At 39.7% G+C, this 138,255-nt stretch overlaps 5 protein-coding genes and 1 pseudogene across 22 annotated transcripts; 2 read left to right on the top strand and 4 right to left on the bottom strand.

The window, feature by feature from the left end:
* Positions 1 to 26,318: 26,318 nt before the first annotated feature.
* Positions 26,319 to 30,195, bottom strand: LOC113890365 (platelet-activating factor receptor-like). Its single transcript, XM_027538261.1, has 2 exons — positions 27,878 to 30,195; positions 26,319 to 27,336 (listed from the first exon to the last, which is right to left on the bottom strand). The coding sequence occupies exon 2, from the start codon at positions 27,321 to 27,323 to the stop codon at positions 26,319 to 26,321; it is 1,005 nt and encodes a 334-aa protein (XP_027394062.1). The 5' UTR covers positions 27,324 to 27,336; positions 27,878 to 30,195.
* Positions 30,196 to 31,176: 981 nt separating this feature from the next.
* On the bottom strand, positions 31,177 to 34,692 carry TMEM35B (transmembrane protein 35B). The gene is made up of 3 exons (XM_027537904.1): positions 34,537 to 34,692; positions 32,906 to 33,086; positions 31,177 to 31,952 (listed from the first exon to the last, which is right to left on the bottom strand). The coding sequence occupies exons 1-3, from the start codon at positions 34,642 to 34,644 to the stop codon at positions 31,855 to 31,857; spliced, it is 387 nt and encodes a 128-aa protein (XP_027393705.1). The 5' UTR covers positions 34,645 to 34,692; the 3' UTR covers positions 31,177 to 31,854.
* A 1,482-nt stretch (positions 34,693 to 36,174) lies between these two features.
* ZMYM6 (zinc finger MYM-type containing 6) lies at positions 36,175 to 81,283 on the bottom strand. 5 transcript variants are annotated; one of them, XM_027537900.1, is made up of 16 exons: positions 81,104 to 81,283; positions 79,847 to 80,008; positions 70,456 to 70,540; positions 69,391 to 69,640; positions 65,581 to 65,755; positions 65,291 to 65,482; positions 60,286 to 60,436; positions 59,548 to 59,663; positions 58,443 to 58,715; positions 58,121 to 58,271; positions 57,103 to 57,275; positions 55,228 to 55,378; positions 52,564 to 52,698; positions 52,082 to 52,122; positions 40,014 to 40,158; positions 36,175 to 38,130 (listed from the first exon to the last, which is right to left on the bottom strand). In XM_027537900.1, exons 2-16 carry the CDS (start codon positions 79,937 to 79,939, stop codon positions 36,299 to 36,301), a joined length of 3,963 nt encoding a protein of 1,320 aa, XP_027393701.1. In that variant the 5' UTR covers positions 79,940 to 80,008; positions 81,104 to 81,283; the 3' UTR covers positions 36,175 to 36,298. The 5 variants fall into 5 exon arrangements, with proteins under 5 accessions (XP_027393701.1, XP_027393700.1, XP_027393703.1 ...); XM_027537899.1 differs by lacking the exon at positions 81,104 to 81,283 and adding an exon at positions 80,915 to 81,042; XM_027537902.1 differs by lacking the exon at positions 81,104 to 81,283 and adding an exon at positions 80,563 to 81,031.
* On the bottom strand, positions 70,549 to 73,095 carry LOC113890161 (ribonuclease P protein subunit p20-like). Its single transcript, XM_027537905.1, has one exon. The coding sequence runs from the start codon at positions 72,655 to 72,657 to the stop codon at positions 72,226 to 72,228; it is 432 nt and encodes a 143-aa protein (XP_027393706.1). The 5' UTR covers positions 72,658 to 73,095; the 3' UTR covers positions 70,549 to 72,225.
* On the top strand, positions 75,352 to 79,827 carry LOC113890160 (annotated as a pseudogene).
* Positions 81,284 to 106,468: 25,185 nt separating the features above from the next.
* Positions 106,469 to 134,337, top strand: ZMYM1 (zinc finger MYM-type containing 1). Of its 14 annotated transcripts, XM_027537889.1 has the most exons (11): positions 106,476 to 106,725; positions 118,842 to 119,005; positions 120,114 to 120,186; positions 120,393 to 120,642; positions 121,985 to 122,166; positions 125,523 to 125,697; positions 125,787 to 125,999; positions 127,903 to 128,056; positions 128,995 to 129,120; positions 129,287 to 129,324; positions 129,935 to 134,337. In XM_027537889.1, the coding sequence occupies exons 5-11, from the start codon at positions 122,078 to 122,080 to the stop codon at positions 132,206 to 132,208; spliced, it is 3,069 nt and encodes a 1,022-aa protein (XP_027393690.1). In that variant the 5' UTR covers positions 106,476 to 106,725; positions 118,842 to 119,005; positions 120,114 to 120,186; positions 120,393 to 120,642; positions 121,985 to 122,077; the 3' UTR covers positions 132,209 to 134,337. The 14 variants fall into 14 exon arrangements, with proteins under 14 accessions (XP_027393686.1, XP_027393690.1, XP_027393685.1 ...); XM_027537884.1 differs by lacking the exon at positions 121,985 to 122,166 and having other exon boundaries at positions 128,998 to 129,120; XM_027537883.1 differs by lacking the exon at positions 121,985 to 122,166.
* Positions 134,338 to 138,255: the final 3,918 nt, after the last annotated feature.

Genomic DNA, 138,255 nt, shown 5'->3' with positions numbered 1-138,255 from the left:
TGAAGAATTTATTTACAAGGCCGCAATGGAGAAACAGATATAGAAAATAGACTTACGGACATGGGGAGAGGGGAGGAGAGGGTGAGATGTATGGAAAGAGTAACATGGAAACTTACATCACTATATGTAAAATAGATAGCCAACAGTAATTTGCTATATGACTCAGGAAACTCAAACAGGGGTTCTGTATCAACCTAAAGGGGTGGGATGGGGCGAGAGATGAGAGGGAGGTTCCAAAAAGAGCAGATATATGTATATCTGTGGCTGATTCATGTTGAGGTTTGACAGAAAGCAACAAAATTCTGTAAACCAATTATCCTTCAAAAAAAAAAAAAGACTGAGAAAAAAATAAAATAAAGAACCAAAACACCCCAGACCTTTTGAAAGCAAGCAAAAAGTGGGAGCTTTAGGCCATGACTAGCCAAGCCAGAAACCTGCTCACTCAGGATCCAACCTTTTGTGGAAGCTCCACTCCACACCGGCACTGGCGCCTCACTCATTACTATGTCTCATCGTTAATGGAATTGAAATACTGCTGCTTTGGCTTGATCTTTGAGGTTAACGTTATCTCTTTTCCATGTTGTGCTCAGTTGGAGAGGTCCTGCAGTGAAATTGCTTGAGCTGTTAGTTAGGTCATTCTTCTCCTCACTGCCATGGATATCCAGGCAGGGACTCCATAACCTCGGGCCCTAATAATTCCATGAGAGTCACACTCCTGCTGAAACTCCATTCCTATTGATGTTATCACCACCACCAGCTCTGGGAACCAATGAAGCAGGAACTCAGCCATGCGACATGCTGGTAGAGCTGGAATTCAGCTGTAGCCCGAAGGCCATGAAACTTGGACCCTATATGGTACTCAAGGCCAAAAAATCCATGTCTTCACTCCTTGAAAGTCAGAAAGAAAACTCTCTTAATGAATTATCAGTGGAAGAGAGGAGGGAAGCTATAGCAAGGTTGACTAAGCCCCACATTGTTATAGAGATCAATGATTTGGTTCTTCTAATTTAATTCTATTTCCCATGTCTCCCAGGATGCACACCCACCACCATAGGGGCTAGACTAGAATCACCTCCAGAATCAGCCACTGTCTTGTACCTGGAACCAGAACTCTCTTCATTACTTAGGATCTACTGCTAGAGCTGGTTCTTGTACTCAACTCCTTTTTCTATGCTTCAGGAGTTCCCCCTTAGTAGCTTTTGGTCTCCTTTCTTATCACCAGACTTCTGTTTGGGTCATGGTTACATATATTCATAAAGAGTTCATGACTTATTTTCAGGGGTTCATCAAGACCTTGTGTAAATCAGTAGATGCAAATGGATACAAAGGGAAGAGGATTCTTTTCAGAAACACCTGAGCCCCAGTTTATATTTGTGGATTTTCAACCCGGATGCGTGAGTCCTGACTATCCCACATCTCCACCTCCTGTCTGTCTTGTGGCAGTTGCTTTTTTTACATCTTTAGTTGTGGGACTTTTTTCCTGCTAATCCTTAGGTCATTCTCATAGATAGTCGCTCTGTAAGGAGTTGTAATTGGTGTCTCTGTGGGAGGAGGTGAATTCAGGGTCTTCCTATTCTACCATCTTGACCACTTCCCTCTAAGAATTTTCTGATTTTCCTTGTGATTTCATCTTTGATATTTGTTGTTTAAAAAGAGAATTGTTTAATCTCCACAACTTTGTGAATTTTCCAGTTTTATTTTTGTTACTGATTTCTAACCTCATCTGCTGTGATCAGAGAGACACTTTTTTGATAACTTTTAAAATCTGTTGAAATTTGGGATTCCTTGGCAGTCCAACAGGAATGGGACCTTCCAGAGCAGGGAGTGTGGGTTCAGTCCCTGCTAGGAGAGCTAGGATCCCACATGCCTCATGGACAAAAAGCTAAAACATAAGACAAAAATAATATTGTAATAAATTCAATAAATACTTGAAAAATGGTCCACATTAAAAAAAAATCTTTAAAATAAAATCTACTGAAGCTTAATTTGTGGCCTAACATACAGTCTATCCTGAAAAATGGCCAATAAGTACTTGAGAAGAGTATGTATGCTACTGTTGTTGATAGAGCGTGTTTTGTACATGTCTATTAGATTATTTTGGTTTATTGTAGTGTTTAAGTCTTCTGTTTCTGTACTTCTATCTGGTTGATCCATCTACTACCGAGAGTGGAGTATTGAAGTCTTCAGCTATTATTGTGGAACTATCTATTTCTCCCTTCAATTCTTTCAGCTTCTTCTTCATATATTTTGACAGTAATTTGGTGGCAAATTTTATAATTGTTCTATCATTTTGCTGTATTAAACCATTTATTAATATATAATGTCCTTTTTAATCTCTTGTAAATTTTTTTATTTAAAGTCTGTTTTGTCTGATATTAGTACAGCTCGTTTGGTTACTGATGCATGAGATAATCTTTTTTCATATTTTCACTTTCAACCTGTTTGTATCTTTGGATGTCAAGTGAATCTCTCATAGACAGCATATTCAATTCAGTTCAGTTCAGTCGCTCAGTCGTGTCCGACTCTTTGCGACCCCATGAATCGCAGCACGCCAGGCCTCCCTGTCCATCACCATCTCCCAGAGTTCACCCAGACTCACGTCCATCGGGTCGGTGATGCCATCCAGCCATCTCATCCTCTGTCGTCCCCTTAGTCTCATCATATATTTTATCTGTTCTACTAAGTTCCGTCTTTTGACTGGAGAGGTTAATCTGTTTATATTTTAATTACTGCAACTCTCTTCTGTCATTGTGCGATTTGTTTTCCATATGCCTTCTAGCTTTTTCTGTCCCTCGTTTACTGCATTACTGTCTTCTTTTGTGTTTAGCTGAATTTTTTTTAGTGAAACATTTAGATTTGTTTTTCATTTCCTTTTATGTATATTCTAGAGCTATTTCCTTTGTGGTTTCCATGGGAATTAGATTTAACATCCTAAAATTATAACACTATAATTTGTATTTACATCAGCTTAACTCCAATAACATACAAAATTGCTCCTTTATAGCACTGTCCAAACCTCTTTCAGCTGTTGATGTCTGAAAATTATATCTTCATACAATTCATGCTTAAAAACATAAACTAATAGTTCTTTTAAATTCATTAGTATTCTAAATTATGTAGAAAAGAAGATTTGGAGTAAAAAACCAAAGTTACAGTAATAACAGCTTTTGCACTCATAACTTTTAAAAAGTGTTAGTATCTTAAATTACAGAGAAAGCAAACAAAATACAGTTATAAGTGATTGTTACAATAATTGCTAAGTCGTTTCCGTCATGTCCGACTCTGTGTGACCCCATAGATGGCAGCCCACCAGGCTCTCCATCCCTGGGATTCTCCAGGGAAGAACACTAGAGTGGGTTGCCATTTCCTTCTCCAATGCATGAAAGTAAAAAGTGAAAGTGAAGTCGCTCAGTCGTGTCTGACTCTTCGTGACCCCATGGACTGCAGCCTACCAGGCTCCTCTGTCCATGGGATTTTCCAGGCAAGAGTACTGGAGTGGGGTGCCATCGCCTTTTCCGTGTTACAATAATACTTGCTGTTATAATTGACCATTTATTTACCTTTACTGACATCTTTGTTTCTCCATACAGCCTCAAGTTACTATCTAGTGTCCTCTTGTTTCACTTTGCAAGATGCCCTCGAGCAGATTATAGTGTAACAAACTCCTTCAGCTCTTGTTTTCCTGTAAGTCTTATTTTAATTTACTCCTCTCTTTTGAAGGACAGTTTTGTCAATATAGTATTCTTTGTTGATGGTTATTTTTTTCTTTTAGCACTTTAAATTTATTTGCCACTCATGGTAACCCACTCCAGTATTCTTGCCTGGAAAAGCCCATGGACCGGGAAGCCTGGTAGGCTACAGGCCATGGGGTCGCAAAGAGTTGAACACAACTGAGTGACTTCACTTTCACTTTCTAGTGTCCAAAGTTTTTTGATAAGAAAGTTGCTGATAATCTTATTGATGATCCCTTGGATGTGACAAGCCACTTATCTCTTGCTGGTTTCAGGACTCTCTCTCTCTCTGTCTTTTGAAAATTTGATTATAGTATCTCTCAGCATGAGTCTTTTTGAGTTCATCTGCCGTGGAGATTGTTAAATTTCTTGGATCTTTATATTCATACCTTTCATCACATTTGAGTAGTTTTCAGCCAGTATTTTCTCACGTATTCTCTCTGCTTCTCTGTCTCTCTCCATCTCTTCTGGGACTCCTATGATGCTTATGTTGATACACATGGTGGTGTCCCACATGTCCCTTAGACTCTGTTCACTTTTCTACAATCTTTTCTTTTTCAGTTTGTCAGCCTCAATAATTTCCATTGTCCTATCTTCAAGTTCACTGATATTTTCTTCTGCCTGCTCAGATTTGCCTTTGAATTCTTCTAGTGAATTTTTTTTTGAAGTTCTTGTACTTTCATCTCCAGAATGTCTTTTTTTGTTTGTTTGTTTGCTTGTTTTAGATTTTCTGTTTAATGATATTTCCATTTTGTTTATACTGCTTTCTTGATTTTCTCCACACTTTCTTTTTCTTCTTTGAGCATCTTTGAGGCAGTTGTTTTAAAATCTTTGTCTAATATATTTTCCATGAGATCTTTTTCAGGGGTAATTTCTATTGTTTTATTTTTCTTCCATTGAATGGGCTACAATTTCCTGTTTCTTTGTGATATTTTGTTGAGCACTGTACATTTTAATCAGTTCTTTTAATTTTAGCCATCCAAAATCAGATGAGTATGAGGTGGTATCCCACTGCAGTCTTAATTTGCCTTTATCTAAAACATAATAATGTTGAACAATTTTACAAATGTTTACTAGCCATTTGGATATCCTCTTTTGTAAACAACTCATTAATACTTTTACCATTTTAAGACTTCAGTTGTATTTTTTTTAATATTACTAATGGAAGAGTTCCTGATATATTCCTGTTATTAATTATTTTTCTAAATATATGCTGCAAACATTCTCTATAAGTTTGTGATTTGCCTTTACAATCCCTAATTTTGTCATTTTGTTGAAGAAAAATGTGTAATTTGAACAAAATCAACATTACCAATATTCGTTTTATAGTTAATTTTTAACTACAAGCCTTAAATTAAGTCCTGTTTAAGAAATCTTTGCCAACCTGAAGGTAATGAAGATATCTCCTCTGATTTCTTTTAGAAGCTTTACCATTTCATCTTTCACACATAGGTCTATGCTTCATCTCCAATTAGTTTTTAGGTACAGCATGAGGTGGGGATCAAGGTTATTTTTTTTTTTTTATTGTTAATTCAAAAGACCCACTTTCACCCTCACTGAATCACAGTAGCATTTTAGTTAAAAATCAGAGGACTATATAGGTGTGGATCTATTTCTTCTCTTCTACTGTGCTCCATTGAGCTAATTGTCAATTTTGGTGCCAATTACACAATATCTTAAAGCAATGTCCACCTTGACTTCAGCTTCTGGCAATGGTGGAATAGCTGGCCCCATGATTACTCTTCCACCAAAAAGAAGTAGAAAACATGGCAAAGTATATGAAACAACTGTTTCATACATTGGACACACAGTGCAGAACTGTGACCCTGAGAGAAGGAAAACAAGTATGGTGAACCCTATGAATTCCCCAGAAATCTGCTTGGAGATATATTCTGGACCATGGTACAGAGTAGATGATCTGATCCTAAGCAGAATACAGAAGTCTTATTTAATTGGGTATAGAAACTGGGATTCATGGAGCCTGACTTAGCTTCAACTCACAGGCAAAGTTATAAATAAAAGGAACCCTGAAGAAAAAGAGCTCTAGAAATCTGGTTAAAGGTCCCCTTGGGTTTATCCTAACCTCCAAACCATACACAAAAAGGGGAATACCACGGGGCAAAGAACATGTAAATAATTGTAAAATTAAAAGTTATCAGAGCTCACACAAGTTTTGGAGACATCCAAACTCTGAACAGTTAGAGTGGAGAGTCCCCGTTTAACAACTGTGGCATTCAGTAAAGCTCTCAGGAGGATCATGTATTTGTAGTAAGGCTAAATTTTGCCTACAGCAAAAGCTACTCCAAACTAGCCCTGATAAAACTTTAAAACAGTGCTCAAGAAGATCAATATGATTTGAAATAATTTAGTTGCCTCATAGTACAAAGTACAAAGCTCTTTAAAAGAAGACACTGAAACTCAATAACATAACGTCCACACACATATACATAACTTTCATATATGACTTTCTTTTGAAAGCGTAACTTTTTCTTTTGAAGGTATAACTTATGAAAACATAACTTTCACAATGCCCAACATCTAACCCAAAAGTAATATACATGCTAGAAAAATGTGACCCATAATGAAAAGAAAAAAATAGTAAATAGATACAAATATCAGAAATGAGAAAAATAATGGAATTATCAAACAAGGACATTAAATATCCATCATATATGTGTTCAATATAATGAAGAATGTGAAGGAAAATGGAACATAATAATAAGAGAAATAGAAGACTTGAAGATAACTAAGTGGAATTTCCAGACATAAAAACTATAGTATGAAAAAGCCACTGGATGGGGCTAATCACAAATCAGACACTGGAGAAAAAAAGATCAGTGAAGCTGACAACACACAATAAAACTCCAAAATGAAGACAGAGAGAGGGGATAAAAAAGACTAGGAAAAATGAACAGACTGATGGAACAATTTCAAGTGGGTAGAAAGAACCCCACCAAGCTGTGGGGATGGTGTTGCCACCACAGTGTGTCTGAATGGCAGCACATCTAACCAAGAGGAAATTTCTCCAGACTTAAAATCTTGTAACGCTTGCCTTGCTAGATTTTTTACTGTTTTGAACCCATTGCTCCTTCCTTGCTTCCTATGTCCCCCTTTTGGAATGGTAACATCTCTCCTATGCCTATTCAACCTTGTATTTTGGAAACACATAACTCGTTTGGTTTCACAGGTTCACAGCTGGAGAGTAATTTTGTCTCAGAACGGATTATACCTTGAGTATCATTCATATATGATTTAGATGAGACGACTTTATAGAATTGACACTAAAATGAGTTAAAGTGAAAGTGAAAGTGAAGTCGTTCAGTCGTGTCCAACTGTTTGCAATCCCATGAACTGCAGCCCACCAGGCTCCTCTGTCCATGGGATTCTCCAGGCAAGAATACTGGGGTGGGTTGCCATTTCCTTCTCCTGGGGATCTTCCCAACCCAGGGATCGAACCCAGGTGTCCCCTCTTGCAGGCAGACTCTTTACCCTCTGAGCCACCAGGGAAGCAAAAATGAGTTAAGACCGTTGCAGATGTTGGGCTGGATTAAATATATTTGGCTTATGAGAAGGTCATGAATTTGGCAGGGGCTTAGGCAGCAAGGATGAAATACAATGGACTTAAATGCTTGTGTCCCCCCAAAATTCATTTGTCAAAATCTGACCGCCTCCTCAATGTGATGGTTATTACAAAGTGGAGCATTTTGAGCTAACTAGGTCATGGGAGCAGAGCCTTCATGAATAAAATTAGATAATCATCATAAACAAAACTCTTTCAGAAAATAGGTGAGAAAACATCCCAACTTGTTTATAAGAACAGAATTATTGCAATATAAAGGCCAAAGATATTTCAAAAACATAAAACTACTGATCAATATCTCTCATAAATATAGGCACAAAAAACCCTAGGCAAAATATTAGCAAACTGAATAAAACATTATATTAAAAAATATGTCTTGATATCTGAAAGTGTAAGTCCTCCAAAGTCCTGTTAAGATTGCTATTATTGCTTGGCTATTCTAAGCCATCGATATTTCTATATAAATTTCAGAATCAGCTGTCAACTTTCATAAAAACAATCATGCTTAGACTGTCACTGAGATTGAATTGAATCTATAGATTAATTTGAGCAGCACTGACATCTTAATAACATTGAGACTTCCAGTCTATGAATGTGGTATGTCCCTTCACTTACTTGGTTCTTCCCTAAGACTATCTTAAGATATTTCAGTTTAGAAAGTCTTGCACATCTTTCATTGAATTTATTAATAGAATCTGTGTGTGTGCATACATACACATTGGTAAATGATATTATTTTGTTTCCTAATTGCTTGCTGTTGTTATACAGATATACCATTATTTTTGCATGCTGATCTTGTACCCAGTAACCTTGGTTGTTATTCATTTTTCAGTCGCTAAGTCATGTCCAACTCTTCTAGACTCCATGGACTGACGGGCTTCTTTGTCCTTCACTATCGCCCGGAGTTTGCTCAAACTCACATCCATCAAGTTGGTGATGCCATCCAACCACCTCATCTTCTGTCACCACATTCTCTTCCTGGCTTCAATCTTGCACAGCAACAGAGTCTTTTCCAAGGAGTCAGCTCTTCGCATTAGGTGGCCAAAGTATTGGAGTTTCAGCTTCAGCATCAGTCCTCCTTCCAGTGAATATTCAGACTGATTTCCTTTAGGATTGACTGGTTTGATCTCCTTGCTGTCCAAAGGACTCTCAAGAGTCTTCTCCAGCACCACAGTTCAAAAGCATCAATTCTTCAGCACTTAGCCCTCTTTATGATCCAACTCTCACATCCATACATGACTACTGGAAAAACCATAACTTTGACTATATCTTTGTCGGCAAAGTGATATCTGCTTTTTAATATACTGTCTAGGTTTGTCATAGCTTTTCTTCCAAGGAGCAAGCGTCTTTTAATTTCATGGCTGCAGTCGCCATCTGCAGTGATTTAGGAGCCCCGCCAAATTAAAGCTGTCACTGCTTCCACTTTTTCCCCTTCTATTTGCCGTGAAGTGATGGAACCAGATGCCATGATATCAGTTTTTTGAATGTTGAGTTTCAGGTCAGCTTTTTCACTCTCCTCTTTCATCCTCATCAAGAGGCTCTTAGCTCCTCTTCACTTTCTGCTATTAGAGTGGTATCGTCTGCATATCTGAGGTTGTTGGTATTTCTCCAGCAAGAAAATTCGCTTTTCTTGAATTCTAATATTTTCCTAATATTAATTAGGAATTAATATTCTAATTCTAATATTCTAATATTTTGTTACTTTAGAATTATACACAATCATCTACAAATATTAATAGGTTTAGTTCTTCCTTTCCAATCGTTTTAACACATTTCTTTTTCCTTCTTTATTTCCTTTTTTCCTCACTAGAATCTCCAATAACATGTTGAACGACATGGTGACAGCTGACATCCTTATCTATTTCTGACCTCAGGAATAAAGGGTTCAAAATTTCATAATGAAGAATAAGATTAGGTTTAGAGCTTTTGGCAAGTAGCTTTTATCAGTATAAGGAATTCTTCCATTCCTCATTTTCTGAGACTTCTTGTCATAAATGGGTATTGAATTTTATTAAATGTTTTTTCTGAATCTATAAAGTTTTTATTTATTCTGCTAATATGGTAAACTACATCGATTGCTTTTTAATGTTAAATCACATCTTGCATTTTTAGAATAAACTCTCCTCACTTGTAATGTATTATCCTTTTTGTATATCATAAAGTTTGTCAGAATCTTGCTTGTGATTTTTGCACCTCTGTTCATGAAGGATATTGGTCTGTAACTTTCCTTTCTTATAATGCCTTTATCAAATATCATTGCTATGGTGTTCTCACAAAATTGAGAAGCTTTTGCTCTTTTTTCTATTCACTGGAAGTTTTTGACTAATGGTATTAGTTCTTCCTTAAATTCTAAAAGTATTCACTAGTCATGTGGACTTGGAACCTTCTTTGTGGGAAGGCTATACTTGTAGATTCATATTATTTACTGTATAAAGAGAGAAGTTCTAATTTTTTTATTCTAGTGCAGAATTATGTCTTTCAGAGGATTTTCTCATTTCAGGTTTATTATTTTTTAAATATTTCCTACAATTACTTCCCTTATTGCTACTTATATTGATAATTTGGCTTTTCAATCTTATATTTGTATCAGTTTTGCAGGTTATTTACCAATTTTATCAATCCTTTCAAAGAACCAACTTTTGGCTTTGTTGACCTTATCTTTTGAATGTCTACTTTGTTTTGCATTGATTTCTGTTCCTTATTCTTTTCTTCTACTTCCTTAGGTTAAATTTGTGTACTTTTTTGTGGTTTCTCGGGATGAAGGCTTAGACTATTGGTTTTAAATCTTTCCTCTTTTCTAATATATTTACTTAAAGCTGTAATTTCCTTTCTAAGCATTGCTTTAGCTGACTATCACAAGTATAACAAAATATTTGGAGCTCAATGATAATGATAATGAAAATGCAGTATCATTCAACTCAAATATTTTATGATTTACCTTGTGATTTCTTCTTTGACTCATGGATTAATTAAGAGTGAATTGTGGGACTTCCCTGGCAGTCCAGTGCTTAGGACTCCATGCTTTCACTCCTGAGGTCCTTGGTTGGAGAACTAAGATCCCACCAGTCTTAGTGAATTGATTAAAATACAAATATTTGAAGGGTTTTTGTGATTGCCAATATAATTTCACTGTGGTCAGAGCATGAGGTCAGGGCAACTTTTGAAAGTTGCTGAAAATTGTTTCCTGCTATATCATGTTACACCTAAAAAAAATGTTGTTGAGTATTGCCTTATTTTCTTGGGCTCCAAAGACTTTATTTTCTTGAGCTCCAAAACCACTGCAGATGGTAACTGCAGCCATGAAATTAAAAGACACTTGCTCCTTGGAAGAAAAGCTATGACAAACCTAGACAGCATATTAAAAAGCAGAGATATTACTTTGACAACAAAGATCCATCTAGTCAAGGCTATGGTTTTTCCAGTAGTCATGTGAGAGTTGGACTGTAAAGAAAGCTGCGCGATGAAGAATTGATGCTTTTGAACTGTGGTGTTGGAGAAGACTCTTGAGAGTCCCTTGGACTGCAAGAAGATCAAACCAGTCAGTCCTAAAGGACATCAGTCCTGAATATTCATTGGAAGGACTGATGCTGAAGCTGAAACTCTGATACTTTGGCCACCTGATGCGAATAGCAGACTCATTGGAAAAGACCTTGATGCTGAGAAAGATTGAAGGCAAAAGGAGAAGAGGGTGGCAGAGGATGAGATGGTTAGATAGCATCACCAACTCAATGGACATGAACTTGAACAAACTCTGGGAGATCGTGGAGGACAGGAAAGCCTGGAGTGCTGCAGTCCATGGGGGTCAAAAAGAGTCGGACACAACTGAGCAAATGAACTGAACTGGTTGTGTCTTATAAATGTCAATTGGGTGCAGTTGATACTGTGTCATTTAAACATTTTAAATTCTTACTGAAGTTTTGTCTATGTATTGTATAAGTTTTTGAGAGAAAAATGCTACATCTCCAGTCTAATTGTAGATATCTTTATCCCCCCTTTTAGTCCCGTCAGTTCTTCCTTTACATATTTCCTACATAGTTTTAAGATGTATTATTCAGTTCAGTTCAGTTCAGTTCAATCCCTCAGTCGTGTCCGACTCTTTGTGACCCCATGAATTGCAGCACGCCTCCCTGTCCATCACCAGCTCCCGGAGTTCACTCAGACTCACATCCATAGAGTCAGTGATGCCATCCAGCCATCTCATCCTCTGTCGTCCCCTTCTCCTCCTGCCCCCAATCCCTCCCAGCATCAGAGTCTTTTCCAATGAGTCAACTCTTCGCATGAGGTGGCCAAAGTACTAGAGTTTCAGCTTTAGCATCATTCCTTCCAAAGAAATCCCAGGGCTGATCTCCTTCAGAATGGACTGGTTGGATCTCCTTGCAGTCCAAGGGACTCTCAAGAGTCTTCTCCAACACCACAGTTCAAAAGCATCAATTCTTTGGTGCTCAGCCTTCTTCACAGTCCAACTCTCACATCCATACATGACCACAGGAAAAACCATAGCCTTGACTAGACGGACCTTTTTTGGCAAAGTAATGTCTCTGCTTTTGAATATGCTATCTAGGTTGGTCATAACTTTCCTTCCAAGGAGTAAGTGTCTTTTAATTTCATGGCTGCAGTCACCATCTGCAGTGATTTTGGAGCCCCCAAAACTAAAGTCTGACACTGTTTCCACTGTTTCTCCATCTATTTCCCATGAAGTGATGGGACCGGATGCCATGATCTTCATTTTCTGAATGTTGAGCTTTAAGCCAACTTTTTCACTCTCCTCTTTCACTTTCATCAAGAGGCTTTTGAGTTCCTCTTCACTTTCTGCCATAAGGGTGGTGTCATCTGCATATCTAAGGTTATTGATATTCCTCCCTTAGATCATATAAATTTAGATTTGCTGTGTACGTGTTTTGGATGGACTCTTTTTATCATTGAGTTGTTGTCATGCTGTGTTAGCCACTCAGTGGTGTTCAACTCTTTGTGACCCCATGGATTATAGCCAGGCTCCTCTGTCCATGGGATTCTCCAAGCAAGAATACTGGAGTGGATTGCCATGCCCTTCCCCAGGGGATCTTCCTGACCCAGGGACTGAACCTGGGTCTCCCGCATTGCACACAGGTTCTTTACCATCTGAGTCATCAGGGAAGCCCCTTAAGAAGTATCCTTTTTCCTCTCTATTAATACTGCTTGACTCAAAGTCTACTTTAATATTAATATAGCTGCACCAGCATTCTTTTAATCAATATTCATATATCTTTTCCATATTTTCACTTTCAGCTTGTCTGCATCCTTTAATATAAAGTGTATCTCATAAAAAGCAAATCATTGGGTTTTGTTTCTTATCTGATCAGACCAGTGTTGACTCCTAATTTGATCATTTTGTGATTTACATTTAATGTAATTACTGATATAGTTTGGCTTAACTCTACTATCTTGCTGTTAGTTTTCTCTCAGTCCCTTTATTTCTTTGCTCTTTTATGTTACTTGCCTTTTTAAAATTAATTGGTGTTTCTCATTTTCTATTTTTCACTTCTATCACCTTCTATTGCTATATATTCTTCTATAATTCTTTCAGTGTTTAGCCTAGAGGTTGCAATATGCATTCTTGACTTATGACAGTCTATCCTACGTTAGTTGTTCTTATATTGTAGGGATACTAGTGATGCCTTCCTCAGTTTTTGCTTGTCTCTATTTCACCTTTTTTCTGGCTGCACTGGGGCTTCATTGCTGCAGGTGGACTTTCTCCGGTTGTAGCGAGTGGGGGCTCCTCCTCATTAGGCACACAGGCTTCTCACTGGGGTGGCTTCTCTAGGAGCAGAGCACAGGCTTTAGGCATGTGGTCCTCAGTAGTTGCAGCACACAGGCCTACTTGCTCCTTGGCATGTGGGATCTTCCTGGCCCAGGGATCAAACTCGTGTCCCCTGCACTGGCAGGTGGATTCTTAACCACTGGACCACCAGGGAAGTCCCAATTTCACCTTTATTTTTGAATGACTTTTTTTCTAGGTTGTCAGTTTTTTCCCCAACACTTTGAAGATGTCATTCCATTGTCTTCTACCTCTCACATTTTCTTTGGAAAAGTACATTTTAATCTTACTATTGCTTCTTTGAATGTAATGAGTCTTCTGTATGATTTTAAGACTTTCTACTCTCTGAATTTAAACTCTTTGACTAAAATATGTCTGTGAGGTTTTTTTTGGTTGTTTGTTTTTATTTATCATACTTGGAGTTTACTGAAGTTCTTGAAACTGTGAGTCAAAGTATGTCATCAATTTTGAAAAGTTCTTAGCTCTATTTTCTTCAGATTTATCCCTTACCCTATCTTCTTTATCCTCTCCTGGATATCCTCTCTCTGGCTCTCCATTACAAGCATATTGGAGTTTTCATTAATCTCATATTTTTTGCTCTGTTCTTACACTTTTTTTTCTTCTTTATTCTCTGTGCTCTTCTATTTGAATATTTTCTATTGGCTTTTCTTGAATTTTGCTAATTTTATAATCTATGTCCAATCTGCTGTTGAGTCCATCCAATGAGGTCTTAATTTCAGGTCCTAGAATGTTTATTTGATTCCTTTTCTTTCTTTTTAATGTCGTAGATTTTTAAAGTAAAGAAATTCAGATTAGTTTTCATTTTTCTTGGCAAATAGTGATAGCTGGGGGGTTTAGACAAAGGTGGGCTATAGTCTCAACTTGGAAGTCCCGGCTATGACCAGTCATAGACAATCACAGTCCTCATCAGCAGGTACTGTCAGAAGGGACTCTCCCTTCTAACAACATTCTCTGTTTCATTTGCAATGGAAATATGTGAGCACTTCTTTTAGCAGAGGATATAAGCTACTATCCCTGTTTGTTTAACCCTGTCCCGTTTCTTAATAACAACAGCCTTTTCAGAATGGTCACTCACCTGAGTCAGCCAGAGAGAGGAACCTGTTTTTTTCAGTACATCCTCTGGTTTTAGTTAAAATTCATAATGTAGAAGATCAGTTATAATACAAAATCTCAAACATCTCCACTTCTGACATTGTGCTAACAATAAGTTTCTTCTTACTGTTACATTCCAGCTTCTCTGTTTCATGTTGAAAAATACTGGGATATAATTCATTTTTACATATCCAAATTTCCTAGTCAATATTCAGCTTCAGTGTCTGTCCTGAGTGTGACCAGTGTTTAGATGCTACGTTTTATATTCCATTATATTATACTTGGGCTTCCTTGGTGGCTCAGCTGGTAAAGAATCCGCCTGCAATGTGGGAGACCTGGGTTGGATCCCTGGGTTGGGAAGATCCCCTGGAGAAGGGAATGGCTACGCACTCCAATATTCTGGCCTGGAGAATTCCATGGACTGTATAGTCCATGGGGTCTCAAAGAGTCAGACATGACTGAGTGACTTTCACTTTCATATTACACTTTATTCCTACAGCACTATAGAAGCAAATCTATGCAAAGAAGTCCAAATTAAAAACAAAATTTTCAAACTGAGCGTTTAATGTTCAACCACTAGATTCATCACAATTGCAAGAATTAGCACCACCGTCTATTGACACCTTTCCATTTTCAAGTATTTTTAAATTTTTTATTTACTCATTTATTTGGCTGCCTGAGGTCTTAGTTTGCATACAAAGGAAGGTCTGTCTAGTCAAGGCTATGGTCTTTCCAGTGGTCATGTATGGATGTGAGAGTTGGACTATAAAGAAAACTGAGCACCAAAGAATTGATGCTTTTGAACTGTGGTGTTGGAGAAGGCTCTTGAGAGTCCCTTGGACTGCAAGGAGATCCAACCAGTCCATCCTAATGGAAATCAGTCCTGGAAGGACTGATGCTGAAGCTGAAACTCCAATACTTTGGCCACCTGATGCAAACAGCTGACTCAATAGTAAAGATCCTGATGCTGGGTAAGATTGAGGGCAGGAGGAGAAGGGGACAACAGAATATGAGATGGTTGGATGGTACCACTGACTCAATGGACATGAGTTTGGGTGGGCTCCGGGAGTTGGTGATGGACAGGGAGGCCTGGCATGCTGCAGCTCATGGGGTTGCAAAGAGCCGGACACAACTGAGCGACTGAACTGAACTGAGGTCTTAGTTGTGTCATGTAGGATCTTTTATTGCAGCACGTAGAATCCCCAGAACACGGGCTTAGCTGTTCTGCAGCATATTGGGTCTTACTTTCCCAATTAGGGATCAAACACTTGTCCCCTGCATTGCAAAGCAGATTTTTAACCACTGGACTACCAGGAAAGTCCAATATCCAAGTATTAGAAGAGACACCTTATGGGTGCTGTCTCATCCTTTACATCTGAGTAAAATTGATCATATGAAGGGGCAGTACTTTGCCAAGGTCCTGTATCTGGAACATGGTAAAAGTGGGATTCTATCCTGCTGCTGCTGCTGCTAAGTTGCTTCAGTCGTGTCCAACTCTGAGTGACCCCATAGACGACAGCTGACCAGGCTCCCCCATCCCTGGGATTCTCCAGGCAAGAACACTGCAGTGGGTTGCCGTTTCCCTCTCCAATGCATGAAAGTGAAAAGTGAAAGTGAAGTCGCTTAGTCATGTCCGACTCTTAGCGACCCAATGGACTGCAGTACACCAGGCTCCTCCATCCATGGGATTTTCCAGGCAAGAGTACTGGAGTGGGCTGCCATTTCCTTCTCCAGTGTATGAAAGTGAAAAGTGAAAGTGAATTTGCTCAGTCGTGTCCGACTCCTAGCAACCCCATGGACTGCAGCCCACCAGGCTCCTCCGTCCATGGGATTTTCCAGGCAAGAGTATTGGAGTGGGGTGCCATTGCCTTCTCCCGGGATTCTATCCTAGGTCTCTCTAACTCCAGATCCCATGCTTTTCCCCGTCTGTATCCCATGCTTCTGTCATGCCTTAATTTCCAAGAAAAATTTAACAATCCAAGCAAAATAATTTGAATGTATTGGAATATTAGATTTTGTATTTTCTTCCAAATCATAGTAATATATCATTTTTTTTCCTCAGTTGGCGCTTTTACAAAGACAGTTTGCTTATATGGCTTATGCCTTCCCTATGTAAACTGCTGCCAGTTTTGAATTTTCAACCCCAGCTCTGATTATCTCTGATGCTCCAAGACAGAAGCCTTGACAGGCTACAACTAAGAAGGTTATTTGACTCATCATTTTGCGTGCCAGAGGCCAATAAATTATTTGATGATAGACTTTTCCTATGTTGTTTCCATCAGTGTTGAAATGCTAATGACTCTTTCTTCCCCCCAAAATTACTATGGTAAAACTTTATTCTGTAACACTAATTGCTCATGTTTACTGATAGATTTGCTTCTAGCAAGAGATTAATTGTTTTACTTTTATATATAGGTTTTTGACTGGGTGAAATTAGATATGTGAATTCTGCTTGTTAACTGTTATTCTGTTAAAAAAAATCCCAAGGGTTGCCTATATTACCTTCTCTCTATTGTTCTCAAATCAATCATTGGATTCCTGTTTGAGAATTCTAATTCTCCACTGAAAATGTCTATTTTTAATACATTTTGTCCTTATTTTCCTCTATTTTCTTTAATCCTTTTAATTAATTTTAAATATTTAAAGTCTTTGTCTTATACTCCAACACCTAGATCATTTATGGATCCATTTCTATTTTCTGTTTATTCTCTTGATCAGTTTCATTTTCCTACCTCTTTGCATTCCTAGTAACTTTATTGTATGCCAGACATTGTCTGTAAAAGACATGTAGAAGCTCTGTATGGTATCTCCCATCATAGAAAATTCCATCTTTTATCTCTTAGGCAGACAGGATAAGGGACTGATCACCTCAATCCAGCCAGAAGTTAACTAAGACAGAACTGGGTGACAGTTTTAGTATGATTCGGCCCACTTACAATTCATTTCTGCTTTCAGGGTGGTGTTTCTCTGGATTTTGACCAAGAGTCCAGAGGCTCTCTGTCTCCTCAACCCTGAAAGACCTGCCGGAGATTCAGCTCTGCCCTTTAAGACTCTGCACCTAGCCCTTTAGCCTCTTTTTCTACTTCCTATTTACCCTAACATCTTCTAAGTCTGGAAACTTTCTTGAGAGGAATATCAGCAATGTTTTTACAACAGGCCTCATTCTTCTAGTTGGACTTTGTGTCCCAAGCATCTCAAGATTATGAGAGACTTTGCTTGGGCTTTTGGAAGCACTCATCCTACCTTTCCAGCCTTTCATACTCAAACTCTGAACTCAGAAAATATCCTATAGTTATAACCAGCATGTTTTAGAGATCCCAACTTTTCACAACAGCCCCACTTAACTGCCAAAAGACTGGTGGTTCCTTTTTCTACCAGCAGAAGCTCTCTGCATGAGTCAAGCTCAATTCATGCATAGAATGAGCAAATGCCCAGGGAAGAAAATACCCAGTGACTATCTATTTCTGCTTTATTGACTATGCCAAAGCCTTTGACTGTGTGGATCACAATAAACTGTGGAAAATTCTGAAAGAGATGGGAATACCAGACCACCTGATCTGCCTCTTAGGAAACCTATATGCAGGTCAGGAAGCAACAGTTAGAACTGGACATGGAACAACAGACTGGTTCCAAATAGGGAAAGGAGTACGTCATGGCTGTATATTGTCACCCTGCTTATTTAACTTCTATGCAGTGTACATCATGAGAAATGCTAGGCTGGAAGAAGCACAAGCTGGAATCAAGATTGCTGGGAGAAATATCAATAACCTCAGATATGCAGATGACACCACCTTATGGAAGAAAGTGAAGAGGAACTGAAAAGCCTCTTGATGAAAGTGAAAGAGGAGAGTGAAAAAGTTGGCTTAAAGCGCAACATTCAGAAAACGAAGATCATGGCATCTGGTCCCATCACTTCATGGGAAATAGATGGGGAAACAAAGGAAACAGTGACAGACTTTATTTTCTTGGGCTCCAAAATCACTGCAGATGGTGGCTGCAGCCGTGAAATTAAAAGACATTTGCTCCTTGGAAGAAAAGCTATGAAAAACCAAACAGCATATTAAAAAGCAGAGACATTACTCTGCGAACAAAGTTCTGTATAGTCAAAGCTATGGTTTTTCCAGTAGCCGTGTATGGATGTGAGAGTTAGATCATAAAGAGAGCTGAGTATTGGAGAATTAATGCTTTTGAACTGTGGTGTTGGAGAAGATTCTTGAGGGTCCCTTGGATACCTAGGAGATCAAACCAGTCAATCCTAAAGGAAATCAGTCCTGAATATTCATTGGAAAGACTGATGCTGAAGTTCCAATACTTTAGCCACCTGAGGCAAAGAACTGACTCACTGGAAAAGACCCTGATGCTGGGAAAGATTAAGGGCAGGAGGAGAAGGGGATGACAGACGATAAGGTGGTTGGATGGCATCACCGACTTGATGGACGTGAGTTTGAGCCAGCTCCGGGAGTTGGTGACAGACAGGAAAGCCTGGCGTGCTACAGTCCACAGGGTCGCAAAGAGTCGAACACAACTGAATGACTGAACTCAACTGAACTGATAGTTTCAAGTTGTTCTGATAGCAGTGACATTTTTTGGAGTAATTCAGATTATACACAATATTTTCTGGAAATTCCCAAAGATGGAATACATTGATGAAATACAACAGATATGACCTCAGTGTCACTTTCAGACACATGGTAGAAACCTCAACTAAATGCCATTAATTATATTTAATTTAAGATATATACCAGAAAAATTAAATGAAACAATTAAAATTCTCCAATGAAAAACAAACCATACTCATTGATGGAAAAATATATTAATTTTAAATAGGTATTACCAAGTTACTTGATTTATACTATTGCTTGTTAATTAAAAATGTTAGAAGGCAATGGCACCCCACTCCAGTACTCTTGCCTGGAAAATCCCATGGATGGAGGAGCCTAGTAGGCTGCAGTCCATGGGGTCGCTAAGAGTCGGACACGACTGAGCAACTTCACTTTCACTTTTCACTTTCATGCATTGGAGAAGGAAATGGCAACCCACTCCAGTGTTCTTGCCTGGAGAATCCCAGGGACAGGGAGCCTGGTGGGCTGCCATCTATGGGGTCGCACAGAGTCGGACATGACTAAAGTGACTTAGCAGCAGTAAAAGTTTATAGAAACAGCTGACTAGTTCAGTATTAAAACTAAAACATATTTCTATCAGTTCAGTTGAGTTCAGTCACTCAGTCATGTCTGACTATTTGCAACCCCATGGACTGCAGCATGCCAGGCCTCCTTATCCGTCACCAACTCCTGGAGTTGACCCAAACTCATGTCCATTGAGTCGGTGATGCCATCCAACCACCTCATCCTCTGTTGTCTTTCCCAGCAATGGGGTCTTTTCAAAATAGTCAGTTCTTCACATCAGGTGGCCAAAGTATTAGAGTTTCAGCTTCAACATCAGTCCTTCCAATGAATATTCAGGACTGATTTCCTTTAAGATGGATTGGTTAGATCTCCTTGCAGTCCAAGGGACTCTCAAGAGTCTTCTCCAACACCACAGTTCAAAAGCATCAATTCTTTGTGCACTCAGCTTTCTTTATAGTCCAACTCTCACATCCATACATGACTACTGGAAAAACCATAGCCTAGACTAGGCAGACCTTTGTTGGGAAAGTAATGTCTCTGCTTTTGAATATGCTGTCTAGCTTGGTCATAACTTTCCTTCCAAGGAGTAAGCATCTTTTAATTTCATGGCTGCAGTCACCATCTGCAGTGATTTTGGAGCCCCAAAAAATTAAAGTCAGCCACTGTTTCCCCATCTATTTCCCATGAAGTGATGGGACCAGATGCCATGATCTTAGTTTTCTGAATGTTGAGTTTTAAGCCAACTTTTTCACTCTCCTCTTTCACTTTCATCAAGAGGCTCTTTAGTTCTTCTTCGCTTTCTTCCATAAGGGTGGTGTCATCTGCATATCTGAGGTTATTAATATTTCTCCTGGAAATCTTGATTCCAGCTTGTGCTTCATCCAGTCCAGCATTTCTCATGATGTATTCTGCATAGACGTTAAATAAGCAGGGTGACAATATACAGCCATGACGTACTCCTTTTCCTATTTGGAACCAGTCTGTTGTTCCATGTCCAGTTCTCACTGTTTCTTCCTGACCTGCATACAAATTTCTCAAGAGGCAGATCAGGTGGTCTGGTATTCCCATCTCTTTCAGAATTTTCCACAGTTTATTGTGATCCACACAGTCAAAGGCTTTGGCATAGTCAATAAAGCAGAAATAGATGTGTTTCTGGGATTCTCTTGCTTTTTCGATGATCCAACGGATGTTGGCAATTTGATCCCTTCCCTAGTTCCTCTGCTTTTTCTAAAACCAGCTTGGACATCCAGAAGTTCATGGTTCATGTACTGTTGAAGCCTAGCTTGGAGAATTTTGAGCATTACTTCACTAGTGTGTGAAATGAGTGCAATTGTGCGGTAGTTTGAGCATTCTTTGGCATTGCCTTTCTTCGGGATTGGAATGAAAACTGACCTTTTCCAGTCCTGTGGCCACTGCTGAGTTTTCCAAATTTGCTGGCATATTGAGTGCAACACTTTCACAGCATCATCTTTTAGGATTTGAAATAGCTCAACTAGAATTCTATCACCTCCACTAGCTTTGTTTGTAGTGATGCTTCCTAAGGCCCACTTGACTTTGCATCCCAGGATGTCTGGCTCTAGGTGAGTGGTCACACCATCATGGTTATCTGAGTCATGAAGATCTTTTTTGTACAGTTCTTCTGTGTATTCTTGTCACCTTGTCTTAATATCTTTGCTTCTGTTAGGTCCATACCATCTCTGTCCTTTATTGTGCCCATCTTTGCATGAAATGTTCCCTTGGTATCTCTAATTTTCTTGAATAGATCTCTAGTCTTTCTCATTCTATTGTCTTCCTCTATTTCTTTGCACTGATCGCTGAGGAAGGCTTTCTTAGCTCTCCTTGCTATTCTTTGGAACTCTTCATTCAAATGGGTGTATCTTTCCTTTCTCCTTTGCTTTTTGCTTCTGTTCTTTTCACAGCTATTTGTATGGCCTCCTCATACAGCCATTTTGCTTTTTTTTGCAAAAATGCATTTCTATTTCTATACATATCAGAAAACGTTTTTTTGAAATTAAAAAACACAGCATGTGAAATATACAACCATAATGAGATCTCACTAAAATATAAGGCAGTTAGAACAATGAAAGGAAAATATTTGTCTGACAATGAATAAGATTCAGACCAATAATCTCAAAACAAATTTCTATAGAGGCTACTTTGTGGCCACTGTAGATTGAGTTATAACCCTGATTGAAGAAAGAGCTGAAGAAATTTAGCAACAAGGTGTCCTTTTCTGTTATTTTAAAATTAAATTTTATTATTGAAAATTTTTAAAAAAACTCAAGAATTTCTGTGTGAGAATAGAAATGGCTTGAAGAAATGGTAAAAAAAAAAATTATAAATTATAGTAACACATATAATGAAATTAAAGTAACATATTTTCTGTAATAATAATTTATTAAATACCACCCAAATATAATATTTAAACATAATATGTAGAATTAAATTCAATCGTCTTTGATAATTTGCTGACTTTCAGTCTTGAAAAACCACAGCTTGTCAAGATAGATGGATGAAACACATTTTATTTAACAATGTGTTTGCTTAATTAATTTGCTTAATTTTGCCTTAGCAGTAATAGAATCCGCTAGCAACGCAGGAGATGCAGGAGACATGGGTTCAATCCCAGCATCAGGAAGATGCCCTGGAAGAGGAAATGGCAAGCCACTCCAGTATGCTTGCCCAGAAAATCCCATGGACAGAAGAGTCTGGCAGGCTACAGTCTGGGTCACAGAAAGTCAGACAGGAATGAGCACACACACTTTCATTGCTTGCTTAATTTATAACTTGCAAATATTTAGACATATAATATGTGGGCCTCCATCTATACTTTTGCCCAGGATCCCACAAAGGCTAGGGACGAGCATGAACCCAGCAGCCCAACCAGTACATTTCAGAACTAGACTGGTGCTCAGTAAGAATTAGAGGTGAGGAAGTATGCTTTAATGATCACATTAGTGGACTTCCCTGGTGGTCCAGTGGTTAAAGAATCCACCTGCAAACGCAGGGGACAGGGGACCCATCCTGGGTCCAGGAAGATTCCACATACCGCAGGCAGCTAAGCCCAGGCACAACAAATACCAAAGCCTGCACACTCTAGGGCCTGTAAGCCATAACTAGTGAGCTCCTGTGCCAACAACTACTCAAGCCTGCGCATGCCCTAGAGTAGGTGCTCCGCAACAAGAGAAGCCCCCGCAAGAAGAAGCCTGTGCACCGCAACTAGAGAAGATCCCCTGCTCGCCGCAACTAGAGAAAGCCTGCACACAGCAGCCAGGGCAGGCAAAAAAATATTTTAAATGTTAAAAAAAAAAAAGATAGCATTAAGGCCAGATGGTGGTCATGTGCTACACCAGTGGCAGAATAGTACTGGGAGAGTCCTAGAATGACAGTTCTGGGAAGAAGGTCCCAGTCCCTGAAGCTGGAATGTAGTCCATGGAGCTGGTTTCAGGGCCAGTGAAGGACAGCTGCAGCCACAGGGGCACCTAGGGGACCCAAGGGGAAACGCTATATTCCCACTAAGTCTAGAAGAAAGGCTAATAGATGGCAAGGCAAAGAATCAGCTGCAGAGAGCACACCTGGGGCCAGGGCCTGAGGACAAGAGAGAAACCAGCTGAAGTCTGACAGGCTTCCCTACAGAGGTGGAAGGAGCAGGTGGGGCCTGGTCTCCAGGGTAGGACTCAGGAAGAGCAAGCAGGGTCACAGAGGATGCGGGGCTGGCTGAGGGACTCTAAGCAGGTGTTTGCAGAGCCCAAGGGGTTGGATCCAGAGACCTGGACAGTAACTGAATTGAGGGAAAGAGCAGGGGTCAGTAGAGAAGGGAAACTTTCTTCTGAGTCAGGAGCAGCTTCTCTGCACCACATGTGCACCCCACAGCCACAGGGTGTGGCCTGGGTGGGTCGGGGTGAGAGTTGGGCATTTCTGGCTTCACTAGAGGGACAGGGGCCTAGGGCATACTGAAAACATGCGCTAGACGCCACCAGCTTCTGGAAACAGTCGGCAGAGTTTTTCCTGGATCCTAGAGAAAGTGGGTGTCAAGCATCTAATCAAGGACCAACCTGGGCTCCTTCTTTTTCATCCTGGTTTGAGAGTGGGTCTTAGGTCAAATTCTTGAAAGTTTAGAATAAATAAGGCAACCAAGAATCCAAAAGGATTGACAGTGCAAAGCAGTCTAGTCTCTCTTATCCCTCAGGCTCTTTGCCTCTGGGTTATCTCCCCAAGTTCCCACTCCTCTGAGTCAGCAGGGAGAGAATTCCAACACACAGTAACTCCAGACAGATGCCTTCTTTCCATTGTGCCTGACCTCCCAGAGGCAATCGACTCTCAAGTTCTTTTTCCCTAGGCCGGACAAATAAGACTAAGTTAGACATCTCCCAAAGGAAACTACTTCACTAAGGGAAAAGTCACATCAAAAGCAAGATAGTACAAGACCACAGGGATGGATGATGCCACAGGGAATCATTTTTTATTTGGACAAAATAAAATTCAGCCTCAGGAGATTCAGCTGGCTCTAGTGTGGACACAGGATCATTTCTCAGACTCAGCTTTGCACAGTCCCTGGGGATGAGCAATTCATTCCACCAAAGCAAGTGAATTCATGATGTGGGCTCAAGCTGTTTCTGCTGGCCTTGGCCTGAGATGATGGTTAGTGTTGCATGGAATGAGCCAACGAAACTCCCAGGGAAGAAGGATGACAATTACTGCAGACCTACCAGTGGGCATTTGGGCTCTTGCTTAATTCCTCCAGTGAGAAAGACAGGGTAAAGTTTGGCTACTGCGAGGTCTCAGGTGATACCCTTTCTCTTCCTACTCCTGCCCCAGACAGGTTTCAAACAAATATGGAAGAGACTGAGAAGCCTTCTAGGAAAAAGAACAAATTAACTATGCTCACAGTTGAAATACAGACAGAAGTCCAGAGAGGCAAGTGAATATATCCATTTCTAGTGAGGGTGTGGTAAAACAGGGAGTGTTACAAAGTTGTTGATTGGTATGTAATTGGTACCCCATTTTTGGAGGCAATTTGGTGATGTGATTAAACAACTTGAGTGCACATACATACTCCTTGACACAGCAATTTCATTGCCAGGGATTTATTCTATAGATTTACAAGTATGCAAAGATTTGTGGACAGCGACACTCATTGCATCATTATTTATCACAGTAAAACAGTAGAAACAAATGCACATTAACAGGGGGACCAATTGAGTAAAATAAATACTTTGCTTTTATTCAAAAAATGAGGTTGATTGATATGTGCTGATATTAACAGATGTACAAGATATATTAAATGAGGAAAGCACAGAAAAGCCTTGTACTACTATCCCATTTGTGGATTTTTGGAGGAAATTGACTATACATGTATTTGTACTGAAATAGAAAACCTCTGGAAAGATATACACCACAAGAAACTGTGAACAGTGGTTACCACTGGGGGACCTTTATTTTCTATTTTGCATTTTTCTCTAGTACTTTGAATTTATTTTTATGAATGTGTATTACTTTTAAAATGCAAAAGAAAACATTTAAATAAGGAATAAAGGACCAATGAAAGGTAATTTATCAAAAATAAAAGAAGAAATTTCTCAAATTTACTATTAGAAGGCAAATTCAGTAATAGGACTGGAAGTCAGTATGACATGGTGGCTGATCGGTGAACTTGTCCTGACCCAGCTGACTTGGCAACGTGAATATGCTGCCCTCACTCATTAAACTCGAGACCCAAGCAGTCTTGCTATGGAGCCCCCAGTAACATGGCTGAAGAGAGGGAGAGGTTCCCTTTCCCACTTGAAGCCAACTGCTAAGTCATCAAGGCACAAGGAGAGAAAGAACCAGAGGCCAGAACCATTGGCAGGGATTTGCACCGACAGTCTCTCTGCTCAGCTGAAGCTGAAGGCAGCAAGTCTGGCCAATCCCTCTCCCAGGCAATAGCAGGATGGATATCCAGCTTGGTTATCACCAAGTCTTGGCCCTGGAATCTTGGCACATTGGAGGTGATGGACGAGTTGCAGATAACCAGCAACAGCAAAAGGAAGCAATCATCAGTACTCAGTCAGGAATGCATCTGGGTAATATAAGCTTAGAGAATCCCAGAAACACTTGAAGAAAATCTGAGACTGGAGTGTCTGAATGAGTCCTTGGGCATTTTAAGCTAATGATATTCACGTTTCATGCATTCATCTGACATACTGAAGTGTTACTACGTGCAAAGAACAGTAGCAAGCAGTAAATAAGGCAAACATGGAATTCATTAAGTTGAACTGGATAAAAATAAAACTGCCACTATTCAACCTTTCTGGGTCTAAAAAAATGGCACTTTCTTATGGATCAACATAAACACATTCTGAAAAGAGAAAGAACTACAGGCAGAAAAACCAAGAAAAAAAAAAAAAGAAAGAACTATCCAGTTAATTGATTGCAATTATGGAAAGACAAGGGAGCAATCATATCTAATCCAGTCTAGGGTAAGGCGTATGTGGTGCTGATCAAGAAAACTTCCACCTTTGAGGAGGTGATAATGAAAAGGAATTAATGAAGGAGACCGAGGGACATCATTCCTGGCAATCAATTCCAAAGGCCTTGAAGGGCAGGAAACTGGTCTGTTCCAGGGACTGATAATGTGACTCAACCCACGGGGACGCAGACGTGGTAGAGAAGAGGGAAGATGCAGATGAGAGGATGCGGAGAGTGAAGCTGGAGCCAGTCAGGCCTTGGAGGACCTTTTAAGGACTTTGGGGTTTATCCCAAGAGATTTTAAAAACAATGGCATACTATGCGTATCCAAACAATGGTAAAGTCTAGGGAACTTTCCGCTTACAAAGTTTTCCCCCTTTTGGCAGAGCCTGGAGGTCTACAGTTACAGGCGGCTAGTCTGTGGCTGTGTCAGAATTGGAATCCACGTCCTTGCAAAGAGCTTCCACCACCCAGGACTCGGCTGGGAGGGTGGCAAGGGTGAAGCAGGCAGTGGGCCAGGGACCCTTCTAGGAAGAAGCCAAGGAGGCCGAGTGCGCCCCAGGTGCCCCCACCCCCAGACGGCAGCTCAGCGCCCAGCAGTCCCGGCGGAAGCGGCGCACCGAGAAGCAGTAGATGAGAGGGTCCAGGCAGCTGTTGAGACTCAGCAACGCCAGGCTGAGGGTGTGCAGGACGTCGAGCGTGGAGGTGGCCCGGCATCCGCCGCCTTCGCGGCTCGCGGCGACCTCCTGCCCCGTTACCCAGGGCGCCAGCAGCAGGTGGTAGGGCGCCAGGCAGAGGGCGAAGACCAGCAGGAGCCCCAACACCATCGTCCTGGCCGCGCGCCGGTGCGCACCAGCGCGGGCTGGGCCCGGGCCCGAGGGCGCAGCGAGCGCCCGCGCCAGGCTCACGTAGGCCGCGAGCACCAGCAGGAAGGCGGCGGTGAAGAAGGCCACGGTGGTGTAGGCCAGGCCGGCGCGCGCCCAGCCGCGCTCCAGGCAGCGAGAGGCGCTGCCCGGCCCGGGGCTCAGCGCGTGCGGGGCGGCCAGCGAGGGTGCGGCGCAGGCCAGGCCTGCCAGCCAGGCGGCGGCGCACGCGGCGCGGGCCGGGCCACGGCGGCGCAGGGCCGGGCGGGCGGCCGCCTTGGGCCCGGGCCGGTGCACGGAGCTGCAGCGGCACACGCTGATGAGCGCCGCGAAGGCCACGGCCGCGTAGGTGGACACATAGTAGGCGGCCCCGGCTGCGCGGCAGGCGGCCTCCGGGAAGGGCCAGTGGGCCGGGCCCAGGTAGTAGGTGAGCCACAGCGGCAGCGTGAGCGTGAAGAGCACGTCGGCCAGGGCCAGGTTGAGCAGGTAGAGACGAAGGGCCTGGCCCAGGCGCCTGCCGCTGCGGACGAACACCGCCAGGGCCGCCACATTGGCTGGCAGCCCCAGGCCCAGCGCCAAGGCATAGGCCGCAGGCACCACAATGAAGCGAGCAGGGTCGTCCCAGGGTCTGCAGCCGCCAACACCCAGGTCCCCCACGCTCCTGTTCATCTCGGACCTTGTACTAGCAAGAGGAAGAGAGGTCATTGTGGAGGCCAGCCGCACAAGAAGCCCTCCACCCCGCCTTTCCTCGCCAGACCCCAGTCCTCTCTTCCAAAATCCGTGGTGGGAGGAGACTAGAAGCCGGGAAGCCCCTGTGAGGGGCTGAGGAATTAGTTCCGCCGGTGCCCGCTGGAGGTGGAGCAGAGGGGACTACAGAGTTAGTAGAATGAGCTTGGTGAAAGATGTGGGAAATGAGGGCGGGTCAGGAATCCCAGACAGCTTGGAAATTTTTCACCTTGGCGACTGGGAAGGTGGAAGTGCCCCCTTATAGGTGGAGTAGGGCTCCACTTCGTGGGGCAGGGGCATGTGCATCAAGCCCCAGCAAGGCTGAGCCAACAGGAAGTCAGAGAAACCAGGGTGGAATACAGACTCCTTCCCCGAAAAAGCCCAAGCCTCCAGCTCCAGTGCCATCCAGGTCAGTAGGGGAGAGGCATGGATGGAGTTACGGCCGTAGGATGCAGTGACCCAGGAGACAGGCCCCTGCACAGTGACCTTGGACTTACCTTGGTGAATGTCCTCTCTGGGGCTTGCCTGGAGCACCTTGGGCAGGGCTGAAAAGCTTTCACATCTCAGGCTTTCCAGCCTGTTTCCTTCCCCCTCGTCTTTTGACCACAAAGAAGTCCAGGGTCTGATTTGGAACTTTGGACAGCAAAGCAAAAGAGCACAGGCCCAGAAATCAGGCAGATTCTAGATACACATATTTATCTGCCATGTGACCTTGGGCAAATTACTCAGCTTCACGGAGCCTGTCTTCTCTGCTGTAAAATGGAGATTAAAATACCTACCTCACAGGGTTGTTCGGAGGATTATGAGAAAACATAAGTAAAACTCTGAGCACTGGCTGACACTGGGGAGATACTTCATAACCATTAGCTCCCTTCCCCTCTAGGCAGCACACAGATAAATGTGTGCACTCACACAGGCACACACACAGTGTTAGAGACAGACACCTCAGTCAAACAGCACAAAGACATCTGGGCGTACTGCCCCTCTCTCCAAGGGGGGATACGGGCACAAGCCCATGTCCTGTTCCTATTTTTGGCACACAGTCACACTCCTAGGATATCCCAAAACTTGGTTCCTCCAATACCAAAATTTGTACTTCTGCCTTTGAGCTTCGCAGGCTCATCCTTTCTGGGATCCTGAATGAGTCTATTCCTTTCTCCCCCTCTCTCTAGGCTCTGTCCACCAAGTCTCTGTCCCTCCATTTCCCCACTCTGAACGTCTCCCTGCCATCCCACCAGATCACTCCTACCTCTTGCTGCTCTGGCTGCTACAGCTCTCTCTGGGGCCCGGGGTCTAAGGAGCTGAGACAGAGCAGAATCCACTCCCACCCACACATCCTAGACCCTCCCATCAACCAACTAATCCTGGACAGGACATGAAGAATGGGAGCAACAGCTGGAGGGGCGGGGTCCACCTGTGGCAGCTATGAGTGGGGTGTGTGGGATGCGGCCAGAGCCCCAAAGGAAAGGAGTATGCAAGGCCTGGGGGCACAGGGAGGGAGATAAAACCGTATAAGGAAGGCCTTGCTGCTGAATGTCATTCTGCTGACCTAACCAATGCTTAGGCTGTGGTTTGGGGAGGAGGGTGCCATTTCCTAAGGCCTGGCTTCTCCTGCAACTGAGGCAGCATTGCTAAAGCTGAAGATACTCCTGCTGCTGTCAATCCCAACTACTCCTCCATACCAGCTGGCCAGCCTACTTCTCCAGCACCCAGCCTTTCCTGCAGCTGCTGGTTGGGCCCTAGAGTCAAGCTTGCAGGGCCTTGTTGCTTCTAATCTGCTTACAGGCCAGGCCTTGGTAAACAGGAGCCTTCAATCTAATGCCAGCTGTGAGAGATTTTACTCAAAGTCCCGGCTGGAGACAGGCTGGCTGTGGAATCCTGGAAGGGGTGGAGATGGGAAGAGGCCGGGCTCCTAGGGTGTCCAGGCTCTACTTTCAAGAGCTTCAAAATATCCATGCAGAGGGGCAATTCTGGGAAGCAATGCAGATTTAATTACGTTGGACTGATCATCCCATTTACCTTAAAGTTGAAGAGCAGGGGTACCACGCTTGCCCACTTCTGACTTTGGCAGCTGGTGCGGTGGGAAGTGTTGGGTTCTGGAGTCAATCAAGCCTTAATTCTAGTCTCAGCACTGACACGTGGGCACTTAAGCTTTCTGAATCCACTTTCCCATCTGTAGAACTGCTATTTAATAACAGCATTTACTGAGCACTTATTATGTGCAGGCACTATTGTAAGCACTTTAACTCACTAAGTCTTCACAGCAACTCTATAAAAATCTTTGCCATTATTATCCATATTAAGTGGTAAGAGGCACTACCTACTCTCTCCCTTCTCTTGCTGACCACTTGACCAGTGTGGGTAAATCTTAACTAGTCTAAGTCCATCATGGGAATTCCATTCCCCATGCCAGTGATTGGTTTAAGAATGGAAATATGACATAATTCTGCAGAGTGGGATATGAGGGAAACCTAGGGGTCTTCTAAAAGAGCTTTCCTCTCTCTTTTCATCATGGTATATTATATGCAAATGTGTTGTCTGGAGCTGCTGCAGCTATTTTATAACCCTGATGTCAGTAGTCAATAAATTGAAAGAAGCAGAGGACAAAGTTGAAAGAATATCAGTCTGGTGTCATCGTAAAGCAGCCAAAATATGCAACATTGAAACTGAAGCTATGTTATCTCTGGACCTCCCATAACAGAAAAAGGTTCCTTATTGTTTTGACACTCTGTATATGTAGAGGGTTTCCCAGATGGCTCAGCAGGTGAAGAAACTGCCTGCAATGTAGGAGACACAAGTTTGATCCCCAAGTTGGGAAGATCCGCCAGAGAAGGAAATGGCAACCCACTCCAGTATTCTTGCCTGGAGAATTCCATGGACAGAGGAGCCTTGCAGGCTACAGTCCTTGGGGTCACAAAGAGTCAAACAGGACTGAGCAGCACCAGCATACGTAGTATGCATATATATACACATACACACACACCTACTATAGATAGATTGCATCACTGTGTTTTCAGACACCAGACCTAAGAGTGCCAGTTTGCCTGAGGTTCCCAGCTTGTCAGTGTCAGAGCAGAAATTACCGTTCTATAGTGAAGATGAAATGGAGTAATATACACTTCTTTTCTTTTACTTTTACTTCTTTTACTTCTGTGGGCTAGCAAAAGCCACTGTCCCTACCCCCAAAAGCAAGCTGTAGGCTGTGGCTAGAGTATTTGTATAAATAAATGAACTTTTTTCTTCATTATTTTCCTTGATAGGAAGCACATCATTTCCCTACCTAGGTGAAGGCGGTTGGGGATATGACAGTAGGCACCTTAACATGGTCACTGGCCCTTGAGAACTGTCTTACACGCCCGCTTCTGACTCCCTAGGGCTTCTGCGATTCATCCCCGGTTTCCGGCACTGCTTTAACACACTGCTTTAACAACACCTTTTGGAGTTGGCTGTCCCCTGCCTCTACATAGATGTCCAAGGAGCACTGCACTGAGTGCCCTGGCGGTTTCAGATCCTGTAAAATGATGACTCAATGCCCATTTTTGTTAGCTTTGTGACTCTAAAGTGCATGAGATAAAAAGGAATGGGAGGGATTATCTCATGTGGCTCAGCAGGCAAAAGCAGGTATTCTTAATATTCTGCCATACTCAGTGTGTAAATTCTAAGCTTATAATAAAATCTTAAAAACATGCATGCCTTTTGAATCAGCACTCTCGCTTCAAAGGAAAGAAAATAAGTATGTAGAGGTGATTCACTGTGAGGTTTACAATAGCTAAAAAAATCGGGAACAATCCAAATGTTCCTAGTGGGGGCCTTTATAAATACATCACACTGCAGCCTTACAATGGAATACTACACAGCCATTAACGTCAATGAGATAAAACAGACGTGGAATGGTGATCACACTGCACCCTTACAATGGAATACTACGCAACCATTAACATCAATGAGATAAAATAGACGTGGAATGGTGTTAGTTAGTGTGTTAGGTTTAGAAAGCAAGGAAAATAAAGTAGTACATATAGTCTCATTTTCATTAAAAATATATCCGAATAAAGACACATGAAAAAGTTGGGAGGTACAGTTATACAAAGGAATTGAAAGTATCAATAGTTATTTGGGGGCATTAAAAGTTTGGGTCATTTAAATTTACTTTCACATGACATGAGGAACGCTAAGAGTATGTAACATGGACTCTTCAAAAAAAAGAGCAGTAAAGTGTCCAAGAGAAAGCAGGGCCAGGTAGACCACATGTCTACTTGAGAAAGCAGAGCCAGGTAGACCAGATGTCTACTTCAACACTGGCCACCCTTGACTGTATGGGTAACAAGGTGACATTCTGTGTTCCACCATGTTTCTGCTTTGACAGTGATATGGCCTGAAGGGACAAGAGATACTCTACTCCCAGGATTCCTTGAATGGACTTGGAGACTTCTTCCTAGTGGGTCTGGACATCTTTTCTGGTTTGGACTTAGAGCTAGCAGATATCCAGCAGCAGCAGGAGCCCCAGGCAGACGATGGCTGGGACGCAGGTGTTCAGTGACTCTTTCAGAGACACCAAAGTGAAGATAGCCCCTAGAATGGAAAATGAGGTTCCTGAGGCTCCCAGGGAATGCCTGGGAGATCCAGGAGATCAGAGCCCTCCAGCCAAGGTTGACTCATTCGAGCTTAAGCCCTCTCTTGAACACCGTCCCCCTCCCCACATACACACACCCTAAACTAGCTGCTCTCAACCCTCTGATCCCCCAGAAAAAGCAGAACCAGAAATCAGAAGTTTCTTAAACTAACACAGCCCCTCTCAGGTGGCAAAAAAGAAAACAGGAACAATCCAACCAAACAGGGCATGGAGTGAGTAGGTGGGCATTTTCTGAAGGATCAGATTGCCCCTGATCCTTCTCCTTTCTCAACCCCAGTGAAGGGAAGGGAAGGCCCAGGGACTGGTGGTGGATATGGTGGGGAAGAGCTGAAAATGGGGCAAGCTGCGGAGATGGAAAGAAAGCCTAGAAGAAGGGCAGGAGCGCCAGCAGCAAGGGTGACACAAAGCCAGGGGATACAGAAGAGCCTGAAGATGTCTGGCCTTTGAAGCAGCAGCTGTCTTTGTACACTGGCAGTTCCTGTGGGGAGAGCTACTGAAAGGGGGCCCTCCAGGAATCATCCGCCTTTCTGTTCAGGGGGCCCGGCTTTCTTGCCGTTCCACCTGCCAGACACATGAGTCTGGTGGCAGCTGCTACTTCCTTCCCTCATCTCAGGGTAGGGGTGAAGAGAAAGGGGTAGGGGCTTTTAGGTTCCAATATATCCTTATGACAGAAATATCATGCAGCCAATAAAACTGCTGACAATTGTTATAGTGTAAGTTTTAAAAGCACCTATCCTAGTCTGAAGACCATGGAAACTGCAAGTGAGCAGAAAGTGCTTCTGGTTCCAGAGAAAAAAGCGTGGCAACAGTAAAGTGAGCAGTCAGATTTTTTCCTCCCGCAGAAGTCCCCATTTCACCAGCCCGGTTGCACACCCCTCCCCCACCCCCTTACCCATCATGAGCAGCGTCAAAATCAAGTTACTCATCTCTTGCAGCATCGGTGGGCCCAGGACCAGCAACAGCCCAGCCAGCAGTTCCAGCCAGCCCACAGCCACTTGGTAGCTCATGGGATCTGGCTGGTAGCCGAACACCTTCAGCGGAAACACCTCAGCGAACTGCACGAACAGGGCTTTCTAGAGGTGGCAGGGAATGCCTGTCAGCCACAGTCACCAAGGATCCATCTCCCAGATGCTCCGCAGGGGCATTCTGTGCCAGCACCCTTAACTCCCCCAGCAAAGGAGCTACTATTCTAGGCCAGGGCCAGGGCTGACCTCAGCCAGCCTGGAAAGGAGAGGGCCTCCCTGAGGGGCCGAGCTTTGGCATCAGAAAACACTTTATGCTCCAAAAAGGGCTGGATGGTGGTACACAGATGGACGAACTTTCTCACCAGATTACAACCCAGCCCCAGATTCCAGGAAGAGGAAGCTAGGCTTGGCCCCTCTCATCTAGTGCCAAGGCTTGGGAACTTCATGACTTCTCTTTCCTTCTGCATGGCCTGGTTTCTCTTCAGGCTACTACGCAAGGGAGTATTTGGAGATGAGGAAGGGGATGGAAAGAGAGATTGTATTGTTCATTAAACAGGTTCTACTGAATATCATATGCTGGGACCTGGATCTCACTGCAGCAGACAGGAGGTTGAGGGGTTCAGAGTGACTCAACTCTCTGACTCAAACTCTGTCCTGAGCGACATGACTTCACCTGGACCCTTAGGGTGGCTTTTTCCTGCTCCCCAACCTCAGTTCTACCTTCCCTACTCGGGGCTCTAAGGAAGAAACTCTAAGCCGTCAGGCTCTGAGGATGTTTCCCCAAACAACCCACCCTAAGCCAGGCCAAACGGGGGCAGGGGCGGGGAGGTGGGAAGTACTTTGTCTAGAAAATCTGGCTGGTTTAAGGGGATGGGTGGATTGGTGGGCAGAAAGACATGTCAGCATTCCCGAGAGTGGAACTAGACAGGAAGCCGAAGGGCGACTTCTAGGCCTCCCTCCCGGCCCCAGGAAGGATTCCGGATTCTAAGTTCAGTTCAGTTCAGCTGCTCAGTCGCCTCCGACCCTCTGCGACCCCACGGACGGCAGCACGCCAGGCTTCCCTAAGGTAGTTGAAGGTCTAAAGTTTGGGTCCTGCTTCCTGACTAGCTGTGTAACCTTTAGCAGAAACACTCCACCTTCAGGGCAAGTTTCCTATTTTGTCAAGGAGGGATTAGTTAAACCTCTGCCTCGAGAACTTTCCGAGAACTCAAGCAAACGAAGGAGGGCAGCAAGGGAGCTCGGTCCTACTCCCTCCCGCAAAGGGTCCCCGAGCATTCCTCTTCCGGCTCTAGATTTGCCTGGAAGGGGATACCCGATGGGAAGGGGATGGCAGAGAACTCGCAGGAACTCCCCAGGCCAGTGCCCACGTGTACCGGAGAGCTGGCCGCTCTCCCCCAGCGCTAGCGCCGTCTAGCCCGAAGGCAGGCGGGTCCGCGGGGCGCGGGTAGGCGGGGCGGGGGCCGGCCGGGCACCTGGGTAACGGCCGGGGTTGCAGCCCCCGCTGCCGCGCGGTCGATCCCCCCGCCCGAACGCCCTCCGCCCACGCCGCGCCGCTCACCATCTGCTCCGACACCGGAGCCGAGATCTGCTCCGAAAGCTTGGCCGCCCCCGTGAGCGCGAAGAAGCTGCCCAGCAGCACGCGCAGAGCGGTGAGCGGCAGCGCCATGGCCGCGCAGGCATGCGGGCCGCGCCCGCCCCGGGGTGGGCGCCGCCGAAAACCCGCCCCCTGCCGCCCGGGCGTTGCCTCTCTCCCCGGGCGGCCGGAAGACCTCGCCTCCCAGCGGGGCTGCCTCCCTCCCTCGGCCCGGCACCGGCTGCCTGAAGAGGCACCGCAGGGGCAGGGCATCCCCATCTCACAGCTGGGGACACTGACGCCCGCTTGCTCTTAACTGACACTAAACAGTCCCTTCTGAATTCAGGGAAAGTTTCCCAGCCAATATGGACAGAGCAGAAGAATCAAACACGGGTATCTGGACGTGGCTTGCAAAAAAGCTCCATTTGGGTCAAAAGACGGTGGGGCAGGGGGTCGCTCCTGCCCCTGCCACGCTAGCTTGGCGATCGGAGCTGTCACCTAACCTCAGCGGGCCCCAGTGGTGTCCTCATCTGAAATGCGGATAGCGCAGTATCAGTCCTGAGATACAGCACAACGCCTGACACAAAGAATTATTTGTAAATTATTTGTGAAATTATTAGGAATAAATCAATTGCTAGTGATTATAAAATAAGCTGTTTCTTATCTTTGCCTGAAATACATTTTCGCTCTAATATCTCTCAGTTGAAATTCCAATGTGAAAGGTGTTTGAAAATTCAGCTATGTGCAGCGGTGGGTAGAGGCGTTTGCACTGAACAAAACCTTGCAGTCCACTCCTGGCCCATTTTCTTTTACCGAAATCTATCTAAACCTGGATGAGAAAACTATGACGAATTTAGAAAGTGCTTTTTTTTTTTTTTTTTTTCTAACTAACCCCCACCCCCAGCTAACAATGCTTGTTTACATTTTTTAATGATTTTTTAAAAAATTTAAGGTAGCTTTCATGACACTTGAAAATATATGAAATTCATATTACAGTGTTCATAAATAAGTAGTTTAATTGAACCACAGTTTGTGTATTGTCTACCACTCCATTTGTGATGCAACAAGAGAACTGAGTAGTTCCCACCATATTGCCTGCAAAACCTAAAATATTCACGACCTGGCCTCTTATGAGAAAGGTTCGCTAAGCCAGGTCTAGAGAGCTGAGAGGCCCCTAACAGGGGTCTCAAATTCTCCTGCTGCTTCCATTTCCTGTTAGCCAAGCTGCTTGGATCTGGTTTTCTATCTACCCACAACCGGCTGGCTGAAGACTGAAATGTCCCATGTGTTTCTAAAGGCCAAGCAGTTTCAACATCCAAGTGTGTTAGCTATTACATTATAAACTGGGCCTTTTGCTGAGTCCCTTTGCTGTCCACCTGAAACTATCACAACACTGACAACACTGTTAACTGGCTATACCCCAACAAAAAATAAAAAGTTAAAAAAAAAACACCAACCAAAAAAAACAAAAACAAACCGGGCCTTTCATTACCTACATCTTTGTCACTAATCCAAATGACTGATCCATCAATAAAATAGCTAAGTTCTCTACCTTGGACTATTAAAATTATATATAGTTATGTATAAATGTGTAATTATTAAATTCCTCAACAAAAAGAGAAGAATTATTAAAACACGTATTTAATCACCGAGAACATATATCCACACTAGGAAATTATATTTTCAGATACTCATACAAAATTTAACACAAAATTATAGACTTTGATAATAAGGAATATGCAGATTACTATTCTTTCTCCTTTACCAATTTTTCTATCCTCGGAATTAAAGATGTGACAGCAAGTCGTAGTGCAGGGCCAGAAACCAACAGATTTCTTTGTTTTGACTCAGTCAAAGCTGAAAAGGTAGCATCACATAAATAAATAGTTGAAAAAGGTAATAAGAATCTCATCGCCTTTTCATGGAGTTCTGGGTAACTTGCCTTTGCGTTTATCCAAAACTGAGTTACAGACATTGATTTAAATACTGATTGTAACCTTAAATCTGATGATAATTGTGCTAATTTTTCTTCTTCCAAGTCCGTGAGATTACTCTTTTGGTGATTCGTAAAAGGATTAATTATCCACAGATTTCCTGAACGCACGTCGTCTTCTGGTGGATAACAATCATTGAGCATTTGAGAAAGTCCTTCCAGGTGCTCTAATATAACGCCTGCCATACTGCTCATATTTAAGCCTGATGAGCTGGAGAAGTCAGAAAATGAAGGGAACATGTCATAATCATTCTCTTGTGTGCGCTTCAACCACGTTTTTAACTTTTTCTTAAGCACATCGATTTTATTATACAAATTGAAGAGTGTAGTCATAGTTCCTTGGAGACTTAAATTTAATCCATTTATAAGTGAAAAAATATCTGATAAATAGGCCACCTTTGCAACCCATTCCTCATCAAAAAAATACTTGGCCAAATCTGAATGCTTCTGATTTAAAAATATTTCAATTTCATGTCGTAATTCAAATAATCTTGTTAAAATTCTTCCTCTTGATATCCAACGCACTTCAGCATGAAGTGGTAAATTCACATGCTCAGACCCCATCTCTTCACACAAAATTGTCAACATTCGTGAATTCAACGCATTGCTCTTTATAAAGCTTAAAATTTGTGCTGACTGCAAAAGAATTTCATGTAAGCATGGAGACAACTTTGCTGCTGCTAAATGTTCACGGTGAATAAAACAATGTGTAAATGCCACCGTATTCGTGGCAACTTCTTGAATTTTTGCCCTTAAACCAGAACACCTACCAGTCATACTTGCCGCCCCATCTGTACAGAGACCAACACAATGCTTCCAATTCAGAGATTTACTGTCAATATATTTATTTATTAGTTCAAATATTTCAAAACCCGTCATTTGGGAAGGTATTTCAATGCAACATAATAATTCTTCTTTTATATCACTACAACCATAATCAATGAAACGAATATAGCACAAAAGAAGGGTAGTATTTGAGATTTCTGATGATTCATCTATCTGAAGGGCAAACCACTTTGACTCTCTGACTTTTTGTATCAGCTGATCTTCAATGTCTGCAGATAGTTCATCAATCCTGTGTCCAATTGTATTATTAGAAAGAGGAATGGTTTTCATCTTGTCTCCAGCACTGGAACCCAAAACTTCTGAACACATTTCTACTAAATATGGTTTAATTAATTCTTCAGCAATGGAAAATGGCTTTTTGCTGGCAGCAATTTGGAAAGCAATTAAATAAGAAGCTTTAACAAGTGACTTTTCAACTAGTAAACACTTTTTTAAAGCACTGTTTTGACATTCCATTTCAAGAGATTTTTCTTCAAAAAAATCTACTGGTTTGTTTTCTAATTCTGAATGCTTTGTCTTCAAATGATGAGAAAGATTTGCTGGCTTCATGTTTTCACTGGATAAAATTTCTCCACAGATGACACACTGTGGCCTCGGTGAACTTTCTTTTGATCCCGGACAGATAATAAAACCAACTTTTAAATATTCCGCATCGTAAGTCTGGAAAAAACCTATTCTTTTTTTCTTTGCAGGTGGAGAATCAAGTTCCACATCATTTTTCTCATTAGGCATAGATAAATCTGAATGAAATATTTGAATCAGTTATTTTCAAGAATAAGCAATTTATGTTTATCCCCCAAGCATTTAAAATTTACATTGTTACTATTTATATTTGTCAAGAGCATATATTAATTAAGGTTTAAACACAAACCATAATACTTCCATGATGCCATTTTTAATTCAGTTTTTAGCTGAATTTCTGTTTGTTCAAAGCTTGGTCCCTGACAATAGTATTAATAAAGCCGAGGGCAGTCGTTCATGTCCTAGCAATGCCATGCATTCAATACATGAGTGGAATTAGGGCTGATGTCTGTAGAACACACCAAGTTAAAAATAAACTATTTTACTTTTTAAAAGATGTGGGGACGGGAGTAAGAGGAGAAAAAAAATGTTGAAAAAAGTTAATATTGAGTGAATCTAGATGAAGGGTATATTCATTGTGTATATTCATATATTCTTCCAAGGGTGTTCATTGTGCTGTATTTTCAATCTCAAAATTTTGAATTTTTCAAAATTAAAGTTGAGGGGAAAGGGGTTTCATACCCAGTGTCAAAGTGCAGAGAAATGGATGCTATCAAACATTGCTGGCTGGAGCATAAATTGATATAACTTTTCAGGAGGGTAATTCTGCAATAACACATCAAAATCTATGCCTTAACAATCTATGACAGCTTTTGAATCAGTAATCCCACTACTTAGGATTTATCCTAAGGATATAATTATACAAGTGGAGAAAGATCTGTTTATACACCCTTAACTCAATACTGTTTATAACACTAAAAAACCAGTAGCAATCTAAATGTTCAACCTAAGGAGGATGGATACACGTTATATACATATCCGTATGTTATATACATTGGGATCTGTGCATCCATTAAGAATCGCAATATATATTTAAATTTATGCTGATATGAAATGTTTTCATGCAATATCAAGTAAAAAAGTAGTTTACAACAGTATATGGAAAACATCCTAATAGAATCTAGACATTCAAAAAATGTAATAAGCACACACATACCCACATATGTAGCTGTCCACAGATCCCTTACTACCTTCCATATGTGGATGTGTATTTAATATAAAATACAGGTAAACAAAGAGTGTATCATTTTAACAGGAATATAAAACAAATTAGATTTACTGAGGAAGGAAAACAATTCTCCTTGACTCCTACCAAAAGAAAGACATCCTACATAAAAACTCATGGTTAGTTGTTGACAGAATAAGCTTTTAAATATAGTATATTCTGTGAAGTAAAATTATCATTAAAAAGAAATAGCAAAAAAAGTTTTCAGCAGTATATTTATGACTGAGTACTTTTGCTGTCCACCTGAAATTATCACAATATTGTTAATTGGTTATAAACTCCAATATAAAATAAAAAGTTAAAATAAATGTTTTAGGCAGAATAGGCTATAAAAATACCTGAAAATAAAAGGGTAGTGGGATTAAAAGCAGTTAACATGGATTGGGGCAAGAGTATACAACATTTTCAAATAATTTTCCTGATCACCAATACCTCACACACATAGTTATACTTTTAGTAAATTAATTCAGTGTTTAAAAAAGAACCAAGGTTAATCCACTAAAGCTTGTAACTAAATTTGTATTTAGTAATTATAACAGCCTGTCAGTACATCTCAAGAGCAATGCACATGTACAGGAGATGCTTGTTCAGAAGATATTGTCCACATAACGCTTTGGTATGTATGGATTCAATTTAGTAGTTATTAGTGTTTATTGTCATTAACAAAAGGAATAAATTAGACGTTCAAAGTAAGTGATCCAAGAACTAATGTTTTCACATTTAAGAAACTCCCCATGACTTTTCTTTGTTAAAAAATCAAAACAAGCACACAAAACAGAGAACACACTTACTAAGTGTGGAAAGCACAACACGTACCTGTCTGACACTCCTTGTGTTGTGTATGTGGTTTGCAAGAGGTAGCCTTGGTCTGTGTGACAGGTTTGCACAATAACGCTTTGTTCTTTAAAAGTTTTGAAGACTGGGAAGACAGAAGTTTCATGGCATCTGTCTGCACACTTCCCTAGTTAAAAACAAATTCAGAAACCAAAGACAGATTTTTTTTTTTTTTAGTATCTTCTCACTGACTATAATTGCTATTGATCGAAAGGTGATATATATAAAAAGAAATCTAATTCTCTGAAAGAGTGGTACAATAAAATTGCTTTGGAAAATATATACTAATTACTAATTCTTCAATCAGGATCAGTACCATTTATTGATTTTTAAAAGTACTCTGCCTACAGTAAGTACAACGAAAACAATCTGCAGATTAGGACAACTGGATATTCAGAAAAACTGGATCAAACTTCAGACCATATGCAAAAAAATACTTCATATGGATTAAAGACCTCAACACACAAAAAATAAAACTTTAAAATTAATGGGAGAATTTTCAAATAACCAGAACTCAGAGAAAATACTGTTCATCTAAGAAGGCCTTCTCATCTCTCCTTGCTATTCTCGAGAACTCTGCATTCAGTATATCTTTCCCTTTCTCCCTTGCCTTCTTTCTCCTTTCCCTTTCTTCTGTGCCTGGTTCAAAATTGGGAAAGGAGTATGACAAGGCTGATTTAACTTAAAAGAACATAGGGCTTCCCAGGTGGCATAAGCAGTAAAGAACCCGCCTGCCAATGCAGGAGAAATAAGAGATCCAGGCTCAATCCCTGGGTCAGGAAGATCCCTGGAGGAGGGCATGGTAACCCACTCCATTATCCTTGCCTGGAGGGCCCCATGGACAGAGGAGCCTGGTGGGCTACAGTCCATAGGGTCCAAAAGAGTTGCACATGACTGAAGTGACGTAGCGTGCATGCATACAGAGTACATCATGCCGAATGCCAGGCTGGATCAATCACAAGCTGGAATCAAGACTGCCTGGAGAAATATCAACAACCTCAGAGATGCAGATGATACTAGATGGTAGAAAGTGAAGAGGAACCAAAGAGCCTCTTGATAAGGGTGAAAGAGCAAAGTGAAAAAGCTGGCATAAAATTCAACATTCAAAAAACTAAAGATCATTGCATCTGGTTCCATGACTTCATGGGAAACAGAAGGGGAAAGAGTGGAAACAGTGGCAGATTTTATTTTCATGGGCTCCAAAGTCACTGCAGATGGTGACTGCAGCCACGAAATTAAAAGACACTTGCTCCTTGGAAGAAAAGCTAGGGCAAACCTAGACAGTGTATTAAAAAGCAGAGATACCACTTTGCCAACAAAGGTCCGTATAGTCAAAGCTATGGTTTTTCCAGTAGTCATGTACAGACATTAGAGTTGGACCATAAAGAATGCTGAGCGCCAAAGAATTGATGCTTTTGAATTATGATGCTGGAGAAGACTCTTGCGAGTCCCTTGGACAGCAAGGAGTTCAAACCAGTCAATCCTAAAGCACAGTCCTGAACATTCATTGGAAGGACTGATGCTAAAGCTGAAGTTCCAATACTTCGTCCATCTGATAAGAGCGGACTCACTGGAAAAGACCCTAATGCTGGGAAAGACTGAAGGCAAAAGGAGAAGAGAGCAGCAGAGGATGAGACGGTCAGCTAGCATCACCGACTCAATGAACGTGGATCTGAGCAAACTCCAGGAGATAGTGAAGGACAGGCGAGCCTGATATGCTGCAGTCCAGGGGATCGCAGAGTCAGACAGGACTTAGCGACTGAACAACAACAGAGAAAGTATTCTTAAATAAAACATGAAAGACTACAAGCAGAAAAGGCTGATACAATTGACTACCTTGAAATTTTAAACGTTTGCAAACAAAGGCCTTTAAAGTTAAAGGACAAACAACAGAATGGGCGAATGTATTTAAAACATCTTCTTTCATTCAGTAAACATTTACTGAATGTTTACTACAAGCCAGGCACTGTTCTTAGCCCTGGAAGGTCTTAAATTTAAAAACAAAAGCCAGAAAATTAGGATTGTATTTTAAGAGTGATGGGAAACCACCAATGGTACACAGCAGTCCCTCCACGTCTGCAGTTCTGCTTCCTTGGTTTCAGTTACCCATGGTCAACTGCAGTCTGAAAATACAGTATTAAATGGAAAACTCCAGAAATACACAATTCACAAGTTTATGTTACGGAACTGTGCACCATTCTGGGGAGCACGATAAAATCTCCTGCTGTCCCGTTCTGTCCTGAAGAGGAAGTGAACCATTCCTTTGTCCGGCATATCCTGCCCATTAGTCATTTCGTAGCCCTGGTGGTTCAGACAGTAAAGAATCTGCCTGCAATGCAGAAGACCTGGGTTTGAACCCTGGGCTGGGAAGAGTCCCTGGAGAAGGGAGTGGCTACCCACTCGAGTATTCTTGCCTGGAGAATCCATGAACAGAGGAACCTGGCAGGCTACAGTCCATGGGATCTCATAGTCAGACATGACTGAAGCAATTAACACTTCCACTATTTTTTCCACTTTCAGCCATCAAGGATGTCAAACAATTGCCGTGGTATCACAGTGCTTGTGGTCAAGTAACTATTACTGTATTTAGGTTCCCAGATAGCTCAGTGGGTAAAGAATCTGCCTACAATGCAGGAGACACAAGAGACGCAGGTTCAATCCCTGGGTCAGGAAGATCCTCTGGAGAAGGCCATGGCAACCCACTTCCAGTCTTGCCTGGAGAATCCTGTGGACAGAGGAGTCTGGTGGGCTATAGTCCATTGGGTCACAGTCAGACATGACTGAAGTGACTGAGCACAGCACAGCATAACTCTTATTGTATTTGATAATGGCATCCCAAAACACAAGAGCAGCAATTCAGATACGCCAAAGAGAAGTCCTAAAGTACATCCTTCAAGTGCAAAGGGAAAAGCGTAACACTTCATCACAATGCCTACGTACTTCACCTCAATCATCTCATATCATCCAACAATGGTGATACAGTACAATAAGGTATTTTGAGACAGAGATCACATTCATGTAACTTTCATGATAGTATACTGTTATAACTGTTCTGTTATTGCTATGGTTGTTAATCTCTTACTCTGCCTAAGTTATAAATTAAACTTTATCATAGATGTGTATATATAGGAAAAAAATTAGTGTATATATTGGGTTTGGTACTGTCCATAGTTTCAGGCATCCACTGAGGGTTTTGCAACATATTCCCCACAGATAAGGGGAAGACTGTTATTTAAACTTACTTTTTAAATAGATGTTGAAAGAAAATAAAGTGAAGTTGCTCAGTCGTGTCCAACTCTTTGTGACCCCATGGACTGTAACCTACCAGGCTCCACTGTCCATGGGATTTTCCAGGCAAGAGTACTAGAGTGGGTTGCCATTTCCTTCTCCAGGGGATCTTCCCAACCCAGGGATTGAACATGGGTCTCCAGCACTGCAGGCAGGCGCTTTACTGTCTGAGCCACCAGGGAAAGCCACAATAGATGTTAGATGCAATAATTTTGAATGATGTAGTCATTCATAAAGTATATGCATGAAAAGTAAGTTTTCTACAACTGTGTGCCATGTATCCAAACTCAGTCTTGAACACAGTGTTCTCAGTCTCTTATACATCCTTCTAGAGATGGGCTATATAATTAAGTTGCTTCTGATTACACGATGTTGTTGTTCAGTTGCTCAGTCGTGTCCAACTCTTTGTGACGCCATGAACTGCAGCAAGCCAGGCTCGCCTGTCCTTCACTATCTCCTGGAGTTTGCTCAAACTCATGACCATTGAATTAATGATGCTATCCAACATCTCATCCTCTGCTGCCACCTTCTCCTGCCCTCAATTTTTCCCAGCATCAGGGTCTTTTCCAATGAGTAGGCTCTTCATATCAGGCTCTATCATATCAGGTAGGCATATCATATCACATCAAAGTATTGAAGTTTCAGCTTCAACATCAGTCCTTCCAATGAATATTCAGGGTTGATTTCCTTTAGGACTGACTTGCTGTCCAAGGGACTCTCAAGAGTCTTCTCCAGCACCACAGTTCAAAAGCATCAATTCTTCAGCACTCAGCCTTTACACATGGTAGCATATTATTAGCAAGGTCAGCACCTTGCTTTGCCACTTAGCTAACTATCTTGGAAGTATTTTCATATAACTTTATACAAAGCTGCCTGTTAACACTTTTATACACTGAATGCACTATATGTAATTTGAAAAGTCCCTGCTGCTGAACATTAAATGTTACAAATCTTTTGCTACCATAAACAAATAAATATCGTTACATACAAATTGATTCTGCATGTGCTAGTGTATCTATAGACTAAGGTCTTTTCTCTTTTCCTGCAAAGCCTTTACTGTCTCCATTTGGTCCATGGCTTGGGAGAGGGCTCCTGGGTCATTAAAAAGCTGCCTAGTGGCTTTAGGAAGATGTTCAGGCAGAAGTCCTGACACCTGGGGGATGCACAGTGGCCCCTCAGAGGCAGCTGGGCCAGAGGCTCTGAGCCCTTCTGGAGTTGAGGCTGACCCCTCAAAGGGACACGTGCCGGCCCAACGGCAGCCAATCTGTCAGGTGGATGCCCAACTTCTTGCTGAGTTTCACCTCCTCATCTGTGAAGTGATTCTCCAGGACGTCACAGAGCCGGAGGTCTGCACAGGCAGAACCAGGGTATGAAGACCCAAAAGGGCTTGGTTCAGGTTCTTCTCCACGACCACAGCAGTGTCCACAGTGTCCAGGGTTCTACCTCACTCATCGTGGGACAGCTTCGGCCACCCTGGAGGAGGATGCAGCCACTGCACCAGGTTTGTATCTTCAAGAGACCAACTCTCAGGAGAAGTGGTCCACATTCTCCAGAGCCACAGTGCCATGGTGGAAATGGATGCTCAGAGAGCAGTACGTGTGGGAGGCCTGCAGATGCAGGTTGACCACGCATTTCATGCTGGCCTCCACCTTGGTGGAATAATTCTGATTAATCTGGGAGTTCTTGGTTGACTGGTGGTAATAAAGACAATGTTGGCTGGTCCTGGAGACAGTGGATAGCTGAGAAGATGGTTCTGAAGGTTAGGACTGGAAAAGAGGTTGGAGGGTGGTCAGAGGCTGCAAGAAGAGGAGTCCCTGGGTCTATTCCAGCTAGACCCTATTGAAACAAGAGACAGATCCGCAGGACTGCCAGGCGTGCTGACTAGAATAAGGTCGTGTGAGTGCTATTTGGTGGGTCAAAGTATATGAAAATCTGTATATTACAATGTAAAGGAGCCTGTCTGTTTCCCAATACTGTTAAACACCATCAAATGTTTTTTGCTGTTTCTCAATAAGTGAGAAATTATGTAATAGTAGTATGGTTAGATATTTTTCATGTTTAAGCATTATTTATTATATTTCCTCTTCTGTGAACTGTCTATTCATATCCTTTTCCTGGTTTTCCTTTATCTTTTAATTCTAGGCATGTTTTTTAATGGGCAGTATAATATGGGACAAACCCAAAAATTCAAATAGCAAATAATGAAAAAATAATTCTCCCTGTTAAAATTCTCTCCCAGTCTTTCAGTTCTCCTCAGAGGTAATCACTGCTGTCTCATTACTGGCTGCCTTCCAGAGGTATTCCATACAAACGTACAGGCACAAAACATATATAAGACTGCTTTGTGTCTGTACATAAAGAGCCACCACATTCTTTTTAACTGCATGATATTCCACTGCACGGGATACGGTATATTTAACTACAGTCTGAACAGAGCAGCTGTGTATGCGTGCAAGGGACTCCACTTGCCAGGCCATGTGACTAAGTGTGGAATTGGAGAGGATGCATTTCAGACTCTCTATCTAGGGCTATTTTTTTTTTTCTAATTTATACAATATCTCAGGATGAACTCACAACAGCCCTGATCACCAATGAAACCACCAAGATGTTTACAGGCTTTTCCTACTACAAACAATACTGCAACTGTTATCCTTGTACATCATTTCATACATGTGCAGAATAGATCTGAAGGGTAAATTCTTAAAATTGGAGCTCCTGGGTAAAAGAGTACTTACATTTTAAATTTTAACAGGTTTTACTAAGCTGCCCTCTGTAGCAGTTTTACCAACTGCTATTGGCATTTTTATCTTTGCCATCTGATAAAACTATAGTTCTAAATAGCATTTCTCTAATCTTGAAGCTGAATTATGTTTGTGTATGTTTAAGAACTATTTTTATTTCCAAGTCTGTAAAATTATGGATCATACTCTTACCCATGTTCCTAATGGGTGTTGGGTCTTCTGACTGACTCACAGAAACTCTTTACTTATGGGAAAAAATAGCCTTCTACAACATAAATTGCAACTTCTTCATTTTTCTCATGTGTCTTGACTTTGAAATGTAGTTGAATTTTCCTCACAAATCTTTTATGGCTTTTGGGTTCTGCGACATATTTAGAGAGATTTCCCTACTTCTGCATTAAAATTCTTTCCTATACTTTTTCCTAATACTTTCATTATTTTTTAAACTTGAAACCGTTCTCCATCTGGGCATCATTTTGGTTTAACTTAGGAGGTAGAAATCCTATGGTATTTTCTTCCATATGTCTACTCAGTTGTCACAACACTGTTTATTGAATAATCTAGATCTCTCCTAATGATGTGAACTGCCACCTTTATTATTTCTAAAGTCATGTGTATGTGTGTATATATATATACACATACATATATATATATTTACATATATATTATAATTTTATATAATTATATATATATTTATGCATGCATGCATGCATGCTAAGTCACTTCAGTCGTGTCCAACTCTGTGCAACCCTATGGACAGCAGCCCCCAGGCTCCTCTGTCCACAGGATTCTCTAGGCAAGAAAACTGGAGTGGGTTGCCATTTCCTTCTCCAGATTTATATATAATATATATAACATTTCTATAACATTTATAATTATATATAATTTTAAAATAAATTTTATTAAATAAAAAATTATTAAATATTTATATAAATATATTGTATGTATTAGATATTAATAAATATAAATATATATATTTTTATATATTTAGGTCTATTTCTGGACTTTTTTTCTATTGAACTGTCTCTCCGTGGCTTCCTGTTGTTTCAACTATGTAGCTCTATAAAATCTATTGTATAAATGATTCACTTCACATCTAAAACTACCACAGCACTGTAAATCAACAATATGCTAATAAAATTTTTTAAACTTTTTTTTAAATTTGTAGTTATAATTTGGGGAACTAGCTCTTCCCCTTCTTTATTCTTCTTTTTCAGAATTTTGTTGAAAGTTTTTAAAGCATCAGAGTGACAATCTGATTTGTGTTTTAAAATGATCATTCTGGCAACACTGTGGAGGAAAAAAACTGAAAATGGCAAGAATGGAAGGAGAAAGACAAGCAGCAGGTCACCACAATAATACAGAAGAAAGATGGTGGTGGCTCAGACTAAGAAGATGGCACCAGCAGTAATAAGAAGTAAGGAACACTGCAGAGGAAGTGTGCAGGAAATAAAAGGACTCAGCTTTACCTGAGATGGCTATTCATCATCTAACAGTAGATGTCATGCAGACAGTTGGATGGATACGTGAACCTAGAGCTCAGACGTCAAGGCAAGAGAAGTAAGTCTGGTAATCAGCCACCATCCAGGTGGTTTAAAACCAGAGGACTGTATGAGTCCCCTATAAAGAAATGTGAAGATTGACAAAAGAAATAATAAGTATGATGACCTAGAAGTTGAAGGTATTTCAAGGAAGGAAAGAGAGATCAACTGTATCAAATGTTACTGAAAGCATGAGGAGAATGAGAACTGAAAACGGACCACTAGATTTGGCAAAATAAAGACTAATGGAGATCTTGACAAGAAATATTTCAGCAGAGTGGTACAAATAAAAGCCTGACTAGAGTGAGCTAAGGAAGGAAAACAGATTAAAAAAATGATGCAACAAGCAGAGGCCACCCTTAAAGGATTTTTTTCCAAAATGGAAAGCAGAAAAATGGGATAGTAACTGAAAGGCCATGGTATTAAAGAAGGATTTTTTTCAGGTAGGAAATAATACCACATGTTTTTGTGTTGATAAAAATGATGAGTAGAAAGGAAGACAAATCCAGAATATAGAAAGAAATCCATAAGAAAAAAGACAAATACAAAAATGGGGAATAATTAAAAAGAGGAAATTCAAAGAAAAGTCAAATGTTCACAAACAGAAATATAAGCAAACTCACTAGTAATCAGTGACATACAAAATAAAACAATAAGATATTACTGAAGACTGGCAAAAAAAAGTTTAAATCTGAAAACATAAAATGATACTAAGGCTGTAGGAAATGAGTACAAACAGAAACTGCCGGTGGAAATAAAAACTGGAACACCCGCTCAACAGGGTGATTTGAAAACTAAAATGCAAATACACTTTGTCCTCAAAATTCCACTCTTCCATGTCTACACTAGACAAACACACCTGTACACATGCACGAGAAGACGTATACGAGAATGTTCATTCATTGAGCAGAAATTTTTGATAGTGAAGCAACATACGCTTATCAACAGGGCAATAGATAAATAAAATGTGGTATCTACATGCAATGTAGGAGATCAAACCAGTCAATCCTAAAGGAAATCAACCCTGAATATTCACTGGAAGAAATTTTGCTGAAGCTGAAGCTCCAATACTTTCACCACCTGATGCGAATAGCCGACTCACTGGAAAAGACACTGATGCTGAGAAAGATTGAAGGCAAAAGGAGAAGCAGGCAGCAGAGGTTAGACAGCATCACTGAGTCAATGCACCTGCATTTGAGCAAATTCTGGGCAATAGTAGAGGAGAGAGGAGCCTGGCATGCTGTAGTTCATGGGGTGCAAAGAGTCAGACCACAACCCAGCAGCAGAACAACAAAATATACAATATTATCAGCAGCAGTAGAAATGCACTAAATCTATTCAGAATCAGATGGGTATTTTAAAAAATAAATTATTTTCCATGGATGTGTATATATGAACGTGAAAGATTAAAAGCAGTCTGAAAGGACACACACCGAATTCGTAACAGTAGCTGCCTCTAGGGATGTGAAAAAGGACTGGGGGCAGTGATTCATTTTTTAAACAGGGAGGGTAAGAAAAGAAAAAACTGTGAGCAAATAAGCCAAATCTATCAATGGTTAATTATGGATGGAGGGAATACCGTAGAACACGGAGTTGGCAAAGCTTGGTTCATCAGCCCATCATTTGTGTTTTAAAGTTTTACTAGAACAGAGCCACTCACTCACTCAGGTATTATCGATGGCTACTTCTGCACTACAGTGGCAGAAGTAAGGAGTTGGAACAGAGACTGCATGGCCTGCAAAGTCTAATTTACTCTCTAGACCTTTACAGAAGTTTGCTGACATTTGCAGGATGTTTTCTTCTTTGCACTTCCCAGTACCTCACCTTTCCCCCAAATTTAGGACCACTTAAATAACCTGAAGGAATCCAGGAAACAAAGAAAAAGATTCTAAAACAGTCCGGTTTTCTTTTTTTAAAATCATAAAAATACTACATTATTTATTATTATACCTTTTATAGACTAAACTGAAAATATTAACCAGAACTCTTCTGTAACACAGTTTAAATGACTGGGTGAATTACAGAAGTACTCCTTATAGGGAAAACATATGTAGGGCAGTCACATTTAATATGAGAAATATGCTCCTGAATAATTCAAAACCAACATAATTTAAGACTAATTGTCCCATACACATAGAGGAAGGATGCATTATCACAGAATATAAACTTATAATATAGAATATTTTCATAATATATAACATAATACATAACAATACTTATTTCATGACAATACACATTAATTTAAGGCACAATACATTAATAATTCATTATATAATTAAGCAGTTCATAAAATTATTAATTCTATAACAGTGATTTGTTAATCATGTAATTTTAAAATAATTTAAAGTACAATACATAATATACATATAAATATGAAATTAACTTAATGACAGTTCATTAACTAATGTGGTATACTGCCTAAAAATAATTAACTAGTGTTATCATTATCCTCTTCCAACAATCTTAATAATGGGAGAGTTAAGAGATATCAAATTAAGTAGGATAAACTCTCTCTCCACATTATGGCGAAGGCTGGTCTGATTTCCTGGAAGACTTCTGCTAAAGAATGAAGCTAATGAATCTAACATGGTTTGGGTTTTTGCTCTTTTTTTCCCCACTGAGGATTTCTTCATATGCAAAGACACTTGTCCATCTTTCACTTCACCACCATGGAGTGCAATCCACATATGGATCATCTTCAAAACTAGCAACTGTTGCTGAAATATGGTCCAAAGTCTATGCCAGTCGCTTCGCTGCTAGTTGATGCGCTGAAGACCCAGGCTAATTGCTGGGGCCCTCTTCCTATTACCTTTGTTTTTCTAATTCTAGCAAGTCCTCCTTTATTAATCCCTGGGAAACAACCCAAGTAAAATCTCAACATCCCTTTCATCAACCTTGCACAAATTTACCTTCTTTGCCATTTTAAAAGCTTCTGTATTAGCAGATGTTATGTTGTCTTCCAAGTTAAAGACTCTTTAAATTCTGGTAAAGCTGAAATAAATAGTCCATCCTAAAGGAAATCAGTCCTGAATATTCATTGGAAGGACTGATGCTGAAGCTGAAACGCCAATAGTCTGGCCACCTGATGCAAAGAACTGTCTCACTGGAAAAGACCCTGATGCTGGGAAAGATTGAAGGCAGGAGGAGAAGGGGACGACAGAGGGTGAGATGGTTGGATGGCATCACCAACTCAATGGACATGAGTCTGAGTAAACTCTGTGAGTTGGTGATGGACAGGGAAGCCTGGCATGCTGCAGTCCATGGGATCGCGGAGTCGGACACGACTGAGCAACTAAACTGACTGACTGACTGACTGAACGCTGAAATGTTTTGATAGCTTCAGTGCTAGCAGATATAGCTTGCCTGCTCATTTTTATATTCTTAAAACCTTGGTGGGCTTTAAACTTGAAAAGCCAGCCATGACTTGTAGTAAACCTTTTTGTCTCAGTGTCACCTCCTTTCAAATCATCAAAAATACTTCATGTCTTAGCACAGATGAGAGCTTGGCCTTAGGGGCACATTATGGCAGCATTGATCTTACACCTGTGTTGCCAGGACTTTTTCAATTTATTCCATCATCCTTGCCTGGTTACAAGATAATTTCATGAACTAAAGGGTGTATCTGCTCTAAAACCACTTTGGGGTTTTTTGAACATTATCTCTAAGACCCTGCAGGGTGCACTCTCCTAAATTAACAGCATGAGATATCATAGCAATGGTCTAGCCTTCTTCACAGAGTTTTATCACATCTAACTTCTCCAAATTTATTGAATTTGGGGCACACTTTTTTAGTACAGCACTACCACTTAATGAACCTCAATCACATTGTTACCTGACATTTTTTAAAAGACTTTTAATTGTATCAAGAGCAAATATTAAGAGAGCAACACAATAACGAAAACATTAACCCAAGATATGACACATTAGGTTTTGTGTGATATTGATAAAGGATGATAGGAATTTTGTTTTCCTGCTAAAGTGATGCTGACATAAGACAGTGACATAGTCTGCAACTCTTTCAGCCTGCCAGATTTGAAATTATGCATTTCTTTAAATTTTTTTTTAATTTTGGGAAGTTCCACAATAAAGAATTTAAATATTATCTTACTTTGCACTATTTTCAGCTTCACATAATCCAAAGATGCATAAAACAATACAGTGAACTTTTCCAGAACCTTCTAGTCTTAAAGAAAAATACTTGAAAGGAGTAAGAGAAAAATAAGCAGCCAGATGGAATTAACAAGTATTTAAAGAAACTAAGGAACCAGAACACAAACAGTAAAACAAATCAGAAATGCATTCTTATTAACAATCTAACTTTAAAATTCAAAAACAAAAATTAGTGCATAGTATATTACTCCACTTTTTAAAACAACTAAGTAGCAAATAGAAATATACTCAGACATACCTTAGAAGCTATATATCAAAATGAAACTAAACCCAAGGAACATTAATCAGGAAGATAATTAATAAAACTTACATTTTCAATGATCTTTGTTGCCTCTTTAGTAACAACTGCACCTGTTATAAATTAAAACATACATTATTATCCCTAGAATATACACAAGTAAACACTGAAACCAAGAGGTCATTTTCCTCTCTCTAAGGTGGTCTAGAGTCTAGTCCAGAATTTCTCAAAAAATAGTACAAGGAAATTTGGCATCAATATCACCTGGGGTGCTTGGTAAAGGCAAGAGATTCCTGGGTCCCAATCCCAACATACTGTGTTAGAATCTCTGATGTTAAAGGTAGCTATATTAAATCATTGGGATTCCTTAAAAAATAAATTATACATACCACTTCCTTCTCTATGCACGCCACCCTGCTTGCTACCCACTTCCCTCAGGGACAGAGGGGCATGTTTCTTCATATAAATGTACATGCGAGTATTACCAGTAGGTGCTGTTTACACTAGGAAAAAACCTCTACAGTTTACCCAAATGCCTTTACTTCAAGTCATACCTTTTGAAACACCACTCCCTGTGGGCTGGGCAGGAGATATTTTTGCCAATGACACCACATTGGTTATAACTGGTGTTGTATTTGTCCTTGCAGCAGGGAGCGCCACTGAAGCAATGTGTGCCTTAGAAATATTTACTGATTAAAATAAACAAAAAGGTAAGACAAAAGGATCACATGCACACATTAAAAAAACTCTATTTAACAACGAAGTTTCAAGGCAATACAAATATATAACTGCATAATGTTGGGTTTCCCAAAGAAAGGCAATGCCAAAGAATGCTCAAACTACCGCACAATTGCACTTATTTCACATGCTAGTAAAGTAATCCTCAAAATTCTCCAAGCCAGGCTTCAACAATATGTGAACCATGAACCTCCAGATGTTCAAGCTGGTTTTAGAAAAGGCAGAGGAGCCAGAGATCAAAATGCCAACATCCACTGGATCATCGAAAAAGCAAAAGAGTTCCAGAAAAACATCTATTTCTGCTTTATTGACTATGCCAAAGCCTTTGACTGTGTGGATCACCACAAACTGTGAAAAGTTTTTCAAGAGATGGGAATACCAGGCCACCTGACCTGCCTCTTGAGAAATCTGTATGCAGGTCAGGAAGCAACAGTTAGAACTGGACATGGAACAACAGACTGGTTCCAAACAGGAAAAGGAGCACGTCAAGGCTGTATATTGTCACCCTGCTTATTTAACATATATGCAGAGTACATCATGCGAAAAGCTGGGCTGGATGAAGCACAAGCTGGAATCAAGACTGCCGGGAGAAATATTAATAACCTTAGATATGCAGATGACACCACCTTTATGGCAGAAAGCAAAGAAGAACTAAAGAGCCTGTTGATGAAAGTGAAAGAGCAAAGTAAAAAAGTTGGCTTAAAGCTCAACATTCAAAAAAGTAAGATCATGGCATCCAGTCCCATCACTTCACGGCAAATAGATGGGGAGACAATGCAAACAGTAGCAGACTTTATTTTGGGGGGCTCCAAAATCACTGCAGATGGTGACTGCAGCCATGAAATTAAAAGACGCTTATTCCCTGGAGGAAAAGTTCTGACCAACCTAGACAGCATATTAAAAAGCAGAGACATTACTTTGTCAACAAAGGTCCGTCTAGTCAAGGCTATGGTTTTTCCAGTGGTCATATATGGATATGATAGTCGGACTAAAGAAAGCTGAGCACCGAAGAATTGATGCTTTTGAACTGTGGTGTTGGAGAAGACTTGAGAGTCCCTTGGACAGGCAGGAGATCAAACCAGTCCATCCTAAAGGAAATCAGTCCTGAATATTCATTGAAAGGACTGATGTTGAAACTGAAACTCCAATACTGTGGCCACCTGATGCGAAGAACTGACTCATTTGAAAAGACCCTGATGCTGAGAAAGATTGAAGGCGGGAGGAGAAGGGGAAGACAGGATGAGATGGTTGGATAGCATCACCGGCTCAGTGGACATGAGTCTGAGTAAACTCTGGGTGTTGGTGATGGACAGGGAGGCCTGGTGTGCTGCAGTCCATGGGGTCGCAAAGAGTTGGACACAATTGAGCAACTGAACTGAACTGAACTGAATGTTGGGTTGGGTGATCCTGTTTAGTGTTCACTGGGACTTAAAGGGTGCCTAATTCTCTAAAATTAGAAACTTCAAATACTTAATGTATAAAAATACAGTTATCGGCTTCAGGATTGACTGGACTTTTCCATTAGTGAATGTTAAAATTTCTACACCGAAAGCTTGATTCAAATAAAAATTTAACCTGATAATTTTTATAAATAAGTTGGTGACGTAGCTCTTCATCCACATAAGAACACTGATTTTGTTAACCCACATTATAGAATGAAAATTCCACCATTACCCGGACTGGTCTTAGGGAATGGATGATAACACAAAAGATTAGCTCAAGGCATATGTGGTCAAGGTGATGATTAATAAGATTGCAAAAGTAGACAAAGGCCAGACCATAAAGCCAGAGCATGTGAATCCTGTCAATTCAGGAGCACTCCAGGCTTTGATAAGAGAACATAACATCAAATGTTTTTAGCCTAACTCAGAGAAGTGCTACTTCAGAGAGCTACTTTCAGAACATGCCACATATCTATTCATCTGGATATTTTGACCACATTAGCTGTCCTACTTGCAAAATTATTTTATTCTTAGCCAGGAAAAACTTTGCTACCCATGAAGAACTGGTCTACTTTATTCTTTCTGATATAATTAATGTGTTGTTCTTTTTCCCTTGGCTACAAGCAAGCTCTGAATCAAATCTCATACCAGTAACAGCCACTATATTAACATATCCTCTTCCTTTGTTTGCCCTGATTTCTATTTTTATTTCTGCTTTATTAACTGAATAGCAACATATCACTTAGTGTAAGTTATTTATATACAGATAAATTCAATCAAAAGCAAACAAATCTAATTTTCCTAGAAAATTACTGCTTATATATTTATTGATTCCTTGGTATGTTTGATTTTGAAAACAAAAAGCATCAAGATTAATTTGCCCACTAGGGCAATCTTTAAGGATTCTTAAAGGAAAATTTAAGTAAATTTAGGCTATCTGAATGCAGTGAAATTTTGTTATTATATTATTTACAACTTTGAGTGCTGACAGTAACTTAGCAGTGACAGAAAGAGCCCATTAACCAAGTTTAATTTTACCTTTATTTTGTGAAAAAGGGTCATTCATAATTTGCTGACGATGACAAAACTCCAAGACACAAAATAGGTTACAGAAATGTTTGATGTTTCCTCGCCATTTTATGGACTCACTTAGCTTTCCCTGTCGTTTACAACCATCACACTTGGCCATCTGAGAAAGAAATGTGAAACAGGATAGGCTGAAAACTATAAAACAATGAAAACATAACACTAATCATAAAACTAGAAGGAACTATGAAAACAGAATGTATGAGTCAGTTGAGATCACAAAATGTAAGGTTCCTACCTCAAGATATTGTAGTCAAAAATATATACACTATTCATTTTATTGAGAAGATATAAAAATTGATCTCCTGTTTTCAAAATTACTGGTGAAGGAATCAAAAGATAGGCTTTTTTTTTTTTTTAAGGTTAAGAGGCAGCCTGCTGCTGCTGCTAAGTCACGTCAGTCGTGTCTGACTCTGTGCGACCCCATAGACAGCAGCCCACCAGACTCCCCTGTCCCTGGGATTTTCCAGGCAAGAACACTGGAGTGGGTTGCCACTGCCTTCTCCAATGCATGAAAGTGAAAAGTGAAAGTGAAGTGGCTCAGTCGTGCCCGACCCTCAGCGACCCCATGGACGGCAGCCTACCAGGCTCCTCCGCCCATGGGATTTTCCAGGCAAGAGTACTGGAGTGGGGTGCCATTGCCTTCTCCAAGAGGCAGCCTACTGCAGTATAAAGAATATGGGCTATGGTCACTCTGCTGTGCACGCGGACTGATACATTGTTGTTAATCAGCTATACTCCAATATAAAATAAGTTAAAAAAAAAAAAAAGAATATGGGCTTTCTGGTCATAAAGACTTAGATTCATTCAAAAAATATCTAACTAGGTTTCCTTCGTCTTGAGCATTGAGATAGGTCCTAGTCATATAATTATGAAAACGACATACCTTCTCTCAAAGAAAACTATATTTTAGGTAGCTAGACAAGTAAACAGGTGATTTTACTGGAGTGTTACAGGTGCTGTTCCTCTCCTACCAGATTCTTGATGGGAACATTACATAACCTCCCTGGACCTTATTCTTTTTCCTTATTTATAAACAGGCAATACCAGAACAACCTAACAACAGCAATACTATACCTTATCTCTTAGGATTGTGAAAGTGTTAGTCACTTAGTCGTGTCCAACTCTTTGCAACCTGATGGGCTGTAGCCCACCAGGCTCTTCTGTCCATGGGATTTTCCAAGCAAGAAAACTGGAGTGGGTAGCCATTTCCTTCTCCAGGGATCTTCCCGACCCAGGGATCAAACTTACATCTCCTACACTGCAGGCACATTCTTTTACCATCTGAGCCACCAAGGAATGTGGTGAAGATTAAATGAAATAATATTTATGAAGCACCAGACATGTATTAGTGGTTTAATTGCAGCTTTTCTTGTTAGGCTTTCAAAAAAGTAATTTTAAAAAAAGAAGGCAGATGAAGGGTAGGGAGGTCAGAGTCATTTAACTCATGAAGTGAGAGCAAAGGCTCACTTCAAGTTCCTCAGAACCACTTCTGAATGAGAGAGCCACTTAAGGCAACATAACTGTGTAAAATTTCAACTACAAAGAACTAAAAGTTATAAATAAGATCCGTGTGCCTTACAAGAAAGCAAAAAATAAAAGGAACAGTTCCCCAAACAACAATAAAATCTCCAAAAATCCTATCTTCTTGACCCCAAAGATTTCATGTTTGTAGTCAACTGAATTTTGCTTTAGGAGCCCACAGCCCATAATTTATTTATTTACCTAGTTCTAAACAACCAATTTCTCTTCACATAATCTGAATATATTTTAAATAGAAAATAACTGTACCAACTTCAGAAAGTCAAAGAGCTATATCATATTTACCTGATAAAACAGAACAGTAAATTTGGTCATGCAATCTTCACAACAGAACTCTTCCAACTTGCCCTCCAGTCGATTTTCTACCAAATTAGGGGATGTTTGTGAACAATAACTGCACATCTTACAGTAGCTTCCCCATCGTTCTCCAAAGTCACGGGCAGAGAGGAATTTGCAAACTGAGAACCAGAAGGATAAAAGGAAGATACATCAAGTTTACATTAACCAGAAGGCAGTGAAGTGAATTTCTACAGTCTTCAATAATACCAGCCTTAAGCTAACTTCTAAATCTGGACACAATTATTTGGCTCTAAGTTAAAAGATAGTCCTATCTGTATTCACAAAACAAACTCGTATCACCTTTGAAACATACACTGTAAATATTAGGTTATCTATATTCAGAAACATAAGAGGTATAAAAGTTCCTTAAGCCGAGAAGCAGTAATTGCCCAAGTACCCCGTTTATGAAAGGGTACAAAAAAAGATCTCTGAAGTTAAACTTACAAAGAGATTTTCTATACTCCATACTAAGACCATTGTTCTAATTATATTTGGAAAGGTTTTCTTTATTGAGATTATTATAACATTTAAAAGGATAGACTTAGAAGTGAGTTAAGTATAAACTCAATAAAAAAGCTTCAAATTATACCTCAAAAAAGAAATTTCTTGAAAATTAATTGTGGATTAATAAGGCACCCCACTCCAGGACTCTCGCCTGGAAAATCCCATGGACGGAGGAGTCTGGTAGGCTCCAGTCCATGGGGTCGCTAAGAGTCAGGCATGACTGAGCGATTTCACTTTCACTTTTCACTTTCATGCATTGGAGAAGGAAATGGCAACCCACTCCAGTATTCTTGCCTGGAGAATCCCAGGGACAGAGGAGCCTAGTGGGCTGCCGTCTATGGGGTCGCACAGAGTCGGACACGACTGAAGCGACTTAGCAGCAGCAGCAGCAGCCCAACTCATCACAAATTACTTCATAACCACCACATGCTCTATGGCTACAACTGAGCTTTTTTCTTACCTTCACTACAGAATGGCTTATCAACTCCTGAGAATCGTACAGTCTCCTTTATAATTTTCTGTAGTTTACAGTAGTCACACATTGCCATAACTCTATTTTTCTTTTTGTATTCATCAGAGCAAAGCTTGCCACAAAACAGAAACATTCTCCCCTGCAGAAGAACAGTCATTAATATCTAATTAAAGTGTTGCTTTATTTTTAAGAAATCTTTTTCTTTCTCACTTCAAAGAAAACTGAGTGAGTGACTGTCAAACATGAAAAGACAAAAACGCTTCTATTGGATAAACTCATATATTCAATCCCTTTTATGATCTCTCTTTACCTTGTAAAAAAGAAGTTCTGGTTTTGTCGCAAACAGATGGTTACAGTGCTGACACCTGAGTCTGACAATCCTATGGGTTAAAGCAACTTGCTGGAACTGAGCAGGAGGCTGGAGACTGGCTGCAACAGAGCCACTGACGGAGCGGGGGGAAAAGGCAGAGGTGTGACCTCTTCCGGCTGACACTGCTGACCCAGAGGGTGGGCTTACAATCACTTGGGTCTGAGATACAGGCACTGCCGAAGAGTTTGCTCCTTTTGGCTTGTTAAATACATTCTGAATAAATACAGATAAGGCAAAGATTGTATCAAGTAAGAAATAAGATAACTTGGTCATTTTCATTTTCTCATTTTAATAAATTAATTTCCCCCAATGTTTCTGCAAAATTTTCTTAAGGAGTTCACAGAAGAGTTGAAATGGCATATTCCCAGAATAGGACTGAGGAATGTAGCACTAAAAGGTTGCAAAAAAAAAAAAAACGCTGCAGACTAAAATTCAGGCTTTCCAGACAAAGATCTCTAGTACATAACTCTAATAAGTAAGACCAGGCTTCTTCTTTCCCTCCACCTGCACACCTATTACCAACCAGAATCTCCTAGCTATTAAGAGCACAGTGGCCACTTTGCTTTCTCCCTGGGACCAAGGATACCACACCAGGGATCTTCCCACCCAGGAGGATCACTAAATTCTACCCTTTCTCTGTGTATTAGAGAGTAAGGAGAGAATGTGACAAGTGGAGGCTTCCTATTCTGTGCCAGGAGTCATGATGTATCTGGCCCAGGATGAGAGGAACGGACACAGGTGCCCATCACCATGCCACCTATCCAAACCACAGCCTACTTCCATTCTTTTGAAAGGGAGACAGCCAAGGGAGAAAGTGGAAGAGAAACGCAGTTTAGGTGAGAACGCTGAATAAAGAAGGACTAAAGCTCAAATCTTGGGCTCAGACATTTTGCAGAAATGACCTCTTGGACTGTAATTGAACAGAATCTCTTCTTCCTAACTGAAGCTTAATCTTTGATAAGGATGGTCCCTTCGGCAGTTAACATTTTGCCACAGACCACTGCCTAAGAGAACTGCAAGGGTACAGCACTAGCTAAGGTCATACCTGGAAAGCCACCACACAGCTGGAGCTGCAGAAGCTGTGTATCGTTCCATTGGACATGGCCAGGTGATACTGAGGGACTGCTGAAGTTTTACAACTATGGCACAAAACCTGGACACCTTGGTAACAAAAAACAAAACCCAATGACTAAGTTACACAGATGAACAAATAAACCAAAAATGTATTAGGGGAGTAAAAATATCAAATATTCAGGAATATGCAAAACGAAAATGAAAGAACTTTATAGTAACATGTACAGCTAACTACAATTAAGTCCCACTTACACAAAAATTAACTTGGAATGTATATGTGTTTTTCGCTCTTTTCACATATGAAATTACAAAATAAATACTTTGATCAAGAAAATCACTGAAAAACTTTGCTGCTTAAAAATCAGCTCTTTGAGGGACTTCCCTGGCATCCAGTGGTTAAAATTTCACCTTCCAATGCAGGGGGTGCGGGTTCGATCCCTGGTTGGGGAACTAAGATTCCACATGCCTTGTGGCCAAAAAACAGAACATAATACAGAAACAATATTTTAATAAATTCAATGAAATTTTTTCTAAATGGTCACATCAAAAAAAACTTAAAAAAAAAATCAGCTCGTTGAAACAAAAGCAACCTTGGGTCTTTATTTAAACCACACAGATTGCTTTAGTTTTGTAATAAAGTGGAAAAAAAAGCAGTTACATTCCTCTTCAATAGTTACAAAATCTATAAATGTATGGAATTAAACATTACCTGAAGAAGTAACTGTCTTAACTCTGTAAGCAGATAAGCAATTAATAGAGCAGAAAAGCTCTGTTTTTCCTGAGTCATTCGTAGTCTCAATCATCTCAGCTGAGGGCCTCAATGATTTCCCCAAGGCATATGGAGGAGTTTGGGCTGAATTCTATTAAAATAAAATAACATTTAAATACCAAGTACAAGCACACATATATACATATGCTGTAAGGAAAGAAAAAAGGAAAAGCTACCTACAACCAAAGCCTCTGGCTAAAGTATCTGAGCATGATATTTGACAATGATAGCAGCTACACCAAGTATAGATTTTCCTAAAACTGGGATGTGGGAAAAATAAGTTCTTTCATCTACTAACACAGGCACACTTCATTTCATTGTGCTTCACTTTATTATGCTTTGCGGATACTGCATTTTTCACAAACTGAAGATTCTGTGGCAATCCTGCGTCAAGCAAGTCTATCAGTGCCATTTTCCCAACAGCCTTTGCTCACTGTGACACATTTTTGGTAAATCTCGCAATATTGCAAACTTTTTCATTATTTTGTTATGGTTGTCTGTAATCAGTGATCTTTAATGTTACCATTGTACCTACTTTGGGGCTGCCATGAGCCACAGCCATTTAAGACAAGCTTAACTGGTAAATGTTGTGTGTGCTCTGACTGCTACACTGACTGCTCGTTTCCCGTCACTCTCCCTCTCCTCAAGCCTCCCTGTTCCCTGAGACACAACAATACTGCAATTAGGCTAATTAATACCCTACAATGGTCTTCAGAGAGTCAAGTGAAAGGAAGAGTCACATATCTTTCACTTCAAATCAAAAGCTAGAAATGATTAAACTTAGAGAGGAAGACATAAAAAGCTGAGGCAGGCCCAAAGTGAGGCCTCTTGTGCCAGTTAGCCAAGTTCTGAATGCAAAGAAGAAGTTCCTGAAGGAAATTAAACATGCTGCTCCAGTGAACACACAGATGTTAAGAAAGCAAAAATGTCTTACTGCTGATATGGAGGAAGTTTTAGTGTCTAAAAAGATCAAAGCAACCACAATGTTCCCTTAAATCAAAGCCTAACCCAAAGCAAGGCCCTACCACTCTTCAATTCGATGAAGTCCAAGACAGGTGAGGAAACTTCAAAAGAAAAGTTTGATGCGGGCAGAGGTTGGTTCATGAGTTTTAAGGAAAGACATCATCTCTATAACATCAAAGTACAATGCAAAGCACCACGTGCTGATGCAGAAACTATGAGCTATTCAGAAGATCCAGCTAAGATCATTAACAAAGATGGCTACATTAAACAACAGATTTTCAACACAGATGAAACAGCCTTCCATTGGAAGAAGATTCCATCTAGGACTTTCATCCTACAAAGAAGCCAATGTGTGGTTTCAAAGCTTCAAGGAAAGGCTGACTCTCTTGTTAGGGGCTAATGCAGCTGGTAACTTGAAATGGAAGCCAATGTTCACTTATTATTCTAAAAATCCTAAGGCCCTTAAAAATAAGGCTAATTCTACTCTGCCTGTGCTCTGTAAATGGAACAACAGAGCCTAAATGACAGTGTATCTGTTGACAATGCAGTTTACTGAATAGTCGAAGCCCACTGTTTAGACCAACTCCTCAGAAAAAAAGATTCCTTTCAAAATACAACTGTTCAATGACAATGCAACCGGTCACACAAGAGCTCTGACAGAGATGTACAATGAAATTAATGTTGTCTGAAAACAAGCCTGCTAACAAATCATCCATTCTGCAGCCCATGGATCAAAGAGTAATTCTGACTTTCAAGTTTCATTATTTAAGAAATACATTTTATAAGGCTATTGTTGCCATAGATAGTGATTCTTCTCATAGATCTGGACAAAGTAAATGAAAAGCCTTCTGGAAAGGATTCACCATTCTAGATAGTGATTCATGGGAAAAGGTCAAAATATCTACATTAACAGGAGTCTAGAAGAAGTTGACTCTAACTTTCAAGGATGACTTTGAGAGATTTAAGACTTCCGTGAATAAAGTAACTGTGCATGTGAAGTCGCTTCAGTCATGTCCGACTCTTTGCAACCCCATGGGCTGTAGCCCACCAGGCTTCACGGTGCATGGGATTCTCCAGGCAAGAATACTGGAGTGGGTTGCCATGCCCTCCTCCAGGGGATCTTCCCGACCCAGGGATCGAACCCGTGTCTCCTGAGGCTCCTGTACTGCAGGCGATTCTTTACCGCTGAGCCAGAGCAGAAGCCCCTGCAGACTGGTAGAAATAGCAAGAGAACCAGAATTAGAAGTAGAGCCCAACGATGTGACTCAATTTCTGCTATCTCATCATAAAACTTTAATGCACACAAAAAAGTGATTCCTTGAGATGAAATCTACTCCTGTAAAGATGCTGCAAAGATTGTTGAAATGTCAACAAAGGATTTAGAATATTAAGTAAGTTTAGTTAATAAAGCAGTGACAGGGTTTGATAGGATTGACCCCCATTTTGAAAGAAGTTCTACTGTGGGTCAAACGCTATCAAACAGCATTGTATGGCTAGAGAGAAACTGTTTATGAAAGGAAGAGTCAATCCATGCAGCAGACTTCATTGCTGTCTTATTTTAAGAAACTGCCATAGCCACCCCAACCTTTAGTAATCACCATGCTGAGCAGTCAGCAGCCATTAACATCGAGGCAAGACCTTCTTCTAGCAAAGAGATTATGACTCTCCGAAGGCTCAAATGAACGGTTAGCATTTTTAAGCAATAGCGTATGTTTAAATTAAGGTATGCACATTATTTTTTAAGACATAATTCCACTGCACACGGCATAGTATTTACACAGTATAGTGTAAATAAACTTTTATATGCACTGGGAAATCAAAAATTCATGCGTCACTTTATTGCAACATTTGCTTTACTGTGGTGGTCTGGAACTGAACACGTAATATCTCTGAGGTATGCCTATAAACACTCTCTTTCTAAAGGTGAGGAAAAGACACATTCTGAATAAGTTAAGTTATCTAGTAAGCTGCTTTCCTAGCTACAGAAACTGGATTAACTCAATTATACCTCTAAAACTCTTAACTGATGAAAACTCTATAAATAACATTTTGGAATTATTTAAGGATAAGTTGTTCACTTTTTGAAAGGACCCACTGAGACCTGAAACATACCTCTTTAAACCAAATATATATAAATGACATATATGTGTGTATATATATATATATACATTATATTTGTGTATATATGTATATAAGAATTGCTAATATAATCTTCCTTTATTGCAGTGGTCTAGAACCAAACTCACAATATTCCTGAAGTATGTCTGTAAAATAAAAACTGAAAAAAATTAATAACTATTCAAATATATTAGCAACAAAATACATTAAAAATAATGAATTAATTAGTCATAACATACTTTTCTCATCACAAATAATCAGAGACCAAGTAATCCACAAACCTAAGGACCACCCCCAGGAGAGACTTGGACATCAGTCTAAGAGATAGTCTACCACCTTGAAGGTCACTTAACTAGTAAAACTCTTTAGCAGGAGACAAAAAAGATGTTTAATGTATATGAGGAGATTCTGCAGAACTACCTGTTTTTCAAGCTGAGTTTCACAATAAAATTTGCCTATAAGTTTATTCACGTTTTAAGAAACACAATAATACTGGCCACCATTTATATAAATTAAAAATATTATTACTTACTGAGTGCTCATCATGAGCCAGGCCCCATACTAAGCAATTTTATGTACACTGTACCGTAAAATCCTTCCAATAACATAGTGAGATACTTTAAAAAATTATATTAATAAACTGTAACTTTAATTAACTTAACCAAAAAAAACCAAAAAACAGAAAAGTAGGAGACTGAACTTACTTCATCTGGATCCAAAGTCCAGGCTCCTAGCCACTAGCCTATACTGTCACTGGCACACTGTAAAATCTTTCACTAATAAGTTACACAGGGAAGTAAAAGGTAGGAAAACATAAATTGCAAAGTTTCTTTACATAATCCTCTGGGTAAAAGAGGAACACCACTTACGAAGTGGACAGAATACAATACCAGTAACAAAATCAGGAATGGAACTGATCTGAGGACTATACACACACACACACACATCCATACACATATAACATGGATTCTATTCTTGCGAAAATAGTAAGCAGACTGCCAAAAGTGGCTAAGTTCCTAGAAAAAGGATACTTTATAAAGATGAATGTCCATTACTAACTGCTCAGAGGAATTAAACCAAACTCCCTAACTGAAAAAAAAATTTAATTATCATTTACACGTTTTTTGAAAATAATAACTTCTTTTTTTTAGGACTTCCCTGGTAGTCCAGTGAGTAAGACTCTGTGCTTCCAATGCAGGGGGCACAGGTTCAATCCTTGGTCAGGGAACTAAGATCCCACATGTCACATGGTACAGCCAAAACATAAATAAATAAAAATAAATTTTCAGTTTATTTCTTAAATATTCAGCAATGATTAAATTGACACAAATTAATACATTTAGTAACAAAACTAATAAATAAAAATTAGCTAAAGTTAAAAAAAAGGCAGTTGGAAAACAGAAAAATCCAAAAAAAAAAATACCTAAAGCATCCTAATAAAGCAATGTTGCCAAAATAATGATAATTAATTCCAAAACACATTTAAAATACATACTTTCTAAAATGAAAAAGATATGTTTTATATTTGCTGATTGTATCATTTTTTAACTCTTGGTCATAGTTTATCCACAATAATATGGGGTTTTCTTCACTATCAATAGAGCACAAAATATTTCACACTCATGAAATTATGTTTGTGAATTCGTGGCCATGAAGGAAACCCTAAAGAACGATCTAGTTCATCTATCTTATCTTCCTATCAAAATCAACCCTTAAAGTTTCACAATCTATCCCATTTTTCTGGAGGGGAAATCGCACACAAGATCAACTGATGGGCAGAGCTCCCTCTATTCTGCGCTTTGTCCCTGTGCCGCCACCTGGAAAGGGGCGCGCCTGACAGGGCACAGGAGCCTGCCGTTCGTACCTGCTTATACGCCATGATACTTGTGGAACTAAAGACCTTCTGGGACTGGCAGGGACCAGAGCTACTGTAGCAGTAGCTCCCACAGTTCTCACAACAGTTCATGGTGAGGTTGTTGGTAGAATGAAATTTTGAAAAACAGGCATCGCTACAAAGACCATGTACCACATTTTGATATTTAACTTCAAATCGAATCTAGGAAAGAAAAACACACAGAGATACAAAGTAAGCAGAGCCAGTAGAAAACCTCTGATCTGTGAACAGAATCTGAATAAAGACGAAATAGAACTTACATCAGCATTCTTCTGACACATACTGCACTTAGTTGAAATGCTATTGGTATATATGGTAACAACAGGTTTTCTCTTCAGCTCATAAGAAGAAAGGCATGATTGGCTGCAGAAATCTTTGCTAGGAGAGGAATTTTCAAATTGGGTTGTGATCACATCCTTTGGATTTAAAATGTCTCTAAAAATAAATAACAAAGGCAAAATGAAATGTGTTCTCCCTAATTGTAATTTCTTCCTCTTTGTGAGCTAAAATAACTACATTTACTAAGGACAGCTATTGTATAAGCAGAAAATGGCTGGCCCTGCGACAGGCTTCTGGAAAACTGGGTTTGATGATTAGTTCTATTACTTCTCAGCTGAGGGACAATGAGTGAGGCAACAGGCAATTACTGGCTCAATTTCCTCATGTATAAAATGGAGTTCATAAAACTTAATTTATAGACGTGTTGAGGGAGAATTACATTTAAAAGATATCCAGCCAGATGCTCATGAAAAAAACATTGAGGCTTCCAGTTCCAACCAAGTTTCATCTACTGGAGCCAAAAAGAACAAGTGTCCATCCCACAACCAGACCACAAAACACTTGTCCTCCTATGAGCCAGCAGCTGCCAAGAGTAGAAGCATAAATGAAACAACGAATGAAAAAATTTTTTATTCAAATGTAAGATTTGAGAAACAAATTATCAAAGATTTGCATTAAAAATTAGCATGATATAGAAAACTTCACTGTAACTGAAGAGATCCAAGAAACAAATGACAAACAAGGGTTATTAAGGCTTGGTATCAGAGGACAGATGGAAACAAGAATGAGACAAAAAGAACAGAAATAACTGAGTTGTTCTAGGAGACTCCTAGAGTTATTTTGTGAGAGCTCACTGTTACAATAAGCACTGCCAGTAAAAACAGAGGCTAAGTTACTGCCATTCTTCTGACAAGTATAAAAAACTGAAGGAAATAGTCATTAATTAGAAACACTAGTGCAGGCCACATAGTAAAGAATAATACTGGCAATAATATTATGTACTATAATAACGTACTGGGTAATTACTATGTGCCAGATATTGTTCTCTTGACTCAAATTATCCAATCTAATGATCACAAAAAACTCTATAAGGTAAGTATTATTGGGAGACCACATCAGAAAGGTTAAATAGCTTGTCAAAGTCATTCAGCTGGATAAGCAGTGAAGCTGGATAAGCGCTGATTCTACCATCTACGCAGCTCATCATTTCACTACTCTACCTTCCATCCTGCACCTTCACCACACTTAACTATTCTATGGTAAACTACAAAAGAATTCCAAAGGCGACAGAGCACTACTTTAATCTTCTATAACTCAGCCTTAATAAAAAAATAGTCAATCTTGAGGACCAAGTGGATATGCTTACATGCACATGAAATACTAATACTGAAAAGTGATTCTTCTACTAAAATCAAAGCAATTAAGAATTTCATTTAATAATGAAAACCTACAAGTGCCATGTATACATACATATACCAATGAGAATGACTTTTTAATGAAAATCTGTGCACATGAATATAAATGCATTCTAAACCTTACACATCCAAATGTATATGCTACACCTAAACATTCACCTTAGAAAAACTATACCTCTTCCAACAACAACATGGCTCAAACACTTTTTCTAATTTCTCATTTAGTTTATAAGAACTCTAAGCACAACTTCTTAATTTTATAGTCAGATATCATGTTTAACAGTATGACTCAATTTAATCATCTACAACAGTCAGTTGGAGACATCAAGTAACTTCTGGCAACTTGCAAAAATCAAACCCTAGCTGAAAAGATAGATTTATCACCTAACTTAGCCTAAAGGAATGTTTCACAGTCTCTGAAGGCAATGCCAGATCAGGAGACAAAAAATTTTTCTCAACAACAGTACTGTGGTAAAAAGCCAATGACAAGAGTGACTATTTTTAAGAAAATAATATGTATTTGGATGTATAAGTCATGCTCTATTCTTTCCAATTTAATTAATTTGGGCTTCCTCGGTCCAGTGGTTAAGACTCCACATTTCTACTGCAGGGGGCATGGGTTCAATCTTCGGGTGGAACTAAGATCCCATGTACCGTGTGACTTGGTCAAAAAATAAAATAAAGTAAAATTTAATTAATTTCCTCTTGATATTTGATATACTGAAGCTGAACACCTAAAATCAGAAAACTAAATTTGGTTTTCCCCGTAGTTATGTATGGATGTGAGAGTTGGACCATAAAGAAAGCTGAGCACCAAAGAATTCATGCTTTCGAACTACGGTGCAGGAGAAGACTCTTGAGAGTCCCTTGGACTGCAAGATCAAACCAGTCAATCCTAAAGGAAATCAACCCTGAATATTCATTGGAAGGATCACTGCTGAAGCTAAAGCTCCAATACTTTGGCCACCTGATACAAAGAACCAACTCACTGGAAAAGACCCTGATACTGGGAAAGACTGAGGCAGAAAGAAAAGGGGGCAGCAGAGAATGAAATGGTATGGGATGGTTAGATAGCATCACCAACTCAATGGACACGACCTTGAACAAACTGGGAGACAGAGGAGAATTTATTCTTCCAGATCAGTTTCATGAGAATGACACAAAAAAGTTAAAGTAAGGTATTGGGCATTTTGTAATAAAAGTAAATCTGAATATTTAAGTAAAGTATTTTAAAATTTCTCTTTCCTTTTAGTTGGGGATTTCCATTTTAATAGGATCTACTTTTAGATACCTAAGGTCAACACAACCAATCAGATAAAGAAACTATCGTTATGTCTCCAAAGACAAAATAGAGGTCACAAATTATATGTTAACTATACATAATATCAAATTTATTATTTAAAATAATAGGATCCCACTTATTAAGCATTTGCTATGTGCTAGGTCCTGTGCTAACACTTTCTCACTAAAACCTGAGGAAGTAGATATTACTTACTCATGAAGAAACTGAGGCTGAGAAAAGTTAAATATCTAGCCCAAGGTCATACAGCTAGTAAGTGATAGAGCTATTAATACAATCTAAAACCACGCTTGTTTCTTGCTCCACATTAGTGACTACTCCACAACTCACTATATTCCTAGAATTACAGTACCTCACAAATAGGCAAAACATGCCAAATTCTTCAAACTTCCTGAGATAAGTTTATGATTATTATTAACTTTATTATTTTTTATTTTTCTGCCCACACCATGCCTAGCACGCAGGGTCTTACCTAGTTCCCCAACCAGGGACCAAACCCATGCCCCCCGCACTGGAAGTGCAGAGTCCTAACCACTGGACCACCAAGTAATTCCCAAGAAAGAAATTTATAGGACGCTGTTGCTACTTCTTCCTCTCTCTGCATCTACGCGTTATTACAAGGCAACAGTGACCTCCAACAAAAGCTCACAAGGACTTCTCAGGAATAAATGCATTACTTTTGTGGCCAATTACCTTCTAAAGAATTAAATAACTTTCAAATACCATTATAAGGGTGATATTATTTCATTCTATACTTCAGTAACTTTCAAGATAACAAATAATTTTAAATGGTTGTCTACAATTACAACAGACATACAATATATGAGTGATCCTGCAATCTCTCAAAGAGTTTCTTTCTAGTAAAATTTAAATTGAAAGACATAGGAAAACTGGGTTAGGCAATCCTTTTTTACATCAAGTCACTTATTTAACTTTATAAACTTTAGAATTTGCAAATTTCTCAATTAGCTAAAAAATATTTCCAAAGAAATGTGCTAAAGAAATTTATAGTAGTGATAGTATGTTTGAACTAAATACACTAAAAAAATAAAAAGATATAATTAAGAAACTCATACTTTGAGCAGTTTGCACAGGTTTTCTTGGGAGGAGGTAGTAGGCAGACAGACGAAGAATGTCCGATGATGCACCTTGTGGAGCAAAAGAGCTGAGTAGATCCTGTCTTATGAAATGCAGTTTGACCTTTATAAAGCATTTTTTTACAACCAGAGCAAAAAACCTGAAGAGCTACAGCTGGAACTGAAGGAAGTGATACATTTGGGCCAGATGATGCAAGAGAAAGCTGAAAGCCTGGGGTCAACTGTTGGGCTATAAAAACAAAATAAGAAAAAGAAACAAACAGAAAAAAAAAATTTTCATATCAACATGAACATATATACATTCTCTATTTTTTAGGACAAATTCCCTCAGTCTGGAAATCCAATATTGAGACAATGAACCACTCCAGAACAGGTGATTTCCAATTTATTTAACCGTGACACACAGAAAGAACCACATTTCACATTACAACCCAGGAGACACATACGCAGATTTGTATGTATGTGAATAAGCATACAAAATTAAATAGCTGAAACAACAGTTTTATGAAATAATATGTTTCCTTACTATATGCATCACACTCTGATATACAGTTGACCCATGAGCAATTCAGGGGCGGGGGTGCCAACCCCATGCAGTCGAAAATCCATGTCCTGCTATGTCTGCCTCAAAACCAAAAGAACAGACAAATGACTCATCCAAGGGCAGGCAGCTGAAACTTTGGATAGAATCAGGACTCAAACTCTAATTCTTTTGATTTCACATATTGCGATTTCCAACTGAACATAAAAATCTCCCCATACTTAATTTACAGATCTATAAAATGAAAATACTGGTACTGTATTTATTGAAAAAAATCACCCAAATAAGCTGACCTGCACCCATTCAAATCCATGTGTTCAAGGATCAACTGTAATCATATTCCACTTTTTACAATTGTGGTCAAGACCAACCAGCCAGTCTGAAAAGCACTGCTTTGTCTAAAGGAAGAAAACAGACTTACACGAGGAGGTACTTTCCATCCATTCTACTAGTCAGAATAGAACAGATACGGATCGCAACTAACTTACAGTTCTGCTTCTTACCAAGAGGACTATCACTGACTGAAAACACAGCACTGATTTTCAGTTCACTTTCCTGAGCTTTGGGCTTTGAAGCATGTATATATTCCTTAAAGAAAAAGAAGAGACAGAGAAACAGTATAGTGTTAGTACCTGAGTAAACCAGAAATTCAAACAAAAAAAATAATCGTCATATTTATCTCTTCTACCTTATAATCCTAGTCACCTTCACAAATACTTCAAAAGTCAAAATTTACGAGTTATTAGGCTGATTTAATCTTTACAAAAAGGATCCTGTAACTGGAGAATCTTTTATGATACTTATATTTACTTACCACATGTAATCTTGAAAGGGAGGGGACATACGTATACCTGTGTTGCTATATGGCAGAAACCAACAGAATATTGTAAGGCAATTATCCTCCAATTAAAAATTTTTTTTTAATTTAATCTTGCTATACACAGATATTTCAATGCTGAGCACTACTTTTTTTTAGGCTGTGTTTATAAGGGAGCAATAAATGAAATTAAATCTGAGTGATTTCGAGTTTGGATCACATTAGTAATTTTATCCAACAGATTTGCAAGCTGTCATATCTGTTAATGGCAGAAAAGATATGTGTTTCAATGCAATCTGCTCATTATATACAAAATCATCACAGCTTAAATCAGATTTATCTTTAATATATTCTTCAAAATGCTTTAAAATAATATATAATCATGGAAAAAAATTTAAATACACGAATCTCCCTTGGAAAAGACTGCCCTTTATTCTGAGATATGAACTATCCTACATTTGGGGGGAGGGAACAGATGTTAAAATAGCCCTACATATTTCAAAATAAAAAGCTTTTTTAAAAATAGTCTTACTTTTTTTGAAACAATGGTGATAATAAGCAGTAACTGTTTTAATCTCCCTGTACTTAGCAAAATAACTGATGTATCAGTTTCCAAAGTTACTCGGGCATTTCTCTGGAATAGTAAATGCCAAAGATTAAAAACCACTGCATTAATTTACCACTTTCCATGGCACCAAACAAGCTACTGCCTATAACGTAAGACCTACTGAACCTTCTCTATGGATGAGAAAAGTGAGCTTTAGAGACGTTCATCAACTTGCACAAGGTCACAAAAATAGCAAGTGCACAAATGGGAATCAAACCTAGGTCTGTTTCAAAACCCATGCTCTCTCCCTCACAAATGTACAAATACAATATAACATAATTACAATAATGAATTCCAACCCTGGCCCCCAAGTGAAGTTTCCCTGGTATAGGCTCTCCCATCTCCTTTCACTCACAGCACTTGTCATAATTCATCACTTCATATTTATTTGGGTGATAATCTGCTTAATGTCTAACATCCCTCTTCCTCCCACACTAGACTGAAAGGACCGTGTCCACCACAGGCAGGGATCCTATCTGTTTTTCCACTTCTGTACATTCAACACCCAGCACAGTCAACATTACACAACGGAGAAGACTAAGGGCTCTGACAGACAGAAACAAGTGCAATCCTGGTTCTTTTTTTGCAGTGGGGTGGCCAGGCACCGACACAACTTGAAACTTTTTATCGTATAGGACGATGGCTACAGAACACAAAGATTCAGGAAAACCCACTGCTTGGGCCCAACAAAAGACACTATTTGCCTGCTCAGTTCACAGTTCTCTGGGCTGCAAGGGGACAGGCTTTTTCCTACGCGGCTCTAGCAGAAGGTCCATGACAGTAATCGATACAAGAAGAGCCACATCTGAGTCTAGCTGTAGGCGGCTGGGTGGCTAAGGCGGGCCAGCCTCATTTCAATTTCTTGAGGGTGACCCTGAAGACACAGATAGGGATGGCTGAGTTGTTGCAGACCTGGAGCGGCGGCTCTCCTGTACCCGGCCCTGGTTCCCACTCATGCACAAGCTCCCAGGCGGAGGTTCTGGCAGCCGTGTGCAAAGACCTGAAGCTGCCAGCCTGCAGCTGTAGGGCAATGTGAACGACACGGGTGACAGGCAGGCCCAAGTGGTGGGTGAAGATCTCAGTGCAGGCACTCTGAATCCCTGCCCTTCGGCCTAGCAGTTTCTGGCAGCAGGCCAGCTGGACCATAAGGCCAGTCTTCTTGTGGACATAAATGTCACTGGGCCTCCAGGGCAGGCGGTGGGGAAGCCGCTCCCACAGGGTATACTCCACTGGGTCAGGCTCAGCCTTGACAACCCCAATAGGCTCTCGATTTTCAGCCATGCTGTGTGTCTCTCTTCAGTCCACAGTGCCCTCCACATGCTCGTGGCCCACTCCCCTGCCAGGCCACTCAAGCAATTGGCTGGGATACAAGACGCTGTCCACAACCCCCAGCTCTAAGAAAGGGAGAGAAGGAAAGGGTGCGCTGCAGGAATGACAACGCTAGCAATCCCAGTATTTAGGAACAAGTTATTTAATCTTTTTCAGTTCCAATTTCCTTATCTAAAAAGACAGTATTACCTAACTCACTGGAGTGAATTTATGGGACATATGATTTAAAACAAATAAAGTACATAGCATGATGCCTTACAATTAGCCAAAAGTTAAATATGACTCATCAGCAAAATGCTAGCTCTTATTATTGTTTTCATAATTATAACACCGAATAAATATTTGTTGAATGAGTGAGTCCAAATTCATTCAATTCAAAGTGTGTGTGTGTGCTCAGTCACTCAGTCGTGTCCAACTCTTTGCAACCCCATAGGCTGTAGCCCACCAGGCTCCTCTGTCCACGGAATTTTCCAGGCAAGAATACTAGAGTCTTTTACCACTGAACCACCTGGCAATTCAAAGTGGACATTCTTAAACACTATACTTAAATAACAATATTCATTTACTGGCACTTGTGAAAAAGGAGAAGTTAAAAGTACATATATAGACTGCCTTCAACTTAACCAAAAAGAACACTTACGACTCAATAAAAGATCGTCTATCATCAACTCAATCTCTTAATATTTTTCTAATATGCCTGCTACATTTCCCTAGTCAGTTTCTCTTACTTCACAAAGTAACTGTTCCACACCTCCATCACTCATAAGTCCAAACCCCATATATTTCTGACTCAGTAATGCTTCTATTTCACCAAGAAAATAGAGGCAGCTAAGTAAGAATTCCCTCAGCATCCTGACTGCCTCCTCCACCATGCCTACACACGGGCTGGCAAACTGTCCTTGAACCTCACAGGAAAAGGCAACCTCCTCAGCCATGGCTGAAACCATGCCTGTTTTCGGAGTCCCTTTCCCTCCCCCTTCTTACAGCACTTCATACTTTCTTTGTATATCCTAAGCCTCTCTCCACCTTGTCAATGAAAGCGGCATGAACTGTAAAGAGGCAAAAAGGTAGTCTATATGGGTTCTTAGAACTGCAATTCAGGGATCACAGATTCTGGAGGAAGCCAGAATAGCGTCCCAGTGGAGGAGAATGCATAGGAGATTTTACGGGGCAAAGAAGGAAGTTCAAGCAGGCTTACACAAGCTGTTGACTAAGAATTTGGATTGGAGGATAAATCTGTTCTGTACATTTGATTGGGTTATCGAGCACACCTCATCTGTTTCTAGAGAAAGGTATGGTTTCCTTAGTCTGGAAATAGTCCAGTTCTTAGCACTGTTCTTTCCTTTCGGCAACTCAGCAACTATTCAGCAATTTTACGTTACAGAGTTCAGCAAGAGTTTGGCATGGGTACCAAATATCATGACCCTCAAGGAGTCTCAGTCATTCCTGCCTTTGTTCCTTTTACAACTTCCATGTTGGTTTCTTCCCTTCAGCTTATAAGGAACCTATTCCATAGGGAACTACTGACCTCTCTTCTCTCTCCCTTTTCAACCAAACTTAACAGAAAAAGTATTCCATTCTTTCTCTACTTCTTCACTTTGATTCCCTCCTGAACACAATGCAATCAAGCTGTTGCTTCAACTGAAAGATAACCAATTATCTCAAATTGCATAATTCAATAAACAATTTTAGGTTTTATCTTTCTTGGTCTCTCAAAAACATCTGACATCACCAATAATTCTATTGGTTGCCTTCTGATTATGTTATTTCAATTCATCATTACTATTTCTTAGTATCCTTCGTTAATCTTATACTCATCCCAAGTAAAAGGTGGGCTCCCCAGGTGGTTCAGTGGTAAAGAATCTGCCTGCCAATGCAGGAGACACAGGTTCAATCACTAGGTTGGGAAGATCCTCTGGAGAAGGAAATGGCAACCCACTCCAGTATTCTTGCTTGGGAAATCCCACGGACAGAGAAGTTTGGTGGGCTACAGTCCATGGGGTCACAAAAGAGTTGGACTCAACTTAGCAACTAAGCAACAACAAAGTCAATGGTCCCAAATTCAGTGGCATTGGAAACCCTTAAAATCTTGTTAAGACATAGATTTTTGGGTTTCAGCCTCAAAATTTCTTATTCAGCAGGTCTGGAGCATGAACCACCAAGAACATACATTTCTAATAGGTTCCCAGGTAATAACAAGGCTGCTGCTTGGGAGATTACTTGAAGCCATTTTGAAGCATTAAATTAATCCAGTTCCCAGCGCTCTATCCTGAGCTCTACTCTTTTTTCTATTTTTGTTCCCTGAACAATCTCATCCACTTTCATGTCTTCAACAATCACCTATATAGGGTGACCAAATAGAGCAAATAAAAATATAAAACAACCAGTTAATTTTAAATTTCAAATAAACAACAAATAATTTTTTAGTATAAGTCCCAAATACTGCATGCAACAGGCATGCTAAGTCACTTCAGTCGTGTCCGACTCTTTGCAACCCTATGGACTATGGCCCACCAGGCTCCTTTGTCCAGGGGGTCTTCCAGGCAAGAATACTGGAGTGGGCTGCTATGCCCTTCTCCAGGGGATCTTCCCAACCCAGGGACCAAACCTACATCTCTTACATCTACCTATATTGGCAAGCAGGTTCTTTACCACTAGCTCCACCAATACTTACATGAAAAAAATATTCATTGTTCATTTGATAGGCAAATGTAACTGAACATTGTTTTTAACTGGCAACACAATACCTACATACAGATAACTCTCTCATCTCTAAATACATGCAGGCGCCTCCGAGGGCAAAATTATCACTTGAATGCCCCCATGAGCCCCTTGAACACAACAGATCTCCAACTACACTTATTCTTTCCCCTTAAATCCTGTTCCTAGCCCCTCAGTAAATAGTATCATCACAAACTGAACTTACTGAAGCCAGAAACCTCTGAGTTTTCCTGGATCCTCCTTGACCCTCATACCTCATATACTATCTTTAAGTCAGATCAATTCTATCTAAATATCTAAAATTTATTCTCTTCTCCCACTTTACTGTTGAAATACCCAACCACTGAATATATCACATTCTCTCACCCCTCAATGATTTGGCACATGCTCTCTTCTCTGTCTGAAGGTTTTAATCAACTGCTGTAACTCAAGCACTACCCGCCCTGTGAAACCTTCCTCTTCTCCCTAGACAGACATAGGTATCCTTTTCCTATGTTCCCCATGCACCTTACACAATATTTAAAATTATGGTAATTATATCATATTCTGATTCTGTATCTGTACAGATTATCTGCACAGATTCTGTATCTGTACAGAGGGAGCACAAAGCAACAGAAAGAACACGTTTGAAGTCAGTCCAAGCTAAGTTCCTACTCTAACTCTGATGCTTCCTTTGAGTTTGGTAAGTTACCTAACCTGTCCTTCCTTCAGTTTCCTCCTTTTTAAAATGGGGTAAGGATACTTCCCTCCTATGTTTGTAGAGTTTAAATGAGAATGGGCAAGACACAATCAGCATACCTTTGGCAGGGCACAGTCACCACAAATAATACCTCTCCCATTTCCATACCTTTACTCCCCCTCATGCCATCAATTCACTTGAGAGCAGCGGCCCTATCTTTTCATCTCTGTAGCGCCTCTGAAAACAAAATAACTCACACAGCTTAGCATCCTGGTTAAGGGTTTGGGCTCTTGAACCAGACCACTTGGGTTCAAATGCTAGCTCATCGATGTACTAGGTTGTGTTACGTTTTATCTGTGTGTCTGTATCCTTGTGTGTAAAACGGGAATAATAACATACTTAACTCACAGGATTTGTGAGTGTCATGTATAAACTGCTTTCAACAGTGTTCAACAAGTGCTATAGGTCATATAAGCAGGAATAAAAGCTCACTGAATCACTGAGTGACAATTCATATAGCTTTAGTATCCAGAGCAGACCCCTGGTACATGAGGAAATAGCCAACTTTTTCAACTTCTTCTCTACTATTTTCCAGTATTCAAATATTTACAATATGCAAACATGAAAAGGAGCACACACTATTTGTTCAATTGGCTTTTCCATCATAGCCGACACTCAATCATGAAAAATCATAGCCCATTCACCTTCAAGCATTAATATAAACCAAAGAGAACTGAAGAAGCCCCCATCCACATAAATTTACATTGCAAGCTGTCAGTGGGATTTTCTTTACCACAATTTTTATATTCAGAAAGAATACTCAATTAATTCATAGTTCAATATTTCTTAAACTTTTCGACTACAGGCAAAGTACAATGAAAGAAATATTGGATCTGGAATCTTAAAAACTGGTTTTGTATGCCAGCTTTGCCATGAGACCTTGATGAAGTCACTTACTCCTTCATGCTGTTTCCTCGTCTGTGAAACACAGGCTCTTTTATTTTAATTATTGAGCACATGCAGTCATTGTGCAAGCAACTGAGGTCAAGTAAGACCAGACTCTGAAAACAAAATTCATAAAAATGAAAGCACTACACACAATTTAAAGAATAAAGAGAGAGAGAGAGTGGCTAATTCTAAGTGACAAGACAGTTAAACCGTATCTTAAAAGAGGAGAAACTTTCTGCCAAGCTACCTAGTTTAGGATACAAAGGCAGAAGAAATGGCATGTGCAAAGGCAAGGAAACAAAAATTAACAGAATATACCTTTTTGTGAAATGCAAATAGTTTGCAGGATCCTAGATTAGAAAAGGTGGGAAGGATGAGTGGTGATAGTGAAGAGGGAAACAAAGGTCTAAATGTGGATAGTTTGGATATAACATGAAAAAGTTTATGTTTTATCCCACATGAGGAGACAAGGTCTTTAAAGAGAACCATGTCATCAAACTTGTAAAGAGTACCTTAGGGCTCTTTCCCTGCCGCTGTGAGTCACATGGGAGGCAGAGGTTTAGGAGCATTCAAGCTTCGGCTCCACCACTGCCATGGCACCATGGCTGTAACCCACCGCACCTCGGTGGGGGAAGGCATTTCTGCTGGAGGTGTAATGGACATTAAAGCCGCTTTACAAGAGGTGCTCAAGACCACCCTTACCCAGGATGGCCCAGCACGGGGGGTTTCAAAGCTACCAAAGCCTTAGACACGTGCCAAACCCATCTTTTTGTGTTTGCATCTAACTCTGATGAGCTTATCTCAAGTTGGTGAAGGCCCTTGTAATGAATGACAAATCAACCTAATTAAGGACAATGATAACAAAAAAACAGAAGAAAGGGCAGGCCTCTGTAAAACTGACAAGAGAGGGGAAAAAACCCTGTAAAACAGATAGTTGCAGTTGTGTGGTGGTTATGGACTACAGCAGAGAGTCTCAAGCAAAGGATGTCATTGAGGGGTACTTCTAATAGAAGAAATGATTTAATTAAAAACTTGGCTCTTGTTACTCAAAAAAAAAAAAGAGAGAGAGAGAGAGAAAGAGTACCATGGTATCACTATACAAGATTTTCATGAATGTGACTGAAGAGATGATGTTTAACAGGAAACTCAATGTTATGAAAGTCCAGATGAGAAATAATGAAGAGAGGAAAAGGAAGAGTGAAAAACTCTTAAAAGGTTAGAATCCACAAAACGTGGCAAACAAATGGTTACTTCTGGCAAAGGAAGAAGAATTACTATCTGGAGGGAAAATAAGTGTCATAGATACCACCATCCCCCACCCCACATCCTGCAGACACTCCCTCCGAACCCTTCACAGCACAGCCCTTTAGGAAGGCGTGGAGTTGATGAACAGACAAACTATTTGACATCCTGTCCTGGAATGATACTGCCTTTGAGATAATATGAGAAATAAAATCATTATTATTTATATTTTCAGTATTATTGGTTTGCTTCTGCAATAAAGCCAGTAACTGGAGTATATGGCAAAGGAATTGTCCAAGACAAAAAAAATCACTTTTTGCCAAAACAACTAGCTGGTCTCTCTACATTGACGTCCACAGATTTCTAATCTGGGTCCCTAAAGGGTAGCCATATGATCTTTCCAAACATGTTTATCTTATTCTACCAAGTAATACCCTACAATGGCTTCACAAGGTTCTCATGATAAGACCAACATAAGACCAAAATTTGTAACAAAGTCCTGCATAATCTGGCCTCAAATTACTTACAGTGCCTCATCCTAGAAGCAGGATAGCACAGGCTCTCAAGTCTGATACCTGGATTTGAATTCAGTTTTTGCCATTTAGGAGCTATGATCTGTGGTAAACTCCTTGATCTCTATGTACTTTGGTTTCCTCATCTCAAAAATGGGGCTAATGATAAGGTTGTAAGAGTGGTGCTCATCACTGTCTAAGCACATGTAAGTTTTAACAAGTTACTATTTATAATGTCATGTTATTATGATATACTCTACATATTGATATATCAATACCACTATTAGTATTGTCATTATGATCACCATTATCATCGTCATCACCATTTTCAGTTTTTATGTCCCAGGCCCACTGGTCTTGCAGTTCTTCAAAAGAACCATGCATCTTCCCAGATGAGAGCTTTCCTATATACAGATCACTCTGTCTGGAACACTATCCTCCATGCCTTTGCCTAGTCAATTCATTCTGCAAAATTCAGCTTACAAATCCTCCTCCAGCCTGCACCTGCCAATCAGAACTAAGCCAGATCTCCCATTTTAGGCCTTTTTTCCACAGCATTTGACATAGTTTGTAATTATATATATTTACTGAACTGAACTGAACTGAATACATCTGATATACATCTGATATAAACGTGATCAATTACTTGTGTAATGTCCATTTCCTCTACTAACTGGCAAGCTCTATGAGGGAAGAGATTAAACTGACCTTGCTCACTGCTGGATTTCCAAAGCCTAGCATAGAGTAGACCACAAATACTTACAGAATAAAAGAAAACTACTATCAGATACATAAGAATTCTTTGTAAAGGTACCAAATAATGGGAAAAGGGTAATACACATTACTTTCCTCCCACAAAAAGAAAGAGTTATCAAGATCTTTTTTCATTCAAGGAACATAAGAGGTAATTTACCCATCTAATGTGGGGAAAAAATCAATTTGGGTTACAAGTCAGAAACTTAACTAAAAATTTGAATTCAACAGATACAAGAAAAGAAATTTAAAAAAAAATTTTTTTAATTAAAGCTGAAATGCTTACTTGAGCATTGTCAGGTTCTTCTTTAATTTTGTCCAGAAGGGCTTGCTGTGGTGCCAGTGCTTTGCCACATTCACCATCCAAAGGTTCTTTCATCCTAATTTTTTACGTAAAGGGATTTCTCAGTCTAAATAGATTTCTTCTTGGTGGTAGATAGCTGGATTCCTAAAACACAACATAAAGGATTGGTACTCAAGCTTATTCTTGTTTTTTTCCTCCTTCATGTGTATCTGTATCAAAAGCTCTGTGTTGAGCGCAAGATTTTAGGGCTAAGCATTTGAAAAAACAACTCTTCTGAGGCCATGACTATACTCCTTCCTGCCTTCTCCTTCAGTAGCTGCCTTCACATTTTAAAAAAAAGTGTCTTAGAACAATAGTTCCCACTTCCCTGATATCTTAAAGACAAACACTCTTGATTTTTTGTACGTTGAAAGTTACCGTGGGATTGAGACTAGAAGACCAAGACGGGAGAGGAAGTTACCAAGCTCTTGGAAGAAAGGACCTAGAAATACAGTTTCTGAGACCATGAGAATTAGTACTTGAAGCATACCTCCAGCTTATATGTCTCAAAGTGGGGCACACCAAGCTCCCCACCCCCACCTCTAACTCAGCCTTCACTGGAGGTCTCCATAGGGACCCCATCTCTGGCCTTAAGACAAGCTCTAAGCTCAAGATGCCACCAAATGAACTGGTATACCCTTAAAGTGGTCCACCTGCACCTTTCAGGGTCTCATGGGGTCCATGCCCAGGAAGGAGCCCCTCTGAGCTCCATTGCCCAATCGTCTTCTCGTAAACAAGATTAGTCATTCAGCAGATTTCCCTTCTCCTAGGAGTCAACATACTAAATTGGACGTAGTACACCTAAAGCAAACGAAAACTCTGCAAAGTTGTCTTGACCCAGTCAAGCCAGGCATGGAAATGGTCAACGCCAGGCTTAAAAGCCAGTGCGAGAGATGAGAACTTATGTGCCCACTTGCCACAGTTCTAACAGTCTATGAGCGCTCATGTCTTATTCGCTCCCCAAATCTCGTCCCCCACCATTAACTCCCACGCCTGTCAGTGGGTACAAACACGGCAACGCTGTATCTGATGGAGGGAACGCGACCCGCATATGCCTGTCAGCCCATCTCTGCGGCGAAACCCCAACGTTTCAGCCACCCAGCCAGACTGCGCTTCTTCCGCCCTGCGCCCGCCTCGTCACGTGGCGCGGCCGCAGCCCCGCCCCATACGGCCCCTCCTGCTGGGGTCGACCGCGCTCACCGTCTGCTGCCCTCGTCGCTCCTGAGAAGCCCTCGTCGCTCCGGGAAGCGGGGACAGAACCTGGGGGCCCCACGCCGGGACAATGATTACTTTCTCTTACTGGAATTCTTCTACACGATGCATCGCAACGCAACAACCATACAACTGCGCGTGCGCAGCCTCGGTTACCGCCCCGCCCCCTTCGCCCTTTCCCATCATGCTCCAGATCTGAGCTGAGCTGATTTCCCAGCATTCTCTCTCCTCATATATGGTTGACTTCTTAAAGAGACAGAGATCCAATAGTGAGAAGCTAGAGGAAGGGATTTGGGGGAAGAATCTAAGGGGCCTAAGATGGTACTGTAAGTGCTCTGCACCATTCTTATTTCCGGAAAGGTGACCTCCTAAGAGAAGTTGAATAAGTAATAACTAATATTTATTAAGCCAAGTGTTTGGTAAACACTTGGTATGACTCTTTCCACTTATTCCTGACTACAACTCCAATGGTACAAATGTTTCTCTGGGAGCTGTAAATGAAGAGATTAATGAATTTGTTCAAAGTCAAGATTTGGTACATTTGCATTCAACATTGTTTTGGAGATGCAGCTATGATTTGTGAGGCTGTCATTTATTCATTTTGACTGCTGTATAATATTCCATTTTATGAATGTGATACAATTTATCTGCTAGTGATGGACATTTGAGTTATTTCCAATTTCTGGCTATTAGAAATAATACTGCTGTGAACATTCTTTCCTCTTGTGACACATATGCTAGGTTTATACATAGCAGTGAAATTGCTTGTTTTGTTTATATGAAAGTTAAGCAAATAGTTTCAAATTTATTATTTAAGATATTTAATTTATTTATTTGGTTGCCCTAGGTCTTGGTGGGCTACAGTATGTGGGGTCACAAAGAGTTGGACACATATATTAGTTGTACCACATGGGATCTTCCTTAAGATGTGCAAGATCTTCTAAATGGGACATGAAGCATCTTAAGCTGTGACATTCAAGATCTACTTTCCATTGACCCTGGACACCCTGCATTGGGAGGTCCTCAAACAACTTTAGAAAATGGTGGTTTCGATTTGTACTCCCACCAGCCATTTATAAGAATTTCAGTTGCCCCACATCCCTGCAGATAATTACTACTGTTACTGTTGATGTTCAGTCACCAAGTCATCTCTGACTCTTTGCAACCCCACGGACTGCAACATGCTAGACTTCCCTGTCCCTGCTTTACACCTTTTAAATTTTAAACATTCTGGTGGGGTATAGTCGTATCTTACTGTAATTTTAATTTGGATTTCCTAGGTTTCTAATGAGACTGAACCCATTTTCCTGTTTTTTGATATCTGGATAGCCTCTTTTATGAATTGCCTGTTCAAGTGTCTTACTCATTTTTGTATTGGATTGTCTGCTATCTTCTTATGGATATGAGTTCCTTGTTGAATACATGTGTTGCAACTATCTTCTCCCACTCCGTTGCCAGCCTTTGCACTTTATTATTGGTGTCCTTTGATGAACATGGGCTTCCCTTGTGCCTCAGCTGGTAAAGAATCCACCTGCAATGTGGGAGACTTGGGTTTGATCCCTGGGTTGGGAAGATCCCCTGGAGAAGGGAAAGGCTACCCACTCCAGTATTCTAGCCTGAAGAATTACATGGACTGTATAGTCCATGGGGTCACAAAGAGTCAGACACAACTGAGCGACTTTCACTTCACTTTGATATATATATATATATATATATATATATATATATATAAGACATTTAAGTGTTTCTTGTATCCTGTCAAAAAAATTTTTTCCTACCAAAGGTTCTGATTAATTTATAGAATTATCATTAATTTGCCTTCCTCATTAGATGTACAGCCCATCTCCAGCTGAGTTTTGTGTATGAGTGTAAGATAAGTCAGGTTTCATTTTTTTGATGTGAATATTAAACTGATTAAGTACTATTTTTTAAAGGTCTGTCCTTTCCCCCACTGTTCTTTATCATCACCTTTACATATATAAGTTGTCTATAAATGTGTTAGCTTATTTGAAGACTATGTAATCTATTCTTTTTGTCCTTTTTGTAGAAATACAACTCTGTCTTAATTTCTATAATGACTATATAACAAATCTTGATCTATGTGCTCCGTTATGTCCAACTCTTTGCAGCCCCATGGACTATAGCTCACCAGGCTCCTCTGTCCGTGGAATTTTCTAGGCAAGAATACTGGACTAGGTGGCTATTTCCTACTCCAGGCCATCGTCCCAACCCAGGGATCGAACCCGACTCTCTTGCATCTCCTGCATTGGCAGGCGGATTCTTTACCACTTGAGCCACCTGGGAAGATCCACTGAATGTTGATATCTAGCAGAAAAAGTCCTTCATCCCATTATGTTTTCAAGACTGTCTTGACTCTTCTTGATCCTTTGCATATCTATATGCATTTTAAAACCAGTTAGGATTTTGTTTAGGATTACACTAAAGCTATAGGCCTGTTTTGGAGAATTGGCATTTGTTATTCACTGTGTTGGATGTGTCCCCAAAAAAGATATGTTGAAGTCCTAACCCTCAGATATGAGCTTATTTGGAAATAGGGTTATTGCAGATATAATTATTTAAGAAGGGGTCATATTGGAGTAGAGTTGGCCCTTAATCCAATATAACTGTTGTCCTTATATGAAAAGGAGATGTAGAGACAGACACGTGGGGGAAGAACACCAGGTGACAACTGCAGCAGAAATTAAAGTGCTGTAGCTTCAAGCTGAGGAGAATCAAGGATTGGTGATAAACACAGGAAGCTGTTAGAGGCGAGGAAAGATTCTCCCATACAGATTTCAGAGAGAGAATGGCTCCACTGATAACTTGATTTTAGATATTAAGCTTCCAGAACTGTGAGACAATAAATTTCTATTGTAGCACTTTATAACAGGAGGACCAGGAGACTAAGATAGCACTATATAGGGTTGACTCTTCCAGTCCATGAAAATGGTATATCTCTCCATTTATTTAAATGTGTATAATTTCAATTAATAATGTTTTATACTTTTTAAGTGTAGCGAACTCATATCTTTTTAAGATTTTTTTCAGGACTTCCCTGGTGGTCCCGTGGTTAAGACTTCACCTTCCAATGCAAGGGGTTCAATCCCTGGTTGGGGAGCTAGGATCCCACATGCGTCATGGCCAAAAAAACAAAGCATAAAACAAAAGCAATATTGTAACAAATTCAATAAAGACTTTAAAAATGGTCCACATTAAAAAGTACTATATTTCTAAAAAAAAAAAGATTTTTTCTAGGTCTTTGATATTCTATTTTAAATGGTAAAATTTCATTTTCTAATAGTTTATTTCCAGTATATATATGTGTATATATATATATATATGTATGTATATTTATAAAGAGAGGGAGAGAGATCTCTACAATTGACTTTTGTATGTTGGTCTTGAAGCCAGCACCATTGCTAAATTTATTTATTTATTCTAATAGTTTATCTATATATTTAAACTTTTTTAATTCCAACTATGTAGAGAATAGTGAAAAGTTATCTCTTCCTTTTCAAGCATATGATATTTATTTATTTAATTTATTGCCTTATTGCTCTGGCTAAAACCTCTAGTAATGTGTTAAATAGAATAGTGACATTGGGCATGTGTATCTTCTTCCTGCTGTGTTGCTTTCAACATAAAATCATTAGGTACTATATTTGCTTTAAGTTTTTGCAGTCACTTGTGGGAGATTAAATATGCTAAATTCTTTGCAACTTTTCCCATCAGGAAAAGGAACTGTCTCCCTATCCCTTGATTCTGAGTTGGGCCTTGTGAATTATACTGAATTGATAGAATATTACAGAACTGATATTATGTGAATTTCCAAGTGTATAGCTTATAGTCCTTTCAGCTTCTGTTTTACTTTCTCGGAACGTTCCCACAATATATCAAAGTTAGATAAGTTAAACTACTGAATGATTAAAAAAAAATCATGCAGAGTGGCCCGAGAGTCAGCACCAATGCCCCATACTTGTGTGTGGAACTATTTTAGATCCTCCACCTTGCTAGATGACTGCTCAGCCTCATAGGTGAGCCCAGACAGAAGAACTGCCCAACTAAGCCAAAAATGGTAGAATCACAAATCAGTAAATGATCCTTTTTTTTTAAGTGGGAGATTATTTTATTTTTTTAATTAATTTTAATTAGAGGCTAATTACTTTACAATATTTCTTTGGTTTTGCCATACATCAACATGAATCCACCATGGGTGTACACGTGTTCCCAGTCCTGAACCCCTCTCCCACCTCCCTCCCCATACCATCCCTCTGGGTCATCCCAGTGCACCAGCCCCAAGCTTCCTGTATCCTGCATCGAACCTGGACTGGCGATTCATTTCACATAAGATATTATACATGTTTCAATGCCATTCTCCCAAATCACCCCCCCTCCCTCTCCCACAGAGTCCAAAAGACTGTTCTATATATCTGTGTCTCTTTTGCTATTTCCCATACAGGGTTATCTTACTATCTTTCTAAATTCCATATATATGTGTTAGTATACTGTATTGGTGTTTTTCTTTCTGGCTCACTTCACTCTGTATAATAGGCTCCAGTTTCATCCACCTCATTAGAACTGATTCAAATGTATTCTTTTTAATGGCTGAGTAATATTCCATTGTGTATATGTACCACAGCTTTCTTATCCATTCATCTGCTGATGGACATCTAGGTTGCTTCCATGTTCTGGCTATTATAAACAGTGCTGCAGTGAACACTGGGGTACACGTGTCTCTTTCAATTCTGGTTTCCTCGGTGTATATGCCCAGCAGTGGGATTGCTGGGTCGTATGGCAGTTCTATTTCCAGTTTTTTAAGGAATCTCCACACTGTTCTCCATAGTGGCTGTACTACTTTGCATTCCCACCAACACTGTAAGAGGGTTCCCTTTTCTCCACATCCTCTCCAGCATTTATTGCTTGTAGACTTTTGGATAGCAGCCATTCTGACTGGCATGAAATGGTACCTCATTGTGGTTTTGATTTGCATTTCTCTGATAATGAGTGATGTTGAGCATCTTTTCATGTGTTTGTTAGCTATCTGTATGTCTTCTTTGGAGAAATGTCTATTTAGTTCTTTGGCCCATTTTTTGATTGGTTCGTTTATTTTTCTGGAATTGAGCTGCAGGAGTTGCTTGTATATTTTTGAGATTAGTTGTTTGTCAGTTGCTTCATTTGCTATTATTTTCTCCCATTCTGAAGGCTGTCTTTTCACCTTGCTTATAGTTTCTTTTGTTGTGCAGAAGCTTTTAATTTTAATTAGATCCCATTTGTTTATTTTTGCTTTTATTTCCAATATTCTGGGAGGTGGGTCATAGAGGATCCTGCTGTGATTTATGTCGGAGAGTGTTCTGCCTATGTTCTCCTCTAAGAGTTTTATAGTTTCTGGTCTTATGTTTAGATCTTTAATCCAAGTAAATAATTCTTGTTTTAAATAAATAAGTTTTGGGGAGCTCTGTTATCTAGCAATAGACAGCTGTTTGAAAATTAATATCTAAAAATGGAGTACTGCCAAAACTAAAACCTAGAGGCTAGAAAAAGATTAACCCATATCATGTAGTGGCAAAATTTTTGGCAACACTGCCACTTGTACTAACACAGAAGATAGAAAATGTGCTTAATGAATTTATGGATCTATCAGATTAGGAGATTTCCAGAAAGAATATTAAAGGTGCCTAATGATTTATTTCAACCATCTTTGATAAGGTATTGTAAAAGAGAAATAAGCTAAAGAAAGAGCAATTTTGTTTTCAAGCAGAAATTGCACAATATATAAAGGATCCAGGACAGTCTCTCCAGCTAGTAAAATATCATCAAAATAAGAAATTGTGGGGCTTCCCTGGTGGTTCAGTGGTACCGAATCCACCTGCCAGTGCAGGGGACATGGGTTCGATCCCTGATCTGGGAAGATCCCACGTGACCTGGAGCAACTAAGCCCATGTGCCACGACCATTGAGCTTGTGCTCTAGAGCCCAGGAGCCACAACCACTGAAGTCCACATGTCTTAGAGCCCACGCTCCACTGCACTGAGAAGCCCACTCACTGCAACTCGAGAGTAGCCCCTGCTCTCTATAACTAGAGAAAAGCCTGCATAGCAATGAAGACCCAGCACAGCCAAAAAGAAATAATAAATAAATAATTTTTTTTAAAAAGAAACAGCCTCAGAAGAAAGATTGCATAAGGACATCACAGGTAGAATGTGGCCTCAAGGTCAAAATCAGTTCAAGAATGCAGCTGTAAGAACTCATAAAGGGTTAAATGTTATCTCATCGACCCTTTCACTCATTTGACAAAAGAGCTTCTAAGAAGTGTAAGGATGTTGTCTCACAGCAATCTGACACACCCAAAGTGTGGTCAAAGCGACTGTCACAGGCCAGCTTTATGAATATTCTGCCTCAGAAGGAAGTATGGGCGTGGGGTGGGGATGAGAGGCTCAGTGAACTGAAGCCTGGGGCCGCATGGACACCCTGGCTCTGGGCCGATGGCAACAGCAGAGGCCAGAGGAGCTGCAGGTTCCAGGTTATACAGTCATGCCTTCAGTCCAGGGATGGGCAAGCCTGAGCTCCAAGAGAGGGCAGGTTCCTAAGGATGGTGGAAGAAACTGGGCCCAGCCTGGCCAGAGATGCATGGTGGGGGAGTCTGTAGGTGTGTTCACCTTTTTGCTGTGACGTAAAAGATAGACCTGTCCTGAAATATTAGATCCATAAAACAAAGTTCATAAAAGCGGCAGTTACGTTTCTAAGGAATGAGGGATGTAAATAAAAAGGTGCAAATTGATTTAAACTTTTCTTAGCATTCTACCCTGCTGAAAATTGTTTCCAGTTTCATATTGGAAATAGAAGTTGGATATACATTTTAATTCTTTCCAAAAATAAGGTTCAGGAAGGGAACAGGCCCTGGATGTGGTTAAAATAGAGATTATTTGAGAACATCTTAGAGAAAAGTCCTAACCTCATTCACTGATCCAGATAAGAATCAACGTTTTTTTCTTTTCCCTCTTCAAGCTTTTCTTTCATGTTTGTATAAACCATGGATTTCAGAAGGAGAAACACAGTATTCACACCCTTAATTCAAAGTAAAGGGAGGTTTTAACGTTGCCAGAGTCAGAATCTCAGTCTCCTGTGTTGGGCAGAAAATTGTAAAATGTGCCTTAGCATCATGATACCATCATTACTAATTTGAACTTGTTCTAAAAAAAACAAGTTAATAGGTTTGAAACCTCTGTAATTCTTGTTTTTTTTTTTTTTTTTTATATTAAATTTGAACCATTCATATTGCAATAAAATAGAATTGTGTTTAATATCCACATAGAAGCCAGGAGTGTCTCTGTCTGTATATGTGTATCTGTGTCAGTATTTTCCGAATCACCCCCTAAAGATCTTTAGAGAAACCCAGCGCTGCTTTTGATAAGCAAAGTCATTAAATTACAGAATCTTCACTTGACACATTGCAGGTGACTGTTTTATAGTAAGAAGGGCTCATTTTGTTTTAAATCAAGTCCTAGAACTGTGTTACCGCACATGGGAACCTCTCATTACCTGAAGTCATTAGACAAATATGAAGACAAAGACTGGTGGCAGATCCATCCATGAAGATGTGCATTTCTACTTTTGACCTCTATCTTCAGAAAAATTTCTGCACGTTATGTTACATTTTGTGGTGAACAATGGTGAAATCAAAGATCCAGCAACTTGAACATACTATATTTTGATTGATTCATGTAATTGCCAAACATGCCCTGGATTTCTAATAAATAATATGACCCCCCCCCAAAAAAAAGAAGTATGGAAATGCTTTGGGGGGTGCATGGAATGAATCCAGCAAAACCTCATAAAACACCCATAGAGACTTCCCTGGTGGTCCAGTGGCTAAGACTCCATGTCCCAATGAGCCTGGGGTCAATCTCTGGTCAGGGAACTAGATCCCACATACTACAGTTAAAAGATTCGATGTGCACAGTGGAGATGGAAGATCCCTCGTGCCTTAGCTCCCTGTGCTAAGACCTAGCACAGTCAAACAAATAAACAAATATTAGACTATAAGGGGTAATGACAATTTGAAATGAAAAAGATCTCTGGGCTCCAACTTTCAATGGACAGAGAAGTTGAAAAGTCTACTAACCTGCCAAAATGGACCATTTCTTATGGAAAATGAAATTTTCTCAGGAGGTAAAGGCACAAACCCAGAGAGGAGGAGCAAACACATCTGAAAAATGGATTATGAAGCTATTCCCAGAAAACAGAATAATCAAAGAACATTTCCTTCCCCTAGAGTAGGAGAATCTAACAACAGGTGCCCAGGTTGTGAATTATTATGAATCAATGACTGTTATGTGCTTTCTGTTCTTTCTTTTGCACAGGAGTGTTGCTGGAGTCATTATGTCTCTGTAGCATCTGATGTATTGAGTGTGTAGGGCAAGAAATAGGGGAAACAGACAGCTGGTCATTTTAATTCATAGGTCTCTGGGCTGAAAATGTTGCATATGAGCAGCTGCACTGAACGAACCACACCAGAGGAGTTTCATCTTCATAGGCTTGATTTATGCAGAAGGTTGTTGGAGGGTGGAGGGAATGAAAAGTACCCCTCGAAGTGAGAAGATATCTTGAGTTATTTTCCTCAAAGTTAAGATGATAAATTTTTTATTTTAAACATTTTTTATATTTTATTTATTTTTGGCTGTGCTGGATCTTCATTGCTGCACAGACTTTTCTCTAGTTGCGGCCAGCAGGGGCTACTCTCTAGCTGTAGTGTGCAGGCTTCCCCTTTCAGTGGCTTCTCTTGTTGCAGGGCATGGCTTGCGGGTTTCAGTAGTTGCAGGGCTCAGTAGCTGGGGCTCCCAGGCTCTGGAGCACAGGCTCCGTCGTTGTGGCACACAGGCTTGGCTGCTCCACGGCGTGTGGGATCTTTCTAGATCAGGAATGGAGCCCATGACAAATGGGAGTCTTTTCCTCTGAGCCACCAGGGAACCCCAATGATAAGTTTGTTGACTCTGTGTGTTAAAGACTAAATTTCTATAACAAAGAAACTCTAAAATGTAATTGGTCAAGTAAAACTGAAGTTTCTCCTTCTCTCATGGCACAGTTCAGTGCATGTGTTCTGGGTCATTAGCAGTAGTGATTCCACACAATCATTTACAGAAAGAGCGTCCTCCCAAATTGTTTCTCCATTATTGAATCTGGGTATAGGCACATCTTCCTAAGAGTGTGGAGTAGGCACATATGGGTCTTAAGTTGCTGGGCTCAGAAATGGCACATAACATCTGAGTACATTCTGTTAGAGACAGCTTTGTCCACATGGCCGTGTAAAGCTGCACTGAGGGTGGAGGGAGGGACTAGTGTCACGTTCCACACTACAGTTATAATCCCAAAAAAAGAGGACTGAATTTTACTAGAAGGCTTGCTATCTCCACCATACCTTGTACAGTATTTCCGAAATGTCATCAGTTGGCCCTGATGAATCATGCCTTGACTGTGTCTAACACTCTTGGATTTTAGTTTCTGTCTTAGTAATGCAGATGAGAAGTTCAGTGCTAGTCTAATCTTTTTCTTTTGTAAGTTTTTGTTTCTTGTTTTTTTCATGCCTGGAATTATTTTATTTAGAATTTTTCCCACTTACACCTCCTGCACTATGCTTATGAACTGGAGAGTTGCCTATCAGTTACAACTTTATTTTTTTTTCTTTGTTTTTTTTTTTTATGTTTTAAATTTTATTTTATTTTTAAATTTTACAATATTGTATTGGTTTTTCCAAATATTGAAATGAATCCGCCACAGGTATACATGTGTTCCCCATCCTGAACCCTCCTCCCTCCTCCCTCCCCATACCATCCCTCTGGGTTGTCCCAGTGCACCAGCCCCAAGCATCCAGTATCGTGCATCGAACCTGGACTGGTGACTCGTTTCATACATGATATTTTACATGTTTCAATGTCATTCTCCCAAATCTTCCCACCCTCTCCCTCTCCCACAGAGTCCATAAGACTGTTCTATACATCAGTGTCTCTTTTGCTGTCTCGTATACAGGGTTATTGTTACCACCTTTCTAAATTCCATATATATGCGTTAGTATATTGTATTGGTGTTTTTTTTTTCTGGCTTACTTCAACAACTTTTTTTTTTAACATACTTCTAGTTCATTAAAGCTGAAATGTAGTCAATAGTATTGAAATTTACATATTTACTGTTTATTATAAATTACTCCTTTTTTTATTTTTATACCAGGAAGTCCATTTGAAATCTGGGTGACTTTTTTTGAGGTACAGTTTTATATAAGTTTCAGGTGTACAACATAGTGACTCAAAATTCTAATTTTTTTGGCTGCACCCAACATCACGTGGAATCTTAGTTCCCCCAACCAGGGATCGGAACCTGCACTCCCTGCAGTGGAAGCTGAGTCTTAACCACCCGACTGCCAGGGAAGTCCCCTCAATCTTTAAAGTTTATATTCCTTTCATAGTTATAATAAAATATTGACTATATTCCCTGTATTGTACAATATATCCTGTAGCATATTTATGTCACCATTTTTTAAAATTTGGCAGCACCTCATAACCAAATACATTATAAAAACTTCATGACTTCATACTAAATAGGATAAATAAAAACTAAAAGGAACTGGTGGCTCAGACAGTAAAGAATCTGCCTGCAATGCAGGAGATCCAGTTGCAATCCTTGGGTTAGGAAGATGCCCTGGAGAAGGGAATGGCAACCCACTCAAGTATTCTTGCCTGAAGACTTTCGTGGACAGAAGAACCTGGTGGAGTCGGACGTGACTGAGCCACTTTTACTTTCGTAACCAAGTACATTATTTTTCAGTAAAAATTAAACGACTTCATACTAAATGGGATAAATAAAAACTAAAAAGAGCTTCACATTGGTTCAGTCAGATTTTGTTGCTGAAAGAGTTCAGGTTAAGTAATTATGCCTAACTGAATTGTGAAAAAAGTTTCAATTTTTGGAGCCTTTTGTATTTCAGAATTGTAAGTGAAGGATTGTGGACCTTTAGATTTAAACTTTTCCTACTTTCTTGTGAAGTTTTTGTTTATAATGGTAAGAATCAGGGGCAAGGGTTTTGTTAACACGCAGTCTATATCACCTCTTTTCTGGAAATTTGGGAACACTGACTTGAGTCTGAAAGTGAAAGTGTTAGTCACTCAATTGTATCTGATTCTGTGTGACCCCATGGACTGTAGGCCACGAGGCTCCTCTGCCATGGGGTTCTCCAGGCAAGAATACTGGAGTGGGTTACCATTTCCTTCTCCAGGGGTCTTCCCAGCCCAAGGATCAAACACAGGTCTCCCACACTGTGGGCAGATTCTTTACCATGTGAGCCACCAGGGAAAGCTACAAGTGACTTAACCAAAATGTGAGTTTATTTCTCTCATGTAGACATTCATAGGCTGTTGGCATGGCAGATTGACAGTAATCAGAAAAGCCCATGAATCATGAGTTCATTGTAATATACAGGTAATACAGATAATCATAAATTGCTATGAGTGAACATAGCTTGCGAACATCAACCAGATCTAGTTATAGGACATTACTGGTCCCTCAGTACCACCACTTCTAGGGAAATAAACTTCAGAATCCCCTCTTCTGTGAGCCCTGCATTTTAAATTGGGAAGATAAATTGTCTTCTGGCAGCCAGATGAGGAAGTGGACTTGAGGGGAAATTGAGGGGACAGTGGTGCCAACACAGAAGTCACATGGTTCGTAGCAAGAGACCAGACTGACAGGAGCCCGACTCTGCATCATGACAAAACCATCTCCAGCTCCAACACCAAACTCTGGGTTTAAGACAGAAAAACAGGTCCTTACAAAGGCTGTATTCAGAGACATCTCAAGAAGAGTAATACAGTAAATATGTCACACCCCAAAATACTTGCTACACCTGCTGGGTAGCCGCCCTCTGACCTCCTGCAGTGTCAGCAATGTTCAATCACTGTCCTCAACTATGAACACTCCCGTCATGCACTAAGGCTTTGGAGCCAGAGCTGGTTCAGGGTTTAATCCAGCAACTTCAGGATCCTAGCGACAATAGAGATAGTCTCCCTCTCTCACTCTCTCTCAGGCTCAACCTTAGGTCTTCCACCGATGACCAGGTCTGGCCCAGGTCCCCAGCTGTGCACACACCAGCCTTGCAGCCTTTCTGTCTCTGCCTGTTCTTGCCGGAATCTTCACCCTCACCTCCGGCTGTGCCCCGACTTGGCTCCACAGGCATCAGAGTGAAGTCTATTTCATTTCTCCCCCTTGACTTTAAGCCTCAAAGCACTTTCCTTGCAGGTACTTCTCTGCCCTTGGCATCTTCTTTTCTGGTCCCAGGAAGAAGAGGCAATTTTCCCTATGGGTCCTAGAGACCCTTTGTGGCATTAAGTTGAGCTTATCTGACGCAGAAGCCATTAGACTGCTTGTTATCTGACCTCTAGGAACACAACTTCTTTTCTGTAACTAGTGGCCAGAAGGGATGGCATAAGATTCCTTCTGGGATTTCCTTTTCTTCTGGGATTCTCTAGACCTTTTTCTCTCCTCTAGACTGAGCATATCCTGTAAGTAGCTCTCACAGAATAGCTTTCTTTTTAAAATTCTTAGTAATTTTATAGAGATATAATTCACAGATCATACAATATACCAATTTAAAGTGTACAATTCGATGGATTTTGTGTATACACAGAATTGTGCAACCATTACAACATTATCAGAAGATTTTCACCACCCCAAAAAGAAACCCTGTATCTATTAGCCATCACTCCATACTTCCTCCCAACTCCTAAGCAACTACTTTATTTCTCTATAGATATGCACATTCTAAACATTTTTTTATAACTCAAATCATACAATAAGTGGTCCTCTGTGACTGGCTTCTTTCATTTAGCATGTTTTCAAGGTTCATCTGTGTTATAACATGTAACAGTATTTTATTAGTCTTTTATTACAAATAATATGGTGGACAGATTACCACATTTTATTTATCCATTCATCACTTAAGGTATTTTTGATTATAACAAATAATGCTGCTATGGACAGTCAGATACAAGTTCTTTTGTGAATATAGGTTTTTATTTCTCTTGGGTATATCCCTAAGAGTTACGTTGCTAAATTATATGAAAGGTCTATGGTTAACAACTTGAGAGTGTCTTCCAAAGTGGTGGTATCATTTTTATATTCCCTCTAGCAGTGTATGAAAGTTTTGTAGTCTTCTCATCCTTTATACATTTATTATTATCTCTCTTTTTGATGATAGCTGTCTTAGTGAATGTGGAGTTGTATCTCATTGTGGTTTTAATGTGCATTTTCCTGATGACTAATGATGTTGAGCATATTTTCATGTGCTTATTGGTTAATTGTTTATTTTCTTTGGCGAACTGTCCATTCTGATCAATTGTCCATTAACTGGCTTGTCTTTTTGTTATTGTGATGTAAAAATTATTTATATATTCTAGTTACGAGTACCCCTATCAGATATGTGATTTGTAATGGTTTTAATCCATTCTATGAATTGCATTTTTACATTCTTGATGGAATTTTTAATTTTGCTGATATCAGATTTCTTTTGTTATTTATGCGTTTTATCTAAGAAACCATTCCCTAGTCCAATGTAATAAAGATTTATGGCTATGTCGTCTTCAAGGATTTTATAGTTTTAGTTCTTACTTGTAGGTGCTTGATATATTTTGAGTTAATTCTGTATATAGAGTGAAGGGGGGGGTACGGCGTCCAACTTCATTCTTTTGTATGTGGATACCAGTTGTCCCAACGCCATTTAATGAAAAGACTATTCTTTCTCCCCACTGAATTGTCTTGGCATCTTTGTCAAAATGAATGTACTGTAAACGTGAAGGTTTATTTCTGGACTTACAATTTGTTTTCAGTTGATCAATATGTCAATACTTATGCCAGCTCCATGTTCTATTGATTGCTACAGATTTGTGGTAAATTTTGAAATCAGATAGTACGAGTCCTCCAATTTCATTTTTACTTTTGATATGGTTTCAGCTGTTCTGAGTCACTTGCATTTCCATATGAATTTTAGGGTCAACTTTCCCATTTCTGCAAAGAGGCTTGCTAAAGTTTTGATTAGGGTCTATTTCTTCTTAATATAGCCTTCTTCATTCCTCAGGGAGAAGGTTAAGCTGCTGTGATATAACTTTTTATTCTACTTTCATAGTTGTTTCCTCAACTTTCTTTTCTGTTGAATTTCTAATATTAGCTATTATGTTTTTTTTTTAATTTCTGAGTTCCTTCTTGTTCTCTTATTGTTCAATTTCTTCAAAGCATTGTGCTCTTGTTTTGTAAATGTAATGAATTTTCTTAACTTTCAGTTCAGTTCCGTTCAGTTATTCTGTCGTGTCTGACTCTTTGTGACCCCATGGATGGCAGCACACCAGGTTTCCCTGTCCATCATCAACTCCTAGAGCTTGCTCAAATTCATGTCCATCAAGTCGGTGATGCCATCCAGCCATCTCATCCTCTGTCGTCCCCTTCTCTTCCTACCCTCAATCTTACCCAGCATCAGGGTCTTTTTCCAATGAGTCAGTTCTTCACATCAGGTGGCCAGAGTATTGGAGTTTCAGGTTCAGCATCAGTCCTTCCAGTGAATATTCAGGACTGATTTCCTTTAGGATGAACTGGTTTGATCTCCTAGCAGCCCAAGGGACTCGCAAGAGTCTTCTCCAACACCACAGTTCAAAAGCATCAGTTCTTCTGTGCTCAGCTTTCTTTATAGTCCAACTCTCACATCCATACATGACTACTGGAAAAACCGTAGCTCTGACTAGATGGACCTTTGTTGGCAGAGTAATGTCTCTGCTTTTGAATATGCTAAGTTGGTCATAACTTTTCTTTCATGGAGCAAGCATCTTTTAATTTCATGGCTGCAGTCGCTATCTGCAGTGATTTTGGAGCCCAGAAAAATAAAGTCTCTCACTGTTTCCATTGTTACCCCTTCTATTTGTCATGAAGTGATGGGACCAGATGCCATGATCTTAGTTTTCTGAATGCTAAGTTTTAAGCCAACTTTTTCACTCTCCTTCACTTTCATCAAGAGGCTCTTTAGTTCTTGTTCACTTTCTGCCATAAGGGTGGTGTCATCTGCATATCTGAGGTTATTGATATTCTCCCAGCAATCTTGAATCCAGCCTGTGCTTCATCCAGTCCAGCATTTCTTATGATGTACTCTGCATATAAGTTAAATAAGCAGGGTGACAATATACAGCCTTGACGTACTCCTTTCCCAATTTGGAACCAGTCCATTGTTCCATGTCCGGTTCTAACTGTTGCTTCTTGACCTGCATATAGATTTCTCAGGAGTCAGGTAAAGAGGTCTGGTATTCCCATCTCTTGAAGAATTTTCCGGTTTGTTGCAATCCACACAGTCAAAGGCTTTGGCATAGTCAATAAAGCAGAAATAGATGTTTCTCTGGAACTCTCTTGATTTTTGATGATCCAACAGATGTTGGCAATTTGATCTCTGGTTCCTCTGCCTTTCCTAAATCCAGCTTGAATATCTGGAAGTTCACAGTTCACGTATTGCTGAAGCCTGGCTTGGAGAATTTTAAGCATTACTTTACTAGCGTGTGAGATGCGTATAATTGTGCGGTAATTTGAGCATTCTTTGGCATTGCCTTTCTTTGGGATTGGAATGAAAACTGACCTTTTCCAGTCCTGTGCCCACTGCTGAGTTTTCCAGATTTGCTGGCATATTGAGTGCAGCACTGTCACAGCATCATCTTTCAGGATTTGAAATAGCGCAACTGGAATTCCATCACCTCCACTAGCTTTGTTCATAGTGATGCTTCCTAAGGCCCACTTCACTTCACATTCCAGGATGTCTGGCTCTAAGTCAGTGATCACACCATTGTGGTTATCTGGGTCATGAAGATCTTTTTTGTATAGTTCTTCTGTGTATTCTTGCCACCTCTTCTTAATATCTTCTGCTTCTGTTAGGTCCATACCATTTCTGTCCTTTATTGTGGCCATCTTTGCATGAAATGTTCCCTTGGTATCTCTAATTTTCTTGAAGAGATCTCTAGTCTTTCTCATTCTATTGTTTTCTTCTATTTCTTTGCATTGATCACTGAGGAAGGCTTTCTTATCTCTCCTTGCTATTTTTTGGAACTCTGCATTCAAATGGGTATATCTTTCCTTTTCTCCTTTGCCTTTCATGTCTTTTTTTTCTCAGCTATTTGTAAGGCCTCCTTGGACAGCCATTTTGCCTTTTTGCACTTCTTTTTCTTAGGGATGGTCTTGATCATTGCCTCCTGTACAATGTCATGAACCTCTGTCCATAGTTCTTCAGGCACTCTGTTTATCAGATCTTATCCCTTGAATCTATTTGTCACTTCCACTGTATAATCCTAAGGGATTTTATTTAGGTCATACCTGAATGGTATCATGGTTTTCTCTACTTTCTTCAATTTAAATTTGAATTTGGCAATAAGGAGTTCATGATCTGAGCCACAGTCAGCCCCAGGACATAACTCTTTGGGGATATTAATTAAAGTTGATGAATTTTTAAGTCATTTTCTTCTGTTTCCTATATTGTATCTATTTATTCCAGGTTTATTTTTCCTGCTTCTTAGTTTTTGGTTTCTCCTTTTTACATTAAAACTTTCCTCATGTGTCTGCTGACCCTTGGTGCTATGTTAATTTTTTAGTGCAGCTCATGGAGGAGTAGATTTCACTGGATTTTTCACTGGGAGATCTCCAAATGGCTCATCTAAAGATTTCTCAAGGGTTCTGTTTCTCTGGGGAAGAATTCTTCAGTTCTTCAAGTTCTCACCTGATGATCAATGTGACCTGGGCACAACATGGGGGGAAAAGACTTCAAGTCTCATCCTTCTGTTTGCAGACTTTCATTGTTTTCATACTCTATTTTAATCTCCACTCACCATCCCACCCTCCATTGTACCTGATGTCTGCAACCCTAAAGGCCCTCTGGTTCAATTTCTACAAAAAGGAGTTGGGAGTGGGTAATTGCCTGGCTGTAATAGATGCTGGCGAGAGTGCCGGGGGATCTAAATGTTTTAAGTTTAGAGTGTCTATCAATTCCTACTTTTCCTCCTTATGCCAACTCTCACCATATGCGATGCCTGGTACTTCTGTGTGTACATGCTAAGTTGTTTCAGTCATGTCCAACCCTGTGCCACCCTAGGGACTGCAGCCCACCAGGCTCCTCTGTCCAAGGGATTCTCCAGGCAAGAATACTGCAGTGGGTTGCCATGCCCTCCTCCAAGGGATCTTCCCAACCTAGGGATCAAACCCACTTCTCTTAAGTCTCCTGCCCTAGCAGGTGGGTTCTTTCCCACTAGCGCCACCTGGGAAGCCCCGGTGCTTCTGTATCCACAGAGTCTTTGTGGGCTTCTGTGGAGTGGATTGACTTCCTTCTAGAGATACCTCACCTCTGCAGCTATACAGGTTTGCTTGTGTAAGTTTTACCACTCTATCACAAGCTTTCAGTCTTCCAAATTGTGTTGAACTCTTCTGTTCTTTAGTATGTCCTTTCCCATATTTTTTGCCCTTTTAAAGTACAGATCTTTTCTGTATTCCTTTTAATGTCAGTTTAGTTGAATTGCAGGAAGAAGCATTTTTAACTAGAATTTAGTCCAGTCAATTCTACTCCCAAATATTTTTCACTTTCTGAGGGAAGCAAAGAAACCTATGTAAAGGCTTGTCTCCTGCCATCCTACCCCATGCCAGGAAATGGGCCTGCCATGAGTGGGAAGTCATGGCGATGGCTTGAATAACTCAATGAAGTAATGAGCCATGCCATGCAAGGCCACCCACGATGGATGGGTCATAGTGAAGAGTTCTGACAAAACACGGTCTTCTGGAGGAAGAAATGGCAAATACCTCCAGTATTCTTGCTGAGAGAACCCCATCAACAGTATGAAAAGGCAAAAAGATATGATACTGGAATATGAGCTCCCCAGGTTGGAAAGTGTCCAGTATGCTACTGGGAAAAAGCAGACGGCAATTAATAATAGCTCCAGAAAGAGTGAAGCAAATGGGCCAAAGCAGAAATGACGCTCAGTTGTAGATATGTCTTGTGGTGAAAGTAAAGTCTGATGCTGTGAAGAACAAAACTGCACAGGAACCTGGAATATTAGTTCTAGGAATCAAGGTAAATTAGACATCGTCAAGCAGAAAATGGCAAGAATGAATATCAGCATCTTAGGAATCAGTGAACTAAAATGGACGGGAATGGGTGCATTTAATTCAGGTAACCATTATATCTACAATTGTGAGCAAGAATCCCTCAGAAGAAAGGGAGTGGCCCTCATAGTCAACAAAGAGTCCAAATATAGTACTGGCGTGTGTAAGGAATATGCTGTGCACAGGCCTGTACTATAATTAACAGGGCTTCTTTCAAAAATAAGAATGACTTTCTCATCACCCCCCCAGGTGAAGGGCTGGGAGCAGTAGAAAGTACATCGTGGAAAAACATGTTGAAAACAAGATGTTGAAGTACTGATGTGACTGATGGAAAACCATTAGAGACTGTTCTCATAACCAGAGCCTTGAGGGAGTTGCTGAGAAAGGTCATCACTAGCTGAAGGGCTAAACAGAGTCATGAAAGGCCTGAAGGTTTGACATTGAGGACTGTGCATTGTACATCTTTATCCCTGATCTGAGATTGTAAAAACCAGATATCTCTAGAGCACGTACAAGGAAGTAGATGTTAGCAATAAAAAGCATGCAAGGATTAGGATCTGGGCTTTTGCCTGTGAGCGGCATCAGCCCCCCATCCCCACCTTATTTCTGAGTCTTATTTTTCCTTATTCTTCTGTGTCACCGCTCCCTCAGGTCAGTTCATTGTTAGGCTGGTCCCAACAGGGTGCAATCTCAAAACAGCAGAATGACCTCAATTTGTTTCTAAGATAAACCATTTACTACCATAGTAACCCAAGTCTATGCCCCAGCCACTAATGCCAAAGAAGCCAAAGTTGACCCGTTCAATGAAGACCTACAAACAATCTAGAACTAACACACACACACAAAAAGATGTCATTTTCATCATAGGGGACTGGAATGCAAAAGTAGGACGTCAAAAGATACATGGAGTAACAGGCAAGTTTGGCTTCATTATACAAAATGAAGCAGGGCAAAGGTTAACAAAGTTTTGTGAAGAAAACACACTGGTCATAGTAAACACCTTCTTCCAACTACACAAGACGACTCTACACATGAATATCACCAGATGGTCAATATTGAAATCAGATTGATTATATTCTTTGCAGCTACAGATTGAGAAGTTCTATACAGTCAACAAAGATTAAAACCTGGAGCTGACTGTGGCTCAGATCATGAGCTCCTTATTGAAAAATTCAGGCTTAAATTGAAGAAAATAGGGAAAACCACTAGGCCATTCAGATATGAACTAAATCAAATCCTTTATGATTATTCAGTGGGGGTGATGAATAGATTCAAGGAATTAAATCTGGTAGGTAGAGTGCCTGAAGAACTATGGATGGAAGCTTGTAACATTGTACAGGAGGCAATGACCAAAACCATCCCAAAGAAGAAGAAATGGAAGAAGGCAAAGTGGTTGTCTGAGGAAGCTTTACAAATAGCTGAAAAAAGAAGAGAAGTGAAAAGCAAAGGAGAAAGGGTAAGATATACCCAACAGAATGCAGAATTCAAGAGAATAGCAAGGAAAGATAAAAAGACCTTCTTAAGTGAACAGTGCAAAGAAATAGAGGAAAACAACAGAATGAAAGAGACTAGCGATATCTTCAAGAAAATTGGAGATATCAAGGGAACATTTCGTGTAAGGATGGGCACGATAAAGAACAGAATGGTAAGGGCCTAACAGAAGCAGAAGATATTAAGACGAGGTGGCAAGAATGCAAGAACTGTCCAAATAAGGTCGTAATGACCTGGATAACCACAATGGTGTGGTCAGTCAATTAGAGCCAGACATCCTGGAGCATGAAGTCAAGTGGGCCTTAGGCAGCATTACTATGAACAAAGCTAGTGGAGGTGATGGAATTCCAGTTGAGCTATTTCAAATCCTAAACTATTATACTGTGAAAGTGCTGGACTCAATATGCCAGCAAATCTGGAAAACTCATCAGTGGCCACAGGACTGGAAAAGGTCAGCTTTCATTCCAGTCTCAAAGAAGGGCAATGCCAAAGAATGTTCAAACTACCATACAATTACACTCATTTCACATGCTAGCAAGGCAATGCTCAAAATCCTTCAAGCTAGGCTTCAGCAGTACATGAAACAAAAACTTCCAGATGTACAGTCTGAATTTAGAAAAGGCAGAGGAACCAGAGATCAAATTGCCAACATTTGTTGCATCATAGAGAAAGCAAGGGAATTCCAGAAAAACATCTACTTCTGCTTCATTGACTATGTTAAAGTCTTTGACAGTGTGGATTGCAACAAACTGTAGAAAATTCTTATAGAGATGAGAGTATCAGACCACCTTACCTGTCTCCTGAGAAAGCTGCATGTGGGTCAAGAAGCAACAGTTAGAACTGAACATGGAACAAAGGACTGGTTCAAAATTGGGAAAGAAGTATGACAAAGATGTATATTGTTACCTTGCTTAACAGGGTAACTGTTTATGCAGAGTACATCAAATGCCAGGCTGGATGAATCCCAAACTGGAATCAAGCTTTCTGGGAGAAATATCAACAACCTCAGATATGCAGATGATACAAAATTAATGGCAGAAAGCAAAAAGGAACTAAAGAGCTTTTTGATAAGGGTGAAATAGAAGAGTGAAAAAGTTGGCTTAAAACTCAACATTCAGAAGACTAAGATCATGGCATCCAGTCCCATCACTTCATGACAAATCGAAGGGGAACAAGTGGAAGCAGTGACAGATTTTATTTTGCTGGGCTCCAAAATCACTGCAGATGGTGACTGCAGCCATGAAAGTAAAAGACACTTGCTCCTTGAAAGGAAAGCTATGACAAACCTAGATAGCATGTTAAAAAGCAGAGATCACTTTGCCGACAAAGGTCCATCTAGTCAAAGCTATGGTTTTTCTGGTAGTTATGTATGGATGTGAGAGGTGGACCATAAAAAAGGCTGAGTGCTGAGGAATTGATGCTTTCAGTTTGTGGTGCTAGAGAAGACTCTTGAGAGTCCCCTGTCCAGCAAGGCAATCAAACCAGACAATCCTAAAGGAAATCAACCCTGACTGAAACTGAAGCTCCAATACATTGGCCACCTTGTATGAAGAGCTGATTCATTAGAAAAGACCCTGATGCTGGAAAAGATTGAAGGCAGGAAGAGAAGATGGTGACAGAGGATGAGATGGTTAGATAGCAAACTCTGGAAAATAGCGAAGGACAGGGGAGCCTGGTGTACTGTAGTCCGTGGGGCCGCTACTAGTTGGACGTGCTCTGTCCATGCTTCCCTTCACAAGCACCCCACCCCTGCTGCTGCTGCTGCTAAGCCGCTTCAGTCGTGTCCGACTCTGTGCGACCCGATAGACAGCAGCCCACCAGGCTCCCCCATCCCTGGGATTCTCCAGGCAAGAACACTGGAGTGGGTTGCCATTTACTTCTCCAGTGCATGAAAGTGAAAAGTGAAAGTGAAGTTGCTCAGTCGTGTCCGACTCCTAGCGACCCCATGGACTGCAGCCCGCCAGGCTCCTCCGTCCATGGGATTTTCCAGGCAAGAGTACTGGAGTGGGGTGCCATTGCCTTCTCCAGTAAATAAGAGAACCAGAATTTACACACAGGCTGTCTGACCCCAAAGATAGTATTGCTATAGAGTGACTCCTTGCCTACTCTTATGTTAAGAACTAGGACGAGAGCTGTAAGAGCAAAGATACCCAGTTTCAGAAACAGAGAAAGTACAAGTCAGGCAGAGATGCAGAGCAAGAGTTACATAGTGAGTTTCGTTTGAGTTGGTGTGATAACCAGCAAAGAAAATCCAATATATCTTTCAAACAGTTCTCTTTAGACACATAGTTAGGGTGCTTTTAATTATTTATTTATTTTTGGTTGTGCTGGGCTTTCGTTGTATGCACTGGCTTTCTCTAGTTGCAGGGAGCAGGGGTGACTCTTCGTTGCAGTGCGCAGGCTTCTCATTGCACTCACTTCTCTTGTTGTGGAGCACAAGCTCTAGACACACAGGCTTCAGTAGTTGTGGCTCACAAATTAATTGTTCCATGGCATGTGGGATCTTCCCAAAGCAGGGCTTGAACCCATGTCCCCTGCATTTGCAAGTGGACCCCTATCCACTGTACCACCAGTGAAGTACTGCTGCTGCTAAGTCACTTCAGTCGTGTCCGACTCTGTGCGATCCCATAGATGGCAGCCCACTAGGCTCCCCCGTCCCTGGGATTCTCCAGGCAAGAACACTGGAGTGGGTTGCCATTTCCTAGGGGGCTTTAAAAATGCTCTTTTTTAGTATAAAGAACACTGAGGAGGGAGAAGGGCTCTTTAAGGAGACAAACAGAATTATGACTCATTCTTACTCTCCCTGGGGCACATTGTTCCACTTATTGCCTGTTAGCTGGGTACGAACAAGCTGTTGAAATCTCACACTATTTGCATCATTCTTTGACTCTTGATTTTTTTTCCCCAAAAAACTTATGAGACTTTCCCCCCATTATAAAAGTGATACAAAGTTATATTTGGAGTGGTAGGGAGGTAAATCGGAGAAGGCAATGGCACCCCAGTCCAGTACTCTTGCCTGGAAAATCCCATGGACGGAGGAGCCTGGCGGGCTGCAGTCCATGGGGTTGCTAAGAGTCGGACACGACTGAGCGACTTCACTTTCACTTTTCACTTTCATGCACTGGAGAAGGAAATGGCAACCCACTCCAGTGTTCTTGCCTGGAGAATCCCAGGGATGGGGGAGCCTGGTGGGCTGCCGTCTATCGGGTCGCACAGAGTCGGACACGACTGAAGCGGCTTAGCAGCAGCAGCAGGGAGGTAAATAAGTAAACAAACAAATATTTTAAGCTGTAAGGTAAAAAGAAATCAACCCTCAGTCTCATTGTCTCAAAGGCAACTATTCTTTATATTTAGCATATTTTTCCATATCTTCTATGAGTCATTTTTTAAAATTTATTTGAAATCGTACTACTTATGCAATCCTTCTCACTGTGTGGTAGCCAAGTGCTTTGAATGGGACTGATACTACCTCCCAAGTCCAAGAGTGGTCCCTGATTGGTATAATTCAATAACAGTATCCTAGACTCCTTACCACACTAATTGGTTCAGAAACATCACAAGATCCCAGATAGGCCTGCTGATATGAATGAGGAAGCAGATTCTGTGGTAATGACTTTGCTACCATGAAGGAGGCCACCTTGAAAATAAAGTCAATCAAAGAGGGCAGAGCTTCATTATGTTATACACCTGAAACTAGCATACTATTGTAAGTCAACTATATTTCAACTTTAAAAAGAGGGTAGAACTGAGAGAATTATTCCACTTAGTCCAGATAAGTATCAAACTTATCCCCTTTCTATCAGAAGCAGAAGTGTGCATTCACTGCTCCAGTTCTCTTAAAGTTGTTACACAAAAGTTAAAGCTTGTCTCACGGATTCTGATATTTTTCACTTCCAAGAGTCATTCATTAGAAACAGGAGCCTACACATCTTATAGGCTCAACTGCTTTATTTTATCAAGTAAGACAAACTTTATTAACCTAGAAACTAAAACACATTTATTGTTAGGAATTGCTCATGAGTACATTTATGAAAAGATAAAGACTTTGGGCTGCAAGTGACAGAAAACCAGGGCAATGTAAGTTACGTACAAAAGAAAACCTATTGGCTCACATAATTTGAAAGTTCAAGAGTTGGATATCACAAATGGGGATGACTGGGGAGGGAAGGTGTCAAAATTGTCATTTTATGACCTAGACTGGAATCTGAGTACTCCGTCTCCTGGGCATTGCGATTAGGTCAGTGATGGTCATTTGATGGAATCAGCACTTTGCCGGAATTTTTTTCCTAACTTATCAAGAAATACACTTCCATATCCAGTGAAAATATCCTTCAGGCATGGGTATAAAATAAAGACATTATTAGAAAACGAAAAGCAAAAGAATTTGTTACCAACAGACACACTAAAGGAAGTTCATCAGAAGGAAGCTGGAACATCCAAGAACGAAGAACAGAAATGGTAAATATTTGGGTAAACATAATAGACTATTCTTCTCCTTTTGAGTTCTTTAAAAATATTTGATATTTGACAAAGAAATTATAACACTATCTGATGGTTTATAATTCTAATACATGAAACAACTATAACAAATAGTGGGAAGAGGACAAAAGGATTTATATGGTAATAGTATTTCTACATTCCACCTGAAGTGGTAAAACATTGATTCTAAGTAGGCTATGAAAAGTTACTTATGTTTACTGTAAACACAAAGTGATCATTAAAGAGATACATAAAAAGAGATACGTCATAAACGCAATTGATAAAATGCAATACTAAAAAATGTTCGAATTAGTCAAATAAGGCAGGAAAGGGGAACAAAGGGAACAGAGGAAGTAATAAAATGGTATACCTGATTACTATGTAACTGGATTAGGAAGGCAAGAGTAACTGTTGAAGAAACTTTAGTTACCAGTCTAGTATTCTAGTGAGTTTAACTGTAGAGTATATATTTATGGACCAAAGCAGCAGAGGAGTCCCTTTTGACCTGGACGTCACATTTGCAAACGGCCTCATATTTAGCCGTTTGCTATCATCTCAGAAGTATGTTCAAAGACAGGATTGCAGTAAATTCACCATGGAACTTTAAAAATATTTTACAATCCTATTATGACTTGAGGAATAGCACAAGTGTTTGATTCTATACTATTTTAGTGTTGAAATTTAATTTTTTAAGTAGCATTTACAATAGCCATGATTTTTGCCACACCGTTTTGAGATTATTTTAATGCTAACATAGTATTGGCTCCTCAAAACGGAAGAAACCTGAACACCTTCTCTTCTGGGGATAATTCCTTTTATCGGGAATTTACTCTGTACCTGGTATTTTTACTAAGTACCACTGCCTTGCTAATCTTCACAAGTTTACGATGCAAACACTAAAATTATCCCCGCTTCTAGGACGAAAGTGAAAGTCGCGTCCGACTCCTTGCAACCATGGAATTCTCTAGGCCAGAATACTGGAGTTGGTAGCCTTTCCCTTCTCCAGGGGATCTTCCCAACCCAAGAATCGAACCGGGATCTCCTGCATTGCAAGCGGATGTCTAGGACGAAGACACTGGGATTTACACAAATTGCCTATAGAGCCGTCACTCAAATTCAAGAAACCTAAACGCCCCGCCTGCCGCCGCCACGCCCACCGGCTTTCCAGTCCCAAGGTCGCCTTTTCAAGGGGGTGAGCCTGGCCGGATGCACTGCGCAAGCTCGGCCGCAGCGCACGACGGGAAAGGGGCGGGGCCTACGAGACCGTTTTGCGTCGGAACTGCTTTTAGAAACCTCGCGTGGCGGGCGTTCCTGAAAGAAGTTGGGAAGCCTCCTTAAGCGGTTGTGGCGTCGATCTTTATTCATGTGCTTTACCAGAGGCGAGCGGAGAGTTTCACCAGTCAGAGGGAAGATGAAGTGTCCGGGAGAGCCGGGGTTCTAGGAACCCAGCCTTGCCTGTGGATGCCGCCCTGTGGGGGTCGAGAATTCAGGGTCAGTCCCCCTGGCTAGTGTTTGTCGTCTCCTTTAACTTTGTCCTCAGAGTCGGGGCGTCTTTGCCAAGACTTTCCGCGTTTCTCGCCGCCTACTACCGCTGCGCCGTAACTGCTTTTCAGCCTTGGGTGTCTCTCTGCGGCCTCCGTTTCTGAAACATTTCATTAGATCACACCTGTGGCTCTATCTACCTCGTTAAGGCAATTATTTTTTCAAACTTAAAAAATCTTGACACTCCTTTTGCAAATAGAATTGTACACGGGATGTTTGCTAAGAGAGAGTTTCAAATTATAAGAATTTCGTAATTAATTCGGATTTGAAATTGGAATTAGATGAAGGTGCAGTCTTCATCATTTTATTGCAGTATTTTGCTCTAGTGTACAAGATTGAAAGTAACTTGGTTTCATGGATGGTTACATTTTGAACTTTCTCAGGTTGCAGTCTGATACTTTTCAATTCAACTGAACCGAAAGCTCAAAAGTCGGTAAGTGGAGAGTTCTCTAAGGGTTGAATCATTAATAGCATCTGACGATTGCTTGTATTTCTCATCACAATTATATGACAAGACGCCCCCAAAATATATAACACGAAATATATTACAGTTAGTCCTGATGGAATCAGGACTCAGCACTTTGCCCAACTAAAGTCTTAGTCTTAAATCAAGAGTGTTACTCAGAGGAGTAGACTCCTTTGCTAAATAGTGAATTTACTTCTAGGATTTTCTGTGAGTGGATATATACAGTTCAGAACCCAAAAAGGATAGGTCCAAAGCTGTCATCTTCCTTACTAGTGATACATCAACTGTGTTCACCTGGATGGAAAAATTATTTTCTATAGGTCTCTGTAATTTAGCACAAATTAAAGCTTTGGAGGTCTCCAAAATACCTAACATTTAATGTGTAACACAGCTGAGTGTATCTTAGGATTTTATTAGGTTTTTTTTTTTTTTAAGTAAATTTTTACTTAAGAAAAGAACTATGAATGAAATGGTTGCTGAACCCCAAAAGCTTAAGTACAAAGTTTTTATATTCAAGTACTTTCCTGATATGACTCAAATCTACTCTTCTAACCTTATTTCCTTCCTCTGGCACTCTTGCATTTTATCTCCAACCGTATCTTCTTATAGCATAGTTGAGTTAAGGAGACCAGAATTTTGGGTTGCCTAAGTAGTTGAATGGGAAATAGATGGGGAAACAGTGGAAACAGTGTCAGACTTTATTTTTTTGGGCTCCAAAATCACTACAGATGGTGACTGCAGCCATGAAATTAAAAGACGCTTACTTCTTGGAAGGAAAGTTATGACCAACCTAGATAGCATATTCAAAAGCAGAGACTTTACTTTGCCAACAAAGGTCCGGCTAGTCAAGGCTATGGTTTTTCCTGTGGTCATGTATGGATGTGAGAGTTGGACTGTGAAGAAAGCTGAGCGCCAAAGAATTGATGCTTTTGAACTGTGGTGTTGGAGAAGACTCTTGAGAGTCCCTTGGACTGCAAGGAGATCCAGCCAGTCCATTCTGAAGGAGATCAGCCCTGGGATTTCTTTGGAAGGAATGATGCTAAGGCTGAAACTCTAGTACTCTGGCCACCTCATGAGAAGAGTTGACTCATTGGAAAAGACTGATGCTGGGAGGGAATGGGGGCAGCAGGAGAAGGGGATGACAGAGGATGAGGTGGCTGGATGGCATCACTGACTCGATGGACGTGGAGTCTCAGTGAACTCCGGGAGTTGGTGATGGACAGGGAGGCCTGGCGTGCTTCGATTCATGGGGTCGCCAAGAGTCAGACACGACTGAGCGACTGATCTGATCTGATCTGATCTGAAGTAGTTGAAACTCAAGTGGTACAATCTTGGAGGAGAGAACCTCTGAGGCATAAGCCCTCCAAATTTGCAGACAAATATTCCCCTCCTCCACTTTTTGGGCTTCCCTGGTAGCTCAGATGGTAAAGAATCTGCCTGCAATGCAGGAGATGTGAGTTCAGTCCCTGGGTCAGGAACATCCCCTGGAGAAAGGAATGCCTACCCACTCCAGTACTCTTGCCTGGAGAATTCCATGGACAGAACATGGGGTCGCAAAGAGTTGGACAGGACTGAGCGATTAACACTTTCACTTTCCACTTTTTAGCTAACTCCTGAACTGCACATCTACAAAGCAAGACTCAAAAAAACCTAGGAGAAAACAGCAGTTGGGAGGATAAACACCTAAAAGTAGATTATAGTAGCTTTGCAAAGTTAGGAGCAGTTGAAGTTTAAGTAGAGGGGACTTGGTAAATGTGGACTTTCAGTTGAGATTCCTGCAGGTGGGGTGGGGGGTGGGGAGAGGGGGGCGCCAAACCCTAGAAGTAAAGGTCACAATTCCTAAGAGATAAGACTGCTTTATCCTGGAAAGTGTCCTCAGGGGTAGTCTTAATTTTATAATTATTGCCAGTGGCAGGGTTTTAGCATGCTAGAAGCTATTCTGATAGGCCTCAATTTATCTTGTCTAAGCATATCTTAGTTTTAGTTCTCTCCAGTAATGGCAACCCACTCCAGTACTCTTGCCTGGCAAATCCCATAGACAGAGGAGCCTGGTAGGCTGCAGTCCATGGGGTCGCTAAGAATTGGACACGACAGAGCGACTTCACTCAAACTTTTCACTTTAATGCATTGGAGAAGGAAATGGCAACCCACGCCAGTGTTCTTGCCTGGAGAATCCCAGGGACGGGGGAGCCTGGTGGGCTGCCATCTATGGAGTCGCACAGACTCCATATGGACACGACTGAAGCCACTTAGCAGCAGCAGAGCTGAGTTGGTTTAGAAGCTGAGTAGAATTTGAATAGGCAAAAATGACTTTGCAAGTAGGAGAAGAGTGAGAGCAGAAGTATAGTGGGGAAGAATGAAAAGATTAAAGTGACTCAGTTTGAAGCATCAGGTTTGATGAAGTTTATATCTTAAGGAAAGAAAAAAATTTAAGCATAGAATTATCTTCTGTGTCCCTTTGGGCCTCCTCTCTCCCCCTTTAGTGTGTAGTGTTCATCTGCATTATACATTAACCAGACCTCCCCCAAAATGGGAGTGCCTTCAGGCATTTATTATTATAATGCCAATATATATAATGGCCAGTAATATTATAATGCCGATTATTTTTCCTCCCTCTAGCAATGGAATTTCCTAAAAGATTAGTGTTCTTTCCAAGCTCAGTGAGGAGTCATGGTGACTTACTGCTCACTTTCTACATGCTTATCTAGACTTTGTATCTTTGATGACCTTTATGTAAAGTGTCAGTGTGTTATTTTGACATATGATCCTTTGTCTTGAAAATGAATGTGATGGTGCCTTCATCTCCTAACAGATGAAACCCTCCCCAGCGCTTTCTGAAAGACTTCCCAGTTTATACTCCAGTTGGCTCAAATAAAATCCTCTCTCTTAGATTGACAGTTGTTTAATTTTTCATCAACAGGTTTTATATATGCAGTATTGTTATTTCCAGGAGGGAAGTGTATACATTTCCTCTGGAGGTCTGTTTATGTATCTGGAAGTAACTTCTAATAGCTTGCAAATTCTTTGCAGTCTCATGGGTTTTTCTTTGTTTCATTGAAGTTGACACAGTATTGTGTTAATTTCAGGTGTATACCAGAGTGATTCAGTTATATATTTATAATATATATATATACAAACACATATATATTTCCATAACATATTATTTTCCATTATAGATTATTATAAGATATTGGCTGTATGAATGTTTACTGTGCTATATATAAAGTAAATCCTTGTTTTATGTATGAAAGAAAGTGTTAGTCACTCAATTGTGTCCAACTCTTTGTGACCCCATTGACTGTAACCTGCCAGGCTCCTCTGTTCATGGGATTCTCCAGGCAAGAATACTGGAGTGGGTTGCCATTTCCTTCTCCAGGGGATCTTCCTAACCCATGGATCAAACCCAGGTCTCCTGCATTGCAGGCAGATTCTTTACTATTCTAGCCACCAGGGAAGCCTGTTTTATGTATAGAGGTTTGTATTTGTTAATGTCATCCTCCTAATTTATCCCTCCTTCCCCTCTTTCCCTTTTAGTAACCTGTTAAGCTTATTTTCTGTGCCTATGAGTTTGTTTCTATTTTGTGTATAGACTATTTGTATTATTTTTTAGATTCCACTTATAAGTGATATATTTGTCTTGTCTAACTAGATCACACCATCGTGATTATCTTGGTCATGAAGAACTTTTTTGTACAGTTGTTCTGTGTATTCTTGCCACCTCTTCTTAATATCTTCTGTTTCTGTTAGGTTCATACCATTTCTGTCCTTTATGGAGCCCATCTTTGCATGAAATGTTCCCTTGGTATCTCTAATTTTCTTGAAGAGATCTCTAGTCTTTCCCATTCTATTGTTTCCTCTATTTCTTTGCATTGATCACAGAGGAAGGTTTTCTTATCTTTCCTTGCTATTCTTTGGAATTCTGCATTAAGATGCTTATATCTTTCCTTTTCTCCTTTGCTTTTCGCTTTTCTTCTTTTCACAGCTATTTACAAGGCCTCCCCAGACAGCCATTTTGCTTGTTTGCATTTCTTTTCCATGGGGATGGTCTTGATCCCTGTCTGCCATACAGTGTCATGAACCTCCATCCATAGTTCATTAGGCACTCTATCTGTCAGATCTAGTCCCTTAAATCTATTTCTCACTTCTACTGTATAGTCATAAGGGATTTGATTTAGGTCATACCTGAATGACCTAGTGATTTCCCCCACTTTCTTCAATTTAAATCTGAATTTGGCAATAAGGAGTTCATGATCTGAGCCACAGTCTTGTTTTTGCTGACTGTATAGAGCTTCTTCATCTTTGGCTGCAAAGAATATTATCAGTCTAACTTCGGTGTTGACCATCTGGTGATGTCCATGTGTAGAGTCTTCTCTTGTGTTGTTGGAAGAGGGTGTTTGCTATGACCAGTATGTTCTCTTGGCAGAACTCTACTAGCCTTTGCCCTGCTTCATTCTGTATTCCAAGGCCAAATTTGCCTGTTACCCCAGGTGTTTCTTGACTTCCTACTTTTGCATTCCAGTCCCCTATAATGAAAAGGACATCTTTTTTGGGTGTTAATTCTAAAAGGTCTTGTAGGTCTTCATAGAGCTATTTTAAATCCTGAAAAATGATGCTGTGAAAGTGCTGCATTCAATATGCCAGAAAATTTGGAAAACTCAGTAGTGGCAACAGGACTGGAAAAGGTCAGTTTTCATTCCAGTCTCAAAGAAAGGCAAGGCCAAAGAATGCTCAAACTACCGTACAATTGCACTCATCTCACCCGCTAGTGAAGTAATGCTCAAAATTCTGTAAGCCAGGCTTCAGCAATATGTGAACCGTGAACTTCCAGATGTTCAAGCTGGTTTTAGAAAAGGCAGAGGAACCAGAGATCAAATTGCCAACATCCGCTGGATCATGGAAAAAGCAAGAGAGTTCCAGAAAAACATCTATTTCTGCTTTATTGACTATGCCAAAGCCTTTGACTGTGTGTATCACAATAAACTGGAAAATTCTGAAAGAGATGGGAATACCAGACTAACCTGACCTGCCTCTTGAGAAACCTGTATGCAGGTCAGGAAGCAACAGTTAGAACCGGACATGGAACAACAGACTGGTTCCAAATAGGAAAAGGAATACATCAAGGCTGTGTATTGTCACCCTGTTTATTTAACTTCTGTGCAGAGTACATCATGAGAAACGCTGGACTGGAAGAAGCACAAGCTGGAATCAAGATTGCCGGGAGAAATATCAATAACCTCAGATATGCAGATGACACCACCCTTATGAAAGAAAGTGAAGAGGAACTAAAAAGCCTCTTGATGAAAGTGAAAGAGGAGAGTGAAAAAGTTGGCTTAAAGTGCAACATTCAGAAAACGAAGATCATGGCATCCGGTCCCATCACTTCATGGCAAATAGATGGAGAAACAGTGGAAACAGTGTCAGACTTTATTTTTCTGGGCTCCAAAATCACTACAGATGGTGACTGCAGCCATGAAATTAAAAGACGCTTACTCCTTGGAAGGAAAGTTATAACCAACCTAGACAGCATATTCAAAAGCAGAGACATTACTTTGCCAACAAAGGTCTGGCTAGTCAAGGCTCTGGTTTTTCCAGTGGTCATGTATGGATGTGAGAGTTGGACTGTGAAGAAAGCTGAGTGCCGAAGAATTGATGCTTTTGAACTGTGGTGTTGGAGAAGACTCTTGTGAGTCCCTTGGCCTGCTAGGAGATCCAACCAGTCCATTCTAAAGAGATGAGTCCTTTAGAAGGAATGATGCTAAAGCTGAAACTCCAGTACTTTGGCCACCTCATGCGAAGGGTTGACTCATTGGAAAAGACTCTGATGCTGGGAAAGATTGGGGGCAGGAGGAGAAGGGGATGACAGAGGATGAGATGGCTGGATGGCATCACCAACTTGATGGAAATGAGCTGAGTGAACTCTGGGAGTTGGTGATGGACAGGGAGGCCTGGCATGCTGCAATTCACGGGATCGCAAAGAGTCGGACACAACTGAGCGACTGACCTGACTTGATTGACCATCTGTGTGACTTCTTCAGAGAAATGGCTGTCTTCTGCCCATTTTTTAATTGGGTTATTTGGTGTTTTTTGATATTGAATTGTATGAGCTGTTTGTATATTTTGGAAATTAAGCCATCTGCAAATATTTGCTGACATTCTATATGTTTTCTTTTTGTTTTATTGATTATTCCCTTTGTTGTTCAAAAGTTTTTTAGTTTGATTAGGTCCCATTTATTTATTTTTGCTTTTTTTTTGCCTTGGGAGACTGATCTAAGAAAATATTGCTATGATTTATGTCCAAAATATTTTGCTTGTGTTCCCTTCTAGGAGTTTTATGGCGTCTTATAATTGGGTCTTTAAACCATTTTGAGTTTACTTTTGTACATGGAGTGAGGGAGTGTTCTAATTTCACTTATTAACATATAGCCATCCAGCTTTCCTAACACCACTCGCTGAAAAGACTGTCTTTTCTCCACTGTGTTTTCTCACCTCATTTGTCATAGATTAATTGACCATGTGTGTGTGGGGTTATTCTGTTCCACTGAGCTATGTGTATGTTTTTGTGCCAGTACCATGCTGTTTTGATCACTGTAGCTTTGTAATGTAGTCCAAAGTCTGGAAGTATTATGTTTCCAATGTTGTTCTTTTGTGTTTATGGTTCTGTATAAATTTTAAGATGATTTGTTCTAGTTCTGTGAAAAGTATCATGGGTATTTTCATAGGGATTACATGAAATTTATAGTTTGCTTTAGGTAGTATGGACATTTTAACAGTATTCTTCAAATCTAAGGTCATGAGATATCCTTCCATTTCTTTGAATCATATTCAGTTTCTTTTATCAATGTTATGTAGTTTTCAGTGTATAGGTCTTTCACTTCCTTGATTAAATTTATTCCTTAGAGTTTTGTGAAGGGGTTGACATCATATCAAATGGGATTTTTTTTTACTTTTTTTTTTTTTGTAATTTTATTTATTTATTTATTTTTAAGTTTTGGCAGCCCTGGGTTTCGGCTGTTGCACCCAGAGCTTCTCTAGCTGAGGTAGGCGGGGTCTGCCCTTTTGCTGTGGTGCACAGCCTCTCTTAGCAGCGGCTTCTCTTTTTGCGGCACACAGGCACAGTAGTTGCAGCTCATGGGCCCCATTGCTCCTTGGCATGTGGAATCTTCCTGGACCAGGGATTGAACCCATGTCCCCTGCATTGGCAGGTGGATTCTTATCTGTTACACCACCACGGAAGTCCTTTTTACTCTCTTTCTGATCCTCATGTTTTCTTTTAAAAATAATGTGAGTTTTCTGCTTCATAATCTGTCCCTCTTTGGTTTAAATTAAAATTTGTTTAATTAACTAGCAGGAAGATGTTCCACATTTATTCTGTGACTATTAATAGTCTCCAGTGTATATGTGGTTTAGCTCCAGTTTGGGAAGATGGATGGGATTATGTTAAAAAGAGGTCTCTAGGACTTGTTACTCCTTTGTTCATCTTATTGAGAAAGGAAGTAATGAATTTGTTGTTCATGTATGTCTTTTGCTCTTTTTGTTTTTTTAGTAGCTAAAGAAGTGTTATGTACCATTTTCTTCTGTCTCAAATATATTTTGATTAGTTACATTTTCAAGGTACTTTCTATTCTTTGCCTGTGTGATGACTGACATGTTTGAAGGAATTCCTCGATATTCTATTTTTAATTGATCTTTAAAGTTAATATAGCATATTTACTTTCAAGTGAAGGGTATCTACAATCTAGTAGTTAATTTCCAGCGAGTTTTACTCTACTGATTGTATATAATGCTCAAATGGACTGAGCAGAGGCTGTATGAGTTTTTATTGCACCGTGAGGCCTTATTTAATTTTCTGCCTAGAGATAGGAGATTACAGTAAAAGCTGAGTTAAAGATCAGGGTGAGGTTGGTGGTTGAGTTCCAACCTCAGAAATAAAAGACAGTGACAGAACTTGGGGATTTTCAACATACTAACTCAGTATAAAACCGTAGACCTGGAATTATTCCAGTAAGAGCTTTAACTTAACCTTATCTGTTTTACTTATCTCCTGCCCTTGTAATCATTATTTGTAAAGCAAAGAGTTTCCTTTTCTCATGGAGGTGGTATAAGAAAAGAATCCAGGAGACTTGTCCTCTGCAGTGAAGGTTAGGAAGGGAAAGAGTTCCAGAGGATTTAGAATTGGAGGTGGCAGCTGCAAGAAAAATGGAAAATAGGCCAAGAACCGTCTGCCAACGCAGGAGATGCAGGTTCAAAAAGAGAGACACAGGTTCGATGCCTGGGTCAGGAAGATCCTTTGGTGGAGGGCATGGCGACCCACTCCAGTATTCTTGCCTGGAGAATCCCATGGACAGGGGAGCCTGGCAGGCTACAGTCTTTAGAGTGGCGAAGAGTTGGACATGACTGAAGCTACTTAGCATGCAAGGAAAAGAGAATGCAAGGAACCAGTCTGTCCTTGAAAATAGAGGCCTTGGGACTGAACAATCATTACCTGAAAACTGGGTTTACCTCTTGGTGGTTGTCAAGCCAATAGACACAACCATGCCAAATACTGGGAGAAGGAAATATTTGTCATTATTTACTTCCCTGGTGGCTCAGTGGTAAAGAATCCACCTGCTAGTGCAGGAGATGGAAGTTCGGTCCCTGGGTTGGGAAGATCCCCTTGAGAAGGAAATGGCAACCCACTCCAGCATTCTTGCCTGGGAAATCCCATGGACAGAAAAGCCCGGCAGGCTATAGTCCATGGGATAGCAAAGAATCAGACGAGACTGAGCACATATACATGTAGCAAGTAAGGAGAACACTGGGGAGCTTACCCAAAGCATTGTCTCCCCAACAGCAAAACTGGGAAAGTTTTAAACTAAAGTGAAAGAAAGAAAGTGAAGTCACTCAGTTGTGACAGACTCTTTGTGACCCCACGGACTGTAGCCTACCAGCCTCCTCCGTCCATGGAATTTTCCAGGCAAGACTACTGGAGTGGGTTGCCATTTCCTTCTTCTTTAAGGGTACTTGCATATTCACGAAGGGGCTTGAACAGAGAAGAATTCAGCATAGCATTGGAACAAAGGTCAACAGAGCCCAAGGTTTAGTTGATTGAAGTCTGGAGGGTCAACATCATCTTCCCACCCTCCAGCTGGAAGGGAGCCTTAGTTCCTGTGGACCTCAAAGGTATTCCCTTGAGGAACCAGGGCCCTGCCCCCCACGGCAGCAGTGTTGTTTCTTGACTGCTCCTCCCTTGTTTCAGCATTCCCTCATGTGGCACTTGTGGTAAAGAACCCGCCTGCAGTGCAGGAGACATAAGAGATGTGGGTTTGATCCTTGGGTTGGGAAGATCCCCTGGAGAAGGGCATGGCAACCCACTCCAGTATCCTTTCCTGGGAAATCCCATGGACAGAGAAGCCTGGCGGGATACAGTCAATAGGGTCACAGAGTAATACACAACTGAAGTGACTTAGCACTAGTGTTAGATTATCTAGTTCAACTCATTAATTTTGGACTTCCTGGTGGCTCAAACGGTAAAGAATCTGGGGACCTGAGTTCGATCCCTAGGTCGGGAAGCTACCCTGAAGGAGGCAATGGGTACCACTCCAGTGTTCTTCCCTAGAGAATTCCAGAGACAGAGGAGCCTGGCAAGCTACAGTCCATGGAGTTGCAAAGAGTCAGACATGACTGAGCAGCTACCACCACCACGAGCAAGATCATTAATTACTAAGACCTGCTGAAGGGCAAGCATTGAAGCCAGGCTTAGATCACAAAATGGTTTAGGCCAAAATGGTTCTCTTACATCAAGAAAGCCATATGTGATTCTATTTCTCCAGGGACTCTAATCTGCTTTGCATAATCAAAAGGCTCCTGTAGTTAGTTCCTCAAAAGTTATAAAATGGGAGTTCTTTTTTAAGCTAAATGCACGCAGTCTTTTATATTTTGATTTTGGATATTAGCTACTGTTAAAAAAAAAATTCAACCCAGTAAATTTGAAGATCTAATCAGTATCATTCAGAAATCTGACAATATGCCATCTAGTGAATAGCAGGATATTCAAGGAGCTGTACAAGATGGAAGGTTTTATAGGCAGAAAGAAGGTAGGATAAGGAAGCTAAAAGAGTAGACTATTTCAGACAGTGTTTTGGGCAGATTACCTCATTAGTGCTGACCAAGAAATTAACTGACTGGCTTAAAATTTCACTATTTGGAGAGTCTGAAACTACAGTTCAGTTAGGTATTAGTCTTGATGGGACTTAGCACAAATAAGTCCATCTTGGGCTTGTTGTTTCTTCTTAATACTATTTACCAAAAAGGAATTGATGGGAGGTGGAGGAGGCATTAAGTATAATGAGAAAATAGATTCAAGACAATCATTTGATCCAATTTGGTGATGAGATGTGAGACTTTGGGAGAAGAGGAATTTATGGCTATCCCTAGATTTTTGGCCTGGAAAATTGGGTATATACATACCATAAAGCCATTTCCCAAGAAAGACGACATGTATAAGGCAGGCTTCTGGGGATAATACGAGAATTAAGTGTTTTGTGTTCTTTGGCTGTGGTGGGTCTTCATTGCTTCATGCAGGCTTTCTCCAGTAGAAGAAGGGGCGCTACTCTCTGTTGTGCGTGCAGGGATTCTCATGCCTCCGGGGCTGCTCCTGCTGCAGCATGCAGGCTTCCTAGTTGCCCCTCATGGGCTTAGTAGTCATGGCACACAGACTTAGTTGCTCCTCAGCATGTGGAATCTTCCTGGACCAGGGGTCAAACTGGTGTCCCTTGCATTACAAGGCAGATTTCTTAACCACTGATCCACCAGGGAAGCCCAGGAATATAGTTTTAAGTCTCTTGAATTTGAGGAATGCCTGGAACATTTAAGTGGAGATATTTAATAGGTAGTTAGTTACCTGGGCTAGAGCTCAGGCATATAGATGGAAAAGAGCATATAGATGATGCTTGAATCCCAGATTGTGCCCATGAGCAAGTGAAAAGAGTCCTGAGGAATTGTGCTTAGAGGAACATAGATATTTAGAAGCAGGTGAAGTAAATGAGAAAAAGACTGGCAAAGAGGTTGGAGGAGAAATAGGTCTTGGAGTTACAAGAGTCAAGGAAGGAGAGAATTTCAAAGACAAGAGAAGAATTGGTCAGAGGGAAGGCAGTAGCTTTAGAAACTGGATTTTTTTTTTTTTTTTTTTAATGTATTTAAATGCTTCTGTGAAAGGAACCAGGAGACACAGGTTTGATCCCTAGGTTGGGAAGATCCCCTGGAGGAGGAAATGGTAACCCACTCCAGTATTCTTGCCTGGGAAATCCTATGGACAGAGGAGCCTAGCGGGCTGCAGTCCATGGGATCACAAAGAGTCGGACATGACTGAAATGACTGAGCATGAAAGGAACCAGTAATCAGGGGAAGGGGCCCCTGAGGGAATAAAAGTAGAGAAGACTAGTCTTTATGCCAGAAGAAGGCATAGAGTTTATTTACTGGAAGTGGAAAAAGCAAAGCTATACTGCAGAGTAATGAATGAAGGAAAGGTACTGTGAAAGAACCTTTTGTGCCTCCAGAAAATTACTATATTTGAAGGAACTTTTAAAAATCAGACTCTTCATCAGTTCCTAATTTATTTTAGGAAACTGTTTCCCAAGGAAAAAACCCATTAGTTTGGAATTAGAGGATTTCTTTGCATCAGATACTAAGATGAAAGAATCACCAACAAATGGTGACTGTGACAAGGCAGCGGTGACACAAGTTAAGAGGCCAGAGGAAATTAAGGTGGAACCCGACAATACTCAGGTAGATATTTCACCGTATTTTCTGTTTCCAGAGTAGCACTTAATTATAAATTTTAGTATGCAGATGCTAGTTTATTGGTTGAAAATCTTAATTCCTTCCCCAGAGCAGTTGACCAAGTAATGTAGAATGTGTGGTTAAGTGCCATAATAAGCATGTGCAAGAATGTGAGAGAAAGATGGACTGTTTGGATGTGGGTATTGGGTTTAATAAAAAAAAAGATTGCTTAGGGTATTATGGGTCTGTCTGAGGTTAGCACATACTTGTTTTCATTTTTCTTAACTTGAAACAATACAAATAACTAGTTATATGCTTTTGTGCTACTATCTCTATTAAGTAATAGAATTATTTAGTACATTTTAAGTACTTAGAGTTTTTCTCTGTTTATCCAAATTAGATTCATTTTTATCCTTAAACTTTTTTAGACTTATCAAATGCTAAAGAACATATAAAGGATAAATTAGATCAAGCTGTAAGCAGGGCTAAATTTCCTTAGATTGTCTGTATATGAACCTGTTGAAATTTACAATGAAAAGCAATTTCATTTTAAATTTACTTCTAGTATTCTGTTTAGAAATAACATAAATTAGTACCAAGTAAAGGGTATGACTCCCATTGGATGACAATGGGCAATATTAATATTGTCCATCTAGGAAATACCTGTTACTTCTTCAGTTCTTGAACATTCAAAGACATAGAGCAAGTTTGGGTTGATTGCCTGATGCTCTGAAAAAAAATCCTGCTTTGTAAGACTCATTCAGCCCAGTCTAAGAATTTTTGTTTTTAAGGTCCTTATGAAGACAATTAGCTGTTAGTGATCAGAACAAGAAGGGGAAATAAGTACCATTATTGAGTATGTCTACCCTCTTTTTGTAGTAGCTGCTAAGGGACTATGTTAACAAAAACTTATAAAGTCGTATCTAGGTACAGTAGAAAATAGTGTAATAATTAGTGGGTGTTACCAGCCAGAAGTCACCAGAAGGGGAGTATTTACTTATATACCATGGTTCAATGCAATAATACAATTCACTGAACAGACTTGAGCATAATATATCATTTTCTATTGATTGATTGATGCTTTTCATTATTTTCAACTTTTTTTTTTTTTTAGGAGTACTGTCAAGCCCAACAGCCCAAAACTCAGGAGAATGACCTGAAAATAAACTCTGCATTTTCAGACAGTGGTAATAGAATTACTTAAGTTAATCATATTTATTCTGACAAATATGATGGCCAGTTTATTCTCCTTTTTTAGAATCCCCTTGAATAGTGCATTGATTGTTTTGAGTTTCAAGTCCAGAAGAAGTAACCTCTAAAAGATAATGAAAGAATGCATACTTAATTTTATATAAATACTAATTTTTTTTTCCTTCCTGTTTTGTATTTATAGCTCCTCAGATCACTACAGGCATTCAGCTTTCTCTGGCATCATCTGGCATGAATAAGATGCTTCCTTCAATTTCAACCACAGCTGTTCAGGTTTCCTGTTCTGGTTGTAAAAAAGTTTTTCAAAAGGGACAAACTGCTTATCAGAGGAAAGGTTCTACTGAGCTTTTCTGCTCCACACCATGCATCACTGAATACATTTCATCTGGCAGTTCACCAGCTCTTCCGAAGAGAACTTGTTCAAACTGCTCTAAGTATATAATTCTAAATTATGCCCTCTTTTACTTCCCTACATAGATCTTGATCAGAATGTTGATTGTAATTTTGTTTGTTTTTTTCTGAAGTAATCACCTTGGTTTAGGGTAAAGAAGTTGCTTCTGCTTTTGGTTCCTGCAATAGATTGTTCAGAAGTAGTTTTTGTGTGTGTGTTTATTAAGAGAATTGCAGAAATTAAGACGATAGGAGTTGTGTTTCTCTTTACCTTTAAATAATGTGACTTCCAAAACTTATTTTCCTCTTCTTTACATTGGAAATTCTCTACAATTGGGGTAACTGTGTGCCCATTCTGTTTTATCATTTAACTGTATAGAAAGTAACTTACTAAAAACTTAATCATAATAAGTTACTTTTTGACCTTCCAAGGAGTAAAGTTTTATAATGCTTCTCTTGTAGTGGCAAGTGAAGTTGTTTCATAATTTTCCTTTGAAAAATTTAATGGCCTTCAGTAAACATAGATGTATATATGTAGTCTTAAGGTTTCTGTGAACTATTATTGGGGTCTCTTTTGCTAACTTTTTTACTTATGTGAGACAATTTAGGTAAGGAGAAAAGTAATAGTGATTTAATAACATTCAGAATTTTGAACTCTACACTGAGATATATAAAGGTTCAGTGCTTTGAGAGTCATATGGTATTATAAATCTAGTTTGTTATTTCTCATTAAATGCTAGTGTTAAACGTTTTAAATGTTCTTTGTTTCAGAACAAGAGAATACATGAGCCACCAGTTTTGCCACTAAATATGATTAAATGCCTTTCAAATAGTACCTTGTTTTGGGATCAAATTGCCACGATCTGAATCTTGCTTCCTTAGTTCACATTTTGATACTACATGTGATCCCTGAGTGGCTTTATCAACGTCATCTGGGAGCCTGTTAGAACTGTAGAATCTCAGGTTTCCCCAGGCCTATTAATCAGAACTCCATTTATCCCCAAGTGATTCATATACATGCCAAAGTTCAAGCAACATTGAGAACTTCTTAGTATTCCCATCTGTCTTGTTAAATGTACACAAGAATTATGATCATTCAATAATACATTTAAGTGGTCAGAACAATCCTGGCATGTAATAAGAACCAAGGAAATGTTGGCTGTCGGTGGTATTCTCTGAACAAACTCACAAACTCTTTACATAGGTTGCTTTAGCTCCTCATTTGGCTGCTGCTTCAGGAGTTAGCCCTGGCTTCATCTTCCTCCCCAGAATTCTACTTACCTTTTCTCTTGTGCTTTGTAAACCTTTTAACACTGTACTTTGTTCTTTTTCTTTTTTGCTGTGGGCTGTATGGCATTCTCTTCAGCATGCTTTCTTTCTCTGCAGAATCATAAAACTGGAAGGGACTTTAGAGATCATCCTGTTCAAACATTTTCTTTTGGTTTTGAGAAAACTGAGGCCCTGAGAAGTTAAGGTATCATGTTCCTGTGTTTGGAGTTTATCCGTTACACATCTTCAGCAGAGCTCCCAGGCAGATTGAAAAGGCTGAAGCAGGAAAGATTTAGTGTGTAAGTTGTTCTTTAAGGCAAAGAAATCCAATATGAACAAAAAATCAAGTTTTAACTTTTTCTGGAATAAAAATGTTTTGATACAAAATACTTAATTGGTGGAAAGGTAGTGATGCTTAGGCTAGGAGAGGCCATCCATTGTTCAGAATAATGTGTACTTTTTTCAGAACTTTTTATTCTGCATTCATCTGTGTTCATTAGCATCTTGTACTGATACATACTTCTCAGAATTTTTAGCTTATTACCAGTTACCAGTGAGGTTTTTTTTTAATAACAGTGATTTAAAATCTGTTTTGAGTCAATATAGGGTTGTTTTTTTTTTTTTGAAGATCAGTTGATTTACAATGTTGTGTTAGAGTCAGTGTAGTTTTTATTCTGGTTCATGAGCCAATTGAAAGATAGCTTTGAAAATGACATTTTAAATCATGTTAGAAAGATAAGACCCTTTATTTATTTGGCCATACCTAAAGGAGATCAGTCCTGGGTGTTCATTGGAAGGACTGTTGTTGAAGCTGAAACTCCAGTACTTTGGCCACCTGATGTGAAGAACTGATTCATTTGAAAAGACCCTGATGCTGGGAAAGATTGAGAGCAGGAGGAGAAGGGGAGGGCAGGATGAAGTGGTTGGATGGCATCACCAACTCAATGGACACAAGTTTGGGTAAACTCCGGGAGTTGGTGATGGGCAGGGAGGCCTGGCGTGCTGCAGTTCATGGGGTCGCCAAGAGTTGGACACGACTGAGCGACTGAACTGAACTGAACCACATGTCTTGTAGGATCTTAAGTTTCCTGACCAAGGATTGAACTGTGTCACCCTTGGCAGTGAAATCACAGAGTCCTAACCACGACTGCCAGGAAATTCCCATTTTTTTTGTTTTTGTTTTTTTTTTAATAAGGCCTTAGTATATTAGAAGCCAGCAATCTAGTATGCTAGTAGCAGTAAAAGCCAGTAAGCATTTTAGACTTCCATGCTTCTGCCAGTGTAGTTTCTTCTGCCTTCCTTCCCCTCTGGCTAATTTCTTACTATCTGAAAGATCTGCCTCAGATATTTGTACCCTTTATCTGTTCCCATACCATTCCTTCCTCTCCTTTCCCCCACCTACCACCCAGATAATTGTTCCATGGTCTGGGTTTTCATAGTGTCCATAACTCCCAAAACATTTTTCATAAAATAAAATTCTTAAAGAATTGATATTGTTGGCCCTCCACCTGAGTCAGTGCCCAAGGTGCCCCTCACGGCCCCCACTGAAGCCACCTCCACTGAGCAGGCGGGCCCCCAGAGTGCTCTGTAGGTGTAGACTGGGACAGGAACAGGCGGGTCTCCTACACAATACTTCATCCTGAAGAGTTGTGCCTACTTTGTGGCCAGTGGCAAGCTCAATCACCAGAGATGATTGTTGGTGAAAGGGATGAATACACATGAGGCTGAGAGAAGGTAGTACAGATTTGTATGGGAAGCCTCAGTCCTTGCTGTTGTAAATAGATGGGTTACATATTCAGTTACTATTTCAGACTTGTACCAGCTGCATTTTCTCACAATAAAGCTGTATCCTGTCAAAAAAAAAAAAAAGAATTGATATTGTTCCAGTTAGACTATGAACCTCTGGACATTAGGGACTAGATTACATTCATCTTTGTATGCCCAAATCCTAAACACTGTTAGGGACACAGTGAATCCTAGAAAAACATTTTGTCACAACTCAGATACTGCATTTAGAGCTACAGCTTAAACCAGTAAAATGACTGGTGTTAGGATAATGAAAACTGACGTATTGTTTTGGTGCTGTTTAAGGAGGCAGAAAGCTTATAGTACAGATAGTCCCCAACTTCCAGTGGTTCTCCATGATGACTTTTTGACTTTACAGTGGTGCTAAAGTAGTACACATTCAGCAGAAACTTACTTCAAATTTTGAATTTTGATCTTTCCCTGGGCTAGTACAATAATATGCAGTATGATATTCTCACAATGGGAGGCAGCGGCAGTGAGCCCCAGCTCCCAATCAGTCACATGATCACAAGGATAACAACTCATAAACTTAAAAATTATTATGTACCCCTACAACCATTCTTTCACGTTTGGTACCATATTCATTAAGTTATATATTCATCACTTTATAATAAGACTTTTTATCGGATGATTTTACCCATCTGTAGGTTGTTAAGGTAAGTGTTCTAAACACATTTAAAGTAGACTAGACTAAGCTATGATGTTCTATAGGTTAGATGTACATTTTCAACTTATGATATTTTCAGTTTAAAATGGGTTTATCTGGACATAACCCTGTCATAAGTCAAGGAAGATTTGTACCTAAAAATTTGTTCATATTGGGGTATTAAAGTAGTGTTGATTTCAGGAGTATTTCATTTGGAAAACTATTATCTTGAAAGATTGATACTCTGAAGGATCTAGGTAGCCAGAGATTTTGTTTTTTCCTGTAGTAGCAGTTCTCAGATTTTCTGGTTTCTGGATCCCTTTACATACAACAATTTTTGAAGACCATCTTTATTTTATGTAGATCACGTCTAGCTATACATATATTGTGTTAGAAATTTAAACTGAAGAATTTTTAACTATTAACTCAGTAAATAGTGCATATTGACATAAGTATTTTTTTATGAAAACAGCTTTTTAAAAAAATTAGTGAGCATTGTTTTATTAGTATGGCAAACTGCTTTACTGTCTGGCTGGATTTTCATATCTGCTTCTGCATTCAGTTTGTTACAAAATGTTGTTTTGGTTGAAGTCTAAAGAAAATCTGACCTTACAAATAAATAATTGAAAAAGGGAGGAGTGTTTAGCTTTTGAGATAGTTGTAAATGTGTTTTTGATACTACTTGAATGGTAATTTCTTAAATGTCAGTTGTAGTGTGGAATCTGAAACCACATCAGTGAATTTTTTGTACTGTCACCTGAAAATTTAGTGGTCTGTTTGTACTTAGAATGGTTCTTTTACCCACAAATGATTTTTGCTGCATATTATCATCATTTGGAAAATACTGATTCCCTGAGGTATGCAGACTTCCAAATGTTGTCATTTCATTATGGAGTATTTTAAAATCACATTTGCTTTTTTTTTTTTGTAATTTATTTAGTTCTTACTCCTTTTTTTATTCTATTCTGACTTTTTTTTTTTTTTTTTTTGGGCCTTGCCCTGTGGCATGTGGGATCTTATTAGTTCCCCAACCAGAGATCAAACCAAATTCAGATTTTCTTATTTCAAGGCTTATGTTTCTACTGTTTTACAGTTCTTCAGGTATATGAAACAAGGGGAGAGAGTTATTTAAGGGAGTGGTTTAGGTTATGAAGAGAAAATAATTGGAGTAGTTTAATGGTGCCCTTGTTGTTTATTTTTTAGAGACATTTTAAATCTAAAGGATGTGATCAGTATTCAGCTGGAAGATACTACCACTAGCAAAACTTTTTGCAGTCAGTCTTGTCTTTCATCATATGAAGAAAAAAGAAAGCCAGTTGTTACCATATGTGCTAATAGTGTTTCAGCCAAGTGCAGCATGTGTCAGACGACTACTGCTGTAAGTTGCAATATTTCTTAACCTTTAGGGATTCTGAATATTCTGCTTAAATATCAGAGTTTTTACTGGATCTTTTTTTTTAATCCTAGATTCAGTATGAAGTAAAATACCAGAGTGTGAAACATAGTCTTTGCTGTAATGCCTGTTTTTCAAAATTTCACTCCGCTAACAACCTCATCATGAACTGTTGTGAGAATTGTGGAGCTTACTGTTCCACTAGCTCTAGTATGTTTCATATACTTCAAATGGAAGGACAGTCTCATTACTTTAATAGTTCAAAGAGTATTACTACACATAAGCAGGTATGAATAAAGATCACTTCATTTTGAATTTGATTGCATAAGACTCAAGTGAGAAATGGGACAGTTGACTCCCATTAGTTGGCTTGTGAATGTTTTCACCTTAGGAAAATGTGGGGGTATAGATTTTAGTATCATTGGAATTATTTTTAGTTGGTAAGATAATGAAAGAGGTGAAAGAATAGTTCTTTTTTACACAACAGTTCATTATAAAAGATGCATGGAGATTTTCCTGAAGAATCTCAGGGTGATCACCTTACCTTGAGAAAAGGCCAGCAGAAGGAAGCTTATTTATAAACTAGATGGCAACAATAACAATAGCCTGTTGGTCAGTAAGACTCAACCACAGAAATGTTTTTTATTTTTAATTCCATATATTTAATTCTTACACCTCATAAGCAAGGCTGAAAGATGAATCAAGAATGTCGCATGCTTTTCTGAATCAGGAATCCTAGTAGGCAGTAAACCAATGAGAAATAATCCTCTATTTCTGATAGGAGAGCCTTGGATGTGTGGCTCTGAGAACAGAGAAGCTGACGCTGCTCTACTGGATTGAGATGACACAGTTAGTGTTCTGAGTCCCTTTCATGAGGTGGACTGTCACATGTCTTGCATATTCAGATACTGTTTTGAAATACAACTCTATCCCTGTAAATTCTTCCTTAAAAACAAGCAGTTGAAGATGGGAGTCTCAACAAGCCACAATTCAAATAGGTCATCTGGGAACCACAGCTTTTCTGTGGCAGAATTCCCACACCATGAGCGTATCCTCCCTTGGGACCAGAAATGGGAGAACAAAGGGCATAGAACTCTGTCTGAAAACAGTTAATGCCATTCCTTCTTTCTTTCTTTACCCCTCACAGTCAGTAAATAGACCTCCCATTTTAAGAACCTATATTTGAGTACTCAGTTATTCGGCATGTGTGATAGGGTACGACTGATTTGGCTAGATGAGTTAAAAGGCACATCTGACACAATGCCATGCTACATTTAAGGTATTGTATGATTTTGATAATGGAGAAAACCCATACTGTTAGTGAACTGTAGTCAGGAATTAGATTAAGTCTTGGCTTTCCCACATGAGTAATATGTTAATTATATCACTCTTGGTTAATATTAAATATTGGTGAGTTGTTACATTTCTCAAAATATGAAAATTCATACTGATAAGGGACAAAAATAGTAATTTTCAAAATTATACTGTTTTTTGTTACATTGTTCCTTTACCAACATTCTTTCACAGAAAACCTATTATCTGTATTTGTCTTTGCATTTTGTACGCCTAAAAGCTGTTTGATTTCATCACTGTTAGTGTTTCACCAGAAAGAGCAGGTGGTGAACCTCTCGATTTCTATCCTTTTCCTTTGCACACTTAGCTGCTTACAGAATGCACTGTGTTCTGTACCTCTCACTGCTTGTATGTAGCTTTCTTAGAATATGCTTGCAATTTTTACCATGAAGTTAGGCTAGAAAACAGTGATTCCCACAGCATTTTGTAATGTGTATTAGGCACTTTTTTCTGACTCCTCCTTAGCACCAGTGGAAGGCTTTCCTTTAAAGGCTGATGCCCAAGTTGGCATTGGGGAAGGATCTGTAATTATAAGACTTGTGTTCGTTTATGAAGTTGGGTTTGATTTCTTGGAATGAAGAGCATCTTATGACCACTTCATTGCTTGCATATGTATTGTTATTGCTATTAATATACCTAACATAATACAAATAATTATCTAATAGATTAATCAGTTTCCTTTCATTTTAGTCATTACAACCTATAAGGGCCTTTTTTTCTGGTTTTTAAGAAAGCGCAAAAATGTGACTTTGTTGTTATTATAATATTTCGATTAAGCATGGTAGTGGGTATATGTCATAGAGCAAGAATCTGAACATTATTTTACTCTCTTAACAGAAACCAGCCAAATCACTACCACCTGTTCTTTGCAAATCATTGAAGCCCACAGATGAAATGATTGAGACTACCAGTGACTTGGGGAAGACAGAGCTTTTCTGCTCTATTAATTGTTTCTCTGCTTACAGTAAAGCTAAGATGGAATCTTCTACAGGTATTATTTGCTTAGCAGTTATCAGAGATTTAGTAACTGTTGAACAATATTACTGCTTTCCCTTAATTTATAACTTTGATTCATTGCCAAATTAAGCTGACTTAAAACAGGTAGTGGCTGGAGTTGAGGCCTGGGAGGGTGGGGAGGAAGCAGGGGGGAAAAAAAAATCTAAAACTTGTTTCAAAGAAAGATTTTCCATTGTTTTTGCATGAAAGGAATGCCACTTCATCACAAGATTTAATATTTACTTGTAAAGATTGTTGTATTAGAATACAGAATCTTCTACTTTGCCCTGCTTTATAAAAACAAGGCTCTGAGTTACATTTTTCACATGAAGCAGAGCTAGTTGAAAATACTTTGATGTTCACTAATAGAAAGGGATAGATAATCCAGAGCCAACTATGTATTCCACCAAAGAGTCTCATATAGGACCAGTAGTGTTAATTTCATAGACAGTAGAATGAATAATTCCCTTGGGGCTTATGCATCATGCAGATGGACTTATTATAGAAATCTCTGCAATACCTAAGACACCAGCCTAGCTCCTTCATATTGAAGTTGATGAATCCTGGAATGGTTAGAAATGATACCTGTTAGGAGATCCTATAGGAATCTTTTTTGTGTTCTTCATGGGTAATTTCACAGTAAAGATTTGCTTGAAACTTTAAGCAAATAATACGAAAGGACTAAGAAACTGTGCAAACGTAAAAAGATATGAAAAATGTAAATTATCAGTTTAATGTTGGTGTTAATGTTATCCTAAAGAACCTGGCTATTCGTAAGCCCTAATAAAAAGTACTCCAATACTCATCGATACTTAAAGCTATTAGATACTTATGTTATTCATTGAGATACTTGTTATTAAACAGTGCTTTCTGACTGGTTGATTCTGCCTGGTTTATAAGAAATCTTTTCATTTTTATCAATAAATGTTTCAGTGGTACGTGATGCTTCAACGAATCTCCCTTCTCCAAAGAAAGATGCAACTCCAGTTATAAGCAATATAGTGTCATTGGCAGATACTCATGATGCCCTGCCCATTGTGAACTCTGATGTATTACAAGGTAAAAATTGATGTGAAGATATTTGACATATACACTGTTTTGCCATACTTGATTATAGAATCTGTCTTTATTCTGTTTCCTTTCAGTTGTCTAATATGAAATAAATATAATTAATGATACTATTTTATAGCTTATGGTGTAAGATCTTGAATTTATGCTTTAACAGGTACAGTTTCTTCAGTAACAGCAAATGTCATTGAGGATGTAAGTTTTATTTTTAATTGTTTTTGCTACTGCCTTTAAAAAAAAAATTATTTATTTTTGGCTATTCTGGGTCTTTGCTGTTGCATGGGCTTTTTTCTAGTTGCTGTGAGTGGGGCTACTCTCTAGTTCCAGTGTATGGGCTTCTCACTGTGGTGACTTCTCTCGCTGACCACGGGCCCTAGGCACGTGTGGTTCAGTAGTTGTGGCTCCCAGGCCCTAGAGCTCTGGCTCAGTAGTTGTGGCACACAGGCTTAACTGCTCTGTGGCATGTGGGATCTTCCTGGACCAGAGATTGAACCTGTGTCTCCTACACTGGCAAGCAGATTTTTCACCACTGAGCTACCTGGGAAGCCTACTAACTGCCTTCTTTTTTAAGCTTTCCTTTTTTAAACATTATATGTGTATTTGAACATATTCATTCCTGTTTTGATCCTGGAGCTCAAAAACATAGAGCAATAAACACGTTTTGGTATTCACATTCAGATTCCTAGATCTCAAGTCTGACTTGAAATTATTAATGAGAATACTGAGTTATAATAATTGTTAATGTTTCCCTCTTTAATTGACTGTTTGAAAACTGTTCAAACAAATGTTGTCTTTTTCTCCCAAGATTTCACCCAGTGAATCAAGTAATAGTGTGCAGCAGCCAAGCCTTTCACCACCGTCATCTGTAGTCAGTCAGCATACGGTTGCCTTAAATACAGAAGAACAAAAAGGTCATATGTTAAACCAAAATGCTACAAACAATATGAAATCCATGAAAAAAAGTGACAGACTACGTCACCCAAAATTTACATCCAAAATACAAAAAGTTAAAGGTAAATCACGAAGTATTAAAAAATCTTATTTTCAACGATTAGAAAACAGTATTAAAAAGGATGTAATATTTTGTTATTCATGCCAGTTGTTCTGCCAGAAAAAATTTAACTATGGAAGAGAGTCACTTAGAGCACAAGGAATTTCCCATTGGAAAAAAACTATGGAAAAATTCAGAAAGCATGAAAAAAGTGAAATGCATTTGAAGTCATTGCAGTTTTGGAGAGAATACCAATTTTGTGATGCAGCTGTTAATGACACTTTATCTAATCAGTCAAAACAGATTGAAGGAAATAAAAAGTACCTAAAGCTTATAATTGAAAATATTTTATTTCTTGGGAAGCAATGTTTATTCTTAAAAGGAAATGACCAGTCTATTTCGTCTGTGAATAAAGGCAATTTTTTAGAATTGTTAGAAATCCGAGCAAAAGATAAAGGAGAAGAAATATTTCGACTTATGAATTCACAAGTTGACTTCTATAATAGTACACAGATTCAAAATGATATTATTGAAATAATAAAGACTGAAATATTGCAAGATATTGTAAATGAGATCAATGTCTCCTCAGCTTTTTCAGTAATATGTGATGAGACCACTGGTGGTGCCACTAAAGGACAGTTCTCAGTTTGTGTGAGATACCCACAGAAGACATCAAAGGCTGTGTTAATTAAAGAAAGATTTTTGGGTTTCATAGATGTTGAAGAGATGACTGGGACCAGCTTACACAGGAGTATCAAAGCTTACCTGCAGCAAATTGGAGTTGATTTGAATAAAATACGAGGCCAGGCCTATGATAGCACCAGTAATTGGAAGGGAAAATTAAAAAAAATTGCAGCAGAATTTAAGAAGGAAGAGCCAAGAGCTTTATACCTGCATTGTTACACACATTGTTTGGATTTAGCAGTGATTAGGTTTTGTAAAGAAGTAAAAGAGCTCCGAAGTGCTCTAAATACTCTCAGTTCTTTGTTCAACACTATTCATGGGGAAATGTCGGTAAATTTTCAAAACATTTATAAGCTGAGTCAAAGCAAAACATGCAAGAAACACATATCACAACCATGTTGGACAGTCCATGATAATACATTACTGTCTGTGATTGAGGGTCTTCCAGAAATCATTGAAACACTGGAAGTTCTATCAAACCATTCTTCAAACACAAGTTTAGCTGATGAATTGAGTGATTTGTTGGCAGTGGTTTCTAAATTTGAATTTATCTTTTGTTTGAAATTTCTTTATCGAATACTAAGTGTTACAGGAATTCTTTCCAAAGAGTTTCAAAGTGAAACAATAGACATTTTTTCTTTGTCTTCAAAAATAGAAGCAATTTTGGAGTGTTTATCATCTGAAAGAAATGATACTTATTTCAAAACTATCTGGGATGGAGCAGAGGAAATATGTCAAAAAATAACCTGTAAAGGTTTTGAAGTTGAAAGACCTTCATTTCAAAAAAGAAGAAAAATTCAGAAAATTATAGATCCTGGCAATTCAGACAGTATGTTTTTTCCTACCTCAACAGAAGAACAATACAAAGTTAATATTTATTACCAAGGCTTGGATACTGTATTGCAAAATTTAAAATTGTGTTTTTTAGAGTTTGATTATTGTAAAATGAAGCAAATTTCAGAACTGTTACTTAAATGGAATGAACCCTTAAATGAAGCAACAGCCAAAGATATCCAAGAATTTTATAAATTTGATGCAGACATCATCCCAGAACTTAGATTTTATCGGCACTATGCAAAGCTCAACTTTGTCCTGGAATATGATTTTATCAACTTCAGCAATCTTGGCCATTTATTTATTCAGCATGGTCTTCACAATAATATTCCTTGCATATCAAAGCTATTATATATTGCTTTGTCTTGGCCAGTTACTTCAGCAAGTGCTGAAAACTCATTTTCTACACTTTCTCGTCTTAAAACATATTTATGTCGTACCAGGGGACAAGAAAAGCTTAGTGGCTTAGCCCTAATGGCCGTTGAGCAGGAATTGGTAGATAAACTGATGGAACCTGAAAGGCTCAATGGAATTGTGGAAAAGTTTATCCTTCAGGTGAAAGAAATATAGTACTTGCTAGCTTGCATTCACCTGAAAGAATTTTTATTTCTGTTGTATATTATAGTTTATATTTCAAATGTGTGTCTTTTTAAGAAAAAAGGTTTTTCATCAGAACATGTAGCATTTATTGGTTCAAAATTCATGACATAGAATGATACATAGTGAAAAGGCTCCATCCCTTTTTAAATACTCATTTCCCCCTCCCACAAGTATTCTCTGTTTCTCTTAAATATCCTTCTGGAGATACTTAGTCATAAATGTACCGTACACACTGTTCTTCAGCTTGCCTTTTTCCTTTAACATGACATTTTTGTCATGTTCTGTATATCAATACATAGAGTTTTAGAGTCTTTTTTTAATAACCACATAAGATTTAATTGTATGGATGTACCAAAATATATTGGAGCAGTCCCTACTGATAAACATTTTCTTTCCAGTCTATTTCAGTTGCAGATATCGCTGCATTTAATAACCTTGTACATAGGTCATGTTGCTATAAAATAAAATTTTAAACTGGAACTATTAGGTCAGAAGATTTACACATTTTTATTTTTCATAGATATTGGCAAATTGCTTTCTATAAGGATTGTATCATCTTATAGTCCCACCAACAATGTGAGAGTGCCTATTTCCTCAAATCTTTATTAATTATTAATAAACATTTTGATCATTGCAAAGTGTTATTTGAATAATGATATGTTGACCACCTGTTGCAAAGAACTGACTTTGGAAAAGACCGTGATGCTGGCAAAGACTGAAGGCAGGAGGAGAAGGGGACGACAGAGAATGAGGTGGTTGGATGGCATCACCAACTCAATGGACATGAGTTTGAGTAAACTGTGCGAGTTGGTGATGAACAGGGAAGCCTGGTGTGCTGTAGTCCATGGGGTCACAAAGAATCAGACACGACTGAACTAAACTGACTGATACTAATCTCTGTGGAGATGAAATCTCAGTGGAGTTTTTTGTTTTCACTTAAAAGAGTTTTATAGTTTCTGGTCTTACATTTATGTCTTTAATCCATTTTGAGTTTATCATTGTGTGTGGTGTTAGGAAGTATTCTGATTTCATTCTTTTACACATAGCTGTTCAGTTTTCCCAGACCATTTATTGAAGAGGCTGTCTTTGCCCCATTGTATATTCTTGCCTTCTTTGTCAAAAATAAGGTACCCATAGGCACATGGGTTTACTTCTGGGCTTTCTGTCTTGTTCCATTGGTCAGTCTTTCTGTTTTTGTGCCAGTACCATACTGTCTTGATGACTGTAGCTTTGTAGTATAATCTGAAGTCAGGAAGGTTGATTCCTCCGGCTCCACTCTTCTTTCTCAAGACTGTTTTGGCTATTCAAGGTCTTTTGTGTTTCCATATGAATTGTGAAATTTTTTGTTCTAGTTCTGTGAAAAATGCTATTGGTAATTTGATAGGGATCATATTAAATCACATTTGAATTTCCTTTTCTGTGAAATCTCACATTTAAACATTAAAACTAAATTTTGCTGTGGTTTTGGTTGACACATAGCTGGATGACAGTAGGAATTCCTAATCTACTTTATGAGAATGTGACTGTTTTTTGAAATAATTCTGATAGAACTCTTTTTCTGTCTTTACACTTGGTGTGCATCATTCCATGCATATATGATTTTATACTTTAATACATAGCCTTGCTCCACCTGATTGTAAACTTTATGTAAAACTTTAAGTTATATTCTACTTATCTTTCTGCAGTTTGCCTTTTTCACTTTGAGATTTATACATGGATTTCTAGTTGATACATTCTAACTGCTGAATTTGTTTTTGTTCAGTGGCTCAGTCCTGTCTGACTGTGCAGTCCATGGACTGCAGCAGGCCAGGTTTCCGTGTCCTTCACCATCTCCTGGAGTTTGCTCAAACTCATGTCCGTGGAATCAGTGATGCCATCAAACCAATGGATGATGCCAATCTCATCCTCTGTTGTCCCCTTCCCCATTCCATTATATGAATATACATGTTCATCCTTTATTTAAATAGGTGTTTTATATCATCTGATTCTGTATTTTTATTAAACTGCAGTGATCCTTTGTGTATGTGGTATACACTTGTACATCCAGCAAATATTTTTTCAGCATGTATGATACACCAGACACTATTCTAGCTGGCAGAGATCCAGCAGAGAATAAAATAAGGCCTTGACTCTGGTGAAACTCACCTTTCTCATGTGGAAATCAAAGATGTTAGAAGAGGTTGCTTAGCAACTCATATAGATAGATGATAATACAGAAAAGAATATTTTTATGCTGCATAAGATAAAAGATGAGGCTTTGAAAGAGCTGAGGCCACTTAGGTTGTTCAGTTGCCAAGTTGTGTCTGAATCTTCAATGAGTCAGCTGTTCACATCAGGTGGCCAAAGTGTTGGAGCTTCAGCATCAGTCCTTCCAATGAATATTCAGGGCTGATTTCCTTTAAGATTGACTAGGTTTGATCTCCTTGCTGTCCAAGAGATTCCCAAGAGTCTTCTCCAGCACCACAGTTCTAAAGCATCAGTTGAGGAGGGTTCAGGATGGGGAACACATGTATACCTGTGGTGGATTCATTTTGATATTTGGCAAAACTAATACAATTATGTAAAGTTTAAAAATAAAATAAAATTTTTAAAAAAATGATAAAAGCAAGAAAGTGTTCTTTGGAGGGGATCTCACCACATAAAATAAAATTGGAAAATACAAAAAAAAAAGCATCAGTTGTTGGGCACTCTGCCTTCTTTGTGGTCCAGCTCTCTCTTACGTGGCCCACAGCTGGGAAGGTCTGTTCTAAGGTACTTACTTTGAAGTGAACTTGATGGGTCAAGACTGTGCGTGAGACGCCTAGTTGAACCACTTTTCTACTCCCACCCGTAATACCTGTATCTGTTGTTCCACATCCTTGCCAACATTTAATATTGTCACTTTACTCTTAAAAAAAAATCCATTGATTTCTACTTTAATAGAAGGGAGTTAATCTTTCATATTCCATGCTTATTGCATACGTTTTCATTTCTTTCTGTTTTGTATGAACGTGGTTAACGCTGTGACCTTTCCTGTGAAGTCACCTTTGCCTACTATGTGTTTGTCTCATTTTTGTTGTTTTCTAGCAGTTTGCATTTGTGATTTCAAGAGCTTGGGTGTTTTTTTCCAAATGTTATATTACTTTTTAGTACTCTAAAGTCAGTTATACAAAATTTAGAACTGAAAAAGGAAAATGAGAACTACAATAATTAAAATGGGATTCTTGGTAATTCCCTGGTGGTTCAGTAGTTAGCACTCGGCACTTTTGCTGCTGCGGATCCAGGTTCAATCCCTGGTTGGGGAAGTAAAATCCCATAGTCTCTGCAGTGCAGCCAAGGAGAAAAAAACAAGCACTTTCTTTGTTGAATATTTACTATATAACCTTAGTACTTTTCTCAGTGCTTGTTGTTATTTCACTTCTCACAACCAGTCGTTTTATGGAAGAAACTGAAGTCATAGAAGTTAATGATCACATAATTAGTAAATGTTGGGTGAATCTAGGATTTGTACCAAGACAATGTGACTCCAAAACTCATGCTTCTAATCACTATGTTCTACTACCTTATATATAAATTATTATCACAGATGTTCTAAATAAAAAATCCACTACCAGGAGTACATTGAAGAATAGAAGATGACAGAAATAGCTGCATTCTCTTAATCTCCCAGCTTCCTTCATAAAAGCAAAAATCTATGCATGGCATCTGTAGCAAGTCTTGGTGACACGGTATCCCCACAGTCCCAAAGTAAGACCAGATAGTGACAAACTCAAAAGCAGCTATAAAACCTGAGTAGTGCCAGCTATCTGTGTGGAAGGTCATGGACAAAAAACAATGGGACATCTGATGGCCTTGAGAAAAGGGCGTCTCCCAAAACATTGCCACAGGAAAGTGTGGCAGGCCAGTTTCAAAGCAGCCACAAAAGTGAAGGTTCCTGCAGCTGCTAATATGCAGGTGTTTAAGAGGATTGCTAAACTCCACACTTGTCTTGAAACTAACAAATGTAAGCTTTCTTCCAAAACAACCTTTTTAAGGAGAAACTGCTGGCTCTGGACACCAGTTTCAGCAGGAATGGACAATGGGGGCAAAGGAAAGAACAGAGTGAAGTGGGGGAGAAACGAAGCAGCTGTCAGAACTAGGTCATTTATTTTAGTCACTTTGTGAAACTAATATATTTCATGAACCTCAAGGATAGAAAAGTTATTTTGTCCCTTTTAAAAATATTTAAAACTGATCAGTGGAATTGTGGAATATGATAGAAAATTATGAGAATATAAAACTAAATCCTTACAAAACAATCTACTGTTTCAAACCAAGGTTAAATGGTAATATTGTAAAAGAACAGTGTAAACTAGAATTAGAAATGCTCAGATGAGTGGATAAAAGGTGTAAAAATAAATGCAAAGAATTCAGGAAAATATTAGAAGTTAAAAGGAATAAAAGTCAAAGTGAAAAACTAAAAGGAACTCAAAAAAGTGAATAAACAATTGATAATTCCTAAGAGAAATAGATGGAACTGGAAAGAAGGAAAATGTTTTAGAGAAGAGTGATACCTCATTGAAAACCTGATATCCATTAAAAAAGAAGTCTGTGAAGAAATCCAAAGCAATGGACAAGAGCAAATACTAAAAACTTGGTGCAGGTTATTATGCTGTTGTCTCTACAGCCACCCTTCTATCCTCAGTCTTGTGGTGACGAAGCTGGAACACTGCACGTTTCTCCTCTGAGTAAGTGCCTGCTCAGTCATTTCAGTCATATCCGAAATACGGGACTCTGACCCCATTTCTGTTCTAGCTGTATTTATATTAGCCTCTGCCAGTAGGGGGTCACTAGAGGGAGAATGCAGGTCTGAAGGAAACAGGATTATGTTCCATCCTGTCTACCTTCTGTGGGCTTTATATCTGCTTGTGATTCTTGTGAGCATTATTCCAGCCAGTGCTGTTACATCCAGCACTTCCTTCCCTAGCCTCAGCTGAATCAGGTTGCAGTTTTTATAACACCTGAAGTGCTTTCATCATGCCTACTGTCAGAGATACAAGCGGCCGCTTTTCAGGGATCTTGGTCTTAGGTCAAAGCTCAGAGACCAGCACAAGCATCATCCCTCCTCATTGTCTTAACTTTCAGCTCCACGAGGCTGTTCTAATTCCTCTCCTTTCTTTGTTCTCTCATTTCAGGATATTAGGTGCTCTCTCCTTGGGTTTCCCTGGTGGCTCAGTGGTAAAGAATTTGCCTGCCACGCCGGGGACACAGATTCAGTACCTGTGTTGGGAAAATCCCCTGGAGAAGGAAATGGCAACCCACTCCAGTATTCTTACCTGGAGAATTCCATAGACAGAGGAGCCTGGTGGGCTACAGTCCACGGGGTTGCAAAAGAATCAGACGCAACTTAGCTACTAAAAAACCACCACCATGATATCTTGATGTTCTCTTTTTATCCCTTCAGTAACCTATTTATACTTAGTATGTTTTTATATTCTGTTCAGATAACTAGTATGGCTTCTGTTCTGACTGAACTCTGGCTGATACACTGAATCAAGAGAACTTGCTTGAAATTAGAAACACTTTATATATTAGAAAGACACACTGTACACCTAGGAACATTGACCCAGAATAGTCAGTACTGAGTCATGGCCTAAAAAAAAGAATGAAACAATTTTGAAAGGGTTTTTTAAAAGAAAAAGTCCCTGGGAGTCCGGGCCCTCAAACAAAAGCAAGGAGGAAGTCACTTATAGGGAAGATAAATCCGATCACGTTCATACTTTCTGATAGTGACACTATGTTAAAAGATAATGAAGTAACATGAACTTAGGGTTTTTCTTTTGTTGGGGGGGGTCACACCATGCGAGATCTTCGTTTCCTCACCAGGGATCAATCACGCACCACTGCATTAGAAGCACAGGATCTTAACCACGGGACAACCAGGGAAGTTCCCAAACAGGATTTTATATCCAACCAAATGGACTTTCAAGCATAGAAAGCCACAGGCTGTCATCAATAGTTAGAACAATAGTGTTCTAACTCATTATTTCCATGAACCC

Source organism: Bos indicus x Bos taurus, chromosome 3 (genome assembly GCF_003369695.1).
Source record: "Bos indicus x Bos taurus breed Angus x Brahman F1 hybrid chromosome 3, Bos_hybrid_MaternalHap_v2.0, whole genome shotgun sequence".
Classification (NCBI taxonomy): Eukaryota; Metazoa; Chordata; class Mammalia; order Artiodactyla; family Bovidae; genus Bos; species Bos indicus x Bos taurus.
The sequence above is the reverse complement of the archived record's forward strand: the minus strand, read 5'-3'. Positions and strand labels throughout refer to the sequence as shown.

What these genes read in the sequence shown, in the direction of transcription:
- LOC113890365 (XM_027538261.1), bottom strand. Translation starts at nt 27,323, where the DNA reads ATGAACAGGAGCGTGGGGGACCTGGGTGTTGGCGGCTGCAGACCCTGG.
- TMEM35B (XM_027537904.1), bottom strand. Translation starts at nt 34,644, where the DNA reads ATGGCGCTGCCGCTCACCGCTCTGCGCGTGCTGCTGGGCAGCTTCTTC. An exon ending in CTCCGGTGTCGGAGCAGATG is followed by an intron (nt 33,087 to 34,536) that starts GTGAGCGGCGCG and finishes TGCCACCTCTAG; the next exon opens with AAAGCCCTGTTCGTGCAGTT. An exon ending in TTTGACGCTGCTCATGATGG is followed by an intron (nt 31,953 to 32,905) that starts GTAAGGGGGTGG and finishes TTTCCATTCTAG; the next exon opens with GGGCTATCTTCACTTTGGTG.
- LOC113890161 (XM_027537905.1), bottom strand. Translation starts at nt 72,657, where the DNA reads ATGGCTGAAAATCGAGAGCCTATTGGGGTTGTCAAGGCTGAGCCTGAC.
- ZMYM6 (XM_027537900.1), bottom strand. Translation starts at nt 79,939, where the DNA reads ATGAAAGAACCTTTGGATGGTGAATGTGGCAAAGCACTGGCACCACAG. An exon ending in TGTGTCAGAAGAATGCTGAT is followed by an intron (nt 65,483 to 65,580) that starts GTAAGTTCTATT and finishes TTTCTTTCCTAG; the next exon opens with ATTCGATTTGAAGTTAAATA. An exon ending in TAAGCCATTCTGTAGTGAAG is followed by an intron (nt 57,276 to 58,120) that starts GTAAGAAAAAAG and finishes TCTGGTTCTCAG; the next exon opens with TTTGCAAATTCCTCTCTGCC.
- ZMYM1 (XM_027537883.1), top strand. Translation starts at nt 118,910, where the DNA reads ATGAAAGAATCACCAACAAATGGTGACTGTGACAAGGCAGCGGTGACA. An exon ending in GTATTACTACACATAAGCAG is followed by an intron (nt 126,000 to 127,902) that starts GTATGAATAAAG and finishes CTCTCTTAACAG; the next exon opens with AAACCAGCCAAATCACTACC. An exon ending in GAACTCTGATGTATTACAAG is followed by an intron (nt 129,121 to 129,286) that starts GTAAAAATTGAT and finishes ATGCTTTAACAG; the next exon opens with GTACAGTTTCTTCAGTAACA.